This window comes from Gorilla gorilla, chromosome 3 (genome assembly GCF_029281585.2).
Source record: "Gorilla gorilla gorilla isolate KB3781 chromosome 3, NHGRI_mGorGor1-v2.1_pri, whole genome shotgun sequence".
In the NCBI taxonomy this organism is placed as follows: Eukaryota; Metazoa; Chordata; class Mammalia; order Primates; family Hominidae; genus Gorilla; species Gorilla gorilla.
Genome location: NC_073227.2, coordinates 175,775,650 through 175,919,828, shown reverse-complemented (window position 1 = coordinate 175,919,828; position 144,179 = coordinate 175,775,650). Strand labels below are relative to the sequence as shown.

The window sequence follows — 144,179 nt, the reverse complement described above, 5'->3', positions numbered from 1 at the left end:
GGCAGAGGTTGAAACAGTTTGGAGGGCTCAGAAGAAGAGAGGAAAATGTGGGAAAGTTTGGAACTTCCTAATGACTTGGAGGGCTCAGAAGACAGGAAGATGTGGGAAAGTTTGGAACTTCCTAGAGACTTATTGAATGGCTTTGACCCAAATGCTGATAATGAAATGGACAATAAAGTCTAGGCTGAGGTGGTCTCAGATGGAGATGAGGAACTTGTTGGGAACTGGAGCAAAGGTGACTCTTGCTACGTTTTAGCAAAGAGACTGGTGGCATTTTGCCCCTATCCTAGAGATTTGGGGAACTTTGAACTTAAGAGAGATGATTTAGGGTATCTAGTGGAAGAAATTTCTAAGCAGCAAAGTGTTCAAGAGGTGACTTGGGTACTGTTAAAAAGCACTGAGATTTATGTATTCACAAAGATGCAGCTTGGAATTAGAACTTATGTTTAAAAAGGAAGCAGAGCATAAAAGTTCAGAAAATGTACAGCCTGACTATGCAATAGGAAAGAAAAACCCACTTTCTGAGGAGAAATTCAAGCCAGCTGCAGAAATTTGCAAGAGTAGTGAGGAGCCAAATGTTAATTGCCAAGACAATGAGGAAAATGTCTCTAGGGCATGTCAGAGGACTTCACGGCAGCCCCTTCCATCCCAAGTCAGGAGGCCTAGGAGGAAAAACTGGTTTCCTGGGCCAGGCCCAGGGCCTTGCCGCTTTGTGCAGTCTCGGGACTTGGTGTTCTGTGTCCCAGCCGTGGCTAAAAGGGGCCAATGTATACCTCAGGTCACTGCTTTACAGGGTGCAAGCCCCAAGACTTGGAAACTTACACATGGTGTTGGGCCTGTGGGTGCACTGAAGTCAAAAATTGAGGTTTGGGAACCTCCACCTAGACTTCAGAGGATGTATGGCAATGCATGAATGTCCAGGCAGAGGTGGACTGCAGGGGCGGAACCCTCATGGAGAACCTCTGCTAGGGCAGTGCATAAGGGAAATGTGGGGTTGCAGCCTCCTCACAGAGTCCTCATGAGGGCACTGCCTAGTGGAGCTATGAGAAGAGGGCCACCATCCTCCAGACCCCAGAATGCAAGATCCACCAAAAGCTTGCACTGTGTAACCGGAAAAGCTGCAGACACTCAACACCAGCCCGTGAAAGCAGCCAGGAAGGGGGCTGTACTGCAAAGCCACAGGGGTGGATCTGTCCAAGACTGTGGGAATCTACCTCTTGCATCAGTGTGACCTAGATGTGAGACATGGAGTTAAAGGAGATAATTTTAGAGCTTTAAGATTTGACTGCCCCCCTGGATTTTGGACTTGCATAGGACCTGTAGCCCCTTCGTTTTGGCCATTTTCTCCCATTGCGAACAGCTCTATTTACCTAATGCCTGTACCCCCATTGTATCTAGGAAGCACCTAACTTGCTTTTGATTTTACAGGCTCATAGATGGAAAGGACTTCCTTGACTCAGATAAGACTTTGGACTATGGACTTTTGAGTTAAGGCTGAAATGAGTTAAGACTTTGGGGAACTGTTGGGATGTCATGATTGGTTTTGAAATGTGAGGACATGAGATTTGGGAGAGACCAGGTGTGGAATTATATGGTTTGACTGTGTCCCCACCCAAATCTTATCTTGAATTGTAGTTCCCATAATTTCCACATGTCATGGGAGGGACCTGGTGGGACATAATGAATCAATGAATCATGGTGGTGGGTCATTATCATGCTGTTCTCATGATAGTGAATAAGTCTCATGAGATCTGATGGTTTTATAAAGGGGAGTTTCCCTGCACACACTCTCTTGCCTGCTGTCATGTAAGATGCTTCTCATTTGACTTCCGCCATGATTGTGCAGCCTCCCTAGCCATGTGGAACTGTGAGTAAATTAAACCTTTTCCTTTATAAATTATCCAGTCTCAGGTATATCTTTATTAGCAGCGTATAACACATTGCAAGGCAAGAATCTCATGGTATTTTCTAAATTTTTAAGCATTTTTTCTGATCTAATTGACACTTCACCTATATTGACCTACATAGGTTTCAATATCTCAGCTTAATTCTCTGCAAAGGTGAAAATTTCAGATACTCAGTGACTGATGAACATAACCAGCAACTTAGTAGAGATGGTTTCCACATACCAAATATAGCAAGATACTGACTCCCAACCATGCAAGTCAAGCTTCAGCACAAGAAACAGAAAACATTCTAGATATTTCACACAGAAGGGGACTTAGCACAGGAAATTGGGTGCTTAAAAAATTGCTAGACAGAAACATAAGTAAGGAGCCCACCCCTAGACAATTTGGATTTCAAGATCACACCCCCTTGCCCCCAGCTGCAATTTAATCAGGTAGCTGCTGGTGTTGCTGCTACCACAACTACTGCCACCACGACTGCCTCACACCCACAAAGTTCATGAGTAGACACTAGGAATTGCCATCTGCTACTGAAAACATATATATTTAACTATTGTCACCAGCCAGCACAGCAATAGAAAGAGGGCCTCTGTCTCACCTTCAAATTCCAGGGGTCCTGTGAGTGCATCTTATTCACACTACCTGAATCAAACCCAGAACCACCACTGCAAAGGAATCTGGAAAATGTAGTTTTTAGCCTTTCTGCCCTTACAATACAGGAGGGAATAAAGAAGAGCATAAATAAAACTCATTGCCAATATAGCATACCCTGCATACCACCTAATTCTACTAGTAGGAAAACTAAAGCTTCTCCTGATTTCTTTTCTCATCCCCAATGTCTATAGCCAATCCCTTCCCAAACCTTTCAAACCCATCCTTTCCCCTCTACCTCAGTTGCTATGTCCTAGTTCAGGCTATCCATCTATCACCTGGATTACTAAAACAAGCTTCCTAACTGGAATCTCTTCCTCAAGACCTCACTCATTACCAACTTGCCTTCTGCAAGTCTTCCAGGACTTGTCTTGGCAACTAAAGTGACTTTCAGAAATTCAAATAATATTACTTATTTTCTCTATTTAAGGCTGTTATCTGTTTCCCATGAACTACAGAACGAAGAACAAGCTCACAAATGTCCTCCTGACCTGATCTCTGCCTTCCTCTCCAGGCTTATGTTTGATTATCTCATTCTCACCTCCTTCTAATTCTGCAATTTAGGCTTCCTTCATTCCAAACTTCTTCTAATTCTCTATAAGTGCTGTGCCATCTCACAATACCATGTTTGCATATACTATTTTTTCTAACTGAAATACCATGCCTCCTTCTCATCTTAGAAAACTACTTTTCCTACTTCACACAGCATATTATCAATAATTGTTTACTGGCACCCCAGATAGTTAATCACTTGTACTATTTCAGTGGCATGTTGAGGAATTTAAAAGGCCAGGAAACTGGTACACAAGTAGAATTGACATAAGATAAACTAAGCATCCAGTTCAAGGGTCAAAGATCCTTCAGTGGATGACAATTTGGTTTGCATTCCTCTCTTAAGCGTTCTCTGAATATCGTTTTTAAGCATTACCTATCGTTGGAAAAGATTCTACAGAGCCCTTTTGGAACAGGTACATAGTTACATAATCAGAGCAGAGGTAATTTACCTGAACATTTGTGCTCTATAGGATTTCATGCAATCCTGATGTTCACCTTGTTTATTGAGGACTGGATATTGATGCAGACACTTGTTCTCAGGAATATCCCTGTCACTGAGAAATACAGAAGCTTTGACTCAAGGGGACTTTTTATATATTGATTGGTCAGTGCTGCACCCCATGAGAAGAGGGACAGTGCACTCTCATCATTGTATATCCAACACTGATTACCACTTGCAGGTAGTAGGCATAAATTAAATATCTGCTGAGTATGTGAATGTAAGAGGTTTACAAATTGAACATATAAGATATTCAAGGATGAAACTTTTCAAATTAAGGGCAAGAGGTAACTTACAGCCAGCTGCTCCTATCTTTCTTGAGAATTGCTCCTATTGCTTATTTTAGAATGTTACCATCATAGTATAATAGGGGACAGTGAGGAATGTTTAAATGTGAAGGGAGGCTTAGCTTATATAAACAGTTTTTAAAATTTTTATGTTAGTATAAAATATATTTTCACCTACACTTATGGCATACTGAGCAACAGAAGAATCATGAAATTTTCTATGATTCAGGACACAGAATAATCTTCTACAAGACCCTGGAATTCTAGTTCCAGTAATTTCTATCCAGATGCTTTTGACAATTTTCTGGCCTCACTATGTGTATTAGTCTGTTTTCACACTGTTGATAAAGACATACCCAAGACTGGGCAATTTACAAAAGAAAGAGGTTTACTGGGCTTACAGTTCCACATGGCTGGGGAGGCATCACAATCATGATAGAAGGGAAAAGGTACGTCTCACATGGCAGCAGACAAGAGAAGACTACTTGTGCAGGGAAACTCCTCTTTTTAAAACCATCACATCTCACAAGTCTCATCAGTCTTATTCACTATCATGAGAACAGAATTTCCCGCATGATTCAATCACCTCCCACTGGATCCTTCCCACAACACGTGGGAATTTGAGATGAGATTTGGGTGGGGACACAGCCAAACCATATCATTCCACCCCCAGCCCCTCCCAAATCTCATGTGCTCACATTTCAAAACCAATCATGCCTTCCCAACAGTCCCCCAAAGTCTTAACTCATTTTAGCCTTAACTCAAAAGTCTACAATCCAAAGTCTTATCTGAGAAAAGACAAATCCCTTTGGTTTATGAGCCTGTAAAATCAAAAGCAATTTATTTACTTCCTGGATACAAGGGGGATACAGACATTGGGTAAATAGAGCCGTTCCATATGGGAGAAATTGGCCAAAACAAAGTTGCCCATGCAAATCCAAAATCCACAGGGGGCAGTCAAATCTTAAAGCTTCAAAATGATCTCCTTTGACTCCATGTCTCACATCCAGGCATGCTGATGCAAGAGGTGGGTTTCCATGTTCTTGCGCAGCTCCACCCCTGTGGCTTTGCAGGGTACAACCTCCCTCCTGGCTGCCTTCGTGGGCTGGGGTTGAGCGTCTGTGGCTTTTCCAGGTGCACAATGACAGAGCAGGGGCACCGTCATCTCAGACAAACACCGCCACTTTAAGTTCCAGCTCCCTTTCTAGCCTCATGCATTTCAAGAAAATCACTTCTGTTCTAACCACAAGCAGCCAGAAAGAGCAGACAGTAAAACACAAATAAGACAGCTTGAGCACAGAAGGAGGTGGGGGGAAATCTCTTGTGTAACTGCCAAACTTCACCCTCACACAATGGGTCCCAGTAAAACAGTGGGCCTTAATAAGCACATTCCTTTTCCTTCAGGTGCACTAAGATAAGGAAGCTAAAAGCAGACTCGGGGGTATGCCTGCAACTGCAGAAAGATGTATGGGAATAGACACACAACTCTCCCTCCCAGATAAGCACAACAAAGTGACACAGAAGCAGTCCAAGCCTCTGATAAACAATCCCACCCTGAATCCTTAAAAACTCTTAGTCTGTAAGAGAGTGCACCTCTGACCTAACTCGACCAGAAGCTCCTCTAAGGTTTGTTTTCTCTAAAATAAAAATGTCTTGACTGGTGAGCCACCTTTTGTGTTTCTTTCCACTTTCTTTAATTCTTACACATGGCGAAACTGTCAGTGGATCTACCATTCTGGGGTCTAGAGGATGGTGGTCCTCTTCTCACAGCTCCACTAGGTGGTGCTCCAGTAGGGACTCTGTGGGCTCCTACTCCACATTTCCCTTCTGCGCTGCCCTAGCAGAGGTTCTCCATGAGGGCCCCAAACCTGCAGCAAACTTCTGCCTGGGCAACCAGACGTTTCCATACATTTGAAATTTAGGCAGAGGTATGCACACCCCAATTATTGACTTCTGTGCACTCTCAGGCTCAATACTACATGGAAGCTGCCAAAGCTTGGGGCTTGCACTCTCTGAAGCCATGTCCTGAGCTCTACATTGGCCCCTTTTGGCCACAACTGGAGTGGTTAGAATGCAGGCACCAAGTCCCTAGGCTGCATACAGCAAGGGGACCCTGGGCTGGGGCCAAAAAACCACTTTTTCCTCCTAGGCCTTGGGCCTGTGATGGGAGGGACAGATGTGAAGACCTCTAACATGCCCTGAAACATTTCCTCATTGTCTTGGGGATTAACATTCGACTCCTCATTACTTATGCAAATTTCTGCAGCCAGCTTGAATTTCTCCTCAGAAAATGGGTTTTTCTTTTCTATCACATAGTCTGGCTAAAAATTTTCCACATTTTTATGCTTTGCTTCCCTTATAAAACTGAATGCCTTTAACAGCACCCAAGTAACCTCTTAAATGCTTTGCTGCTTAGAAATTTCTTCTGGCAGATACCCTAAATCATCTCTCTCAAGTTCAAAGTTCCACAAATGTCTAGGATAGGGGCAAAACGCCACCAATCTCTTTGCTAAAATGTAGCAAGAGTCACTTTTGCTCCAGTTCCCAACAAGTTCTTCATCTCCATCAGAGACCACCTCAGCCTGGATTTCATTGTCCATATCATTATCAGCATTTTGGTCAAAGCCATTCAACCAGTCTCTAGGAAGTTCCATACTTTCCCACATTTTCCTGTCTTCTTCTGAGTCCTCCAAACTGTTCCAGTCTCTGCCTGCTACCCAGTTCCAAAGTCACGTCCACATTTTTGGGTATCTTTTCAGCAGCACCCCACTCTATTAGTACCAATTTATTTCATTATTCAATTTTCACACTGCTGATAAAGACATAACCAAGAAAGAGTTTTATTGGACTTACACTTCCACGTGACTGGAGAAGCCTCACAATCATGGCAGAAGGTGAAAGGCATGTGTTACACGGTGACAGGCAAGAGAAGAGAGCTTGTGCAGGGAGACTCTCATTTTTAAAACCATCTGATCTCAACAGACTTTTTCATTATGAGAACAGCACGGGAAATACCCGTCCCCATGATTCAATTGCCTCCCACCAGGTTCCTCCCATAGCAAATGGGAATTCGAGATGAGATTTTGGTGGGGACACAGCCAAACCATATCACAATGTTACATTTTATTTGTTTATATGTTTATCTGCTTTCCGGTACTATGATTTCTTTGAGGTTGGGAACCATATTAATATGCATCTTTCCAGAAGTCAGCACATAGGATGTGTTCAATCAATGCTTGTTGAATTGAATGTAAACAATTTTCATCTTGGGTCATTAGCCCTCATGATAATCTTTCCAATCATCAAAAGCCCTCTGTGTTGTTGAAATAATGAAGCAACTGTGACTTTCATGTGTGTTTTATCTATTAGAACTATTTTTTGGTCTAATAGCAAGCTTTGCATCTTGGTCCTTGGTATAATTCTCTCTAACCTAATGTAACACCATGTCTTAGCTAAGCAGGAGCTGGGGCTAGATACTTGTGGAACATAAATTCAGGAGTGGATACGAATCACTAGTTCACAATGAAACTGAGAAATCACATATGAAGTTAACCTATGAACACTGTCATCATCAAGGTTCTGTTATACACAAAAAGTAGATGAGGCCAGACGCGGTAGAAAACATTTGTAATCCCAGCACTTTGGGAGGCTGAGGCAGGTGGATCACTTGAGTCCGGGAGTTCGAGACCATCATGGGAAACATCATGAGGACCACCCCCCAACAAAAAATACAAAAATTAGCCAGATGTGAGGCACATGCCTGTAATACCAACTACTCAGGTGGCTGAGGCACAAGAATTGCTTGAACCCAGGAGGTGGAGTTTGTAGTGAGCCGAGATTGCATCACTGCACTCCAGCTTCAGCGACAGAGCGAGACCCTGTCTCAGAAAAAAGCAAAAGATAAACAGAAAAAGGTAAGACAAACCAAGTTTGTCCAAACAGAGACTAGATTTCAGGAAAGAAAAGGGTGAAACCGGATAGATACTTCATCATAAAAAAAAAAAAAAAATCTGGAAATACAATCTTCTCTTTGTAATTAATAATAATTTGTGGTGAAATACTTTGACAATATGAAAATATCCTGTTACTCATCAAAAATTCACTCACTAGTTTTAGTAAATGCTGATGATTCTTGTCTTGATCAGTTTTGCTATTTAGCTTGCAAAATGGTGATTTTTCCAAATCCACCATTTCTTTCAAATTGTGTAGCATTTTATTGTAAGGAAGAGTTTTTCTTTCTCCCTAGCTTATTATTTTTTATTTACATCAATATGGATATACAGATCATTATTTTATGCAAGAAATTATACTTTATTATTATTATATTTTATGCTCAAAATGCCCCAGAATTGACCAAAGGGAGCCCTTTAAGCTAGCTCTAGTGTACTTTTAACATATCTCCATTTTTGAATGCTGTCTTACTTTCTAGCATAAAAGATACCCCAGGCTCATCTTGTATTTTTCTTCAGCCTAGACTGAGAATCATGCATGAGTCCTGGTCTATTTTATTGAGAAATGGCATTTAGAAGCCACTATATGGGTGCAAGGTAAGCTTATGTCTACTTGAGTGTCATTGTCTCAGAGTCTTTTCAGCAGACACAGCTGGGAAATCTCATGGTTTAAAAAAAAAAAAACATATCTACACAACCATAGCTAGATTTCTATTAAAAATACAAGTTCATACTGATACTTCTACGTGAAATCAAACTCTACAGGGTTCATGCTAGCCTTCTCCCATTCCATATTAGTAACACCTTTCTCCAGAAGTGAACAGCCTGCCTCCCCACATCCCAACTTCTTCAACATATTTATTTATTTGCTCATTCTTATAAAACACAGAAATAGATTCAAAATCACTAACCCATATCATTGTGTAAAATAAACCTAATAGCTTAATTTTATTTTTGTTAGCCATTGTCACTCAGGGTTTGAACAAATACGGACAAAATACTGGATTCAAAATTTACTTGGGATAACTCTTCCTCCCCACCCATTTAGAGTGGCTAAGTCCTTTTGAAATACAACCAGATCCCTTTTTCTATTTCTATTTTAGGAAGAAAATAGAATTTCTCAATTTAAAAATTGAAAATTTAAAAATTTTATTTCCTCAATTTAAATGGTTCCATAATTCAAAACCATACAAAAAGAATAGAGATTTGTCACCAGCCTTTCAGTAATTCCTTCCAACGCAATGCCACTCACCTCTTTTTAAAATAAAAATGAGTTACATATACATTTTCTATTTATTGCTTTATCTACAAAAAGAAGCATACATTATCTTCTCTTCCACTTTGCTTTTGCACTTAATGTATTCTGGAAACCACTCCATATTAGTTCACTGAGTTTTTTTCCTCATTCTTTACACTTGCCAAGCATTCCATGATGTGGATGTGCTAGTTTATTCAACCAATTTTCCATGTATGAACATTTGGGTTGTTTGCCGTGTTTTGCAATGACAAATTATGCTGCAGTGAATACAGTTGTACATATCTACTTTTATTTTTGGTATACTGGTATACATTTGTAATTCCTTTATATTTTGTCCTTATAAATCACTTTGGTTTAGATCTGTCTCTTATATAGAGCATGGAGTTGGACCTTGTTTTGTGAGTCAATTTTAGGTAAGCCCATTCACAACTGTCTCATTATTTTAGGATCTAATCACTACACGTATTGTTATATTTAATTTACGTGTTTTCCCCCTATGTGATGAGTTTTCTTTGTTCTTTTTGTTTTCTTTTAATATTTTAGGTTTGTGCTTTTAATCTAGTGGTTACTTTTTTACTTGTACCTTTCATAAGGCTTTTAGTTCCTGTTACGTGACATTTTGCAATCTGGCTTGTCAATTTTTAATGGCACCATCTGACTGCTAACTATTATCTAAAAGCAAAGAGCTAATTACACCTTCCTGTTTTCCTTATTCTTCTCCTATTTTTAGTTGCATCATTTTTACTTTGTGACAACATATAACATTTATGTATTATATTCCCACCAGCCCCACCGAGGCTAAGCCATGGATCTACAAGTAAATATATTAAATGCTCACCATCATTGCTTTTGCTAAAGTTTCCCTAGAGCTCATCCTCTAGCAGATTCCTTAGGAAGCCACAAAGGATAATAGTCTCTGAGTTTTTACAAGATGTTTTGTTTGTCTCTTTGCTTCCACATTGCCAAATACCTGTTTGAGGAGATATTTTAGTTTCTATTGTTGTAAAAGTGTTTTTTCCTTTTTAATGTTTCGCTTTTGGAGGAAATTTTCAAAAGCTGAAATGTTTTCATATTTCTGTTTTCTTGTAATAGTGGCTTTATAAAGAGGTTTGCTTTTGTATATTCTTTCCACAGATAGAATTGGCAGTTTTGTGTTATTCATAAGATTCCAAGTTCAAGAATGCCCTCTGTTCTCAATGTAGTAAAGGGCAGATTTAACAATGGATTTTTTTAATAGTGGAAAGAGGTTGTATGTCTCTTTTTTTACTGTGGTAAAAATATGTAACATTAAATTTATCATCTTAACCATTTTTAAATCTACAATTCAGTAGTGTCAAGTATATTAACATTGTTGTGTAACAGATTTCTAAAACTTTTTCCTCTTGTAACACTGAAACTCTTCACCTGCTAAACACTAGTTCCGCCTCCTCCCTGCCCTTGGCAATTATCTTTCTACTTTCCGTTTCTATGATTTTTACTGTTTTGGATACTTTATATGAGTAGAATCACACATTTTTTGTCCTGTGACTGGCTTATTTTTCTTAGCATAATGTCCTCAAGGACATCCATGTTGTAGTATGTGACAGAATTTCTTTCTTTTTGAAGGCTACATCATACTCCACTGTATGTATATGCCACATTTTCTTGATCCATTCATTTGTTCCTAGACATTTTTGCTTGCTTCCACTTCTTGGTAATTGTGAACAATCCTGCGATGAACATAAGTGTGCAAATATCTCTTCAACATGCTGGTTTCAGTTCTTTTGGATATATACTCAGCAATGGAATTGCTGGATCATATAGTAATTCTATTTTTATTCATTTCTTTTTTTTTTTTTTTTTTTTTTTTGAGGCGGCATCTCGCTGTGTTGCCCAGGCTGGAGTGCAGTGGTGCGATCTCGGCTCACTCCAAGCTCCACCTCCCAGGTTCACGCTATTCTCCTGCCTCAACTTCCCGAGCAGCTGGGACTACAGGCGCCCGCCACCATGCCCGGCTAATTTTTTGTATTTTTAGTAGAGACGGGTTTTCACCGTGTTAGCCGGGATGTTCTTGATCTCCTGACCTCGTGATCCACCCCCCTCGGCCTCCCAAAATGCTGGGATTATAGGCGTGAGCCACCGCGCCCGGCTCTATTTTTATTTCTTTGAGGAAACTTCATACTGTTTTTCATAATGGCTGCACCATTTTACATTCCCACCCATAGTGCACCATGGTTCCAACTTCTGCATCCTCATCAACACACTTGTAATTTTCGGTTATTTTGATAGTAGCCAGCCTGATGGCTGTGCAGTGATATCTCATTTTGGTTTTGATTTGCATTTCCCTAATTATTAGTGTTGAGCATCTTTTTATGTGCTCATTGACCATTTGCATATCATCTTTGGAGAAACGTATATTCAAGTCCTTTGCCCATTTTATAATTGTGTTTTGTGTCTTGTGTAGAGTTGTAGAAGTTGCTTATATATCCTGGATATTAACCATTTATCAGATATATGACTTGCAATGGCTAATGGGTACAAAAAACCAGAAAGAATAAATAAGACTTACTATTTGATAGCACAACAGTGTGACTATAGTGAATAATAACTGAATTGTACATTTTAAAATAAAAGTGTAAATGGACTGTTTGTAACACAATGGATAAATGCTTGAGGGGATGGATACCCCATTCTTCATGATGTGATTATTACACATTGCATGCTTGCATCAAAATATCTCATGCATCCCATAAATATATACACCTGCTATGTACCCACAAAATATTTAAAAAACATATCTGATTTGCAGTTATTCTCCCATTTCATGGGTTGCCTTTTCACTCTGTTGTTTCCTTTGACATACAAACATTTTACAATTTGATGTAGCCTCTTTTGTCTATTTTTATTTTGTTGCCTGTGTTCTTGGTATCATATCCAAGAAGTTATTGCCAAATCCAGCGTCCTGAAGCTTTTCTCCTACGTTTTCTTCTAGGAGTTTTATAGCTATAAGGTTTACATTTAGGTCTTTCATCCGTTTTAATTTTGTATATGGTGTAAAGATTCAACTTCATCACTCTTTCGCATGTGGATATCCAGTTTTCTCAACACCATTTGTTGAAACGGCTGTTCTTTCCCATTGTGTTCTTTCTTGTTGAAAAGGCTGTTCTTTCCCGTTTTCACATTTTTTGTGGAAAGTAGTTTGACCATACATGTAAGAGTTTATTTCTGGGTTCTATATTCTGTTCTATTGGACTAAACAGCTATCTTTATGCCACTACTACACCATCTTAATTGCTGTTGCTTTGTAATCTGTTTTGAAATCAGGCCACTTGAGGCCTCCAATTTGTTCTTTTTTAAGATTGTTTGGCTATTTGGAGTCTCTTTGGATTCTGTATTAATTTTGGGATTTTTTTTTCTATTCATGTAAAAAATATCATTGGGATTCTGATAGAGATTGCAATGAACCTGTAGATCACTTTGGGTGGTATGGCCATTTTAACAATATTAAGTCATATTAGTAACAATATTTAATAATATGGCCATGCACAGTGGCTTATGCCTATAATCCCAGCACTTTGGGAGGCTGAGGTGGGTGGATTACAAGGTCAGTAGTTCAAGACCAGCCTGACCAACATGGTGAAACCCCCCCATCACTACTATGAGGCATGGTGGTGGGTGCCTGTAATCCCAGCTACTCTGAAGGCTGAGACAGGAAAACCACTTGAACCCAGAAGGCGGAGGTTGCAGTGAGCCAAAATCAAGCCACTGCACTCCAGCCTGGGCAAAAGAGCTAGACTCTGTCTCAAAAACAACAGCAGCAGCAACAACAACAACAACAACAAACAATATTAAGCCTTTCAATCCACAAGCATGGGATGTTTTTCCATTTGTACTTTCTTTGATTTCTTTTAGTAATGTTTTGTAGTTTTCAGTGCACAAGTCTTTCACCTCCTTGATTGTTTATTCCTAAGCATTGTATTCTATTTGATGCTTTAGCAGATGAAATTATTTTCTTAATTTCTTTTTCATATTGGTCATTGTTACTTTATGAAAACCTACGGATTTTGTGTTGATTTTGTATTCCACAACTTTACTATAGTTGTTTATTGTCACAGATTTTTTTGTGTGTGTGGAATCTTTAGTGTTTTCAACATATAAAATCATGTCATCTGCCGAAAGAGTTAATTATACTTTGTCTTTCTAACTTGGATGCCTTTTAAATTTTTTCTTGCTTAATTGTTCTGACCAGAACTTCCAGTACCATGTTAAATAGTTGCTGTGAGAGTGGACATCCTTGCTTTGTTCCTGAACTTACAGAAAAAGCTTTCAGATTTTCATTGTTGAGTGTGATGTTAGTTGTGGACTTTTCATATATGGTTTTTATTATGTTGCGGTAGTTTCCTACTTTGTTGATTGTTTTCTTTTTTCATGAAAAGATGATGAATTTTGTCAAATAAGCCATCCTTGCATTCCAGATATAATTCCTTCTTGGTCATATGTGGGAGTTCAGTCAGGCTGGTGGGAAAAATTTTAAGATGAAGTTATAGGATATAGACATAAAGCTTCTTGGAAGGCTAGAAGGTTTTACAAAAGTCTCAGGATAGGGTTATGGCTGAAAGCAGCCTAATCCTTACCTTGAGTTAATAGCCTGGGGTGCAGATACAAACAAATGTAGAGTAGTTCATCTAAATAGCTTGTTTACTCATGTGGTCCTAAAATCAACCTTTGATCATTCACAGGCAGAATGGCCCTCTCCAGGGTGGGGGTGACCAGGTTAATTATCACAGGTGTGTTCACTCAAAGCCTTTGTCAATTAAATCTGTTCTAAATAAATGTAAGCTTTGCTGACTTGGAGGGGCTGCAAACTCTCTTTGGCCCCTAGTGCTGGCAGCCCCCTGGCCCACTCTTTCACTGAATATCAGTGTCTGAGTACGTGTCTCATCTGTTGTGCAGCTGGAGTGTGCAGGACAGACCCCCACAAGTGGGATCTCAGGGGGGATTGTTCAGGCTTGGGTTTCATCTGGGACAATAATTATCAGTTCAACAGAAGCAGTATACAAAAGTATTGAAACATCTGCTTAAAGCCAGTGGAGCCTCGATTTCGCAGGCTCAATTAAGGGACCTAATGCAAACTGTTGAATCCCATAACCCGTGGTTCCCCAAAGAAAGCACACTAGACGTAGAGCTCTGGGAACAAGTGGGGAGAAATCTTAAACAACATCATGTGCAAGGGCAACGGGTCCCAGTATCTTTAATGCTATGGGCTTTAGTTAGGGTGGCCCTGACTCCGTTATACACCGAAGAGCCTAAAATGGGGAAGGAGGAGGAACTGTCACCTGCCTTACCACCTCCTTTTCCCTCAGCCCCCCATCACTGGACCAAAGTAACAAAGAGGAAACAGAGGTCTTGCCTGAAGCCCCTCCTCCAATGAATTGGGAAAAAGGCAAGGGATATGCTACAGCTATAAGACACTGTCTTAAGCAAGCAGCATTGGAAGTGGAGCTCTTAGCCTGCCTGGTAATGCTAGATTGACAAGGCAATCAGGTATATAAACTCATTTATTTTAACACTTATAAAAAGATAAGAAAAGTCATTAGGGGCTGGAGCTGCATGGCCGAGCAAGCGGTAGGTATAAGGAAAGGCTCAGCGGTGGGTAAGCTCACAAACCCAAAGCTGGCAATTGCTCCCAAGAGCTCAGCCTGCACAGTGGCGGCGGCCACCGGAAGCCAGGCCCAGAGTGCAGGAGCTGGCCTGCTAGGGAGGGGTAGAAGGCATGCGTGGGAATGTCTGCCAGCCAGTAGCAGCCTACTGGTGGCAGGGGTAGGGAGCAACACAGAAAAAAAAACAGCACAAACAAAAAGCAGCGACTAGGTGGGCACAACACAGCCACCACCCTGGGACCCGCCTGCTTAGCTCTCCAGTTCCACAGGCAGCCCAGGGCAAAATTTCATGTGTTCCTTGTATACAAGTGACATCCCAGATTATAATTCTCTGCTAAGATCTAAGTAAAATTTAAGAATTTAAAAGATGTAATAATGGCCACTATTGTTATTTGTCTTCTACCCTTAACATAACTCTCTCCAAATCCAACTTAAATAAAATAATAACCTCTAAAGGGACAGAAATTACAAAGGGCCCATAAATTTGTTAAGGAGCAATTAAAAGCTACCCATATAGAATGATGCAATCAGTTGCTAGGTTATGATCCTGATATCATCAGGATTCCTTTAAGTAAAAAGCAATTCGAAGCATTATTGCCCTTATCGATGGATCTGCAAATAGCACTCTCTGATTACGCAGGACAAATAGAGCATGTACTTCCTGCTGATAAACTCCTTCATTTCTTATCTCATAGTCCTGTGATCTTGCTACAAAAATAGTTCACTCCCCCATACCTAATGCTTTAACAGTGTTTACTGATGGTTCTGGTAAACATGGAAAGGCAGCAGTCTGGTGGAGACCACATAATTCACTCACTTGATCTAGGTTTACTAGCACTCAAAAAGCTGAAATTTGGGCCTTAATATTGGCTTTGGAAACTGTTTCTGCTCAGCCCCTCAATATTGTTAGTGATTCTGCCTACTTTTTATTGCAGAACCTTGAGACAGCCCTAATTAAGTCCACTCTGGAGCCCACCTTGTGTGCTCTTTTTCTCTGACTTCAGCAATTGCTAGATCAATGTACTCATCCTATTTTTATTATACCCCTTCAAGCCCACAGCTCACTGCCTGGCCCATTGGCTTATGGCAATGATCAAGCAGACATCACTTCAGGTTATGACATCACTGCTTGACCAAGCCACCCAATCACATCAATTTTCCCACCAAAATTGAAGAAACTTATCTAAACAATTTCACCTTACCCAGAGACTGGCTAAACTAATTACCCTACAATGCCTGGATTGCCAGCTCACAGGCATGTTCCCTCCTTCAACAGGTGTTAACCCTAGAGGATTAGAACCTGATCAGTATGGCAAATAGATGTTACACACATCCTTGAATTTGTAAAACTAAGATATGTACGTGTACCCGTTGATACAAACACTCATCTAATTAGTACCCATGCCTTACCTGGAGAGTCCACTCAATATGTCATTAAACATCTTCTTTTAACTTTTGCACTTATGGGACAGCCCACAAAAATTAAAACTGATAATTGTCCAGCTTATGCCAGTTCACAATTCCAACAATTTTGTCACACTTCGAACATCCAACATTCCATCGGCATCCCGTATAACCCCCAAGGACAGGCCATAGGAGAACGTACCCATTCAACCGTTAAAAATATGCTCAAAAAATAAAAAAGGGGGAGTATGAGTAAAGACCCTGCAACACTATTGGCGCAAGTCTTATTTACCCTTAATTTTCTAAATTTAGGTGATACATTTCAATCAGCTGTAGAAAAGCACTTTGCTGAAACCTCTCAAGACATAAAACCTGCAGTTTTATTGAAAGATGTAAACAGCAATGTACGGTGTGGTCCAAATGAACTGTTAACTTGGGGAAGAGGGTATGCTTGTGTCTACACCCCCTCAGGTCCTCTTTGGATTCCAGCATGACGCATCAAACCACACCATGGCATGGCTAGGAACCAAGCCGGTACCAGGAATGAAGGAACTGACCCTACAGGACCTGCATCCCCGGAGGATGCGGCTTCCTCAAACAACACAGGCCCCAGACATTATACTGAAGAAGACAAGTCAGAAGACTGAGCAAATCCTGCTCCGGGAACAGGCACCATTCACTCCAGATAACGTATTCCTTTTTTATTCTCTTCCTGTGCCTGCTACCTATACCTGCTACACTCAATTAAGCTCTCTTCTAAACCTGCCTTTTTTCAGCCCTGTTATCTGGGCAGACGCTTCCTTCCCAGCTTCTAACAATGAGACTGCTTGGCTGGAAGGGGTTAACTTATCCCCAGTGAGGTTCCTTAGTAACAGCACACATCAAACTGAAGCGCCAAGCAATGCTGCAGGTCGTTCCTTGATTGGAAAAGAATGTTGCTAATTTTACTCATGACTGTCTTATGTTATTTGCTAATTCTAGGATGCAATGCCAGAATAAGAGCAATGACTGCCTCGCCCGACAGACCTGTTGTTGCACATATCTGCATGCTTCAATCAACAGAACCTGACGCAAAAAAACAGGGAAGAGGGAGATGTGGGAGTTCGGTCAAGCTGGTGGGAAAAATTTTAAGATGAAGTTATAGGATATAGACACAAACCTTCTTGGAAGGCTGGAAGGTTTTGCAGAAGTCTCAGGATAGGGTTATGGCTGAAAGCAGCCTAATCCTTACCTAGAGTTAATAGCTTGGGGTGCAGATACAAAGGAATGTAGAGTAGTTCATCTAAATAGCTTGTTTACTCATGTGGTCCTAAAATCAACCTTTGATCATTCACAGGCAGAATGGCCCTCTCCTGGGTGGGGGGGCGACCAGGTTAATTACCCACAGGTGTGTTCACTCAAAGCCTTTGTCAATTAAATCTGTAGTAAATAAATGGTTGCCAGCTTGGAGGGGCTGCAAACTCTCTTTGGCCGCCAGTGCTGGCAGCCCCCTGGCCCACTCTTTCACTGAACATTGGTGTCTGAGTACGTATCTCATCCATCATGCAGCTGGGGTCTGCAGGACAGATCCCTGCAGTTATGGTGTATGATCCTTTTAATGTGCTGTTGAATTTACTTTGCTAGTATTTTGTTTACAAATTTTGCATCAGTATCCATCAAGGATATTGTACTGTAGTTTTCTTGGTGTCTTTTGATGGTTTTGGTACAAGGGTAACTTTGGCCTCATAAAATTAGTTTGGATTCCCTCCTCTTTAATTCTTCCAGATAATCTGAGGATTGATGTTAATTTTTCTTTACAACTTCTTCTTCTTTTTTTTTTTTTTTTTTTTTGAGACGCAGTCTTGCTGTGTCACCCAGGCTGGAGTGCAGTGGCGCGATCTTGGCTCACTGCAAGTTCTGCCTCCCGGGTTCATGCCATTCTCCTGCCTCAGCCTCCCAAGTAGCTGGGACTACAGTTGCCCACCACCACGCCCAGCCAATTTTTTGTATTTTTAGAAGAGACAAGGTTTCACCATGTTAATCAGGATGGTCTTGATCTCCTGATCTCCTGATCCGCCCACCTTGGCCTCCGAAAGTGCTGGGATTATAGGCGTGAGCCACCATGCCCGGCCGGTTTACAACTTTTTTAAGGCAGAGTATCACTCTGTCACCCAGGTTGGAGTACAGTGGCATGATCACAACTCACTGTAGCCTCAACCTATCAAGCTCAAGCTATCCTCCCATCTCAGCCTCCCAAGTAGCTAGGATCACAGGGACAGGTGCCACCACACCTGGCTAATTTTTAAATTATTTTTTGTAGAGATGGAGGTCTCACCATATAGCTCAGGCTGCTCTCAAATTGCTTTGCTCAAGTGATTCTCCCACCTCAGACTCTCAAAGTTCTTGGATTATAGACATGAGCCACCATGCCCAGCCCTAATTTTTCTTTAAATGTTTAATAGAATCCTTCAGTAAAGCCATCTGGTCCTGGGCTTTTCTTTTTGAGAGGTTTTTGATTACTGTCTCATTCTCCTTACTAGTTATAGGTCTGTTCAGATTTTTAATTTATTCATGACTCACTCTTGGTAGGTTTTGTTTCTATAAATTATCCATTTCTTCTAGTTTGGCCAGTTTGTTAGTGTATAATTGTTTATAGTAGTTAGTCTTTCATAATTAGTTTTATTTATGTGACATCTGTTGTAGTTTTCCCTCTTTTATTTCTAATTTTAGATAATTGGGTCCCCTTTTTTTCTTAGTCTAGCTACCGGTTTGTCAATTTTCTTGATCTTTCCAAAAACTAAGTCTTGGTTTAACTGATTTGTTTTTTCTTTTCTATCCTCTATTTATTTCTACTTTAGTCTTTATTTTCTTCCTTTTGCTAGCCTTACGTTTTATTTATTTTTCTTGTTCTAGTTCCTGAGGTGTAAGGTTAAGTTGTTGATTTGAGATCCTTTTTTTACTATAAGCATTTACCACTATAAAGTTCCCTTTTAGTACTGATTTTGCTGCATCCCATAACTTTTGGTATGATTTGTTTCTGTTTGGCTCCAGATACTTTCTAAATCTTGTGATTTCTTCTATGGCCCATTGGTTGCCTAAGGGTATATTATTTAATATCCACATATTTGTGAATTTTCATGTTTTCCTTCTGCTATTGATTGCTAGTTTCCTTCTGTTGTGGTATGAGAGGATACTTTGTATGATTTCAATATTCTTAAATCTGTTGACTTGTTTTATGGCCAAACATGTAGTCTATGTTGGAGAATGCTCCATCTGCATTTAAGAATATGCATTCTACCGTTGTTGGGTAAAGTGTTCTGTATGTATCTTTTAGTTCCAATTGGTCTACAGTGTTCAAGTTTTCTGTTTCCTTGTTGCTTTTCTATCTGTTTTGTCTATAACTGAAAGTGGGGTATTGAAGTATCCTAAAACCATGTGTTGCTATCTATTTCTCTCTTCAGTTCTGTATTTTCCTCATATATTTGACAGCTTTGATGTCAGATCATATGTGTTATTTTTATGATGAATTGACCCTTTTAGTCATATATATATATGTTTTATATATATTATATATATAATTATATATTATATATAATCATATATATAATTATATATTATATATAATTATATATATGATTATATATATATATAAAATCCATCTTTGCCTCTGACAGTTTTTTCTTAAAGTCTACATTTTCTAAGTATGGCCATCCCTACTCTTTTTATATCCCTAATTACATGAAATATATGTTTCTACCATTTCACTTTTATCCTGTCATTTTCTTTTTGCTTCTTTGCTTTGGTAATCTCAAAAGTCCTGTCTTGAGAATTTGCTGATGTTTTCTTGTGATTGGTTAAGTCTGCTGTTGATTCCTTCTAGTGAATTTTTCAATTCAGCTATTGTATTTTTCAGTCCAAAAATTTGTTTGGTTCTTCTTCATAGTTTCTCTTTGTCGATATTTTCATTTTGTTTTTTATAGTTTTCCTGATTTCATTTAGTTGTCTATTTGTGCTTTTAATTCACTGAACATCCTTATAACGGTAATTTTTACTTCTTTGGTAATTAATATTTCTACATTTATTGAGGGTTGGTTTCTGGATATTTATTCATTTAAATGTGTCATGTTTCTTTGTATGTCTTATTTTTTACTGGGATTTTGCCACTTGAAGAATCAGCCACCTCTCCCAAATTTTATGATCTAGTTTCATACAACAAGAACTTTCTTCACTCAGTCCAGCTAGAAATTCTGAAGATATCTCAAGCCTTTTCTGAAGATGTGCCCTCTCTGGTCTCGTGTGTATAATCTCCTAATTGAAGAGATTTGCCAGTTTCTACCCTGATGTCTTTCTGCCATACTGTGGCAACCCTGGTGCTATAAAAAGCCTTAGTGCTGAAGCTCCACCTAGTTTCTGTGGTACCGCAGACTTTGGTGTACTTTGTTTCTGGAGAGCACCCCCCCCACCCCCCCACCCCGCAACCCCTGCCCACAGGGTAGGCCATATTCCTTTCAGTGTTTGGATTCAAGCATGATAAATACTGGCTCCTCTGGTAAATCCGAAAGTCAAAATGTTGGACCTACATTCTACCCTTTTCCCTCTCCAGGAAGAAAACAGGAGTTGTAAATTTCCTCCCAATTCAGCTTCACCATGCTGGGGGTAGGGGCTCTGGTGATAGTGCCACAAATCTTCTTATTGGGCTTCAATTTGGTCTACGTATTACTAAATCCACATTTCCGTAAGGGAAGAAAGGTCTAGGGATTCCTATTCTGCCATCTTGCTGATGTCACCCATGCTCTTTTGGTTCTCTTTGTCTTGCAGGATTCTGAATTTCCCCTTTGCTTTTTTCCCTTTCATCATCCACAAAAAAAGGGTACCTCCTAGTTCTTTTTAACTCTTTTCTCCCAGAAGTAATGCCTTTCCAAAACTGCCATCTCAAGTCTACGTGATTTTAAGTCATTCTCCATTAGTCAGTACTTTTATATACCAGGGTATTCTTACAGTATTTTCATACCTGGGATGGACATTGTTAGCTCACCTTTAGGCCCTCTGCACTCTTGTTCTCTCTTGTGTAGTTTTCCAGCCCCTCAAAACACCCCTTCTTCTCCAAAGGCTTGTGGCAAGAGCTAAAAACATAATTGCTGCAACTTGATGTCCATATATATTTATTTTTATTAACAGGTAATTTGAAAAGTTGTAGTGTTCTCTGGTTATGCTGAAGGTGTGGATCATGTGTGGTTTCATTTGCTTTTTATTATTTTTCTATGTAGTTTGTATAGGATGTGTAAAGGGATTTGTTTTTGGTGACTTCCATTATCCTTAGGATACTAGGTTCCAAAGTTTTCTCCCTCAGCCAACTGATCTTAGGTACGTTCCATGATATAACAGGCCAAGTGATGGTAGTATGGCAGGAAGAAGCCTCTAGACTGTCACCATATTCCACTTTGTAGCAATGCTGTTGGACATGCTCAACTTTATGAATTTCATGATCAAATAACACCCAATTCATGATGGGTATCCCATAGTACCTATTAGGGCTTAATAACTGGCTAAGAGTTATTTCTCAAAAGCAGACTAATTCTTTGCCTAAGAGAACACAGCTTTGCATCAAATCCTACAGGCCCTCACTGTGATTTTCCTACCAGACTGAACGTGCTTCATATCTACAGACATCATAATTAGTGAAGGACATTTCAAGTATATTGGGACCCACTGAGTCAAAAGCAGTGAAGTTCACAGCTGTTTGCAGTGCTGTTTATCATCTGCAGAGCTTTTGCCCTGGGTTTCTACTCAAAATCCACTAACTTCTGGTCACTTAGTAAAGAGATCCAGTGCAGCTTTTCCTAATGCATTTTTGTTCAGATTACTGTTCACTAGAGCTCTTCATTTTGTTTCTGAGAACAATTATGTGTCTTTTTACTTAAAATTATTTATCATTTATTAGTGTCTGCAAGTGAAAGAGATGTCACACTGTGATCCTCTCCACTCCTCTCATAATTCTTTTTTTTGCATATCCTTCTGGAGTTCTGTATGCACCTATAAGCACATACAAATGTTGTTTTCCTCTTTACCAAAACATAGAACACTGTATTATACACACATTCCTAAATAAGCCTTGCTCCTTTTCCACTTAACATCCTCTCTTCCTGTATCAAGAATAGTCATTCTCTTTTGTACAGCTTCTTAGTATGTACTGATAAATGTATTCTTACAGTCCTCTAATGATGGATACCTTTACACATATATCATTTCACATACACACATCCAAGTATATCCCAGAAGTAGAACTGCTGGATCAAAATGTTTGTATGTAATTTTGGACAATAGCTGCCAAGTTGCTTCTTATATAAATACCAATTTTTAATCCCAATGACAATGTATGAGAATACTTATTTACAGGCTTGCCAAACGTTTATCAAACTATGAATTTCTGCCAATCTGAACTTTTAATCTGCCTTTCCTATAATGACATGAGCCACCTTTTTAATAGGTTTGGGAGCCATTTGTCATCTGCCTATTCAGACATTTCATCCATTTTTTTCATGGGTGGTTACTTTTTCTGATATCTAGAAATATTAGAGATTAGCCCTTTGTAAAACAACATGCAAGTATCGCTTTTTTTTTTGAGATGGAATCATTTATCGTCTTTTGACATACCTGTGTTACTTCCTTGCCATGCAGACTTTTTTTAAATTGAATTTAGCAACCTTTTCTATTATGGTTTCTACATTTTAAGTCATAAAGAAGTCTTTCCCTCTCTAACATTATAAAACAAACTAGGGAAGAATGATAGGGTTAATTAAACTTTCTGTATACCTTCTGATCTTTCTGCTTACAACGGATTTTAACCAGGACAGGTCCTAGCTCCATCATAATAGGTCATAAACTTCCACATTTCAGCCATGGTTCTTTGCGTAATGTTGCACACAAAATTTGAAGTCTGTCTTTAGAACAGTTTCCCTGACCAATGAGATACATCATATGGCTAAGACTTATCAATAGTTTGTGATCATCTAAGGAACCCTCATTTGGAGCAAATGCCTTATACAGCTTATTCTGCAAGAATTACAGCAGCAAATAATTAGTAGCTATGTTCACAACTCAAATAAAATTTTATTCAGTATAAACAAGATTAATTGCTCATCCAGAACATCACAGAAACGGACAGTGTTTGACATGAATGTGCTAATTTCTGTATTTCCAGTTAAAGAGAGTAGGGATGAAGAACTACAAAGTACTATGCTCTTCATATAACTATACCCATATAATACCACCCATCATCTGAATGTCTTCCATTTGCCAGGCGTTTTACCTATGTGTACTATGACTACAGAAGTGAAAAGTATGGCTAGATTAATAACTGTGTCCAAGTTCAAACAGCTGTTACTTAATGGAGTGGGATTTGACTAACACAGCTTATATGCTTCTCATCCAATCACCATGGATCTCCAAATACAATGTGTGGTTGGTAAGCTCAATTGTCTTGATTTTTATTGAAAGTGAAAAAGCTATGCAATTATTATGATGGGCTATTTCAAACATTTCTATGAAAAACTAAGTGTCTCTTTTTCTTCTGGCTTGGAGTCTCAGTAACCTCTGTATTCCAAAGGTGATTACCACAATCACCAACAAAATACTCACTGTATGCTTGCTAATATGCACCTGTGAGCCCCACATATACCCGGCAATTAAAGAGCAAAATCTATGCAATTCAAAGTTGAGTAAGGAGAAAAATAGTATTTGTTAAGCAGTGTCTATGCTCATTTAAATTAGAAAACCTAAGGCAGTAACTGGAAGGTAAGTATTGCATATGATTTATATGGAATGAACATTTAAAGGTTGAAAAAACTGAGATTAATTTCCATATAACTTCTGCTTGAAACTCGAGAATATTTGCAACTATTTCAAATTCTGTTTACAAATGCTGTCCCATATAGCTGCACAATGAGTTGATTAAAAAAGGTAATGTTTGCTATCTGAAAGATTTCTCAGACATCAATTATAAAAACTATCATTAGCAATCATTATAAATGTATACTAAAATATTTAAGTCAAAACGACTTGAATTCTTTAATTATTCATAACTGAAAGGCAGAAACTTCAGTGGGTCTATTAACAAAGTACTTCTATTAGTCCCTGAAAATAACTTTTGTTACTATTTTACAAAACAATTTATATTTCTTCCAAAAAAAATGGGATACATTTGCAGAACATGCAGGTTACATAGATACACATATGTGATGGTTTGCTGCACCTACTGACCTGTCTGCTAAATTCCCTCCCCTCATCCCCAGCCCCGAAAAGGCCCTGGTGTGTGTTGTTTCCCTCTGTGACCATGTGTTCTCAATGTTCAGCTCCCACTTATGAACAAGAACATGTGGTGGTTTCCTGTTCCTGTGTTAGTCTGCTGAGGATGATGGCCTCCAGCATCATCCACGTCCCTGCAAAGGACATGATCTCATTCCTTTTTATGGCTGCACAGTATCCCATGGTGTGTATGTACATTTTCTTTGTCCAGTCTATCATTAATGGACATTTGGATAGGTTTCATGTATTTGCTATTGTAAATAGTACTGCAATAAACATACATGTGCATGTGTCTTTATAGAATGATTTATATTCTTTTGGGTATATAAAAACAATTTTTTTTCTTCAACATCCTTCACTTGAGTCTCATAAAAGCACTGAGCCTATGACTGTGTAAGTAGTAAGTGAAATTGTTCTCAAGAAAAGCTCAAAGTGATTGTGAGAACTAAAGGTTTTGTCACTCTAATAAAAACAAAACACACATAATAGAAGCATCACATATTTAATGTCAAAAAATTTGAATTCAAGTACAAAAATTAACACATGATTTCAACATTAAAAACCCATAACACTTGTTATTAACAATACAAAGAATATCAAAAACACAAATAAAGCATAACTATAAAATGCTTAATTAACAACAAAATTATAATTTGTGTCTAACAAATAACAAAAATATCTATAGTTATTTTCAAGGACCACAATGGTAGACTGCTTTTTCTTTAGTACTGCACAAAATTTGTATCTTAATCTTTTTGTCTCATCATTTCTTTTTACATAATGGTTAGATGCTTCTGGTCATATAATTGTTCTAATCTCCAGTACAGATAGTGATCCTTGGTAATCAAATCTACTATAACCATTGTCTTCAAGTGCTTTAATGTTTGTGAAATACTATTTAGTAAAATTATGCAAAAAAAACCATAAATGACTAGGTTCTATTGCCCACTCAGGAAGTAGAAGAAAATCCTAGAAGTTTAAAAAGAATAGTAGTTTGCTGTACCTTTATCAAGAGAAACCACTGAATAACTTTTTAAACTTTTCATTTTTATAAATTCTACAACTCCATGTTATTCTGAATTATAGTTGATGTTTAGTACTTTGGAATAAATATCTTTTTAAAACCAAATATGCAAACCCGATTCTAAAATAAAACAATATTTTAATTTGCAAGTTTTCATACTACAAATTTACACAAATTTTCATACTAATGTTAGTATTTTCTTCAGAAGAATGAGGCCTGATTGGAGATATATAGTCGCTGTCCAACATGGCTGCCATTAGCAAGTGATATTGTTGGTGACAAGGGATAGCCTGGATAAGAATAAGGCCTTGAAGTATAAGGAAGCACGCTGGGAGTCCCAGAAGAGAGGGTAGCACTAACAGGGGAAAGACTATTTATTGAGCTGCGATGGAAATTGCAGTCTGTAAATAAATACATGAACAATTATGCTGTACATCTTTATGGACACAAATTTAATTTAAAGAGACAAAACATTAAACAATAATCACATTTTAACATAATGTTCTAACATTGGAAATCTTGATGATACTATATTGCTGGTTAAAGATTATTTCAGCATTCACTGCACTGCAAATCCTGAGAGTTTTGTCAGTATTACCTTTCCTTTACTCACGCAATGTTTCAGAGATCTTACCAGAATGAATTCTTGGATATCTACTATTTCTTGGAGTTTTGATTACAGAAAAAGAGAACGTCTCATTTCTCTTGCTCTACAAAGAAGCTTCTTTTAAATTTGGTTCTAAGGGGTAGTTCCATGAAGAAAAGATAAAAAACAGTGAATTCATATTTGCTTTTTTTTTTTTCTTTGAAGCTGTATTAGGCATCAAACCAGCAGAAACATTCACCCCTGGACTGCAAAAACATTTGGTATAAACTAGCTGGCCAATATTTCATTATTTAAATACTAATATAAACACTTATCTAACTCAACATACTGATTTAACATTAAAAGTCCTACTGGTATGATGAAACAGTATAATGAATCACCTTTATTAAATAAACTTCAAAAAACCATTATCAACTTATAGTTACTTCAAAAAACCATTATCAACTTATAGTACAGAAAAATATCCAATTAAACCAAATTATTAAAAAATAACATTTGAAATACTTCTGTTTCACAATAAACATTCATCTTATGCATCAATAATTTCCTGTTTCATTAACTGCAACATTTATATGTGTGTGTGTATATTACAGACCAAATTTTTAAATCCTGTACCTTCCAAAAACTCAACTATGTTCTTTAGTGTAAAATAAGCCAAGGGTGTGACAATGACTATAAAATCATTATTCAGAAACATTATGGTGTTTCTAGGAATGGAAGAAAAGAAATTAGGTCATCTAATGTACAAGTAAGGTTTTTTTCTATAATACTGTCCTGGTACTATAAATGATGCCTACACCATAGGTACATTAACTTAATGTTGTCATGGGACTTAATGTTTAGCCAACAGGAATGAGATCAACTGCAGGAGAGTAAGCTCAAGCAACATCAGAAAGGACCTAGTTCAGGAAAAAAAAAAAAAAAAGGAAAATGAAAATCAGTTAAATATAGGTTTAATTTCCAGCATTATAAAACTCTAATTAAACTAATTTTATAACCTTTTTATGAATGGTACCATAAGATCAACAAAGCGATCTGTTCCAGGAAGACATAAATACATTTAAAGTAACCAGTTCCAAATATTTTCAGTATTTTGAAAATGAATGAGAAATTACTTTGATACGATTTACTTTTCTAACATCCAAAGTAGGATGACTCCACGTACCATACAATTTATTTATTTATTTATCTTTATTTATTTGAGACAGAGTTTCACTCTTGTTGCCCAGGCTGGGGTGCAATGGTGCGGTCTTAGCTCACTGCAACCTCCACCTCCTGGGTTCAAGCAATTCTCTTGCCTCCACCTCCCAAGTAGCTGGGATTACAGGCACCCACCACCATACCCAGTTAATTTTTGTATTTTTAGTAGAGACGGGGTTTCATCATGTTGGCCGGGCTGGTCTTGAACTACTGACCTCAAGTGATCCACCCACCTCAGCCTCCCAAAGTGCTGGGATTACAGGTGTGAGCCACGGTGCCTCATGCTTTTTTTTTTTTTTTTTTTTAAAGGATCCACTTCACCTGAAGGGTTTGGTATTGAGTATAAACGGGACCATTACTGGCTCCATGTATTCCCAAGTAACTGCTTTATTTAAAAAAGTCTGATTCTTTCCTTCTGAAAATTATTATGCAAATACAGTCAATTTCTTATTAGCCATTTATCTGTAATACACCTAGCTCTTCAAATTTTAACAATGTGGTCATCAACAATGCAATTTAGAAGAGCAGGCTACTGCAAACAGGGAAATGTAGTTTTCAAAGAGAAATCACTTTTGTTTTGAGTTTACATCCACTCAAGAGGTAATGCAGCCTATTTATGAAATGTGGATACTGAAGGTATCTTCAGGTAATGCAGCCTATTCATGAATTGTGAACACAGAAGGTATCTTCAGGGAAAGATTTCAGAAAGCGGACAGCCAAGCAGTTGGCTACTAGCATAATGCGTAGCTTATCTTCATTCCTGATGGTCCCCACTGTAAACCTTGAACTTAAGCCCTTAAATATATACAATGATCATTTGTTGTACTGCATATTTTCAAGGAGACTAAATTAAATACAAAATTAAAAGTTGATTATGACTTTATTCATGTAGCATAAATCCAAAGGAAAAAAATCCTTCACAAATAACAAAGATTAGGAAACAAAAGGTTTCAGAAGTTTGTAAGATTTTACAAGCATTTCAAAAATAAAATTTTTTACTAAAATCACTAAGAATCTAAATATATTCAGGAAGACATCTAGCTGGTTGGAAAATACAATACAAACCAAACTTCAATGAATGAAATGTAAGCTGAAAATGCTTAGTGGGATGAACCTAAAAGTACAATCATGTTTTCCTCAGATCTATTGTTAACATATAATTTTCGTATCATAGGAAATAAAAAGCAGAAATTCTAATTTTCAGAAAATACATTAATAAATTAGTTAACATTCCTAGCATATACTTATTTGCCCACCCCTAGTTTTTCTTCCCAATTAACATCCTTAGCTCTTCAATCCCACTGTTTCTTCCTCAGACTGGGATCTGTACTTCAGATCCCTTCTTAAGGAATGATACAGAGCCAATTTCAGAATATAAGTTTTACACTAAGTGTTATTCAACTGCCTTAACACTTTGAACATTGATATATAATTTATATAAAATAAAATGCATACATCCTATGTTTATTTCAATGAGTTTTGATAATTGTATAAATCTATGTAATTGGTACTCAAAACAAGATATAAAACATATCCCCAATCCAGAAATTTCCTGTACCCTTTTCCAGCCAACAGACCCTCACTTGGAGGCAGCCACCTTCTGATTTCTATTTCAATAGATCAGTTTTGCCTGTTCTTAGACTTCATATAATATGCATTAAGTATTTTTATGTCTATTTTCTTTCTCTCAACATAATTTTAAGCACATTTGAATTAATTTTTACCAATAAAAAATCAGTTACAAAAAGAGGAGGCCTCTATACAAAATAAGGATGCTTTTTTTTTCCATTCACAAAGAGAATCTACTGACATATCTTGCCTTGCCAAGTCGAAACTCAAATAGCTTGTTTTGGTATAATTATTCCAGAAAGATAATCCAGACAATCTCTCAATATAATTTCTAAGATTCGTTCATGTTGTATCTTTCAGTAGTTTCTTCATTTTTATGGTTATTACTTCATTGTGTGAATATACTTCAATTTCATTATCTATTTGCCTAATGATGGATATCTGGGTTGTTTCTAAGTTTTATTATGAATAAAGCTGCTATGAACATTTTTATACAAATCTTTTGGTGGATATATGTTTTCATTTCTTTTGGGTCAATATCTGGGAATGGGATTGCTAGGTCATAGGACAGATGACCCAAACTGCTTAAAGAGTTCTCTAGTATGACCATTTTATATTCACACCAGTAAGATATGAGACTTCGAGTTGCTCCACATTCTAACATTTGGTACTGCCAGCAATTTTAATCATACCTATTCCAACCTCTCATTTCAGCTCATGCAGCTCTGCATTCCCTTGTTTTATATGCTAAACTTTCACTTGAAGTAAAGGTTGTTTTGTGGAAAAAAAAAAAAGAGAACAACTGCTCTGACATAATGATTATAGAAAACCTGATCAAATGTTATCTTTAATTTCCTATTTATATATGGAATACACATATTTTCATAGAACAAATTTGATATATACAAAGAAAAGCAAATAAGCTTAACCTTAAGTGGCAATTCTAATTAAGCAGTAATGGCTAATAGGAATTCTAGATTCAGAAAGATTCTGGTGGTGTTTCTGGAATAAACAGGAAAGCGAGTGACGACTTATGCCACATCTGACACAGGAGCAAGAGTAGAGACTGGTAATACATACACCACATACTTGTCAGGCCTGTTTATGTGGCTACTATAATTTGGTCTACCACCTTTCTGTATTCAACACAAAGACAGTCTGTTAGTGAATAATACCAGTAGGTTTCTCAGTGAAAATGTAAACAGTGGATAGATATATTGCTTCAATGTATTTCTTGTTTTGTTTCTAATTCGCCTTACACATCTTGACCAAACACCACTAATTCTTAGCTGCTTTTCTGTCTTAAAGATGAAGAAAACCCTTAATAGAGACTTTAAAGTGAGATAAAAGTGTCTTCTCAAATTAATTTTGACTCCCTTTTTCTTTTGTTTCTGACTAGATACTCTTTAGACTAATTTTTCATTTAAAAAATATATTCCTCATAATTGGTTTCTTTCTTCTCTGTTAGCTACGTGAATTCTACCACCATATCCATCCACTTTCTATCTTTAAGTGTGCAACTTAGTGATTTTTATCACATGTACAACTAGCACCACTATAAAATTCTAGAACACTTTCATCATCCTAAAAAGAAACTCTGTTATCTATTAGCAGTTACTCCCATTCTCTCTTCTCTCAGCCCCAGCAACTACTAGCCTTTGTATTTCTACAGACTTGCCTATTCTGGACTTTTTGTATAAATTTATGTGGTATTTTGGAACTGACTTCATAACATAATGCTTTCAAGGCTCATACATGTTGTAGCATGTATCAGAACTTCATCCCTTTTAATGGCTGAATAATGTATCATCATATAGCTAGATTACACATTGTTTATCCATTCATCAGTTGATAGGTATTTGGGTTGTTTCAACCTTTTGGCTATTATTTATAATACTGCTAAGGAATAATATGTACAAGTGTTTGTGTGAACATATGTTTTCAATTCTCTTTAGTAAGTAACTAGGAATGAAACTGCTGAGTCATACAGTAATTCCCAGTACAACTTTTTGAGAAATTGCTCAACTGTTTTCCAAGGTAGCTAAGACTATACTATTTTACATTCCCACCAGTGTTAAGGATGAGACACCTGATTTTTTCATCTGTGAAGTATGTTTATCAGACCTTTAATACATATTTTAAGCATTTCTTTAGATACCTATGAGATCTGTATTGAAATTTTTTAAAAAAAACCTTATTGTACCATTTTATTATTATTTCAATTTCTAACATTCAATAACCATAACTGAAATAACTATCTCAATAACTTACTTTCACTCAAACACTAAATTTTATCTGCAGAAAAAACCTTTTTTTTTTTTAAGCTATACTACTATACATTCCCAGAACATAAAATATGGCTGGGTTCAAACACAGAGATTAAAATATCATATAAGCATAAATAATACCTATCATTTATTTTGTACTTTCTATTCTAGTATAGAAAATCAAGAGCTAAATACGCAGAGGAAATAAAGAAATGAAATTTCTTTAAAATGAAATTTTAAATTATCTAAAGATTACAATTTAAACCTTCAAAAGCAAGGGGTTGAAATTCTAGAAAATGCAAACTAATCTAGAGTGGCTGCCTGAGAAAGAGAATGGAAGGAAGAATGGATTACAATGGGGCATCTGGCAACTTTTGGGGGTGAAAGAAATGTTTGTTTTCTTAATTGTGGTGTCATTTCATAGATGTAGACATAAATCAAAATGAACCAAATTGTACACTTTAAGTATGGGCATTTTGTTGTATTTTATTTATACCTCAATCAAGTCAGAAACATATTAAATAAAAACAAATAAAACTCAAGTGTGTCTTTGGGTTAGCTTCAGTAATTCCCAAACTACATCCCATACAATTAAAGTGCAAGAATTTCTTAAAACAAGCATCCTATAGCCAAATAATCTAAAGAAAAATTTAGAACAGATAGGCTTATACATTAAACAGGTTGCTACCTCAATTACCTAGGATGCTAGTATGCACTATGATTTTCCCAAGGAAGTATTTAGTATACAGTTTTTCCCAAACCTGTTCGACCTTAGAAGCAGTTATTTCACTGAATTTTGAATATCAGGGAAGAAATCTCAATGGAGTTAATACATAATGGGAAAACATTAAAAACAAAACAGAACAAAATCTTCAAATATATTAAACACAGCAATTAAAAACTCAAATGCCTTCACAGGCAAGGCAACACACAAACAAAAAGAACACAAAGAGCGTCAAGAATAAAAAAACAGATACTTATTTGTACTGAAAATAAGTCTAGTTGCTTTCCATTAAAAAAAAATACATCTAGATCTTCTAGTTTGCTACCTTTGTATTAAGAGATAATTATATCCAACTCCTTTTAGTGCTACTTTCTAAGCCATTTGGAAAGTGAGTACTAGAACAGTAGCTTATGAGAGAAAAAATTACAATCAGAGCTGCAGCAATCTAGGTAGGCTTCAGTATAGGTTAAAAAAAAAGTTGTAGCTCACTAAATGAACCACGTGGGCAAAAAAGAAAAGCCTTAGAAAATACAGCAATTCTTTTCAAGTTTTATTTCTATAAGTAAAATCAGTCCTTGTAATTCAAATTTTGAACTATAAAAAGCTGTAAAGACCTCTAAGACTGGCATCACTTATTTGAATTTTTATGCTAAGATTAAGATCTGTAAAAATAAAATTTTAAGTCTCAAGTATAACAAGCATTTCTCTTTGAGTCTGAGAACAGATTTTATTAATTGTAATGGCAATATTATTAAGTGATAAAAATAACCACACAAGATTAGTACAACTGAATCCACATAACAGACTTATAAGTATTATTATTATTATCCCCTTTGTCAATGAGGAAGTGAAGCACAAAAAGGTCAAGTTAACTTACTCAAGAACACAGATGTAATACATGAATTACATCCTAGAAAACATGACATTCTTTTGCCTCTACATGTAAAAAAAGACTTTGTAAAGTAATAATCTTGACTCAAATAAGCTATCTTTTAACTTCCTACTAAAACTTATCTTCCTCAAGAAGTACCTTGTTGAATAAACTAAACACTAAGTCTTAGTAAATACAACTTTTATCACAAATTGTTTCAATAAGATTTGGGTTTAAGGCTGAAAAACAAGAGAGTCCTATTCTCAGATACTTTTGAGAAATACTTGGATAATCTATAAATAACACAGTAACTCCAAATATATCGAATTTATAATACTGTTTACCATCTTGGTGGTTCAAGGTATACTAGCATGTTAAATGTTTTGAGAAGACCTGAAAATACAGAAACCACTTTAACTTTTTTAAAACATTTGCTTAGTGAGTCTATAATTAACAAGGATATTATAAAAAATACTTCATAAAGTTTCATTCTTTTCATTATAAAGAACAATTTAAAACTGGTTTTCTGACAATTAAATATATTACTTAATATTCCTAAGAGACTTTTACCTAATAAACTCTTACCTGTTTATTTTCTCCAAATTCTTCTACACAGGTCCAGGCTGAAGAGATTGTGTTCCCTGTCTGTAAGCAGTGAAGACAGAAAATAATTGAGTCTTTAGATTGATGTTATCCCTATCTTGGAAGTGCATGGAATCCTTGGTAACTTTAGTTAAAAACCTTTTGATCAGTAAATAAAAAAACAAATTTAGAGAAAAAGAAGTAAGGGGCAAATAGTTATTTCTGGAGTTCTATAAAGATGAACAAAGAGAAGAGTATTTTGATATTTGAATGAAAATTATGAGTAATACATTATCAGAAAAAAATTTATCTTTCTAAACAAATTATCTTTTATCTTTCTAAATATTACTACCCTGCTAAGATAAAGAAGAGACTTTAAAAACAAATGAGATCACGCAATTTCTGATAAGCAGAAAGCCAAAGAATCTAAGTAAATTTGGGAAATAGAAATGTTGTATAAGGTGTAGTTATTTTACATATGGAACACCATTTCCTTGCTGTCTTAAAAAAGATAGATGGCCAAAATAATACTAAACTTAAATCTTTCTTCCCAACAGCTAAATTTTATCTACTTGAAATCTAATTTAGTCATATATAGTACAACTGTGGGCATCCATCTATTTTAGTGGTTATCTCTTCATATGCCTTAAAGCTTTCTGTTATGGATGTATATCCAAATCTATGCTAAGAAATTGTGTATAAAAGTATCAACAAATGAAAAATTTCTGATAGCCTATAGAAAACTAGATATAAAAATAACCATCTAAAGATTATAATTCGGTATAAAAATAGTCACAATATCTTCTGTTTTTACAATGATGAACTAGGTAACACTAATCAACCCTCTTGGTAAGAACTAGAAAATGTAAGAAATTATTAAAAACAAAAACATTTGTTTGAAATCACTGAGAACCAAGACAGTGACGAATTATGGGGCTGTGATCTCAGACAAGAAGAAAACCCAAAGGTATGTGGCACCTCTGTGGGAGGTGCATTTCCTCTGGAAGGCTTGGCCAATTCCCAAAAGCTCCCTCTTGGGAATTAACAGAAGGTGCCAAGAGACAAATGAAGCTAGGAAGACGAAAACTAGAACTAAAGAGCTACTAACAAGGAATAACTGGAATTGAGTAAAAATGGACCAGAAACAGACAAACTTTAACAGAGACTAAATTTAACTTCAATTCCTGCCTAGATTAAAGCAATCTGGGTTTGTCAGTCCTTTGGCCACCTTTCTGAAGCCAAAATAAATCTTCTATGAATAAATATAACATCGTGCTAGCCTTCAAATTGTCTCCACAATTTTTCATACACAGTATCTGGTATTGAATAAAAAATAACCAGTCATATAAGGAGGTAAAATTACTATCACCTAAAACCAACAGAAACAGCAGACAACAGTAACAGATCCACAGGGTATTTAGATCATTAAATTTCAGAACTGAGTATTGAAATAACAATGCCTAATACACTCAAGAAAATAAAAGACTAAAATTTTTGGAAGGAAGTAGAAATCATAAAAGAGACTCAAATTTAATTCTAGAACTGAGAAATGAATCTAAATGAATGGTTCTTAGGATAAACCTTTTAAATTTTTTACAGATAAAAAAATTACAAACCAGAAGACAGGTAAGAAAATATACAGACTGACATACAAAAGGATGGACAATACAGAAGAAATATAATCAATACACAGGTTACAGTAAAAAGGCTTAACATATGTGTAGCTGGATTACCATAAAGAAATGAGAGAAAATGAACAAATGCAGTATTTGAAAACACAATAAGGTAGAACTTACTAATACATTAATCTAGACTTCAGAAGTGGTGAAAGTACCAAGCAAGATGAAAACTAAGAAGACTATACAAAAGTCAAATCCATAATAGTAAAACTTCTGAAAATCATAGATAAAAAGAAAATAGTAAAAGTAGCTGGGTACAGGGAATGATGGCACAATGTATGTTCAAAGGAGTAACAAGCTGATCAACAACAGATTTCCCAAGAGAAACAATAGAAGCTAAAGGACAGTGGAATCATAACTACTGCAAAGGGCTGAAGTAAAATAACTGCTGGCCTAGCAAAAATACCCTTTCAAATGGCAGGTGAACTAAGAATACATTCAGACAAACAAAAATAGAGATAATTTGTCATGAGCATATCCACACAAAAGAAAATATGAATCAGTATTCTTTAGGTAGAATAAATAAACAATTCTAGTGGAAGCTTAGAGATGGAAGAAACAGATGGCAAAGGAAATGATAAATGTGTAAATCAATATCAATGTATATTAAGTCTAAAAACAATTATAACTAGATGTTTTTATTATATTGGGCATTGTGGAGTTTTAAATGTATAAGGTTTAAATATATATATAAGTACCAATGACACTACATAAATTGTAAAAGAAATGAAAGAAGTCAAAGTGTACTAAGTTCCTTGTATTGTCTAGGATGTGATAAAATACTAATTAATATTAGACTCCAGTAAGTTAGGAATGCATGTTGGCATTTATAGAGTAAGGACTAAGAGATTAAAAACGGTATAACTAATACAGCTAAAGAAAAGAAGGTCAAAATAAACACTGTATAAAAAAAAAGGTGAGAAATGAAAAAATAGAACAAGCAGAGAAAACAGAATGCAAATGGCAAAATGAGAGACTTAATCCCAAGCCTATCGGCAAGGACATTAAATGTATATTTAGAAATTAATACTGAAGATTCAAGAAGAAATCAAAACATAAAAAATTTTTTAAACAAATGATAATAAAAATAAAACATATCAAAATGTATGGAACGCAAGGCCAGGCATGATGGATCACACCTGTAATCCCAGCACTTTGGGAGGCCAAGGCGGGCACATCACCTGAGGTCAGGAGTTCGAGACCAGCCTGGCCAACATGGTGAAACCCCATCTCTACTAAAAATACAAAAATCAGCCGGGTGTGGTGTGCGCACCTGTAATCCCAGCTACTCGGGAGGCTGAGGCAAGAGAATTGCTTGAATCCAGGAGGCAGAGGTTGCAGTGAGCCGAGATCACGCCACTGCACTCCAGCCTGGGCGACAGAATGAGACTCAGCGTCAAAAAAAAAAAAAAAAAGAAAGAGAAAAACCAAATGTATGGAGTGCAGCTCTAACCATACTTAGGAGAGATATTTGTAACCTTAATAAAAGAGGGGCTAAAAACTCTAAGATGGCCTCTTAAATAATATTCCACATATTCAAAAACAATGTAACACCAATCTTATATAAATTCTTACAGAGAACAGTGAAATTTAAAACATTTCCCAACTATTTTTATGAGGAAAAGAATGAGTCAATCTCACTAATGAACACAGATGTAAAAATCCTAAAAAATAAAACAAATGAATTTTAGCAATATATAAAAAGTATAATGTATAATGTACCATGACCAAATTCAGTTTACTTCGGAAATAAGATTCATGTAACATTCAAATATCAATCAATGCAACTTATTGCATTAAAAGAACAAAAGACAAAAATGATGTAATTAACTAGATGCAAAAAAGTATTTGACAAAATTCATGACCCATTCATGATAAAAACTCATACAAAGCAGGAATAAAAGAGAGTATCTTAAGTGATAAAGGACTTCTATAATAAAAGCTATAACACACATCATATCTTAGTGGAGAAATACTGAAAGTTTATAAGAATGGTTTTTATCATAATTTGTATTCAATGTTGAAAAAGTAGTTCTAGCTGGTGCAGTAAGGCAAGAGAAAAAAAAATATGTGTATAAAGGATGGAAAGGAAGAAAAAGATCTTTACATTTAGTTGATAAAAGTGCATGCAGAAAAATTACTGTAGAATCAAACTATTTGACACAAATAAGTAGTTTTACCCAATATATTAAAAAATAAATCGTTTTCACATAAAGCAGGAACAATTAGAAACTGAAATTAAGATAAGTTATTTTTTATGATGACATTACGAAAAACACTAGGTATAAGTCTGGAGAAAGATGTAGAAGACATTTAAACAGTAAACTACTGAGAGAGAAAATTTTTTAAAAGCCTAGGTAAATGAAGAGAGGTATCATGTTCATGGATCAGAAGACCCAATACTATAAAAATGTTATTGTTCCCAAACTGATCTACAGATTCAATTCCATTCCAATCAAAATCCCATTAGGATTTTGGTCTTGGATATAAAGTTACAAACTGATTCTAAAATTCATATGGAAACTCAAGGGCTGAGAAAAGTCAAGTTAATTGTGAAGAAGAAAAAATAAGTGAGAAAATATTATTTACAAAATATAAAGTTACAGAATTAAGACAATATCGTATTGGTGCAAAAACAAACAGATCAATGGAATAGAATGTTAATATCCAGAATAAGTCACATATGTGTGTGTGTATTAGAAGGCAGTGTATATACACATACTTGATTTACATTAAGGTGGCACTGCAGAGTCATGGGAAAATGGCAAGTCTTCAAAAAATGGTGTTGGTTAAGTGAATATTCATATGAGCGGGGCGGACTCTGATACTTCGCATTGTCACTAAATTTAGATGATATGAAGTTTCTAAAAGATAATAAAGAAAATATTTCATGACCCTGTGGTGAGTAAAGGTTTTCTAAGCAGGATGCAAATGGCACTAGTAAGATTGATCAATTGAATCATATTAAAATTAAGAACTTCTATGTTTCAAAACATACCTGAATAAACAGGTAAGTCATAGAGTAGAACAAGATATTTTAAAAATATATTCAATACAGGACTTCTATATTAAGTAATAAAATAAAAAACAGACAAACCAATAAAATGAAGGAGCAAGACTTGAACAAGAAAGATACTTCACCAATACAATAGTGTAATGCCCTATAATCCTCCTAAGATGATCAATATCGTAAGTTATCATCATATAAAAATTACAATCTCAGTAAGAAATATACACTAATCAGAATATCCAAAATGTAAAAGACTGATATCTAAGTGCTGGCAAGAATGTGAAATAACTGGAACTCCCATTTACTGCTAGTAAAGTGTAAATCAGTATACTTACTTTGGAAAATCATTTGGCCCTATTTACTACAGTTTAAAAAACATGACCCACCACTTTCACTCCTATATATTCAACAGGAATGTGTGCAAATGAGCACCAAAAACACTATGTTCAAGAATCTTTAGAGTGTCATTATTCAAACAGCCCCAAACTGATAGTTCTTTATATTTTCATCAACAAAGACAGCAAGTTATATACAACACTCCGATGAAATAGAGGTATCAATGACAGCAAATGAACAGTACTGCTACCTGAAACAGTGTGAATCAATCCACAAACATAATGTTAAAAGAAGCCAGACAAGATGACATAAAATGTTATATAAGTTTCAAAAATACATAGAATAAGTCAGAGGAGTGGCCTCCTTTGAGCAGGAAGGAAAGTAATGTCTGGAGAAAATACAAGAGTCTTTTGGAGTGTTGATATTTTATGTCTTTACCTCGGTGGTGAGTTATACCGACATAGTCCCTCATGGTAATTTACTGAATTTACACTCATTATTTGTGCACTTTTCTGTTTGTATGTAATGTTATAGCTTAAGGAGTTTAAAAAAAAAGAGGGGGGGGAGGGGATAAAAACCTGCCAGTGATATATATAAAGGAGAAGTTGATAATGTATAATTATGATAAAATATAAAATCACTTTATAGTTACTACCAAAATAGAGCATATGTGATTCAGACTAATTTAAAAACTATAATGATTTTCAATACAGATGCTACATAGAAATATTATTAAATACAGAACAATTCTTTTCTTCATAATGGCCTTCACTATCTACCACCTGGAGTTTTAGAATTAGCTTTGTTAATCTTTGGTTTGAATGAAATCAAATTTAACAGGAAAAATGCTGGGATTTAAATTACCAATGTATAAGAATTAAATTTCTGTCGGCATATAGAAGAGATGGTGATCATTCTCACAACAAAAGCAAAAACTTATCAGCAGAGTCTCAATTTCCTGTCAAATGCAAGGTTGCTACTTACTGGTACTTTCACCCAATTTAATTTACCATCTTATTTGTGTCATTCCTTTTTAAAAAGCAACAACTGTTAATGAATATATTCTGAGAAATTATTTCAAAAGTGATTATTTAGTAGGCAAGACAATAAGAAAGAGACTAGGGGAAAGAAAAGGCATGTCAAAAAGTGGAGAATAAGAATAGGATAAATTAAACTTCAGAGACCAGAGTCAGGATCTTTACCACCTCTCTGCAAAATGGGAATCATTAAATGTTTTATATTTAGTTTTCTATAAGTTATGCAGGTATAAGGGCCAAAATAAGGGAAAACTAAGTAAAAATCTAAGTAGGCTCCTAATTTTCATTATTTTCAAGAAAACATAACATTGTAGATAGATGACTTGTTCTACAAAGATGTGATGAAGTTTAAAATGTCACTGAAAACTAATTACAAAAGCATATTCTATATCTTTGAAGAAGATTTTACTGGTCTTTAGTTTGACAGAAAATTCCGTATAAATTTTAAAGTAAAGGATATGAAAGATAAAAATTATTTTCAGACTCTCAGATATGTCATACTATTTCTTCTGAAGACAGAAAATAACTGAGTGCACAGGATTCCGGTGTATTCCAAATAAGCCTGCTATACTAGCACCTGGAATTTTCAAGCTTTTTTCCTATCTTTAGGAAACTAAACTGAAAGGAACACCACCATCTTCTCAGTCTACACCTGTGTAGAAGAATATAAAAGTATAATGCTAGTAATAAACTAAGATTAGAAATAACATACAATAAGCGACTGACATTTCCTATTTGTGAAGCCTTGATCAAACGTTATAGATTATGCTAGATATAACTGTGGATTATATAATGAATTTTAAAAGAAATTTAAAAATTGCACATAAATCATTATATTCTATACTATATTTGGTTGATATAAACACAAAGGTTTTCTCAGAGGGTTTAAAAATAACAATTACAACCTTAATCTCCTATTCCACTATACAAATTTATATACATATATATAATATACACATATCCAATATAAAATCATCCATATGCCCCTGTCTATATTTCAGGGGTTTCTACTATTTTGAAACCTCCAACATTAGCATGTTAAAAATTATATACTGATAATTTTTACTTTGGTGACATATACACAGATATTTCAGCCCATTAACCACCATTCATAATTTAACCATGCCTGTGTTTATACCTGTCAACTTCCTATCTCATATATTTCTTTCCCAATCCTTTCTTCTTTCTGCTCAAAGCACAGCCGAAATGTATCTTTCCTTGGAATCTTTATCTTTTAACTTTATAGCATGTAGATTGCTTTAAATTATTTAGAAAGCACCATATGCTGAGTACTAAAGGAGACAGTACTCACCCATATAATGCAGGGAATAACAACAAATCATACAGTCCACTGGCTTTATATACACTGATGGATGAAAAATTTTGAGTAAATAAAAAATATAAAAATTACTGAGTAATATCATAAAGAAAAAGTCATTTTGGGTTACTATGTCCAATAAAAGCTTAATATAAAAGTATATAAGGATAAGCAGAATATTCTAAGCACAGTGCACAGCAATGGGAAAGGCCTAGACCTACCAATGAGCATGGCAAATTCAGATGATCACAGCAGGAAATGTATGGCTATGGTTAGGTTAAGTGGGGCCAAACAGTACAGCATTCTGAACAGGAGAATGTGGAGTTCAGAGTATTTGATTATACTACAATAGTAAGCCATAATAGGTTCCTGACTAAGGAAGTAACAATGAAAAAGCATAAACCTATTTGGACTGATAAATTATATGGCTAAACTATGTATTGGGATGTTTTGAATATAATCAGAGTAAAATGAGTACCAAGTAACAGGGGACCAGGAAATAGATACAAACAAACTTTGCCTGTTTGATGTTCTGTCTAGAATCTGGATGGGGGAAAGACATATATCATCTGCCACCTTGACACATGCCATTCACTGGCTGGCAATGCTGATCCTAGGGTAAATTTAAAAATCATGAAGCTACCTTGTAAACAAGATATGTTTACAAGATTTTTCTAACTCAGAATAACTCAGAATTCAACCAGATGTCTCAGGTCAACATTACAATGGAGTGGGTTCTGGTACATGGGCCTGTAGGTTTCCTAAAGCCAAAATAGTCTCTGGAAAAAAGGTAAGGCAGGACTGAAAGCCCATCTCATTGTATTTGAACTTACAGAAACATAATTTGCCAATAATATTTCACAAGTCCACTGTCTTACCAAATGTTTAATATTAGACAAAAACCAGTTTTTCATTGGAATCATGTGAATTTACAAAGGATGGCAGTTAAGAGCACAGCCTCTTAATGCTAACTAGGATCTTGGGCAAATTATTTAACATACTGAAACCTATTTGTTAAAAAAAAAAAAAAAGTAAAGTGTCAACATTAAAATCCTATCTACAACAGGCCAGGTGTGCTCATTCATGCCTGTAATCCTAGCACTTTGGGAGGAAGAGGCAGGCGGATCACTTGAGGTCAGGAATTAGTGACCAGCCTGGCCAACAGAGGGAAACCCCGTCTCTACTAAAAATATGAAAATTAGCCAGGCATCGTAGTACATGCCTGTAATCCCAGCTACTCGGGAGGCTGAGGCAGGAGAATCACTTGAACCCGGGAGGCGGATGTTGCAATGAGCCAAGATCGCACCACTGCACTCCAGCCTGGGTGACACAGCGAAACTCCGTCTCACACACACACACACACACACACACACACACACACACAGACACACACAGACACACACACACATATCCTATCTACCACAAAGAACTGTGAGACTAATACATCATATAAAGGCATTTAGCATAAAATCTAACACATAGTAACTGTTCAAAGAACCTTAACTATTATTATTTCTAATATTTATATTACATATGATTGGAAACTGGTATCTTGGATTCGTTTTCTGAATAATTATTCTTCACTATTTACATGGTACTTAATATATATAAAAGGGAATGTTCTGGGCCCTTTATAATTTTAACTCATTTAATACATGTAATTACCCTATGAGATACTGTTATCATCATTCCTGTTTTACAAATGATGAAACTGAAGGACAGAGAAGTTAAGTAACTTTCCCAAGTAAGTAATGAAGCTAGAATGTGAACCCAGGAAATCTGGCTCGAAATGCCATACTCTTTTTTCCTATGTTGCCTATATGCTATGCCATAGTACTTAATTTCCTTTTCCTGAAATTCTTTCTAAAGTGCAATGTACCACTTCCTGACCCCAATACCAGTTTAGGTCAGGTCATCCAATTGTATGTTCTCATAACACCCCGTACTACTTCAGAGCATTCATCAGAACTCTAACTGAATATTGGTCTCAATAGAATGTAAGGTCTATGAAAGCAGCAACTGTGTCTAATTCACTACAGTGATCCTCATAACTTTACACAAAACAGCCTTAGGTAAGTATTTGTTGAAGGAACACATTTTAACAAGGTTTAACAATCAGCCATCTGCCAGTTAATAAACTAAACATGAGAAGCCTAAAGGAATGAATAGTAAGCAAAAGGGATATTCTTATGAGAATAAAAATTCCCAAATCAAACTTTCTTAATCAGTTTGCAAAAGGTAAATTAAAAAGTAAATTTCTCAGAGGGCTTGAAAATGGCAAGGCCATTATATTCCAAGTGGTATTAGGGAACATAATTCTGAGTTACAATAGTCTAGTAAAGACTCTTTCCTTCCCCCATATATTTCATGGATTTAAAATAAATGTTAAAAAATTATTTTTGTTTGTTGTTTTGTACTGAGAGAATTTTTAGCAGCTGAAAGGCCTAGATAGTTCTGACTTATATTAAGCCATAATCTACCTCCTTAAAACTTTGCTCTTTTAGACTTAATTCCACTTCCTAGAGCTCCAAAGATAAAGACTGAAGTCTTTTTTCCACGTGCGAGCACTTCAAACATTTGAAAACTGCAGTCACATTTCCTCTGTGAGTATTAGTATTTACACACTAAACAGCTCCAAATATTTCAGTTGTTCACTGTCCTATTACATATTATGGCGTTTCCAAGCTCACCCTAGTTGTCAAGGTTGAATTAAATTGTGGTGCCCATAAGCAACCAAAACATTCCAAATATAGTCTGAGTAGAATAAAATTATTTAGTCTTGATACTATGTAACTTTCCTATTTCACCTTGAGTTATATTAATTTGAGACTCTCTAGAGTAGAAAGACTCTTATTCCAATTTTGACAAAATAACACAAGTTGTCACCCTTGGCTGGCTTTCATTTTTTCCCAATAGTGAAATATAGAAACAGAGAAATATATACAATATAGATGTGTATGCCTTACATAATTAAAAAAATGAAAACATGTACTCACCACCCAGGTTTAGAAATAGGAAATTACCAGTACCTCAGAAGTCCCTTTGAATCCTTTCCAATTTCTCCCTCCAAGTAGTAACTTTTAAATGTTAGTAATTCCCTGGCATTTTTATGGTTTTACCTCATAATCGTCTATCCCTAAACAACCTATTGTTTGGTTTTGCTTGGCTTTATTTTCCTAATCATAATTTCCAATTGTCTCAATTTCTCCAATTTAAAATCTGAATCCTTTTGTATTTTACATATTTTTAAGGAGCCACCTTAAATCTTTTGTGGAATGAGGCAGGAATGAAAGTGAACAACCTACCCTTACCAGTAAAAACCATGAAGAAAAAACAGAGGGCAGACTAATGTAATACTTAGGTAAGTGCACTGCATCAGTATGAAACAATGTCATCTCTGCAGGATAAGAAATTGAGTGGAGGAGAAATTGAACATCTTTCCAACTTTTCCTAAGCTGTGTTTTGTATTGAATTTGCGTAAATTTCTAGAATCAATATACTATATATTTAAAGAGCATTCTAGGATAAACAAGTAAGCTAACTATATTCAGATTATTTCCTTTCCATTTTTCATGCCTCCTATCTAAGTATTTGGGAATTGATTATACAAGTTTTTGTCATAGAAAACTCATTATAAATAATTTCAGAATTAAAAAACTAAAATTAAAAATCATTACAGAAAAATTCTGATTAAATCTAAAGGCAATGAAATAATTCTCCAATATATCAATTCAAATGAGAGCATCTGATATCATCAACCTGCTTTCCAAGGCCTCAGAGGATTGATGAAAACCCTGTCCATCCTTCTCCTAAGCCACATTAGCTAATGTAGCAACACCCTGCCTGGAGCATAAATCACAATAAAAAATCCATAAATAAGAAAATAAAATGTAAAGATATAAAAAAATCAATAAAAGTGAGTTTTAGAACACTAGTATATTAGTGAGAAATAGAAGAGTCACACATACATATATGTATTTCAATACAATAACTTAAAAACCTTAAGTCTATCTACTAAGTAAAATAGGGAAAATATTAAGAAATAAAGAGAAAATCATTACTATCTCATTTGTAAATCCCTCTCCGAAACTAAGTGAGTGCCTTCACAGTGAAAGCAATCATATTTTTGCTTAGTACTGCCTCTTTCCCTTTAATTCTTAAGTGAAAAGAAATAATCTTTCAATGTTCTGGTATAATCATTATTTCTATACTTGATACACACACCTAAGTTCACACCAAGGAATCCCTTAAGGGATTCTTATTCTCTCAAGGAAACACATGTACACACATATATACAAGTGAAATGCCTTTAAATTAACAAGCATTTCACTGCTTGAATTATTTATAGTGCAGAACAGAATCTTAACCTGTTTTCCAAAGATTGATAATGGCTCACCTGGAACCTTATAAATTCTGTGCCCCAAATTATCCAACACTTTCATAAATTCGTAACTACAGATTTGGTCACCCTTGGACCAAAAATTAACCGGGCAGCAGCAGGAAAAAAAAAGCCGTCCACATACATGGCACATATGCTGCAAATTTTGTGGATATTCATTTACCCCATAATCTGGCCAGTAAACAAGCAGACTGGAACTATGTATTGCTGAAACAAAGGTAACAAGAAAAAAATTAAGTAAATGGGCTTCGGTCTTACAAAAATCCACATACAAAACAGGATTAAAGAAAAGTACAAAGAAAAAAAGTAACTCTAATAAAAACATCCTTAGACTACATAATGGAAGGACAATCAAATTGCACAAAAGAAAAAGTAAAGCATAGGTCAACAAAGATTTATCTACTCTATAAAAAGGTGGAGTTTTATATCATGGTTTACATTTTTATTTAAATAAGTGCCAATCCCTTGAATTTGTGTACAGAAATCAAGGTATACTGTTTAAACACACAAGAATAGTAACAAAGTACACAAACCAAATTATCAGGCAATACAACTGTTTAAGAGATTGATGTTTTCTGATAATTGTACTCTTATATACTTTTTAATCCAAAGTTATAAACATAATTATAGTAGAGCTGATAATACTATTAGTGTAGTACAAAGATTATATTTACTGAATCAAAGCAATGTATAGGTAAACTAAATTTATTTAGTTACCCAAATCATTTTCTTAAAATATGAACTATTGTGTACATAAAATTTCATATGCAGGCCATTCTTATAGCTCAAATGTTACTTGCTATATATGAGACAAATAAGGACCCGCATGTCATTAATACATCTCTAACCAAATACTATCACTTAAGGAGCATGAAAATCCAAGGAGTTATTAATATTCTGGTGATTTAAAGTTTCTAATTATTTGGGAATACTAAGGTTTTTAATTATTGTCCTTCTGTTTTGAAGCTTCACAGGAAAGTGAACCATTCTTGGAGGTAAGGTACTACCAGGTCTTGGAAAGAGGAAGAAATGCTCTGGGATTGATGATATATCAGATATTAACTAATAAGGGCAGATACTATGTTTGATTTTACCTAAAAGGCCTGGAAGAAACACTGAATTTTAAAGTAGTTAAAAGCATAAAATAAATTTGCCATAGTGAAACCATCATTCTACATCTTCTATCTCCTTATTCATGAATCCATTCACTTAATTACACTGCTACAGCATAAAAAATTATTGTCTACTAAATATTAAACAGGAAGCAGAGATAAGGGCATGATAGGCTGAAGAAGACTAAGTAGAGCATTTCACAGAGATTTTTCTGATTCTAAAAAAAAAGAAAGGTAAGACAAAGAGGAGCTACAAATCAACGTAACATTAAATTTCCTTTTAAAGCCACATTAAAAATAAGTATTTAGGGACATCATGTGGCAAAATTATGAACTGCTACTAACATTTAATTGTGTATATATTTAACATATACACACAATTGCTAATGGCATCTGATATAAAGGGAAATTTTTAAAACCATTTTTTAAAATATGAATTAAATAAGATTAGACATTAGATTAATACAGCAGTAGCTATTAAAACTAGTTTATTAGAAGGAGTATTTTAGGACTGTATTAACCAAAGACATTAAGAAGTTATAGGGTAAAGAATCAAGCATGATCAAATAGATTTATGAAGTAAATAAAATAATAAGGATCACCTTCATCAGTTAATAAACCTATGGGACAGATACTCCCCACATGGCATGTTTTGATACACATCATTATTTTCCTAGATCCTCTGTTACAAAAAGAAAATTTAGTTTCCAAACTTTTAAGTAGTTGACTTGTTTTATAAAAACCTTGGTTTTGGCTATAGTAATTGATTAGCAAATTCAGAGAAGAAAATAACTGAAAAACAATTAGTTGTCATCATGCAAATAAAACATTTGACTGACTGAATCTTTTATTTATTTTTTTGTCCAGCTGTTCTGCTGTGAAGTAGGGGGGCATAAGCTTTGAATTCTATAAAGGAAGGGATATTAAACTGATGGATTATTTCTTGCAAAAGCAGCTGTTGGTTTTAAACTACTTGTACTCAAATACGTATCTCTGCAGACATAAAATATTTTAAAGTATTAGGTTCTACATAGGATTTTGACCATATTTTAAATGAAACCATAATCTTTTTAGAAAAAAGATTCCTTAAAACTTACTAAATAAAATCCTGGTATTTTAGATCTGAGGACATTGAAGTCCAATGACTAAACAATTCATTTGCCATTCTAAGGTCACACAGTTAGTCGATGGCTGAGAAAGGATTCTCAATTCTTATACTTTTATTCTAGTAATCATTCTATTAAGCTGCTTCTCTCACTGTACTAACTCCATAATATATATGGTGCATTAATACAAGTGTTAGTAAGATGAGAATTATAAGTAATGCTAAATGTTCATTTAAATGGTCTTTCAGAAAAAAAAAGTAAATTTCAAGAGTAATACAAATACATTTTCATGAGGACTAAGCCCTCTCAGAGGGTCAAAGACACATAGTTGAGTTAATGGAATTTTGGTCACCACTTGGTCATATGAAAACAAATGTGTAAAATGTCGATCCTGATGCCTATTTCTCATTTAAGTAGGTAAATTTTAAAAGAAATTTTGCAAATTACCTTTGTTCTTTAAAATATGAGTTTGAATAGTATCATCCAAGTTAGAGCTGTAGTTAAAACTCGAAAAAAAATTCTGAAAAGTATTATTTTTCTTCTATTTATAATTTATAACTCCATTATAATATCATAGAATCATTATTTCATATTTGGCTTAAGTGCCTCCTAGAATTATTTCTTAAGTTAAAAAAACCTGGAGAAAGTTTCTCTTTATTTCAAAGCAATGGTTTGGAATATTTTTATCTGAAATTATTTTTTATTTTTGCATTTCTGCCCATCAATCTGGAAATAATAATAGCTCATAAGAAAAAAAGCACCAAATATTTTTCAGATTAAAACTTCTCACAATAGTATACTTTCACAAAAGTGTAACTTTCAACAAATTTACAAGTGATAACAGAAATAAAAGCTTCATTTGAATAAAAGGATAAGCTAACAGCGACTATCATGCTTAGAATATATATCTACTAAATACTATTCAATTACTAGAAAAAAAATGCAAGATTCTACTGATGTATGCCATTTCAAAGTCAAATATAAGAAGCAATATACAAGTCCATTACAAAATGAATACTGAAATAAGTAAGTACAAAAGATATTGTAAGAATGAATATTCACACACAAAATGGTCCACACAAATCAAGATGGATTCATCTGGGAAAAAAATACTTGCTCAGAGGAAAAGCAGATATATCCAACATAGTTGCACTAAGAAAAAAATGCAAAGTTTTAAGAAACAGGACTAATGAAATTTTAATTAACTAATGTTTACATCTTTTCAACTCCTTTAATTCTTCCTAAGTCTCACTGAAATCATGAAAGCAAACAATATACAGAACTACCTGCCATTAAACCACCACCATGCTATTTTTCTAAGAGGAGTTTGCTCATGTTGTGCCCCTCTCTGACACAAACTCTGCAAAGGGTTTACAACTGAGGTCAGGGAAGCATACCTTTTTCCTCTTCTACTCCCAAAATAACCTATGCAAAGAATTTGTGTATCTGCCTTCATCACTAGACTGTGACTCCTTAAACAAAAAAACAATGTTTTATTTATCTTTAGCTCCAGAATGCTTAGGAAAGCACACTTAGCATGTAAGAGGCTTTCAAAAAAGACCTGTTTAAAAAAAAAAAACACACAACCTTAATCATTTTTGTCCAGAACAACAGTACACAAATCTGATGAAATTAAATCAGTGGCACAAGTTAGTTTGTGACAGGTTCTTCATCCCTGTTTTAAAAAGTTTCCAATAGCCATACAAGTAAGAAAAAAATACCACTTGTATCAGTATTACACAAACACAGAAGAGATGCCCTGCTTAAAATTATTTGCTAATAAATTATATAACAAGGTGAATTATCAATACAGATAAGACTACCTTCCTCTTTCCACTAAGTATTCTCCAGGACTTTCTTCTTCAAAACTCTAACTCTCCAGGACGTTCCTTGATCTCCTTGATTTTGTTTATTCCACTTCTACAATGCAAAGAATCCTCCAAAGAAAAGCAGTGGCAATAATGAAAGACCCAGATTCAAAACAGAGTTGACTTTTAGAAAGAGAAGTACTATTCGCCTTGATAGTTTGCTTTATTACTAAACAGATAACGAGACTGTGAAGATAGAAAAGACTTACTTAAAAATAAGTGATACTGAATGACCCAAGATATCTTCATATAGCAAATATTTAATATAGAACCTATCCATCCTAACCTTCCAGTCTATATTTGGCTTAGATCATTCTTGCACTGCTATAAAGGAATACCTGAGACTGGGTAATTTATACAGAAAAGAGGTTTCATTGGCTCACAGTTCTGTAAGCTTTACAAGCATGGTGCCAGAATCTGCTAGGCTACTGGGAAGGCCTCAAGGAACTTTTATTCATGGCTGAGGGCGAAGCAGAGGCAGGCACATCCCATGGCAAGAGCAGGAGCAAGAGAGCGAAAGCAAGAAGGTGCTACACACTTTTAAACAACCAGATGTGGTGAGGAATCATTCACCATTGTGAAGACAGCACCAAGGGAATGGTGCTAAACCATTCATGAGAAATCCACCGCCATGATCCAATCACCTCCCACCAGACCCCAACTCCAACACTGGGGATTACATTTCAACATGAGATTTGGCAGGGACAAATGTCCAAACTATATCAGGATTCTACCCATTAAACTCACCGACTACCCTACAGATTACAGATCCCTAAAAATAACCCAGTAAATACATAATTTCCTTTTTTTTTTTTTTTTTTTTTTTTTTGTTTGAGACGTAGTCTGGCTCTGTTGCCCAGGCTTGAGTGCAGTGGCTTGATGTCGGCTCACTGCAAGCTCCGCCCCCCAGGTTCACGCCATTCTCCTGCCTCAGCCTCCGGAGTAGCTGGGACTACAGGCGCCCGCCACCACGCCTGGCTAATTTTTCTGTATTTTTAGTAGAGACGGGGGTTTCACCATGTTCGCCAGGATGGTCTCGATCTCCTGACCTCAAGTGATCCGCCCGCCTTAGCCTCCCAAAGTGCTGGGATTACAGGCGTGAGCCACCGCGCCCAGCCCATAATTTCTTATCCTGCTGGTTAGGTAATGAGTTTCCAGTGAGATAAGAGAGGTCATTCCTTGCCATTATGAAGATAAAGATAGTCTCTAATTTTGAAGTAAGTGAAAAAGGATAAGGAAGGTTCTATTTTGGCATTAACCCCAACTTCCAGCTTTTCTTTTATTAAGGGTATTTCGCTAAAAATAGAGCTTGCTTTAGATAGGACCAAAAAAAGCACCTAAATATTTTAAAAATTGATTTTAAGGACCTGTAAACCAAGAACTTTTGAGATGCTAGTAAGATCACTAAATGCTCACCAGAAGTAAACTCCATGACTTCTAGTACTCATGTAGGTGCCTGTTATCCCTGAAAAGACATACTTTTTTTTTCATAACAGCAATGATTGCCATTTAAGCAAAGCCTAATTTTTTTTCTTTTATTTTTCAAACTTGGGAAATAGAAGTGGTAACACCAAAACTGTGTGGATATTAAAAGTACACTCTTAAAGAGATCTAAAATATTAATTTAAAAAATGACTTTATATCACATATGATAGTAAAAGATCATCAAGGTTAAGATTGGATAGTAATTCCCAAAATAGCATCAAACTGAAAGGGTTAAAATAAGGATACTGAGGCAAATTCTTTAAAAAAATTACTATCCCCAAAGAAAATATCTTAAAAACAGTAGTTAAATGGATTCTCTAGAAAATTTGACTTCTCAAATTCTTTAATAGAGCCAAAAGATGACTTAATAGGTGAGGAACTTCGTTTGAGAAACTCTAGGAACTAGTAACAACCTCTCAAGACTTCAAAACAATTCAATCCTTGGACTACATAAGTATTTACTAGGATGTCAAGAACACACCACTACCACCCATTGATCTCAACTCTGAGCTATTTGATGAAACCCTATTACCTTTAACTAAAAGAAGGTGTAACTAGAAAGGCATCAACCTTTTAAAACCCAGAGGCTCCAACATTAACAGAAGGGAAAAAGTGATCCAGAACACTGCTATGGCAACACTCAGATCTACTCTTAACCTGCCATATGGCAACACAGAACTTCCTCACTGTCTACAGCTCCTGGCCCTACTTTAATGACCTCTGAAGGGCTGACATTTGTTTTCTGATCAAAGTTTCCTAGACCCCTGATCTCTGGCTTTTCTGTTTCCCTGAATTCTCTTTCTCCTTCTCAGCTGCCTAAATATATTTTCCTGCCTCTAACTCAACAATCTTCACTTACATAGGTAGTCAAGCACCATAAGGATTTCTGTGTTACTGTCCATAGACAAGACCTCAGGCTTTGCGTACTCCACCGAAATAGGACCTAGGGTTTTGTTTAATCTTTTTGTTTATATGTGAATTTTGCTTACATTATATTAACTGTTCTGAGACTGAATACAGATTGAGGAAATACATAAAATACAAATTGTTCAACTTTTTATTAAAATCAGCATTGATACAAGGTTGATAATATCTGGAATAGATGACTAAAGCAATCTGCATGTGCCCACTAACGATTTCATTTATTGATGTTACCTTGATCACTAATTAACCATAATTAAGTTGAAAATATTGTACCTGATTAAGTGTTTTCTTAGGGAACTATCGGTTTAACTATGTTATATAGTTAACTATGGTAATAAGGGAGTTAAAAGCTCTGCTTCCATATAGAATCTGAATCTTCTTTATGAAATGGGCAAACAATGTCTACATATAATTTTGCCATAAATTAAACTAATATGGCTATGTTGTAAGAATTTTAGAAGTTTATGTGTAAGGGAATGAGGGGGGATAGAAATTTTAAAAATCTTTCAGTATTAGCATGGTAGATCAGACATAAGTATCCTTGGGAGAAACTTGCTCAGCAACTAATTACGTCCCACTCCAAAATAATATTTAGAGCCATTTTTCTCTAAGAAACTTAATTTGAATTATTTGCTGTCTACCTAACAATTTTATCTTTAACTTGGATGGTCTTTATTGAAAGTAAAATTGAAGGCTTCTATTTTGTGCATCAATAGAAATAAGAACTAAGAATTTATTAGCTTCAATGATGCTAAATCCCCAAATATCTCCAAACTAATAACTGAAGACACTGCTTAAATGTGTCTTCAAGCAGAACCTTACCTTTAGTCCCACAAGTTTTGCTGATATCTCCAAATCAGAATCTCTTAAAAATATTTGTAATATACTTTGGGAGGCCGAGGAGGGCGGGTCGCCTGAGGTCAGTAGTTCAAGACCAGCCCGGCCAACATGGTGAAACCCCGTCTCTACTTAAAATACAAAAATTAGCCGGGCGCGGTGGTGGGTGCCTGTAATCCCAGCTACTCAGGAGGTTGAGGCAGGAGAATTGCTTGAATCCAGGAGACAGGTTGCAGTGAGCCAAGATCATGCTACTGCACCCATGTCTGGGTGACAAAGACAGACTCCATCTCAAGAAAAAAAAAAAAAAATTTCTAATACTATGGCAGTGGCTATGGTACATAAGCAAGCCTAAACAATATATAAAAATTATTCTCCCTTTTGAGAATGTTTTTCTTGACTATTTTCTCTTAAACTTGAGAATATGAATTTTAAATACATGAAAGCTTCTGTACTATGGTTCTGCAACCATATAAAAAATAATTTTCAGTGAAAAGTTTCACAATTATAATCAAGAAACAATGATAACCCTCAAAAGATCTTTCTCTTTTATCTGATTCTCAGGAAACCACTACTCTTCCAATAAATATTATTTGGGACACAAAGTAATCATCAACTAAAATCTATAGCCGCATTAAAAAATAAACAGGTTTTGGGGGGTGGAGGAGGGGGGAGGCTAACCTAACAGTAAAAAACAGAAAGTAGGAAAACACCATAGTGTCTCTTCCTTCACAACGTCAAATATTTAGTTAGCATATCTTTCTATGCTTTTGCAAAGCCTTTCATAATTATCCTTCAAACATTTTAAAGAAAATTTACTTTTTGAAAAACATGAAATTAAAAAAGAGAATGGTCACAAACATCTCTTAATAATGCTTTTTGTCTTTCATGAATGATGACAAATTTCCAGATTGGTGAGCATAAAGCTGTGTCTACACACGACCCATCTGAAATCCCACTGATTTTACTAACTCCCTATCCCCTGCCCCTCAAAAGATCATTATGTAGACTTCACCAAAGATGCAGGGACACTCTATAATAAATTGGTTTAATGAACATATCCTGTAACTTATACAAAAAATTTTTATTTCAACTGAGAATTAGTCATTAAAAAAACAATAAATTAATAAAACAGGGTTATGAACACTACAGTAAAACCAAATTTTCCCGCAGGTTAATGCTTAAAAAGCTAAATGTAGGCCAGGTGCGGTGGCTCACGCCTGTTAATCCCAGCACTTTGGGAGGCCGAGGCGGGCAGATCACGAGGTCAGGAGATCGAGACCATCCTAGCTAACACAGTGAAACCCTGTCTCTACTAAAAATACAAAGAATTAGCCAAAAAATTAGCCTGGCATGGTGGCACGCGCCTGTAGTCCCAGCTACGCGGGAGGCTGAGGCAGGAGAATCGCCTGAACCTAGGAGGCACAGGTTGCAGTGAGCCAAGATCATGCCACTACACATAAGCCTAGGTGACAGAGCAAGACTCCATCTCTCAAAAAAAAAAAAAAAGAAAAAGAAAAGCTAAATGTAGGAAGATTTTACAGGGCACAAGTTTCAAGAAAGTTATCATGACTTTATAAAATTGAGATAAAATTTATGTTACATACTTACCACTAATGTTGAGTTCAAAATAAATGAATTTAAAAATAATCTACAGTATTTCCTAATTTCATATTATACATCATTTAAAGTATTTTTAAACTTACCCAAATGAAGTAATGTAAACTGGGCTGCCAGTTCCTTTGCATCTTCTAATGTAGTACAGAGTTTGTCTGGCATGAAGTAACTCTGGGATCCATTTGCAATAGCAGGAATAACTATCTTATACACCAAGAGTACTTTCCCATCTTGACTTGTTGTTGAATATAAATAATATTCTGGTGGTGCCCAGTTATTTTTGTTGCAGTAATAATCCAAATGCATTACTGCAGAATTAAAATGATTGGATTTTAAAGAATACATACTAATTGGAGTAAGCTTTGTTCCAGGATAAAAAGGGTAAGTGCATCTTTCAACTTCAGGCGGACTTGGGCTATGCTGACCATTGAGACGAGCAGGAAGAGTTGGCAGCTTGCCTAGAGTTTTTGGGTGGCTCTCTTCTTTGTTAGCAAACACAATCAGATTTTCAGAATTTGGACTAATCTGACCGTTAAGATGCTGTCTCCAAGTGTTTTCTTTATTTACTGGTTTAGCTAGTGTTACCTCAATACTTGCTCCATCAATGCATTTTCCATTCATAACAGACATGGCAGCCACTGCATCTTCTCGGTTGAAAAAGTGAACAAAAGCATAATCTCTAAGTTTCTTTACCCGTTCAACTGCACCAGGCTTAAATTTATTGAATTCTGCTTTAATTGTTTCCTCTGTAGTTGAGATCATTAAATTTCTTACATAAAGAACTTTAACTCTCTGCATGGTTTCCTCATCCACCTCTTTCTCTGGGTCAGCCCAATCTACCTGAATGGTGTGGCCCCATAGTTGGAATGTTCCTGTAAAAAAAAATAATAATTTGAAGAGAATTAAAATAAAGAATAAAAGTTAAAGATGTTCAGTAAAACTGTTTCCCCAGAGAAGCAGAAACTCAACTACACATCAATAAATTTGGTTAAGCATTTGTTTCCTATTCACACAAAAATTTTTACTAAAGTAAATAACTAAAACTTACTATGTAATTTCAGAGTCAACAGAACAAATACACTTCAAAGATAGATCTTTATCAGAAGAATTAAGTGTTGCCCTTTGGATTTTTATTAAACAACAATTAACAGCTCAAAGTGTATATATCCAGTACAAATATCATAAATAGGACTCATTTTACTGGAACAATTTCTTGTCTTTTAGAATCATGTGATTTATTTTACTTCATTACTCAAACAATTCTTTACTCCTCTTTAAGTGACATTATGTATTTTGATAATATTGATCCCTGATGTACTATCATCTCTCCATATTTGTAATAATGTTAATATTGAAAAACAACCTTTCAGTTTACCTGGAATTAGCTTCCTCCTTGCCATAGCAGCAGCTCTGTGAGATTCATATTCCACAAATGCAAAACCACGATTTTTGGTCTTATCAGTTGCACTTGGATAAACAATGACATCTACAACTCCTTCTGTAACTTTCTTCATTTCATCTAAAATTTCTTCTTTCTTCTTTTCCTTGGGAATAGCTCCAATAAATAATCTACAATTATCCAGGCTTACACACACACCAATAAACTTCCCTGGTCGAATTTCATAATTATTAAGAATTCTGATGGCTAATTGGGCTTCTTCTTTTGTAGTGTACATCACAAAAGCATAACCTCGATTTTCACCACTAAATTCCATCATAAGTCGAAATTCATATATCTTCCCAGCTCTTTCAAATACAGGAACTAACTCATCTTCATACATATCACGAGGTATTTTTCCTACAAAAACTTCACAGCCTCTAGGTGGAGGTGGACCTTCCCAACCTGAACGACAAAAATGAAAAGACACATAAATTCTAATTGGATATTTGTACTCACTATTCAATCATATATTCATTCAACAAATTTGCTGTGCTATGTGCCACTCACAATTCTAGGTATTGGTGATACAACAGTGGACAAAATAAAGCCCCTTCCCTTATGAAGCTAATATTCAATAGAGAAGGGAGATAACAAGTGAGTGGTTAAGTGCTATGAAGAAAATTAAGGGAGTGGTCAGGCAAATCTCTGGGTACGTGAGATTTAAGCAGAGACCTGAATAGAATGAGGGAGCGAGCCATGAGGATTATCTGGGAAAAGGGCATTTGGAAAGAAGAAAAAGCAAGCGCTTTTATGTCAGAGCAACATAGATTATGGAAGCCTGTACAGCTAACATGTACTTGAGAAAGGAAGAAAGTGGTAAGTGCTGCAGCCATTGAGGTAACCAGAAGCCAGATTTTTATTTTAAGTGTGATAAACTGAAGAGTTTCGGGCAAAGGAATTGTACTGACTATTGGTAGAAAAGTCGAACATTCTATTTACATGTTTCCATTTTGTTTTCTAGTTTAAACACCACTCACCTACTCACTGCTGTTTCAAATTCCTCCCCAGATGATCTCCTCTTTAACACCTAGAGTAGCACCCTTTTCCCTACTTTCCTAATCCTGACTTCTTTCTCAACCTAGCCCAGCTTCTTTCTCAACTGCTTCTTAGATGAAGAGCAGGGCTGAAAAAATGTAATGGTAAGACATGAATAACATTTATAATTTAACTCTCCTCACCAGTAAAAAAAAAAAAAAAAAAATGTCTTAAAGCAGTTACAAGGATAGAGCTATTGTTTGGAATACTTGTGGGGATACACATCTAATCTACGTGACGAGGTTAAAGATTAAATTTAAAAGACTGTAAACAAATCCACACCTGGAGGAGGACCGCCAAATTTCCTTTGTCCATTTTCCTGAACCATGTTGTAACCAGTCTTTTCCATCAAAGCAAGTAATGCTGCTTCATTCTGAGTACCAGTTCGAACTTTACTGCATCCATTTGTTCCATCTATATTTTCTTCATTCATGGTTGCAGTTCCTAAAATAAAGTTTAATAACAGTGGTTAAGTTTACAACAGAATACCAAGAATCTATAAGGCATTTCTTTGGGTTGCAGAAAAACAAAGACAGTTGTGGCTGGCATGTTTGATTAGCCTTCACTGTCCTCTGAAGTTCTGCCCCAAAGCTCTTCCCTACAGTGGAAACTTGGAAACTTCTTTCAATGTCACTGACCAATTATGCAGTACCTTTAGAAGGCCTAAGCTATAAGAAAGGGACACAAACAATGAAAAAGAGAAAGCAACAAAGAATGGAAAAACAAAATTAAGTGAAAGAGAAGAAAAAGGAAAGCAAACAGAATAACAACAAAATGTAAGCCATCAATGAATATACCTGCCAATCTACATAGCCCAAAATTTAAATCATTTTATCATCTAAGCCAACTGGATTTTCCTGTGGCTTACATTCAACCAATAAATGACACCCCAACAAACATATTTCCTCTCTTCCAAACTCTCACAACCAGAAATCTGGGTGTTATCCCAGAGCCCTTGATGCACAGCTCATCAGTCACTAAGACTTGAAGATTTTATCAGATATTTATTTCATTTTTTGAGACAGAGTCTCACTTTGTCACCCAGGCTAGAGTGCAGTGGTGTGAAGGTGGCTCCTGCAGCGTTGGCTTCCTGATCTCAAGTGATTCTCCCACCTCAGTCCCCCAAGTAGCTGGGACTACAGGCACACACCACCATGCCTGGCTAATTTTTGTTTTTATTTTGTGTGTGTGTAGAGACTGGGTTTCACCACGTTGCCCAGGCTGGTCTCAAACTCCTGAGCTCAAGCAATCCACCCACCTAGGCCTCCCAAAGTGCTGGGGTTATAGATGTGAGCCACTGCACCCGGCCCTAAATATTTCTTGAAATCAGTCTATTCCCGTCCATCCCTACAGCCTATTCTCAGACGATTATTTTTTACTTCAGTTAGTGCTAAGTTCCTAAATGCTGTTCCAACTTTTAATTTTGTTGCCCTCAAAATCTCCATAATGCTGTCAAGGTGACATAAAATATATATCTGCTTAATTTAAACTTCTATTTCAAATCAAAAATAAGGAAAAAATGACTAAATTATTAATCTTAAAATCAGGGAGCTCCTTCTAAAAAATAAGTTTAAAAGCTTCAAAGGTACCTGGGAGTTTGAGGCTGCAGTGAGCCGTGACTGCAAACCACTGCACTCTGGCCTGGGCAACAGGGCAAGATCCTGTCTGAAACAAACAAATCCCTCAAAAAAATACATTAATAGACCTTTTTACTACGTAAAAATACTTTAGAAGGCAAAAAAAAAAATCCACAAAAACTAAGTCAAAAAAATTACACAGAAAAATGATCTGCAATACATCATAAAGAGCTAATTTCCTTAAAATAAAAAGGACAGCATGGTGTTATAAAGTGCAGACTCAGGTTCAAGACTGGCTAAAAAATCTGAATCCTGGTTCTTCCTTTACTAAGCTCTGACTTTGGACAAATTATTTAGCCTCTCAATGCCTATGTTTACCTGTCTATAATAAGTAGATAATAATAGTTTCTACCTCAGGGTAGAAGGATTCAGGGGATTCAAGATAAAGGGTTTAAAATAGGTCTTTGCATACAAGCACTATACATGTATTTCCTATTATTATTACCTAATAAAACAGTAAGAAAAACAAACTGCACAGCAGAGCCTGCAAATTCAAAATGCATTCATTTGTTCAACAAATATTTATTAAGGACCAACTATATTCTATGCACTATTCCTTACATCTGGGATATTATTAGTAAATAAAAGGCCAGAATTTCTCCCTTGCATAGCTTACACTCTAATGGGGAAAAAATAACAGATGATTTTAAAAAAAAGCAAATAATAAGAGGTAAGAATACTTAGGGAAAAAAGGAACAGGAATAGGGCACATGGGTCAGTGGAAGGTTGACAAGGGAAGAGAACCTGCAAATTTAAACAGGAAAGCTAGTGCAGACTTCACCAAAAAGGTATCCTTCCAGCAAAGAATTAAGGAGCCTACCCATGCAACTATCTGGGAAGAACATACCATACAAATGGAGAAACCAAGACAAAGGCCTTATATAAAGGTGTACTTGGCATGTACAAGGTATACCTTGTAAGTTAGGTAACTTCTTATAAACTTTAGCTTTTATTCTGAGTTAAATGAGGAGCTACTATAGATTCTGAGCATACGAGTAACAGGTTCTTTCATTTTAAAAGGATCATCTGGCTGTTACATGGGGAAGTCAGTAGAAGGGCAAAGGTGGAAGCAGTGAGACCACTTATGCCTGTAATCCCAGCACTTTGGGAGGCCGAGGCAGGCAGATCACGAGGTCAGGAGGTCGAGACCATCCTGGCTAACACGGTGAAACCCCGTCTCTAGTAAAAATAGAAAAAATTAGCCAGGCGTGGTGGCGGGTGCCTGTAGTCCCAGCTACTCAGGAGGCTGAGGCAGGAGAATGGCATGAACCCGGGAGGCGGAGCTTGCAGTGAGCAGAGATAGTGCCACTGCAGTCCAGCCTGGGCGAAAGAGCGAGAATCCATCTCAAAAAAAAAAAAAATGATTACTACTAAAATCCACGCAAGAGATGATGGTGGCATGGGCCAGAGAGGTTGAGGTGGAAGGGATAAGTGGTCTGACTTGAGATATATTTTGAAGTACATCCAATAGAATTTTCTGACATACTGTGAGATAAACAGGCAAGTGAAGGATGACACCAGAGTTCTGGCCTAAGCAACAAGGAGAGAAATGAATACTGAGTAGAACTGGTTTTAGGGGTAAGATCAGAGTTCAGTTTTAGGTATTTTAAATTTGAATATCAAACGATCACTCAAATGCTTTTACAAGGCTCTGGCAATAAATGTTTAGAGGTCAAGAAATGAGACCATAAGAAATGGAATCGACCGTGCTCCTATAAAGTCCAATGCACCATCTGAAAAAGGCAGTGGCTACTAAACTCCAGCAAACTAATACAAGAGAATCCAGCTTGCCTAGTTATACCAAATTTTCCAATTTTTCAAAATCTCTCAATATTTAAAAACTGAAAATTAATTTAATTGTCAAACAGCTATGAAAGTCTACAGACCAAACAAAACACCTGCAGGCTTCCTACGGTTCAAACTCTGGGCTGCATGAGGGCAGAGACCACTTCGGCCTTCAACACTTTCTCAAGTACCCACCACAGTCTTTGGCACACAGAAGGTACTCAATAATTATCTGCTGGGAAGCACACCAGAAAACTCAGGGAAAACTTAAGACTTCATACACTGCTAGCATGTATGCATTACTGAAATTATCCTTTTAGAGGGAAATTTGATAATAGCTATCAAAATCTAAAATACACATATACTTCATAATTACTAAAAATTTAACCTACAGATATAACTGCAAGAGTATACAAAGATATAAGCATAAGAATGTTCAATGAAACACTGTATATAGAAATAACAGTCTAGAAGATACCTAGCTCCTCTTCAGTAGAGGACTGCATCAAAAATCAGGATACAACTACACAGGGAATGTTATGAAGCTATTAAAGAATATCATAGATTTGCATGTACTGATATGGAAAAATATTCAAGAAATATGTGAGAAAGAGCAAGTAGAAAATATATTTACTTTCATATCAACTGTATGTTGTTTTAAAGATATACATGTACACATTCATAGATGGCTGTGTAGGAATATAAAAATGTTGAAACAATTTACAAGGAACTTTACTGGTAGTTATCATTGGTGAGTAGGAATAAGGAGTCAAGTAACCCTTACTTCTCACTTTTCTGTGATTATCAAGAGCATGTGCTACTCAATTAAATAAAAAGCCCTTTGGTTTCCCAGTTCCTTAAGAATAAAATCTGAACTCTTCAGAAAGCCATAAGGATCTCTTCCTCCAGCTTCATTTCTTATGATATGCCAACAATAATGCTGACCTATTTGCAAATTCTCAAATATGCCAGGTGCTCATATATGTTCCTTTACATAGATTGTTCCTATAGTCCTTCTCTACTTTCTTGGCCTTTCCTACTCCTAATATTCTCCAGGAAAACCCTCCCTGACCCTCCCTCTCAACTCTAAATCAAGTATTCCCTTATATGTATTTATATCACAGAATCCATTTCAGCGTGCTGTGACTGTCAATTCCCTCCATCTCTCTCCCGCTACTAGACATTGAAAAGGGTCTAGCCTTTCATTTCTGAATCCAAAGCACCATGCAGACTCCCTGGCATATGATAACTGTTCTTTCAATGAATGAGACACGGAAGGAGAGACATCATGATTTAACTAAAAATAATGCAACTGTGTGGGAGAAGACCTGAATTCCAGTTGTTGGTCAGATTTTGGCAAGCACTTTACAACTCTGACCTTTACTTTCCTAATCTATGAAATTCCATTTTACTTCTACATTTAATGATTTGGCATATTAAATACCACATATAATGACACGCACTTTATATACATTATCTCATTTATTATTTATAGTAATCTGTAAATATTTTTCTTTTCCAGTTTAAAAATACATAAAACGAGACTAAGAGAGAAAGTAATAGTGCTATTAAATTGATAAGGTAAATACGGTATTCAAATCAGAAATCTGTTTGCCCAAGTGCTGGGCTACTAACCCCTACTTGTACTACTCTAATTTTAGATATTTAAAATTCACATCTCTGAAAAGCTATGTGATTTACTTGAGGTCACATAACTTACAAATAGCAACACAAATACCTGAATCCAGATTTTTTTCACAATTTTTTTTAGATTATAACATCAAATCAATTATTCATACCTTCTCCGAAAAACTATTGCATGCTTTTAAAACAACCCAAACATTGTATTAACTTAGATGGAAAAGTCCGGCAACAAAACTTTTTGGAAAACCCTTAATAAAAGTAATTTCAGATTTATAAGAAACCTTAAAAATCATCTAATTCAACCACCCACTTGATATGTGTATACTCTTTATAATATTGCCACAAAGAAGATATCCATCTTATTTTTTATTCTTACAAAGAACTCATTATCCTCTAGAGCAACTAAACTTTGAATAATTATTTAAGAAAGTTATTTCTTATAATGTATCATAATCTCTTTCCTGGTTAACTTTCACATATCGATCCTGATTTTAACTTTCTGGCAAAAGTGAACCTGCCTCTTTCATATAACTGCATTTGAAAGATGATTCACTTCCAAGTACCTGGGACTACAGTCATGCACCACCACATCCAGCTAATTTTTTATACAGATGGGGTTTCAACATGTTACCCAGGCTGGTCTCGAACTCTTGGGCTCAAGTGATCCACCACTTGGCCTCTCAAAGTGCTGGAATTACAGGCGTGAGTCACGGCACCTGACCTCATTACCAGTTATTTTAACCAGACACGTCCTAAACTGGCATCCCTTAAAACATCGTTCCAGAGGTGATTAAAAGGTCTCCAAAATGTGTTCGATGTCTAAACACATCTGAGAAATCACCAGGCATCCCTCTTAAAAGGATCACAATGATCATCTGCATATTTAAGGCCAAGAAAAGTTTCAGTTAAAAAGAACTTTCCAGCTTTAACTCAAGTGTTTCAGCATGATACCCTAATTGTCCTTGGCCTATCTATTAAGTTTCTACAGAACCATGGGAAAATGCTACTTAACTGTTTCTTATATGACATAGTTTATGCTCTCTCATTATCCTGTCTCTTCTTCCTTCAAAAGTGTGGTTGGCCAAAATTGAAAACTCCAGCAATACAGATAAACAGCACAATGGTGTTCTACAAAGCTGCATGCTATTGTCGGTTGAAATTCAGCATGCTATCAACAAAAACCTCAAATCTGCCCCACCCTATATCAAGTATCCAGAATTTAGAATCAACTTAATCTCATCTTATTAGATTCAACCTGCCAGTTCTTCCTACCTCCCGTCTGATCTTTTATTCACTTGTCCCATCCATGAAATGGCTAATTTTTCCCGCTTTTCCAAGATAAAACTTTTCATATTAGCAAACTTAAGAGCTATCTGTCCAAATATAAATAGAAAACATCTTAAAACTTCCCTAGTCTGACCATTAGTAATAGAATTCTGCATTGTCTTAAATAGTCAACATTGTTTCATAATTATAATATCATAGAATATCTACCCATCAATACAATCTGGGCCCTGATAATTCATTTTAAGATGTATTTACATTTGAAAAACAGGTATATGTGATATTCTGAAGAAACTCATTTTGCTTTTTTTAAAAATTTACTCCCCCGAGGGGAATGCACCATACCTGGAGGTACTGCAATATCAAGTCAGTGAGTGGAGCAGATGGAGCAAGCTCCTATTCCCTCTCCTGGCTCCAAAAATCCATTTAAGATCTGTCCTCAGCACAACATATCAGAATCCCTGGGACACATTTAAAGCAGTGTGTAGAGGGAATTTTATAGCACTAAATGCCCACAAGAGAAAGCAGGAAACATCTAAAACTGACACCCTAACATCACAATTAAAAGAACTACAGAAGCAAGAGCAAACACATTCAAAAGCTAGCAGAAGGCAAGAAATAACTAAGATCAGAGCAGAACTGAAGGAGATAGAGACACAAAAAAACCTTCAAAAAATCAGAGAATCCAGGAGCTGGTTTTTTGAAAAGATCAAGAAAACTGATAGACCACTAGCAAGACTAATAAAGAAGAAAAGAGAGAAGAATCAAACGCAATAAAAAATGATAAAGGGATATCACCATCGATCTCACAGAAATACAAACTACCATCAGAGAATACTATAAACACCTCTACACAGATAAACTAGAAAATCTAGAAGAAATGGATAAATTCCTGGACACATACACCCTCCCAAGACTAAACCAGGAAGAAGTTGAATCCCTCAATAGACCAATAACAGGCTCTGAAATTGAGGCAATAATTAATAGCCTACCAACCAAAAAAAGTCCAGGACCAGATGGATTCAAAGCCGAATTCTACCAGAGGTACAAAGAGGTGCAGGTACCACCCCTTCTGAAACTATTCCAATCAATAGAAAAAGAGGGAATCCTCCCTAACTCATTTTATGAGGCCAGCATCATCCTGATACCAAAGCCTGGCAGAGACACAACAAAAAAAGAGAATTTTAGACCAATATCCCTGATGATCACTGATGCAAAAATCCTCACTAAAATACTGGCAAACCGAATCCAGCAACACATCAAAAAGCTTATCCACCATGATCAAGTGGGCTTCATCCCCAGGATGCAAGGCTGGTTCAACATACACAAATCAATAAACGTAACCCATCATATAAACAGAACCAAAGACAAAAACCACATGATTATCTCAATAGATGCAGAAAAGGCCTTTGACAAAATTCAACAGCCCTTCATGCTAAAAACTCCCAATAAATTAGGTATTGATGGGACGTATCTCAAAATAATGAGCTATTTATGACAAACCCACAGCCAGTACCATACTGAATGGGCGAAAACTGGAAGCATTCCCTTTGAAAACTGGCACAACACAGGGATGCCCTCTCTTACCATTCCTACTCAACATAGTGTTGGAAGTTCTGGCCAGGGCAATCAGGCAGGAGAAAGAAATAAAGGGTATTCAATTAGGAAAAGAGGAAGTCAAATTGTCCCGGTTTGCAGATGACATGATTGTATATTTGTAAAACCCCATCATCTCAGCCCAAAATCTCCTTAAGCTGATAAGCAACTTCAGCAAAGTCTCAGGATACAAAAGCGATGTGCAAAAATCACAAGCATTCTTATACACCAATAACAGAGAGCCAAATCACGTGAAGCAATTCACAATTGCTTCAAAGAGAATAAAATACCTAGGAAGCCAACTTACAAGGGATGTGAAGGACCTCTTCAAGGAGAACTATAAACCACTGCTCAATGAAATAAAAGAGGACACAAACAAATGGAAGAACATTCCATGCTCATGGATAGGAAGAATCAATACATGAAAATGACCATACTGCCAAAGGTAATTTATACATTCAATGCCATCCGCATCAAGCTAGCAATGACTTTCTTCACAGAATTGGAAAAAACTACTTTAAAGTTCATATGGAACCAAAAAAGAGCCTACATTGCCAAGACAATCCTAAGCAAAAAGAACAAAGCTGGACGCACCACGCTACCTGACTTCAAACTATATAAGGCCACGGTAACCAAAACAGCATGGTACTGGTACCAAAACAGAGATATAGACCAATGGAGCAGAACAGAGCCCTCAGAAATAATATCACACATCTACAACCATCTGATCTTTGACAAATCTGAGAAAAACAATAAATGGGGAAAGGATTCCCTATTTAGTAAATGGTGCTGGGAAAACTGGCTAGCCATATGTAGAAAGCTGAAACTGGATCCTTTCCTTACACCTTATATAAAAATTAATTCGAGATGGATTAAAGACTTAAATGTTAGACCTAAAACCATAAAAACCCTAGAAGAAAACCTAGGCAATACCATTGAGGACACAGGCATGGGCAAGGACTACATGACTAAAACACCAAAAGCAATGGCAACAAAAGCCAAAATTGACAAATGAGATCTAATTAAACTAAAGAGCTTCTGCACAGCAAAAGAAACTACCATCAGAGTGAACAGGCAACCTACAGAATGGGAGAAAATTTTTACAATCTAACCATCTGACAAAGGGCTAATATCCAGAATCTACAAAGAACTTAAACAGATTTACAAGAAAAAAAATCAAACAACCCCATCCAAAAGTAGGCGAAGGACATGAACAGACACTTCTCAAAAGAAGACATTTATGCAGCCAACAGACACATGAAAAAATGCTCATCATCACTGGCCATCAGAGAAATGCAAATCAAAACCACAATGAGATACCATCTCATACCAGTTAGAATGGTGACTATCAATAAGTCAGGAAACAACAGGTGCTGGAGAGGATGTGGAGAAACAGGAACACTTTTACACTGTTGGTGGGACTGTAAACTAGTTCAACCATTGTGGAAGACAGTGTGGCGATTCCTCAAGGATCTAGAACTAGAAATACCATTTGACCCATCCATCCCATTACTGGGTCTATACCCAAAGGATTATAAATCATGCTGCTATAAAGACACATGCACATGTATGTTTACTGTGGCACTATTCACAATAGCAAAGACTTCACACCAACCCAAATGTCCATCAATGATAGACTGGATTAAGAAAATGTGGCACATATACACCATGGAATACTATGCAGCCATAAAAAAGGGTGAGTTCATGTCCTTTGTAGGGATATGGATGAAGCTGGAAACCATCATTCTCAGCAAACTATCGCCAAGGACAGAAAACCAAACACTGCATGTTCTCACTCATAGGTGGGAACTGAACAATGAGAATACTTGGACACAGGGTGGGGAACATCACACATCGGGGCCTGTCATGGGGTGAATACTTGGACACAGGGTGGGGAACATCACACATCGAGGCCTGTCATGGGGTGGGGGGAGGGGGGAGGGATAGCATTAGGAGATATACCTAATGTAAATGACGAGTTAATGGGTGCAGCATGGCATATGTATACATATGTAACAAACCTGCACATTGTACCCTAGAACTTAAAGTATTAAAAAAAAAATTTGTCCTCAGATAGAAGACATATCAGATATTAAACTGGTAAGAACACAAACTATACTTGATCTTGGCCAAATGGCCGAGAAGAGTAGAAACTCACTTATTAAAAAATAATAAAGTTATATTATAAAGATCTATCTCCAGAGAAGGAAAAAAAGCTATTCAGCTTTCCCTCAATTCCTCCTTTCTTATTCATTTCAATATGATAAGTACTATCTCATTTATATTGTTTTTAGGTTCTTATAATTTACTAACCTCACACAGTTATTGTTTTTGTTTTCCAAGGAGTCTCGCTCTGTCACCCAGGCTGGAGTGCAATGGCGCAATCTTGGCTCACTGCAACCTCCACCCCCCAGGTTCAAGTGATTCTCCTTCCTCAGCCTCCCAAGTAGCTGGGACTACAGGCATGTGCCATCATGCCTGGCTAATTTTTCTATTTTTAGTAGAGGTGGGGTTTCACTACGTTGGCCAGGCTTGTCTTGAACTCCTGACCTCGTGATCCATCCGCCTCAGCCTCCCAAAGTGCTGGGATTAAAGGCGTGAGCCGTCGCACCCGGCCTACTGTTTTGTTTTTTTTAACCGAAGATTTAAGATGAATATCCTCACACATTTATTAAACAGCAGAAAGAGAAAGTAGACAATAATTTTTATCAAGGGAAAAGTCTTATGTCTGTATTATCAGCTTTGTATCTTACACTATACTTCATGGACAGATTTATGTGACACCAAATGCAATAAATAAAACAATGTAATATTAATAGATTCAGATAAAAGAAATGTTATTTTTTGCAATCAGAACCATTAATAAGATAAAGACTGGCCAGGTACGGTGGCTCACTCCTGTAATCCCAGCACTTTGGGAGAATGAGGCAGGTGGATTGCCTGAGGTCAGGAGTTCAAGACCAGTCTGGCCAACATGGTGAAACACCATCTCTACTAAAAATACAAAAAAAATTAGCCAGGCATGGTGGCATGCGCCTGTAATCCCAGCTACTCAGGAAGCTGAAGCTGGGGAATTGCTTGAACCTAGGAGGTGGAGGTTGCAGTGAGCTGAGATCGTGCCACTGCATTCCAGCCTGGGGGAGAGAACGAGGCTCCATCTCAAAAAAAAAGAAGATAAGGATTGACTGAGCAACCAACTTTCAGTCTTTTGTCTTTTAAAAAATTCAATATTTTTCTATCACCATTCCCTTAAAATTAAGAGCATTTTAAGTGATATAACCACCTTTCTCAACTTAACACTGTTTGACTCTAGGTTTTGCCATTAAACCATCACTGAATATTTTGTAGTAATATTACAACTGCAAGTGGACCTTAGATGACCTCCAATACTGTAGACAAGAAAACCAAAAGCAAATATGGTGAAGAGTCCTGCTTAAAGTCACAAAATTAGTAATCGAAAAGACCAAGGGCCCAAACCATGGAGCCTCAGAAATTCATAACTCTGAACTCTCTTCCATAATTTAGTCCAGAGAGTCTTCAATGGCCTCGACATCCCACAGGACATCATACTGGCCCACTACACTAAAGATCATGTTGATAAAATGTGAATAGGGAATTGTGACATTTATATTTTTTAAACATGCTACAGGAAAAACAGTGAGAGAAAAAACAAGAATCTAGTTAAGGCTGTTGCAAAAGTTTTTGCCATTAAAAGTAATGGCAAAAACTGTGATTACTTTCGCACCAATCTTAATATGGTACCTTACATATGCTACTTACTGGTTATAGAAGTAATAAATATGCTCCCGTTTTATCCAAAATGTAGAATTTAACTTAATAAACAAGACTTTTTTTTTTTTTTTAACTACAATTCACAGCTAGCTCCAAATGGCTGATTTCTGCAATCCAACCCATCTCTACAATTACGTTACAGACCTATTTTTTGGGTTAATTCATGTCTCTAAAGTTCTATTTTTAAAGAGATTATTTAGGTTCTTACAATGAAATAACAGGCCAGTCCATACACATTAAAGGCTCCTTTTACTAGATAATGATTAGAAACATACGCTAGACTTTGTACATCTCAAGAAATCTCAATCAAAATATTATGAAAGCTTGAAATTACATAAGTAAAAGACACACTGAAGAGTCACCAATCCTATATTCTCTTTAGAAAAAAAAGCATTATCTCAAAGCCTCCAAAACAAAATATATGCACACGTATAATTCACAAGAAAGTTCAAAATTACCTAACTTTAACATATTAATTTAACAAAAGTATATTTCTAAAAGAGGCAAAATTCAAGAATAGCCAGAGAAATATAATCAAATCTAAAACAAGCATACAATACATTCATTCTAAAATACTCCAGAATCAACCTGTTACCTAAATATCCAAGAAAGCACATCTGTCCTATACATTAGAGCAAAACTGACATACCAATTGAGGCTTCCAGACTTAATTTGTCCTCTGCCACTTTCAGGTGTGGAGTCACACCACAAAGCGTTCTAAAAACTTGTTTCCTTACCCTGCTGACCCAAGTAATCCAAGTAAGAGAAGGAGGGATCCTGAGTAGGAGAATGTCAAAAATGGTTTTGCAGACAAAATGGGAATGAGAAATTAAAAGTTGTGCCATATTTAACTCTAGCTTTCAGATATGTATTTTTTTCCCTAAACTGTAGACTTTCAAAGATTCCTCTCTAGCTCACTTTCAAAAGAAAAAATAGAAGAAAGGAAAAAGCCTCTCTAAGGTATGAAGCAAAAGGCCAAGACAGGATAGTAAATCACAAGCTATTCAACTAACAATCTGAATCAAGCCTTTATCTTTAAGTGCTAACTATATCTCCTTTAATTTTAACCTTCTTAATAATTATCAAAAATATGTATTTTCAATTTGTACTGCCATTCAAAAATAGAAAGTATATTAATGAAAAAAGACAAGCACAATTTAAGCAAAACATTAATGAAAATTATTTAAAGGAACTGTGTCAGCTGTATTAAAACTACTTCAATTGAAACTTCATCTTCCAAGTTACTGTGAAAATTTAGAAAGCTGTGAAAGAGAACATTATATAATCTTACTGTGGGTTTTAAAAACTCAATGTAATAATGAAAAAAATTAAGAATATCAAAACGTGCCTTTATAGGGGCACATTAAATCTTTATGACATTTCTTGAATTACATGGTACTAAACTCCTGATTTGTTAGTACTGTTGTCATTGAGCATGGTACATGGAAACCATGGTTGCCAGGTCAATGGTTGCCAGGCCAATGGAGGTTTTCGGTTTGTTTTTAAGCAGCAATTCATTTTAGTGACAGACTGCACTACAGCCACTACACTTCTCGTTCTTGGAAAACGAGAAGAGTTAATCAAAAGTGTGTGGACATGGAAGTCTAAAATTATTTCGAAATAAGTGTACAGATGGATCAGTTCAATTCCATTTTAAGTTGTTTTTATTAAAGAATGAGAGCACATTTTATTGCTAGAAGTTAAATATATAATGGATAAAAAGTTTTAATATTAAGTTTAAATTTTGAATGACTTAAAAATTGAACTATTTAAAAAAACTGTAACTAATACTTTTAAAAAATACTGCTTTGAACACAAAGGTGTATATGCTGTTTGAATTCAGGATAAAGATATCTACATATTCTTGTCCAAATTAAGTATACCATTCCTTACACAAGGTCCTTCATAATCTGTTATTTTAAATCTGTTACCAATTTGAACACAGAGATCACATTTTCTTGCCTCATCAATCATCGGGTAGTAAAATGAGAAATAATATTCGGCATTAATATGCAAATCTGGACAATTTTTACAGCAATTACTTGATTTGTAGTCACAAACTCTACTTAAACTGACATGTCTTCCTTCTCCTAACAATAAAATAACACCATTAAACCTGAGACTTAATTTCAGTCCATAAACTGGGTTTGTTCTCGTTATTAATAATTCTTGTTTCATAATATATCCAGTAATGCATATATTTTAAGTGTTGATATATATTATATTTGGCAATAATATTCAAGTACATTACTCCAACCTCTTAAGTGAAAATCAGCAATCAAAGCAGTGCCTTAAGCAGAAAGCATTAATATTTAGTGACTGCAGGCAGCACTGTCATCCTTATGTCTATAAAGATGCAAACAAATTTTATTAACAATGCAAACAGATGCAGACAGATGCAAAGTTTAAAGTAGAATGTTTTAAATGTGTGCCCTGAAAACAAGTCTATTATTAGACCCCCATAAGGGGATTCAATTCTGAAAAGATCCAAATGGAAGTCTGTCAAACTGTATATATACATCGTGGTGACTCTTGAAACGAAAATATCTTCCCATTATTTAAATAAGCAAAATTATACCGACCCTTGAACATGTCCTTTATATGTTATTCTCCTTATACACGCAACATATCCTGCTTCCTGGTTATAACGCCATTCTCAAACACAAAATCAGGCCAATTTTTAAGAGAAGCCAAGACTTAAAAAGCTCGGCGGCGATGGCTCACGCCTGTAATCCCTGCACTTGGGGAGGCCGAGGCGAGTAGATCATGAGGTCCAGAGATCGAGACCATCCTGGCCAACACGGTGAAACCCTGTCTCTACTAAGAACACAAAAATCAGCTGTGCGTGGTGGCGCGCGCCTGTAGTCCCAGCTACTCCCGAGAGTTTGAGGCAGGAGAATCGCTTGAACCCGGCAGGCGGAGGTTGCAGTCAGCCGAGATCCTGCCACTGCTCTCCCGCCTGGGCGACAGAGCGAGACTCCATCTCAAAACAAAACAAAACAAAACAAAAAAACTCCTTATATTTCCTCTTTGATATTTGCCTATATTAGGATTACCACATAACATAAAGGTTACGGGGAATTTATCAGGAATGTAAAGACAGTTAAAGCTTAAAGAACTTAAATATTACCTAAGCTAAATTTACATAGGAGAAAACTGGTGCCCAAATAAAGCAAGCAGCTTCGCAATATCTCAGAATATCAACGCCAGGATTAAATCCCGCTGGTTCTGTGGTTTTTCCAGTAGCTCCAAAGAAACATTTTTAAATTAGGGGTTTAAAAACTACCAGATGTTAGGAAACAAAGGCGGTGCCACGACGTGTGCTGCCGTCCGTGTGTCGGGGGAGAGGCAAGCTATCTTCCCTGTGCACCCGCGGCCTCCCACTGCCCACAGCCCAGCACACACGAGGTACTCGGGGAAGAAACAGGGAGACAAAGGCAAAGTAAAGTTCGAGGCTCAGTCCCGGCTAGAACTCCACGCAAACGACGAGGAGCCCGCTAAAGCTCACCCAGCCTGAATTCAATTCTGAAACCAGACTGCTGAATCTCACCCAGCCGTCGGGACGCCCCAGACGGCGTCCAAAGCCTCCAGGGGACGCGCGGACCCTACAACGGCCAGGCGGCGGCCCAGGCCTGCAGCGGTCGTTGGTCGTCGGCGTAAGCGTGTCAGGAAAATAACACGAAATGCAGCACAGGTGGGAAGCGGCCGGAAGGCAGCGGGGGAGAGCGGAAATAAGGCGGAGAGCACAGGGCGCCGCGGGGCGGAAGAAGCCGCCAGACGCCCCAAGGAGACTGGCCGCTGGGCCCTCACCATGCAGCGCCTGGGTGACGGCGAGGGCGCCTTCTGGCCGGATGCTGCCGGGGCGGGAAGCAGCGTCTCGGACACTTGCCCTCCCACTGCTCGACGGGGCTGGGGAAGGACGAGGGTGAACCCCGCAGCCACCGCCGCCAGCCCCCCCTGTGTATTCGGCGTGAGAGTGAGCCGGGCACTATCCAGCCGTTAGCAGTGGTCTGGTAGTGACCCCGTTTCCCCTTTCCCCTCCTCACCCCTTCGGGTCTTCAAATGTTGGTCCTAAATCCCGGGGCCCAACGACCAAAAACCGCCGCCACCGTTTAGGGGACCAGTCGGTCAGAGCGAGGGGGGGTCGCCGCAGGGGGAGGGTAGCCCACCGGGACCGCTCGCGCTGGTCCTCGTGTCTCCACTCGTTTCCCAGCGCGCAGCGCGCGCGGTGGCCTAAGCAGCCCCACGAGGAGTGGTGCCTCATCCAATCAGGGATTAGCTTCGGGGCGGGGCGAGGAGGAGAGAGTGGGGCTAAAGTTCAAATGAGGCTCTTGGGCTAGTCAAAGTGCTTGGAGTGACAGGCATTTCGAGCAATTGGGGTGAAGAGAGCGATTTTTAGGGTGTGGGTGGGCACGGAATAATAAATGAAGGTCCTGGGTGCATTGTTTAGGTGTTTGAAGACAAGGGCTGCAGTGTGAAATTCCGCACTTAAGGGAAAACATAGATGCATCGTAATGGTTCTTTTTCTTGTTTGATGTAGTTTTCTTGTAAACTGCTAGTTTGACGCAAAACAACCACTGATAGTTTGGCGCAAAACAACCACATATATCCGGTGGACCTTTGAAATTAAGTGCTAGGGGCAGGTGGGTTATAAAACTAAAAGATGGATTTGCAAATAGGACTAGACGTATAAAGTATAAGTGGTTTAAATGACTAAGAAAATGGGTTAAATGAGGAGAACTAGCGATAGGCCTGACGCTACCACTAATCAGCTTGCAGAGACATTTGGCAGAGGCGAACTACCAAACTGGGTTCTATGCTCTTGTAAAACCAACTTTCACAGATAGGGTTGTTTGGCATTCGGTATGCATAACTTCAGTTTTGCTTCCTTTGAAGACAGCTCGAGATTAAATGCAGACAAGGAAAGAAAAAACCACCTTTAGGAACCAACTATTTATCTATAGATAATATTAGATTCATGGAATATTAGACAATAAAGAACCTAGCTCATGTTGATTCTCTAATTAACAAGGAACTTCATGCCCAGAATATTCACCGAGTAACACAGATCTCCCTATTCCCAACCTCAAGGTGATTTCTTCCACATTAACTCCTAATGTATTTTCTCCATATATTCAAGGAACTAATGAATGTCTACCAATTTAAATTTTGTTAAAGTATATTTTTAATTTTTAAATATACTACAACAGTGAGGAATTAGCAGGGACTTTGGAGCCAGACAGACCCTGTTTAAAGTGGGGATTGTGAGAATAAAATAATATATGATATTAACAAATATTGAGCCAGATGCCAGAAACAATCCTAAGGACTTTTCATATTTTCATTTAATTCTCACAGTAACTTTGGTAAAGTTACTAGCCCTACTTTGCAGACGGGGAAACAGATGCAGAAACCTTAAGTAGTTTTGGCAAATTCATATAGCAAGTAAGTGGCTCCAGTTTGAAACCTACAGACATAATTGCTATACTATAGTGTCTCAAAATACGTCCAGAAGCAAGTAGAAAACTTGGCATAGTACTTGATGCACACTGGAAGCTCAACAAATATTTTTTGTAAGCCGTATGCCCTTTAGTCAATGAATACAAGTGTCATTTTATATAAGATGTATGCATTCAAAATAAAGCAACTAGAAAACCTAGACTGATAGACCTAGTTGGCTTTGTTTGACATGTCACCAATTCTGTACCTCGGGAACTGTGATTGTTATATTGATTACTATTTTTTGCTGCTGTTTTATTTCTCCAGAAAAAGATTCTCCGCATTCTTCATTTTCATGTCGGTACCTTCTCAATTCCTAGTAATTAATTCTAAATACGTGTGTTTAAGGTTAAACTATCTGAAATGAGGTTAGGCATATTAGTGGCAATTTAAAACAAGTAATTTCTAGGAATTGCTGTAAGATCCTCAAGGAGTCACTAGGTGGAGATGTTGTGAGGTACAAAGATTGTTCTTGGAAATAGCCTGGAAGGTTGTTGAACATTGCTGGTTTTCTTGTTTCCCTTTTTGTCTTTTTTCTCCCCAAGTATAAAGAAAACCAAATAGACAAGGGCTTCTCAACAGGCATTACAGTCAGACCATAGAACCTTGCCATAGATGAGACAGTGTTGTTTAAAGACCCTTCCCATACTTAACATTGTATGTCATTTTGGTTAGATTTTGTCTAAGTTTTTATTATCCAAAAGTTTATTAATAGGTATACTTTTCAAATGCTATAAAAACTATTTTCTGCATGTACAATTAAAGAAATGACCTTTAACTTTATTTCTCAAGGCTCCCAGAGAAAGAGATCCAAAACACTTTTATCAGCTAGAATTCTTCAGTAACAGATTCCAAATTGGATTTGTTTTAAGATTATTTGAGCTTATGGGAAAAGGTGACCCAAATGAGTAAGAAGGAAGACGATAAGCAATGTAAAGGCGTTTGCGACTAAAAAGAAGTGTTGAAAGATACTTGGCATACAAGGGAGAAAATAGAAGGGGATCTCTGCAAACACCAGAAAGAGAAATAATAGTGACTGTGTGACATGGGAAGTAAAAGTTATCAATAAAAAATTGGAAGGAGCCGGGTGTGGTGGCACACACCTGTAGTCCTAACTACTCTGAGTTAGGCTGAGACAAGAGGATCACTTAAGCCCAGGAGTTTGAGGCTGCAGTGAGCTATGACCGTGCCACAGCACTCCAGCCTGGATGACAGAGTGAAACCCTGCCTCAAAAAAAAAAAAAAAAAAAGGAAGAGATGCAAAATTCAAGTGGTTAAAAATAGTCTGAATACATGTATTTTCCCCATAGAAAATGCAAGCTTTTATATCACTTAGAAGTTATTTTCATATACATTCTGCAAAATACACCCCCTGACAAAGGAAAGAGAAGCAATGGGAAATCTTCAAAATGTTTAACATCCAACTTAGTCCTCTGTTCCTTATAAATGAGCCTGTGCAGTGGTCTGGTTTATTTTCCATGTGTTGGAGCTTCTTCAGCTTCCTTTATCACTGTGGCAGTGATATGACACAGATCCACCAAAAACATGGCAGCTACTTGCATGTTTATAGAATTAATGATCTACAGCACATCGCTCAGGAACAAGGAACTCTTTAATGTGGTGAATCTTCAATTGAAATGTCATCTCAAACCTGTTTTGGAAGTGTGGATTAGGGGTTTTGTTTTATTTTATGTGTGTAGTAAGTATGTTTATTCTAATTCACTGACCCTTACTTTCTTATCCTGGTTTAATGCATTCTGCCTGACAGATGAATTTGAACTTTTCATTATACTGGAAGGTGAGCATCAGCACCAAGATGACTATATGTGGCGGGAGAGGCGCGTTAACATTGCTTTTTTCCAGTTATGGTGATGAGCCATATTTACATCCTGTCAGTGTACCTCCTATGATTAACAACCTCACTTCCCAAGGCAGCAAATCAGAACCTGAGATCTTCTTCACATGTAGCTAATGGCCTATATATGGACCAAACCCATGACCAAGGCCTCAGTTGACATAGGGGCAAACTAAAGGAAGTACTCATAAAGCTAACCCTTTTCAGATTGGTATAAGTTGTTAGTTAACATCAGGATCCACTTATCTAATTATTAAAAATAAATACATAAATAAACCACAATAATAGAAATAGGTGATGCGAAAGGAAATACACATTTTTCTCTGAGAGATCTAGGATTAACTCACAACATAAGAAACTAATATATGTAATAAAAAAATAAGTTTCTGATAGTGAAGACTGATTAACTTTGGTTGAGAGAGAGAATGTGATTAAATCTTTCCTGTCTTATCTCACTGGATAAGTTTGGTAGTGTGCTTCCCTGCGTAACAAGTTACAGTGAAAACTAGAGCTGTAAGACACCTTAGCAACCATTTGGCTGGGAAAGCTGAAATCAACTTGCCCCAAGTCAAAGAGCCAGTTAGCAGCAATACTGGATCTCCAACTCCTCTCTTCTAACTTTCATTCTGATACTCTGGTTCTCCCAGAAACTTTTAAATTGCATTTTAAGTTTTTTTAAGCCATCATAAATATATTCCATGAAGAAAATTATTTTGGTTGAGGACAACAGGGCCAGCATTGGTTCAGGCACTTCAGTATACCTGGCCATGAAGGATGTGTGAGGCAAAGCACTTTCTTAGGCATGACATTTCTCTCTTAGCACTCCATGGATGGCATCTTCCCTAGATGATTCCAGCTGTGACAGTCCAACTCTGTCATTTGTCACTGCAGAGGAAGCAGAGAGAGACTCCCGTTTGGTGCCCAAGAGGGCACTTTGCTTGCATTTCTCAAATGCAGGAAATAAGGAGAGTCCATGGAACTCGAAGGGGAAAGAGGAATGCCATTATGACCCATAATGCAGTCTGGGTTCTAAACTAAGCATCAGATCTTTCTAATGAGTCACTGTATCTCTCTTAATTTGCATTGATCAGCTTCTATGCACAGTCGCTAGGGCATCCCTGAAATCACGGGCTTTTTATGTTTTGCCACCTTTTACGTATTCCACTCCAATTCTGATTCTTAATAAATTAGATACATTTCTCTCAACCTGTGTCTTAACAACACTGAATTAGTAAACCCTTCTGACAAGAAAAAAGAAAAAAGGCCAAAAAGCAGTCTTGTTCTGCTGTCAAAATAATTAATTCAAATGTAAACTTTTGAAACATCTACAATCTGTAATTCTGGTTTTCATTAAGACTGAGTCCTGTGGCCCTGTGTATGTTTGGCAGGCTAACCAGACTGAGTTAGAACTTCCTCTCTGATGCAGTCCAGTAGCTCTGTGTAACCCAAATAGAGGTCTTTAGTTCTATTAATAAATGTTATTCTATGAGATAGAATAACTCTGTAGTATGTATTTAGTGGGGTAAAGATTGGGTGAGTAGTTTATAGGTCAATTAGTTGGAGGTTCAAGGGGTAAGCAGGGAGTGATCAGTGGAATGACTAAGATGTAAATTCAGAATGGTTGTTCAGAAGATTGATTCAGAAGATCAAATGAAGATCAAATGAATGAAATGAAGCAAGAAGAGAAGTTTAGAGAAAAAAGCATGAAAAGAAACGAACAGAGCCTCCAAGAAATATGGACTGTGTGAAAAGACCAAATCTACGTCTGATTGGAGTACCTGAAAGTGACAGGGAGAATGGAACCAAGTTGGAAAACACTCTGCAGGATATTATCCAGGAGAACTTCCCCAATCTAGCAAGGCAGGCCAACATTCACATTCAGGAAATATAGAGAACGCCACAAAGATACTTCTTGAGAAGGGCAACTCCAAGACACATAATTGTCAGATTCACCAAAGTTGAAATGAAGGAAAAAATGTTAAGGGCAGCCAGAGAGAAAGGTTGGGTTACCCACAAAGGGAAGCCCATCAGGCTAACAGCAGATCTCTTGGCAGAAACTCTACAAGCCAGAAGAGAGTGGGGGCCAATATTCAACATTCTTAAAGAAAAGAATTTTCAACCCAGAATTTCATATCCAGCCAAACTAAGCTTCATAAGTGAAGGAGAAATAAAATCCTTTACAGACAAGCAAATGCTGAGAGATTTTGTCACCACCAGGCCTGCCCTACAAGAGCTCCTGAAGGAAGCACTAAACATGGAAAGGAACAACCGGTACCAGCCACTGCAAAAACATGCCAAATTGTAAAGACCATCGATGCTAAGAAGAAACTGCATCAACTAACAAGAAAAATAACCAGTTAACATCATAATGACAGGATCAAATTCACACATAACAATATTAACCTTAAATGTAAATGGGCTAAATGCTCCAATTAAAAGACATAGACTGGCAAATTGGATAAAGAGTCAAGACCCATCAGTGTGCTGTATTCAGGAAACCCATCTCACATGCAGAGACACACATAAGCCCACAATAAAGGGATGGAGGAAGATCTACCAAGCAAATGGAAAACAAAAAAAGGCAGGGGTTGCAATCCTAGTCTCTGATAAAACAGACTTTAAACCAACAAAGATCAAAAGAGACAAGACCATTACATAATGGTAAAGGGATCCATTCAACAAGAAGAGCTAACTATCCTAAATAGATATGCACCCAATACAGGAGCACCCAGATTCATAAAGCAAGTCCTTAGAGACCTACAAAGAGACTTAGACTCCCACACGATAATAATGTGAGACTTTAACACCCCACTGTCAACGTTAGACAGATCTACAAGACAGAAAGTGAAAAAGGATATCCAGGAATTGAACTCAGCTCTGCATCAAGCAGACCTAATAGACATCTACAGAACTCTCCACCCCAAATCAACAGAATATACCTTCTTCTCAGCACCACATTGCACTTATTCCAAAATTGACCACATCGTTGGAAGTAAAGCACTCCTCAGCAAATGTAAAAGAACACAAATTGTAACAAACCGTCTCTCAGACCACAGTGCAATCAAACCAGAACTCAGGATTAAGAAACTCACTCAAACCGCTCAACTACATGGAAACTGAACAACCTGCTCCTGAATGACTACTGGGTACATAATGAAATAAAGGCAGAAATAAAGATGTTCTTTGAAAACAGTGTGAAAGAAGACACAACATACCAGAATCTCTGGGACACATTTAAAGCAGTGTGTAGAGGGAAATTTATAGCACTAAATACCCACAAGAGAAAGCAGGAAACATCTAAAATTGACACCTTAACATCACAATTAAAAGAACTAGATAGGCAAGAGCAAACACATTCAAAAGCTAGCAGAAGGCAAGAAATAACTAAGATCAGAGCAGAACTGAAGGAGATAGAGACACAAAAAAACCTTCAAAAAATCAGTGAATCCAGGAGCTGGTTTTTTGAAAAGATCAAGAAAATTGATAGACCACTAGCAAGACTAATAAAGAAGAAAAGAGAGAAGAATTAAATAGACGCAATAATAAATGATAAAGGAGATATTACCACCGATCCCACAGAAATACAAACTACCATCAGAGAATACTGTAAACACCCTACACAGATAAACTAGAAAATCTGGAAGAAATGGATAAATTCCTGGACACATACACCCTCCCAAGACTAAACCAGGAAGAAGTTGAATCCCTCAATAGACCAATAACAGGCTCTGAAATTGAGGCAATAATAGCCTACCAACCAAAAAAAGTCCAGGACCAGACGGATTCACAGCCGAATTCTACCAGAGGTAAAAGGAGGAGCTGATACCATTCCTTCTGAAACTATTCCAATCAATAGAAAAAGAGGGAATCCTCCCTAACTCATTTTATGAGGCCAGCATCATCCTGATACCAAAGCCTGGCAGAGACACAACAAAAAAAGAGAATTTTAGACCAATATCCCTGATGAACATCAATGCAAAAATCCTCAATGAAATACTGCAAACCAAATCCAGCAGCACATCAAAAAGCTTATCCACTATAATCAAGTGGGTTTCATCCCTGGGATGCAAGGCTGGTTCAACATATGCAAATCAATAAATGTAATCCATCATATAAACAGAACCAAAGACAAAAACCACATGATTATCTCAATAGATGCAGAAAAGGCCTTTGACAAAATTCAACAACCCTTCATGCTAAAAACTCAATAAATTAGGTATTGATGGGACGTATCTCAAAATAATAAGAGCTATTTATGACAAACCCACAGCCAATATCCTACAGAATGGGTAAAAACTGGAAGCATTCCCTTTGAAAACTGGCATAAGACAGGGATGCCCTCTCTCACCACTCCAGTCAACATAGTGCTGGAAGTTCTGGCCAGGGCAATCAGGCAGGAGAAAGAAATAAAGGGTATTCAATTAGGAAAAGAAGAAGTTAAGTTGTCCCTGTTTACAGATGACATGATTGTATATTTAGAAAACCGCATCGTCTCAGCCCAAAATTTCCTTAAGCTGAGAGGCAACTTCAGCAAAGTCTCAGGATATAAAATGAATGTGCAAAAATCACAAGCATTCTTATACACCAATAACAGCAAACAGCCAAATCATGAGTGAACTCCCATTCACTATTGCTACAAAGAGAATAAAATTCCTAGGAATCCAGCTTACAAGGGATGTGAAGGACCTCTTCAAGGAGAACTACAAACCACTGCTCAATGAAATAAAAGAGGACACAAACAAATGGAAGAACATTCCATGCTCATGGATAGGAAGAATCAATATCATGAAAATAGCCATACTGCCAAAGGTAGTTTATAGATTCAATGCCATCCCCATCAAGCTACCAATGACTTTCTTCACAGAATTAGAAAAATCTACTTTAAAGTTCATATGGAACCAAAAAAGAGCCTACATTGCCAAGACAATCCTAAGCAAAAAGAACAAAGCTGGAGGCATCACACTACCTGACTTCAAACTACACTACAAGGCTACAGTAACCAAAACAGCATGGTACTGATACCAAAACAGAGATATAGACCAATGGAACAGAACAGAGCCCTCAGAAATAATACCACACATCTACAACCATCTGATCTTTGACAAACCTGACAAAAACAAGAAATGGGGAAAGGATTCCCTATTTAATAAATGGTGCTGGGAAAACTGGCTAGCCATATGTAGAAAGTAGAAACTGGATCCCTTCCTTACAGCTTATATGAAAATTAATTCAAGATGGATTAAAGACTTAAATGTTAGACATAGGCAGTACCATTGAGGACGTAGGCATGGGCAAGGACTTCATGTCTAAAACACCAAAAGCAACGGCAACAAAAGCCAAAATTGACAAATGAGATCTAATTAAACTAAAGAGCTTCTGCACAGCAAAAGAAACTGCCATCAGAGTGAACAGGCAACCTACAGAATGGGAGAAAATTTTTGCAATCTACTCATCTGACAAAGGGCTAATATCCAGAATCTACAAAGAATTCAAACAAACTTACGAGAAAACAAACAACCCCATCAAAAAGTGGGCGAAGGAGGTGAACAGAAACTTCTCAAAAGAAGACATTTATGCAGCCAACAGACACATGAAAAAATGCTCATCATCACTGGCCGTCAGAGAAATGCAAATCAAAACCACAGTGAGATACTATCTCACACCAGTTAGAATGGCGATCATTAAAAAGTCAGGAAACAACAGGTGCTGGAGAGGATGTGGAGAAATAGGAACACTTTTACACTGTTGGTGATACTGTAAACTAGTTCAACCATTGTGGAAGACAGTGTGGTGATTCCTCAGGGATCTAGAACTAGAAATACCATTTGACCCAGCCATCCCATTACTGGGTATATACCCAAATGATTATAAATCATGCTGCTATAAAGACACATGCATACGTATGTTTATTGTGGCACTATTCACAACAGCAAAGATGGAGCCAACCCACATGTCCATCAGTGATAGACTGGATTAAGAAAATGTGGCACATATACACCATGGAATACTATGCAGCCATAAAAAGATGAGTTAATGTCCTTTGTAGGGACATGGATGAAGCTGGAAACCATCATTCTTCAGCAAACTATCACAAGGACGAAAAACCAAACACCGCCTGTTCTCACTCATAGGTGGGAATTGAACAAAGAACACTTGGACACAGGCTGGGGAACATCACACATCGGGGCCTGTCATGGGGTAGGGAGAGGGTGGAGGGTTAGCATTAGGAGATATACCTAATGTAAATGACGAGTTAATGGGTGCAGCACACCAACATGGCACATGTATACATATGTAACAAACCTGCACGTTGTGCTCATGTACTCTAGAACTTAAAGCATAAAAATAAATAAATAAATAAATAAATAAATAAAAATAAAAGTGTTCCTTTAAAAAAAATAGTAGTGGAATGACATTTGTAATGTCTAGAGTTTAGAGAAGGCTAAAGTATGTTGAAATTGATGGGCATGTGACTCTAAAATTAGGTTTTAGACAATCTGTGCGGCTCTTATTCATTTATCCCTTGATGGAAATTATGGCGAAGCTTAAATTCCTGCAGATCCTAAAGGAAATTTTTCAGCCAGCCTTCTCTTTAGCCTCTGGAAGTATTCTTAGCTGGCACAGAGGACTTCATCCTCTTCATCACTGGAAAAGTGGTTCAAGGGCATGTTCAACATTGCTCAACAAATATTTGTCTAGAACTTTCTGATTTCTAATAATGATAGCAAGTCTAATGAGTTGTACTTCAAAACATTTTTTGAGTCAAAATGATAAGGTGGAAATACAGTGGGCTTTGGAATGAGACAGGTCAAATGCTGGCAGTGTAACTTCGGACATGAATTATTTAGTTTCCCAAGTCTCCACTTTTACATAAGTTACCTTTTTTTTTTTTTTTTTAGCAATATTGTCTCCCTTGTCTGATTGTTGTCTGGAATAAGGAAGATGCTGTGTCTGTCATGATGGGCTGGGTTATGCTGCAATAATAAACAGTCCCACAAATTCCAGCTTAAAACAACAAAGTGTATTTCTCTCTGGAGCTGTGGTGTCTGTAGCTCTGATCCTAAGCAGTCATCCTTCAGCTCTTTACTCAGGAGTCAAGACTGATGGAGCATCACTGGTTGTTACATTGCAGGTTGCCATGGCAGAGAGAAAGGAGACTCTGCAGGGTCCTGCATGGGCAAGTCAGTGCTAGGTTCTAAAATGGCAAGTCTTTTTCAGGTACAGGCTGTGATACAGGTGGTGGTCAATTTCAGATTCACTGTATCTTCTAAGAAACTCATGCAGAGTCCTCCTCTTCCTCATGCAGGTTACCTTCTGGGACATTCCAGCATCTGCAGGGCCATTAGGACTACATGTACCCATGTGCCTGCCCCTTTCTGGCATGGAACCTGGGAATGGACCGTCATAGTCTGGTGGGATCAGCCCATCTTTGATCAACTTCCAGATCTGCTGGCTAGAGTTGGCATTGACTGTTTGGTTGGTTTCACTGGGATCCTATGAGGCCTTTTTGTCATGGCAGAGGATGCTGGAGGCATGCCTCTTCGGTTGCCTGAGCAAGATGTATGGCTGTGGCCATGGTACTCAAAGAAAAATAACATATCTGACTTTTTTTCTCTTAAAAATTACATTATCTTTTAGGTGAATGAGAATCAGGCAGATTCTCCTGAAACACATCCACAAGCTGAAGGCAGAGAAGGCCTGCAAGAAGCCCCTGGCTAACCAGATAGGCCCCCAAGTAAGACCAAGGAAGTACAGGAGTGCCCCGAGGAGCCACTTCAGGCCAAGAAGGAGGTAACCAAGACTCTGTCCAAGCAGGAAGAGATGAAGACATGAAGGCCCCCCTCTCTTAGTAAGCATAGTGGTTGATGTGGTTTGGCTCTGTGTCCCCACCCAAATCTTATTTCAAGTTGTAATCCCTGTTAGTCCAGGGAGGGTCCTGGTGGCAGGTGACTGGGTCATGGGGGCAGTTTCCCCCATGCTGTTCTCATGATAGGGAGTTCTCACAAGATCTGATGGTTTAAAAGTGGCAGTTTCCCCTGGACTCTGTCTTTCTCCTGCTGCCTTGTGAAGAAGGTGCTTTCTTCCCCTTCATCTTCTGCCATAATTGTAAGTTTCCTGAGGCATCCCCAGCTATAGGGAACTGCAAGTCAATTAAACATCTTTTTTTTTTTATAAATTACCCAGTCTCAGGTAGTATCTTTATAGCAAGGTGAAAATGGGCTAATTATATCTATCAGTCACTCAGTAAAACAAGCCTTCATCTGCCATAAGAAAAAAGATAACATTGTAATTAGCCGAATAAATATATGTGTTGGATTTTGTTTTAATAAGGCATGTGTGAGTTGATTATGTACCGTTTGTTGTCATGTCTGAACACAACCTCCTATGATATGTATGCACAAGGTTAAAAAACACACGAAACCTAGATACTGTTTAGGCTGAGAACTAGAATGACCACAGGGGCGGTCAGCTTCTCACCTATGGGGTGGACACTGTCAGGTAAAGTTAATAAGAAGTCACTCAGTAAAGATTTAACACTAGATTTCTCTTTACAGTAGAAACTTACCTCACTAATTCAGATTAAAAGGAGGAAAAGGGATTTTGTCTTGAGAAAAAATTAAAATATTTTATATGTCCAGACTAACAATAAGCATTTACCATTTTATACAGAAATTTGAAAAATAAATTCTGACCAAATGACTTCTTTTGAGAACAGATTTATTGAATACATAAGAGTGATTTATAGTGTACTTGCAAGTAAATGGGTATAAATAAATGACTTCTTAAGAAGTGTTTGGGATCCTTAAATGATTGTCTAAAGTAATTTAAGTATTCTGTCTTGTACCCTTGGCCATGCTACTAATTTTTTTAAACTCTTGCAGAATTAAACCTTAGCCCATCCCTGTCAGGAATGTCACAAAATACAAATTGTTGAGATCTGAATTAATGAGACTTTAGGTATATCAGTACATAATTTAAAGCCACTATGTTACTGGTCTTAGTAGTGACAAGGGAATAAGCAAATTGAATGTGTTACCAATTGTTAATTCACACTGAGGTTGCCAATTTACGCATTAAGAACTTAATAAAGGAAGTAGGGATTTAATACAATGGGAGAAGATACTGAATGAGTTCTTTTTTTTCCCTTTCCCACCTCCTATGATAGATTTATTATTTTTCTGCTGATATGAAAATTATATATTCTATTTGACTAACCCGCTACAACCTATACCTATCAACATTTGTGTTTTCTTTCTGATTAAGACAGGGACTTCAGAACTCTCTCAGCTCCCTCTTTTCTTCCCTACTTCCCCAGCCAAACTACACATACCTGCTTTGTTGCTGTTACATGGAATTTTAGTTTTGGATCATCACACACACACACACACACACACACACACACTCACACACACATTTTTTTCTTAAACATTATTTAAATTAGTTATTTACTCAATCCTTATTCCTGTATGACTGCCTAGATTTATTTCTCTTAGGATATTTTTTCCAATAGTCTTTTCAAAACTGGGCTTTGAATACAAACTTTCTGAGCCTTGAATGTCTGACATCATCATATTTCTTGCTCCATCATTTTTAGATATTAGTTTTTCTGGGTATAAATTCTTTTTACATCAGTACCTTGAAATAGTACTTCATTATCTTTTTGCCTCCAGTGTTATTATGGATGAGTCTGATGTCAACCTAATCTTGTTCTTTTGAAGATTTTATGTTCTTCCTTTATGTAATCACTTATTATTTCTCTCTCTTTGATCTTAAATTTTATCACAATGTATCAAGGTATAGGGTTTTTTTCATCTATTTTGTTGAGTTATCTATGATAATCCATCTGAAGATTGAAATCTGAAGGATCAGAGATTTTTATCTTTCTTTGATTCTAGACTATTGTCAGTCTGTTAATATTTCCTTCTTTCTGCCTAATTGTTTTCCTCATCAAGGTTTGTTGTGAGTTACGTGACATGTTTGTGTCTCTCCTACATCTCCCACAAATAGCTCTTTTGTATTTCCTACTCCTTAAAATAGTAATAGCTTATATTTATGCAGGATTAGTTATTTGCCAGAGACTCTTATGTGTACTGTGCATATATTAACTCATTTAATCCTCATTACAATCATATAGTGTAGGTACTATTATTATCTACCCATTTTATAGATGAAAAAAGTCATTACATATTAGTCAAGTGAATTGCTCAGAGCATTTCAGCTAATATTTGGCAGAGTTGAGATTTGAACCCAGGCTTCGGGATCCAGGGTTGCACACTTTTAACCACTACGCCATGTGGCCTTTTATTTGTCCCTGATGCTATTGGTAAAGTTCTTTGACTTTGTAGCTTTCAGCTCCTAATTAACTTATTGGTTGTATCTGTTCTGCTATTTATCTTTCCTGTTGAGATTTTACTTTAAATCATATTTTTAATACATAACTGTTTCCACCTTTTTTTTTAATAACTACTAGTTCTTGCTTCGTGTTACTGTTAGCCTCCTTTATTTCTTAGAGAATATATGTTAGTTTAGTTTCATTTGGAAGATATTAACTTAATCTACTATAGCTTGTTTATTGTGTCGGTGTTGCCCTATTTGGTTATCTAATATTCTTTGTGAGTTTATAGTCAAATCTGCAGTCTTCATTAGTAATGTGAATTGGCGGCAAAGGACAGTGTACCCTTCTTGGTTATTTAAGGAGTCAGCAGCTGGCCATCAGCCAGTAGAGTCTTCCTATGTTTTAGTCATAGTACCCAGTGCTCGTGGAATGAACAGAGAAGAAGGGACAACTCCAGGACCTGCCTCTATTTTTATCTACTCTTCACCACAGCCAACACAACCCTGATGTAACTCTCCCACTAGGTGCCCTAGCTAGTGCTGACATTTTCCTGCTTCTCTGTCAAAGTTGTATTCCACCCAGTAGAATTTGAGAGAATGAAATTATATCACACAAGCTTTTCCCAAAATTTCTCCCACAATGATGTCCACCCTGCTACATCTTGACTGCTGTTTTTTGCCAAAACATTTTTAGTCTTCTCAGGGTTTCTCACATTTTTAACAATAGGTTTTTATATCCTTTGAGGTCTGTCTTGAAATTGTGAAATCTCCAGGGTTTGGTCCTGGGGAACTGCTTGCTGCCAATGCAAAGTAGCCATCTAATGAGGAACCAGAAACCCTGAACTCAGTCGTTAAATAAATATAGAAGTGGGAAGATAATGTTTTTGACATAATACAAATAAACAATTCATAATGTTAATGAATATTATCCCTCAGTGGTACTGAATTGATAAGCTTATTTTGTCATTTCTTGCTAATGATACATGCAAACCTGTTAGGATGGACTCCAAGGCTTCCCTCTTTTTTCATCACCCCATCTCCTTAGAGGAAGTTTAATGGAGGAAGTATAAATAGACTATAAATGGAACTTGGCTTCTGTAACCATCTTCTGCTATTCTTTCTTTCTCTTTTCCCATCATGCAGTTAGGGTGAGCTGAAAGTGGGCATGGTGGTGTCCAGGGGATGAAAAGCTGGTTATGGATTTGGGCTTGTAACCCTGGCCCTAACAAACTGACCTGTGAACATTGGACAAATGTGGCAGCACTGGGTTTTCATTCTGTTATTAATTTTGATGATGTTTGAAGAAGTAATTGAAAAATGGTTAATTTTCAGAAAAGTGATCCTATTTTCCCATTTATTAAAATCCTAAAAGAATAGGTTTAAAATAATGTATTTTATAAAGTTTAACAGATGTTTTATCTTCTGGACAGAAACACACAAGGAAGATGAAACATTTAATAAAAGAAGAAAATACAGGCCAGGTGCAGTGGCTCACACCTGTAATCCTAGCACTTTGGGAGGCCAAGGTAGGTGGATCACCTCAGGTCAGGAGTTCAAGACTGACCCTGTCTCTACTAAAAAAAAAAAAAATACCATATTAGCCAAGCGTGGCAGTGCATGCCTGTAATCCCAGCTACTTGGGAGGCTGAGGCAGGAGAATCACCTGAACCTGGGAGGTGGAGGTGGCAGTGGCAGTGGCAGTGAGCCAAGATCACACCATTGTACTCCAGCCTGGGCAACAAGAGTGAAACTCCATCATAAAAAAGCAAAAAGGAGAAAATACAAATCATAACTATCATTTATTGAGCACTTACTTTGTTAGACACTGTACCAGAACTTTAAATACCTTATCTCATTTATTCTTCACTGCAATTCTATGAAAATTGCTATTATTATCTCTATTTTACCTAGAAGGAAGCTAAAGCTTAGAGAGTTTAGGTTTCTTTGTTTTGTTTTGTTTCAGCTATCAGTTTATTGACTTACAGAGTCTGTCAACTTGGGTAAGCTGACAGACTCTATAAGGAACCTGGAAACTCAGGCAAATAGCCAAATTGACTAACCCTATTTTAGAAATGTTGGATAATGAATGTGCTGAAGGATGCAGGTGACTATTTCCAGAATTTGTAGTGAGAATCCCATAGATCACCAACAGGCATCATCCTTTACTTCTGAGCACCACAAACAACTTCTCATTCAAGTAACTGGTATTTCATTAGCCTAATTATCACAGTAATGAATTGCCATAATGTTGGAAAACATATCTGAGAAGTTGGAAGTTTATTTATAAAGTGATGTCTTGTGTGTGCAGGTATACACATACGTACATATATATTTGTCCATAGGTATATACGTGTGTGTGTGTATATATATAGATAGATATATAATATATATCTATATATATCTAGCCTAAATATATATATATCTATATATATATTTATATATATATCTATATATATTTATATATATCTATATATATTTATATATATCTCTCTATATATTTATATATTTATCTATATATATCTATATATATTTATATATTTATCTATATATCTATATATATTTATATATATATCTATATATATATCTATATATATTTATATATATATCTATATATATATTTATATATATATTTATATATATCTATATATATTTATATATATCTATATATATTTATATATATATTTATATATATATATATATTTATATATATATATTTATATATATATATATATATATATATTTATATATATCTATATATGTTTATATATATCTATATATATTTATATATATCTCTATATATATTTATATATCTATATATATTTATATATATCTCTCTATATATATTTATATATATATCTCTATATATATTTATGTATATATCTATATATATTTATATATATCTCTATATATATTTATATATATCTATATATTAATATATAGATATATATATAGATATATCTATATATAGATATATATTTATATATATATATCTATATATAGATATATCTATATATATATCTATATATATTTATATATATATATTTATATATATCTATATATATTTATATCTATATATATTTATATATCTATATATATTTATATATATCTATATATATTTATATATCTATATATATATTTATATATATCTATATATATTTATATATATCTATATATATTTATATATATCTATATATATTTATATATATCTATATATATTTATATATATCTATATATATTTATATATCTATATATATATCTATATATATTTATATATCTATATATATATCTATATATATTTATATATCTATATATATATCTATATATATTTATATATATCTATATATTTATATATATCTATATATATTTATATATCTATATATATTTTTATATCTATATATATATTTATATATCTATATATATATTTATATATCTATATATTTATATATCTATATATATATTTATATATATCTATATATATATATCTATATATATTTATATATATCTATATATATATCTATATATATTTATATATATCTATATATATTTATATATATATTTATATATATCTATATATATTTATATATATCTATCTATATATTTATATATCTATCTATATATTTATATATCTATCTATCTATATATTTATATATCTATCTATATATATTTATATATCTTTCTATATATATATTTATATATCTATCTATATATATATCTATCTATGTATATTTATATATCTATCTATGTATATTTATATATCTATCTATGTATATTTATATATCTATCTATGTATATTTATATATCTATATATATTTATATACATATCTATATATATATCTATATATATTTATATATATATCTATATATATTTATATATATATCTATATATATTTATATATATATCTATATATATTTATATATATATATAAAATAAGATACCGTAAAAACAACACAGTGAGCACTTAATTGCTTGGTGTGTGGGACTGGTTTTTGTTTTCCTCCCCATGAGACTAGTAGTATTGAAGGACTTGGTACGCCTACTGGACTCACGCTATCCTGGTAGCAAGCTCTGGGAGAGACACCAGAGGCAAAATAGCCACCATATTTAAGAAACCGTATTGTCACTGCAAAGCTGCTGCTCATTGTTTTGTGATTCATTCATATACCTAGACCTTTCAGAGAAATAGAAAAATGATCCGCCAGGTGTTCCTCAAGGCTGTCCACAATTAAGAAACATTTTCTCTGGTAGCTTGCAGAAGAAAATTAGGGGTGGAAAAGAAGACTTCTCTTAACAATTTATTTATTCTGCAGACCTTGATGGACCATCCCTCACTATTTGTTATGGTACTAAATCCTGCAGAATACAAGTAAAGGTATAATGTATACCATCCCTGTCTCTGGTCTATCTCTAAGAAATAATTATAAAATTATTTATAGATCTTGTATCTCATGGCAGGTTTTTCAAAATTTGATTGTGTCTAAGAATTGTCCTAGGTGTTTATCAAAAATGCAGATTTCACAACCCTCATATATTTTAAATCAGGAGAATTAGCAAGTGGCATTAGGTCAGCTGCATATAAGACAGCAATCTAAAATAACTTCAAGTGCTTGAATAAGTTAGCAGCTTGTTTCCTCTGGAGGAAGACAGTCCAAGCCCGACCTGCTGGCACCATAGGGACCCAAGGTTCTTTCTGTTTTACCACCCTATGTGCCTGGCTTTCATCCACAGAGTCACCTCATGATCTGGAATGGCTTCTTGTTTCTAGCCATGCTGTCCACTTCCAGGCTAGCAGCAAGAGAAACGGGAGAAGAAAACTTTGTATTCTTTCCCATTGAAGGAGGCTTCCTGGAATTCCTGCACAGCATATCTCCTTTTATTTGATTGGTCAAAACTTTGTCACATGGAAAAGAAGGCCAAGTGTATGGCTAATTCCACTTAAGTCAAGATCATCTTACTAAAGAGGAAAGGGACTATGATGTTGGGGTAGCCAACTAGTAAGCTCCAGTAGATGTAGAATGTTGCCCCAGGAACCTGAAATTTTAACAAGTTTCCTGAGAAATTCTGATGCAAGTGGCTCATGGAATGCACATTAAGTAACAGTATCATAGGAAATCAGAATAAGGGGGAAATTGGCTGATGTTATGGCGGTTTTTTAAAGTCTATATGATGGAGGCAGTAAGCCCAAGGAAAATGTACTCTCCTTTATAACGAATGTTGGAAAATTGGGTATCAGTGTTAATTAAAAATTTTAATTAACTAAGTATTGCCTTATTATATGTGTGTTATTTTTCCAAATATTTAGAAGAAACACTGAGCACACACATGTACACACACACAGATTGATCTATGTGAATCTTTCAGGTGGAAAGACAGGTGAATCTTTCAGGTGGAATCTTGAATGATGTAAAACCTCAGAATTATCAGTATGATTGCTAATTATAACTGAAGAGTTATTTTACTTTTCTAAGTTCTGATTTCAGAGAAAGAGGTGTTCGTTTATAAAACATGCTTTGGTTTGTATTCCTGGCTTCTATTATTTAGGCTACACTTCCCTTCCTCCTCCTTTCCCTGACAAACAAACTTTCTTGTTGGGCAGCTTTGACCAAAAAAAAAAAAAAAAAGCGCTTTACAGCCCATATCCTTTCTCTTCATAAACTGATTGCTTTAAAAGAGCCATCACATCCAGTTGCTGTAAGCCAAGCCAGTCTGGCCATTACTGGAATTTCCAAAAGTTCCAAAAGTTCGGCAGCTGGGTCAGATCAGTCCAATGGAGTGGCTAGAGGGACTAACAGCCACCCCAGGGCTCATGGTGCCACCCAGAAACCACAGGGCCTGGACGTGCTCCCCAAAGTTTGGCAGCAGGAGGGCCAAGCAGCTGCTTTGATTCTGAGAGCTCAATTGTGGTGCAGAAGCTAGAAGACACAAGGATCTCTTTAATAAACGTTAACAGAAAGAATTGATATGTAGGTACTAGGAGGAACTGTAAGCCTAGAAATACTGTTCAGAATATGAAGGGGGTGATACTACCTACAGCCTCTTGGTTAGCATTTATTAAGGACATCTATGTGCCAAGCCCACTGAAGGGCTCAACATACTTTAACCTTCACAGTAATCCTGAGAGGTAAGTAGTAATATCCCCATTTATACTAGAGAAAATTAAAACAGATAATTTTCAGTGGATGTAATAACTTTCAATGGGGATCATTTTAATGGAGCAAGACAAAAATGTCAGGCCTTTTTGTTTTATCATAGAGATTTCCCCATGAAGACTGAATAGACTCATCAGAGAAAAATGAAATTGTGGTGAGGAACTGCAAATAAATGTGATCATATTTGTGAAACAACACAGAAAAATTAGAGAACTGAATAACAAAACTTCCAGTTTGACTAGTTATATTCCCATTAAATCTAGAAATAAGAAAATTATTCTGACAGTCTCCCATTAAATTAGATGGTACACAAACAGAAGAACATCCAAGAGAGGAGTAGTGTTTTTTAATTTATTTTATTTTATCTATATATATTTTTAATGATGAGAGTAATGATGGAAATGGGTAATGTAGCCAACCTAAAAGCTCACATGCTGAATTGATGGGGTTCCCACAGGCAGAGAGTGGGGCAAACACCCCGGAAAACTGGTGCTCTCAGAGCCAGTCAAATCCACTTCATATTGGTGCACGTCAAAATGGTTTTTTATATGATAGTCATCTGGGCAACAGAAGAAATTTAAGAAGACAGAAAGGAAAAATCATTTGTACCTTAAACCCAGAGCCAGTCTTAAGAATAGAGATTTCAAACATTGGGATAAGATAAGCAAAGGATTAAATAGGAAATTTACAATGCATGGAGATAAGTGTGAGGTTTATGCATGCATGTAAGCCGCAGCCTGAATAATATCACCACTAATACTGTCAGGCGTAAGATTGAGAGACCACACAGACCTACCCTCTGCATTCTGATTGTGAGGAAGACTTGGTGTTTCTTCTTCCAAACCAGAGCAGAAACAGGCATAGCACCTGCTTTGTGCTCAGGTACTCAGTATAAACTTGTTGCAGGGAGGAAGGCAGAAAAAAGAACAAGAATGGTTGGTTAGATGTTTGAATGTAAATCTCCTGAGCAGCTAGAAATGAAAGATCTTCCTTACCTTGATTGCCTGTCTGTAGAACTTTATAAAAAATAAAATAACTCTGGGAGACCATGAAATTCTATTCACGCTTTATAATTTATGAGTGCTATGTACACTGTGACTACTAGACACTAAGAAACTCCTTTGAAAAGTGTATAATTTTGTTAAGGAGTAAGACAAACTATAAACAAGGCAAACTCATCAATTTCAAAGTTTCAGTATAGAGGTGTTTTGGAATGGCTTAGCCTCTTGAGCTGTGCCTCCCTCCACTGCCCATTTTATCTATCATCTATAAGACGGGGTTTCATTGTGTCATCCAGGCTGGAGTGCAGTGGCATAATCATAGCTTACTGCAGCCTTGACTTCCCAGGCTGAAGTGATCCTCCCACCTCAGCCTCATGAGTAACTGGGATTACAGGGGTGCACCACCACACCTGGCTAACTTTTTAATTTTTTTAGAGACCATGTCTTGCTATGTTGCCCAGGCTGGTCTCAAACTCCTGGCCTCAAGTCATCCTCCTGCCTCAGCCTCCCAAGTAGCTGAGATTACAAGAATCAGCCTTTGTGCTCAGCCTCCCATCCTCCATTTTAGAATCCCTGGTAAAAGAAGGGTGCTGGACCTGCATCCACCAATTGAGCCCCCATCTGCAAAGGACACTTGGTGTGTGGTCTTTGTTTTCCCACACTGCTGCAAATGTTCAGGCTGGCACTTAGTAAGTGCCTAGAGGGGCCATGTGAAGCTGGAAGGACTGTCTTTATAAGAATAGACTGGACCACATGGCCTTCCAACAGGCACTGTCATGAACCACTTGCCCTGCCTGTCTTCCACTTTGCCTTCCAACACATTTCCCGTCTCCTAGGCTGATTTCTTCTTCAGGACCTCACCATTCTGACCTGACAGTGGCCTCGCTCTTGGCTTCTCAACAACATCAGCAAAGATTCTAGGGCTTGGTTTATAAGTGCTAAAGACTCTGAGGGAGAACTATAGGAGGATTAAGGCCTGTCCACTCTTAGAAAATGGCCAAGACAGATTTCTGCTGAATCAACATTATGTACATCACACATGTAAATGATATCCTTTGATCTGTAACCAGGTCTGTCATTGCAATAGGCCTGGAGGCCTTGAGAAGGATTGCACCATTGCCCACTCGTGGAGAGCCAGGGTGGTCCATTTGCCATCACTGCATCCCAGCTTCTCAGCATTGGACCAGGTGAGTTTCAGCACTATAATTTGGAATGCACATTTTGTTGCCCAGAAATAACTTTTCCTTATACACCTAGAGAGTAAATCCCAATTACCAAGATGCCCAGTTTGGGAACCTATATGTGCATCTGTATGTATAACAACAAACAAGATACAGGGACACATCTCTTACTATTACAGGCTTTTGTTTTATCTTAATACCTGTTGTGACGTTGCTTCACAAAAGGAAGTTGCCTTTGCCAACAGTTCACTGTGGAATATAGATTGTTCATAATGCTGTCAGCTCATAAACCCCATACTGTCCTCATTGGGGACTGCTGAACATGAAAAGTATGTGGTGTAACTGAGTGCAACTTGCATGGCTTCTGTCTTAGCTCAAGCTGCTATAAGAAAATACCATAGACTGGGTGACTTAACAAACATTTATTTCTCATTGTTCTGGAGTCTGAGAAGTCCACGACCAAGGTGTTGGCAGATTCCATTCCTGGTGAAGGTCATTTTCTTGGCTTGCAGATGGCCACCTTCTCACTGTGTCCTCACATGGCAGGGAGAGAGAGAGAGAGAGATCTCTGGTCTCTCTTCTTCTAAGAACACTAATACCATCATGGGACACCACCCTATGATGTCATCCAACTCTAATCACCTCCCAAAGATCCCACCTCCAAATACCATCACACTAGGGGTTAGGATTTCAGTATATGAATTTAACGGATACACAGATAGTCAGCCCATAACAGATACATTAACAAAACTAGAACCAGGCATTAATTGTGTCAGCTTAAATTTCAGGCTCCAGGGGCAGGCACTGCCATATCTTTCCATACTACTTCCCTAGGTGAGGATTTTAAGAAGTTAAGAAGTGTTATATCATGTTGAACTTTATAGTCAAAAAGCACATTTATTTATTAGAAATAAATGTGTTGCCTTCTCATCATGTCAAGTGGCCACTGGCTAACTGTAGCACTGTGATCTTGGAAAGAAAGTAACGACTATATTTACTTAGTTTCCCTACAAATGGGGCATGTGATATATTACAGAATTTTGAGTGAAAATACTGAGGTATGAGTCTTAATACAACATCACTGATTATAGGATCTTGAATAAAACATTTAGTGTGTTTAGCCTCAGTGTTCTTGTTTGTAAAATGAGAATCACAGTTACCTTGTTGGTTAAAATGGCTATATGATAAGCTAAGTCATTTGATATTTATAGGCTCAGTTTCTTCTTTGCCTTATGGGGGTGACAGTTATTAAATGAGCAAAGTTATGTGAAAGTATGTTATGAAATAATAAATCCTAAAATGCTATATATTTTCTGAACCTGTTTTCAACTCAGATAATTGTAACTCTGTGGTCACAACATACCTTTTCCATGAGAATGGAAACTTTTGTCCTTTACCTCTGTAGCCCCACTACCAAGTTCAATGCCTAGCATATTGTGGACAGTGAATACATGTGAACTGAATGAAAGGAGTGAAGGAACTGAATTCTATGTCATGGGAATAAGCTGGCTGCCTTGCCCTGCCAGGAAAAAGTTAATGCTTAAGGCTACAAATGTGGAACCCTACAGATCCTCTGGGTTCTTGGAAGAACTCCTTGATTCTACCAGGTATCTTCCATACCAGGCAAAATTTGTACAAGTTATTTGAGCCTGGCAAGGAAAAGAATCAAGCAATCCAAAAAAGGGGGCAGAAGGGATAAAAATTGATCTTTTCTACTTTTCTAAGAGTCTGCCCTGCTGTCTAGGTGGGACAATAACTTTGGGATCAAAGTTTTTCTCTCCAGATAAGCTTCCAATGATACCAGTGTGGAATAAGAATCATATCTGCTGGAGAGCTTGCAAACATTACATCAATATAGAATCCCCAGAGCAGAACAGGGAATAAGTGTCAGGAAAGTCAGATTTTTGCTCTGGTTCTGTTACAAAATTTCCTGGAGTATCCTATGTTATTATAGGTCTCTAACTTGCATATAAACAGAAAGGATTAGATTGGCTCTGGCCTAAGCCTCTCTATCATCCGGGAGCTCTGAATGTGTTGTCATCTCTGACTCAGTAGATGATCACACCAACAGTTGCCATGGCTGTCCACTTCTGACTGATAATTACTGGAGTTCAGGAGTGCTCATTATCTAAAGATTCTCCCCTACACTTGGGCATCCATGGCTCCTCAAGAGACTTGTGATCCCATTCTGTGCTATTATGAATGATATTCAGCGTTGGTCACATAACTACAAGATAGGATTGCCATTTCACTGCACTTTGATCATAAATCAGCTTGGCAAGTTTGTGGTGACATTCCATAGTTTCAGTATGTTAATAAAGCTTTCATGCTCTGGTCTCTTGCAGAGTGCTCACTCTGCACGTTGCATCTGTTCACCTTGCATGGAAAAGTCCAGAAGAGCAGGTGAAGTCCTTGAGAGCTAAGGCACCTGAGCCTAGACATAATAGGAACATGAGCACAAAGTTTTCTTTTACATTGGAAAAAAATAAAGACCAAGTTCTGAGAATGAAAGTTGATTCATTTTTCTCTAAGTAAGAAAATAAAAATAAAATAATAATAAAACATAAAAGGGAAACTGGCAAGTTGACAAATTTTATGTAATTAATTACACTGTAAGAGGGTAAACGTCCGAACTCTCAGGTAAAGCCATGATGACAATTATTTCAGTGATGCCCATTGAAACCACACAGTACCCAAAAGTAGCGACTGAAACTTGTATTTCTGCTCTATTAGAAGAAGAGAAAGACTGCCACTAATCTACACCATTCATTCCCACTTTCTAGTACACACTGAAGAATGGACTTCCTTTTGCGGGGATAAGTTTGAGTTTGAAAACCAAGCGAAGAGCCATATTTTGAGACTAGAAATCCTACAGCTGAGGTGTGTTGAGAATAAATGCAAAAAGAACGTTGCCTCAAAAATATCTGATGAGGGAGAATCCCCATTGCACTGGCTCGCAGGGCGGTCAGGAGGAGCACTAGCAAAGTGGAGAAATCTGGCTGAGCTGTGGCGATGCAGCAGCTGCTGCTGCAGCAGTGAGATGAACCCTGCTGGTTGCCTGCTGCTTCATTTCACAGAGGAGGTGCCCCTCAAACATACTGAGGTGGTGCAAATCCACTTCCTTCAATCTCATTTTCAGATTTTCTCCCATCTTGAATTATTCCCTAAATGCCTTTATATTTTTAAATATAAAGTTTATTGTCACCTCAACTTCCCATCCAGAAAAATTGCATGTAGTGTGAAATAATTTACCATGGTTAAATTCCCTGGCAGTCATTTGTCTGTGACTTGTCAGAGGTAAAGTAGAGAAAGATGTGTGTGGAGATGTGATGTGTAAAGAAGAGAATTGGGGGCATGGGGGGATTGAAGAAGAAATAAATCTTGATGTTCATCAAGCATGTAGCAATTGCTACCTTTTAGGTTTTTACCCAGCAGTGAGACACCTGGTCAGATCAGGTGTCTAGACCAACATAAAGCTTATGCCTGAACAGATTCTTGGGGGCAGCTGCTGCTGAGCCAGGCTTAGCAGACAAGTGTTGTTTATCTGATAAATTTTTGAATTTGGAATCATTGTTTGGCTCATCATAAACAAGAAGGTTTTTTTGGGAATACTAACATATTCTTCTTCAATGGATGGTGATTCAGTCAAGTGCCAGATAAAGTGGTCTCAAGATGCTATGTGAATTGGGTTAGTATAGGACAAAGGGATAAGAAACCGTTACTTTGTCTGATTGTCATTGGTTCTGTTAACCACCTGGATTTATTTAACCTTCAATTCTATTTTTCAATGAATAATTTAATTATAAAGAATCTGAAGTGTTTATGAGGTCATGCTGGTCAAAAAGTTTCCGAAAGTTTGAGTCTTGCACTGTTTCTTGATCTCTCTGTTCTATCATTCCGTGAAAGGGAAGGAATGGTAATGGACTTTCCTCAACAGGTTGTTTGAATGAGAGCCCAAGAATCGAGAGTCCCATGCAGTGCAGTTTTAATTTCTACCCTTTCCCAATCATGTGAGCCTGTTAGACTCTGAATCTGAATATGTGTTCTTTTCAAAGAAGCCAGTAGAAATGAGAATGCTCATTGATTAGACTGAACCTCTGATAGTAATCAGTCTTGGAAAAAAAGTACAATTGTGATAATGTCACAAAAAAGAGTGTTTGTCCCTCAGAAAATAATTACAAAAATTAACTTGCGACAGGTCACGGTACATTTTGTTCTAAAGCATGCGGAAGTAGTAAGAGATATCACGTTATACTGCTTTCTGAGTCTTTGGGCTTTATCTGTTTCTTTCTTCTCCCACCAAACTGCTACAAAGAGAAGCTCGTAGTCATCTTCCATTTAAATCTCAACCCACAGTCTGCCTTCTCCCCGCAACCGCAACATCCCTAACACCCCCATACTTGAAGTTAGTGGAATGCCTATTAATCAAGGTCACTCACAGTCTCCTTTTTGCCAGATCCAATGTAGGCACTAATCAGTTCTTATCTCATTTCTGTATCTTGATGCTGTTCACACCCATACCTTCAAAAGCTCACTCCTCCTTGGCTTCCTCATACAATCTCTCCTGTATGAGGTCTGCTCTAACTTTTTGTACCATTATTTTGCAGTCTCCTCCTGGAACTATTCTGGATCATTCTTCCTTCCCCTTGTTTGTGACCCTAGTCTTCCATCCTTATCTTAAAAAAAAAAAAAAAGTTCTTCATAAACTTCCCCAGGATGGTCTAGCTTACTCACATCCTTGGCCTGAACCACCACTGTTATAATAACTCCCAAATACATTCCTATCCCTGAACTCTGTCTTATGAGACTCCAATTTCCTATTGCCTACCTGTGAGAACTGTGAGACCCTGGGATACTCAGACTTCATAGATCCAAATCCAGATTCATACTTCTCCCAAGCCTCATTTTTAAAAAATTCCCCTAAATTAGCCATGATGCCACAGTACAATCAGTCATACCAATCTGGTGCCTGCCTCGGCCTATTGTCCCTCAGATACATTGTTGCCTTGCTCAGCAGGCTGTTTTCCAGGCTCTCCTGTCAGCTGGTTTCTGCATTAGCTGCCCAATGTGAAGTCCTCACAGGAGATTGGAGGGTGAGAGGAAAGGAAAGGAGAAGCCACGGTGTCTCTTATGCACACACACCACTAGACAGTACCTAGAATGGTTTTTGTTTCCTTGGTTGGACCCTATATGAAACACTCTCCATCTTTCACACCCCTCAAATCAATCCATTCTCTCCGCTCCATCTCCACTGACACTGACTTCATCTAGTCTTCATCATTTCTCTTCTGCTTCTTGGTAATAGACTTCATATTCTTTAATTTACATCTCCTCGTCCAATCCATTCTCTATATTGCTACAGAATAAGCTCTCTAAAGTGATCATTAGATATAGGTCTCCCATTTAAACTAAAGCAGAAAGCCACCCTCCAAGCGATATCAGTTATGAGTAGCTCCTTAAGAATAAGAGTAGATCTCCATGCCTGGGAACACATGGTCGTGCAATTTGGCAACAAGTGATTAGCCTAAGGATGTCACCTGATCTGAAGGTACCAGACCTAAAGGCCATCAGGGGAATCAATGGTCCATTCAGTAGCCTGGCTAGAGAACTGTTTACTGTGACCACAAATATTGCATAGTGACTGATCAGCTTGGTTAGATCCCTTTGCAATTTTAAATGAAAGACAGCGACCAGGTATAGTGGAGCAGAAGCTAAAAGTAACAGGGTAGAAGTGTAATGAAAACCACAAGGCAGCAGAAACAATGATGCAGTGTGAGTTAGTGGCAGTAGGTGGGCTGCCACGCGAGTAGCCATCATAAGCTAAGTGGGAGCAAATAGCAGCACCAGAATCCAGACTCGAGAAGAAGATATCACTAGAGTTGTTTGAGGATGCAGGAACAGTTGTGAGCTGAACAGGGAGCAGTGACTATTCATCTGCTGAGCACTGAAGTGATTTCTGTACTTTCCACTTCTCCTTGTAACCTTAAATGAAACCCCATCCAAAAAAAAAAGTGTTTCTTTTCCTCACAAACTAACTGCACACCTCTTCTTCATGTGTTTCAGAAAATCACATGCTCCTAATACTCACGGGACCCAGTTGCAAAGTTTGGGAAATGCTTTCTTTCCTCTCCAAACTTTCACAATGCAAAGTCCTCCGTGAACTTGCCTCCTGTCTGCAGCAGCATCTGAGTCAGACTTGTTTTCTCCAAAGGAATGGTGAGTTCTTTGTGGCAGGACTGGCACCTTTCTCTCACAGCAACAATATAATCTCAAGTGATTGTTCTTAACGCCCTGTTGTAACCCAACTGTGATATGGGTTCTCCTGACTCCACCCCTTTGTGTAATAGTTGCTCCTCCCTGTGCCTGAAAGGCCTGGAAAAAGGAGGTCTTTTTCACCTTAAGTGTTCATATTCTTTACAGGTCAGTTAAGGTATTAATGAAGACTTCTGTGACGTGACACCCCTCTCCTTTATTGGTCCCCATCAGACAGGTAAAGGTTTCATATCTGCTCTTCTGACACTTGTACAAGCCTACCATTATTTTAAAATCTTGCCATTCTTTTACATTAGTCTGAGCAATTCCAGGACTAAGATTCTAACCAGTTTATTCTTGTGTGATCCTGCTTAAAGTACATAGAAGGTGTGCAAGAAATAAATACATTCATTGGAGAAAAGTTTTTCTAATCCCTGGGAGACCTCAGGGAGCCATTATACCTCAGGGAGGTATAATGGAATGAAATCTGGAGCAAAGTTCTGGGTCTTTCTCTGAAGCACCTCAACCCCTAGGAGCCTGATTTTCCACATCTTTAAATGTCATTGGATGGCTAAGCATTAAGCTCAGTAACCTCTATGGTCCTTGGCACTGCTATGAATGCATTTCAAGACTGGCCCTGGAATTTGCTTCTACTCACATCCCATCACCTCCTCACCCATAAATCTGGTTACAGTGTTTCCTCGATATCTTCAGAGGATTGGCCCAGGACCCACATGTACACCCAAATCCACGCATAGTCAAGTCTGGCAGTCAGCCCTGCAGGAACTGGAACCCACATATACAGAAGTTGGCCCTGCCTATATAAGCAGGTTTCAGATCCTAGGAATACTTGGTTTTCTGTCCACATTTGGTTGAAAAATTTTGCACGTAAATGGACCCACCCAGTTAAAACCCATGTTGTCGCTGGGCCTGGTGGCTCACACCCATAATCCTAGTGCTTTTGGAGGCTTAGGTGGGAGGGTCAATTAAAGCCAAGAGTTCAAGACCAGCCCAGGCAACATAGCAAGACTCCATCTCTGCGAAAAAATTTAAAATTAGCTGGGCATTGTGGCATGCACGTGTAGTCCCAGCTACTTAGGAGGCTGAGGCAGGAGGAACGCTTGAGACCAGGAGTTTGAGATTACAGTGAGCTAGGATTGTGTCCCTACACTGCAGCCTGTAAGACAAAGAGAGACCCTGTCTCAAAAACAAAAACAAACAAAACTTGTTTTGCCCAAGGGTCAACTGTATAGAGTTCATATTATGACTAATTATTTGTTGTCATTGTTACTTAATTTTGTGCAATGGAGAAGGGATATGTTATTTAATATTACACAGAACCTATTCCTACACAATCAAGGTAGGCTTCAAGATATGGATAACATAGATATTATCAGTCTGAAGACAGATCCACATAAAGTTTTAACTTCAAATGCATAAAACTATGTTTGGTAATCTGTAAAGGAAGATTGGAAAGGCAAAATTCTTCAGGCTACCATGCTGAAAAAAAAAGTTTGTGATCTACATTTATGTATTTAAAATTTAAAGACAAGAGAGAATAGTATGTAAAATTAACTTTATTTGACATGCATGTATACCAAATATAAAATTAGCTTAGCTGTCAGATCTAGGTTGGTTAAAACTCTAAATAGATCATACAAAACAAAGATTGGCAACCATTTCTTATATGCTTCTCATCTACAACAAGGACTTTTGCCATTGCCATAACTTGATATTGCTGGAAAACATTTTTGATATTTGACATTAACAGTATGAAGTAGAAAAATAGAAAAACAAGAAACATATATATACTGAAAAAAAATTTAAACAACAAATCTATACATAGTTGCTTGTCCTTAGAAAGAAACATATCTAACAGAGCTAAAATTAGGAGTATCCAATATACACATAGTCATCAAGTTAATCTATTTTGCAAGAACCAACTTTCTGGCAGGAAAGAAAAGTGAATGAGTCTTCCTTGACACTCCATCAGGAGTTATGCATGAATCAAATAAAACGATTTTGCTAAAGTCTGTTGACTCTTCCTAAACAACCTTTCTCTCTACTCTCACGAATACAGATCCTTTTTTTTTTAGAGATTGAGCATCTTAGCTAGTCCTTTAAAATGAGTCCCTTTGTCCTCCATACTTTTGGGATTTATCTTTCTGAACCCCAAATCTCGATTGCCTGTTCAAAAGTCTAAACTTCTTGTTCTACACAAGACTTGTACCAGACCATTGCTTTCCTTTTCTGACATCTTTACTCAGCACTCTTGCTCTGCGCTGGCCCCTGAACCACTTGCACTTGCCTGAATGCCCTGTGCAGTTCCATGTTTTCAAGTCAACAACTCATAGGGTACCTCACAGCTATGTGCCAGGCATGTTGTAGGCAATTTTCATGCATTTGTTCATGCTATTTCCAGTGCATGGAATGTCCTGCCCAAAATCTGTTTCCTGGAAAATATCCACCCATCTTTCAAGTGTTGGTATATGGTTTGTATAAATTTGGTCATATCTGTTAAAATTAACCATCTCACTTTCTGTTCCTTCAGTCAGTCAGCTTTATGCAAATGTCAACTGCAGAAAGTCCTAATACAGTTATGTCTACTGGGCCATAAACTCTGAGGAACAGGTCCATGCCTCATTCATCATTTCATCCCTAACACCTGCCTAGTATCTGACACTTACATTAATTCATCTTAGCCCCAATTAGTCCTATTCTTCCTTCACCTATGACAAAGAATAAAATAAGCATGAAAAAACTTCATCAGACACTACTAGGTTATCATTTCAGAAATCAGAATAGAAATACATAAATATAAGAGACTTGCAGGAGCATAAGGATGAATCTTAATGGATAAAGCCCAGAGAAATTCGTGAGCTTCCTCAAGTTACGAGACACATTAATGGCTCAGGGTTTCTTCTTCTTTTTTTTTTTTTTTTGAGATGGAGTCTCACTCTGTTGCCCAGGCTGGAGTGCAGTGGCGCAATTTCCACTCACTGCAAGCTCCGCCTCCTCGGTTCACGCCATTCTCCTGCCTCAACCTCATGAGTAGCTGGGACTACAGGCGCCGGCCACCACGCCCAGCTAATTTTGTATTTTTAGTAGAGATGGGGTTTCACTGTGTTAGCTAGGATGGTCTCGATCTCCTGACCTCGTGATCCTCCCTCCTCGGCCTCCCAAAGTGCTGGGATTACAGGCTTGAGCCACCGCGCCCGGCCTCAGGGTTTCTTTTATAACTGTGATCAGGAAGATGTGCTTTTCTTTCTAGTTTGTTAAGCAACTAATCAAACTCAGCACAACAAAACAAAGATTCTCCTTTTCTCCCAAGAAGTTCAACAGTTCTAGCGTTGTAGAACATTTCACAAATAAAACCATCCTAGTTTCCTTTTCCCATAAACAGGTGAACACATCAGTGTGATAAGATCACCTCACACTATTTCTTGGCTTAATGCTAGCATTGCCTCCTGCATACAGATTTCTCTTACCCTTCTAGCAGATTTAATTGCTTCTTCCCCTGTATTCCCACAGCACTGTATATACTCTATTATAGCTAGTTTACGAATAATAATATTAATTCTGGACCATAAAATTGCAACTGGTCAATGCCTGGCATATAATGAACACTCAAATGAACAAGGAATTGAATCTTGCTTTACTGAAGTAAGTCAAGACTCATTATGTCAGTTCCAATCTTAAGAACGTCCTTGGCTTTTAATGAGGGGTCTTTATCTTTGAACACAGATTTAGTTTCAGACAGTGGTTTTTGCTGCCTGTAATAACTAAAGTTTGCAAAAAAATTAATTATTTGAGGACACTGTATTTTTAAGAAATGAATTTCCTTAAACTATTCCTACAAGGGTAATATACAGTAAGTGAAAAACCACTAACACGGTAGTTCTCATAGTGGTTGCTTTTATGTATGCATACTTAAGATAATTTTAAGTGGTTGGAATAGGTCCAGAGAACACCTATATTCTGTGGTGTTGCCATTTAATGTTTTAATTATTTAAAATACTTAAATAATTTAATATTTAATTTGAAAAATTAAATACTAAGTTTGTTGTGGGCAAATTAGTGGTGATAAAACATTATTAATCTAAAATCTGCTCTTAAAATTTGTTCAGATTATCATTGACTGATTGGCCCCACCCTCCCCATATTCACTCATAATATGATTTGTTATTTTGTGATTCTTGACAGTTAAGAAAGCAATTTTAATACCTGAAATGCAAGTCTAGCTGTGGCTTCATTTTAAGAATTTGGTAATTTTGTAAAAGTGCTTGAATGCTTGTTTTACCATTGTTATATCTCAATTCTTATAAGACCCTCAGCAGAATCAATTTATGTGACTGGCAGTACTAAGCCACTTTAAAATTATTTTAAATAATTTTATTTGCTTGGGTTCTACTTGTTTGGGTTTTACATACTACTGTGGCATCCTTCTTTTAAGGATATAAACTATAATTAGAAATGATATGGAAAAAAGTGACTAGAAAACAAATCTGAAGGCTTTTAAAAATTTCAGAGTACATTAGTAAATGCTTTAAAAGACAACCCATCCAATAACATATATGCAAGTTAACACTACAAATTCAATGACATAAGAAAATAGATTGGACTTACTTTTACATTCACCTCTACAGATACTCTATAATGAACACACTAGTATGATGATAATAAAGCAATCAAGAACAATTTATCTCTCAGTCTGTGTATATGTGACTATCTACATATTTATTTCACACACACATGCCAAATACCCACATAACTTCAATCTTATATCCATTTACCTCTCAGAGTGGTTTAAAGTAGCCACAGTGGCACATAAAAGGAAAAAAATAATGAATTCCAGGCTTCCTAGTAAGTAAAGCCAAATCGAATTGTTCAAGTGATACTATAGTGCTATTTTCACAGGAAAACACAGATTTCTATAATTTCTGGTCATTTACTTTATCATTAAAGTACTATTTGCCAATATTGGTTTCACATAATGACAATAAAATATTCTTGACTTATATACTACATGAAAAAAATAGATTATGAGCTTATTTTTTGACCAGTCATCAAACATGTTTTCATTTGAATAAAGAAAATTCTTCCAGTTAAATATGTTTATCAATTTGTTTTTTCAATGAAACAAAGTAAATTTACAGCAAAGTTACTGGTCTCAATATAAGTCTTCCAATCTTCAAATTCAGCCGAACAGTACAAGGATTACAGGAGAAAAAAAAACACAATTAATATCTTGTGGCTATCATTTTAGGGGCTGGTTTTCTCATATTGCTGAATTCTACCACAACCTGTCATATTTCCAAGGTTTGGATGGTGCTTTAAATCTGAACTGCCTGAGAAGATTCAGAAAGCCTTTGTTCTTGGGCTTACACAGTAAGCACTTTGCGTGATTCCTAATCACATTTTCATCCAGAACACAGTGTTACAGGTCACATTTTTCTCAATAATGCTTATATTGATTGATGCTCTATAAATATAAACATATTTACATACAGAATACACACACTGTCATGGGGGTATGAAGTTAGCCAGCCATCCATAGGAAGAATGGAATAAAAATTGCAGGAAGGGTAGTGTATGATACCAAGCCAGTACAGACTATAGACGCCAATCCCAAGACTGCTGAAGCAAGAACACTTCTCTGATCACGAATAATTATCTTCACAGTCTCACAAAACTGGAAAATAAAATATTGGAAAATTAGGAAAGGTGGCTAAACCCAAGAAGAATCACATATATCAAACAGTAAATCAGTTTTCCCAGCTATTTTCTGTCTACCAGAAGAACTAGACTTTCTCTTATGACTTACAAAAAAATTTACAATGTTAAGAATCCAGTTCTGATTCTATACCGTATAGTAGCAGAAATGATCCCTTAGGCAACTAAGTTAATAATGGCAGTTGCCTATGTAAATACAGCATTTATAGAAAACTATAGAAAGTATAACCACATAGTTATTCAGGACTAAAGGCTTAAAACATCAAACTGCTTATCAATAACAATAGCATATTTTAAAATTAGATGAGCAAAGAGGTGTCTCTAATCTTGAGTAAAAATAATAGAATTTGGCGAATTAAAAGTAGATTCAATTCCTCCAATCTGCCATTCTAAAATCTAATGATACCAATGATAACTTTTTTATAAGTCTCAAAATCTACCGGCATAGAAAGTCTAATTTTATTGTCAAATCCCATTTCCTGACTAAATATGCTAAATTCAGGATCAATTATGTGACACATAACTGGCTGCTGGAAAAGACGACAAATATTGTCCCTACCCCTGAGGAATGCATCCTTCTAATATGTGTAATGTTTTCCTTAGAAAAATAATTTTACTTAGAAATGATGGCCTATGTCTGAGTCCTGGCTCCAGCTCTTATTGGCTATGTCACCTCAAGTAGTCAAATGGGAACACTCAAATTGTTCTGAGGATTAACTGAGATGTTTGATGCACAAGTCCTCTGTATTCTTCTACGTGCTGTATAAACATAAGGTATTACAGTGATTATTATTAGTACTCTATTTGTTGACAATTATCTCTACCATATTGCCGTCGATGCCAGAATGCAGTGATTGTCATTTCTATATGGGTTTTGCTATTCATACTAATTTTAAGCTCTGTTTCTAGACATGGCATTTTATGTTCTTTTAGGGTTTTCTACAGTGGCTTACATGGTACTGGGCAGCTAGGTTTCCAAATTATTAAGGTATAGAATGAACAAGTTCAATATGTTTTAATACACCATTTTGACAGTATGGTTATCTCTATCTATACTTTTACACAATTACCTAAACAAGTGTGAAACTCTTATCTAGATGTTGGCCTATTTTTCTATCAGACATACTATTTGTCCTTTTTTAATAAACTAGCAAGGCATTGAGAAGTATACTATTTTAAGTTGGTAAAGATCAAATTGAAGTTTTCAGGACAGGGAGAAAAGGAGGTTGATGGAAGACATATTTTTGTAAATGACTAAGTTGTAAATACAGTTACCCTTATTTTTTTCCTTGATAATTTATAATTAAGTCAATCAGAATCATTTTCGACTGTATTTCCCACAAAAGCAGATTTTTCTCAAAAAGCAACTCATGTCTAATACCCTGTTCCTGTTCACTTGGTCAGCAGACCAGCAGGCATCTTTAGTGGTGCTCAACAGTAGGAAATTTCTAGAAGGGGTCAATAAGTCCGTAGGAACACTCTTGTGAGCACTCAATCCACACAAATTAAAAGGGGCATTTGCAATCATTTTTGGCAATGAAAGAGCAGTATTAACAAAGTAAAAAAAATCATGGTAGAAAAAGCATAAGGAATAGTAATAGTTATTAACCAAAGGAATTTTTAGTTTACAAAATACTGATTGTCAACAGTATTATAAAAATCCCATTATTTTATGACTCCTAAACTTGTAAAATAGAGTGTTACCACAAAGGAGTAAATGTTCTTTTCCAGTTCATTCATTTGCAAACTAATTGCAGTGTTTTCCTTAGGGGTAGTGGGTTCTTGAGAGTTTTTATTAACTCAAATTTAAGTAAGAGGCAACTTTGTAACTCTCATGTTAATATTAGTTGCATATATGGAGAACTCAGCAATCAGACCCAGAATCAAATAATTTCTTATGTTTCTAAAAAGTAGAAACCAGTCCTTCCTTCAGTATTAATGACCTACTTCTCTCAGTGCATGTTCAAAAACAGTTTGTAGAATTAGGAAATTTGGGATGAAAACTTTTTTTTTTCCCCCGGGAAATCTACTCTGTGGCCAAATTGTTTGTTAGACCATTCAAAGTGAAGACAAAACTCAGTTTCACAAGAGGTGCTATGCAGCAACAGCAATTAAAACACTTCTCTACTTCTGTAGACCCTAACAAAGTTTCCAAAGATGAAAAACTACTCCAACTAGTTATTTATGCAGATTAAATATTTTACTACCTTACAAAAGCACTAGTTACTGTTTTTCTGTAGAAATATATAACGCAGCGCTATATGTGTTCCATGAAAGGGTAACTCCTAATTACCTGAGAGAAATACTGTTTTTCCTTAGAGAAATGATTTGCTTGGTTCCTAAGTAAATCTGACATGTTTCCTTTTGTACACTTTGGGAGCCCGTGTTTGTAAATGTGGTGGAGTTCATTTCTAAACAGGCCTGGACTAGAGCTGTGATTCTTGAATCGCTGCACAGTGCTCTAACTGTATTTTTATTTTACTTGGAAAAGAATTCCTAGATTGAGTCTTTTGTGGCTCTATAAAATCTATAAGGAGTTTCATACACCGATCTATAAAAGCAAAATACTTCCATGCTCTCCCACAGAGGATAGAGAAAGATGTTCCCAAATGGGTCAAAAAAATTAACCAAGATGTGGAGCAATTAAAAACTGGTTACATGAAAAAAACTGACTTAGCTTTTTCTGGTCCCAAAAATATCTAAACATGAAGAGTAACACTAAAGCTCATATGTTATTGCCCAGGTTTCCATTATAAAGACTGAACATTAACAATGACTTCTTTAACAAGTGCAATGAAGGCTGAGAAAGTTTCCAATTGTAAGTGAAGTTTCAGGCTTAAAATCTTAACTATTTTTAAAAGTTAAGAGGTTTTAAAAGGAAATAAAAATCCATTTTTCCCTTTGGATTTGTGGCTAATTTAATAATCATGAGTATTTTTTCAAAATACTCATAAAAATTACCTTCCAATGTTTAACATCTCTTCTTGAAAACTAATTGTATTGATCTCTGGGGAACCCATAAACAATGTAATCTACCTTTAGGGCTAATGGGTAAAGGATGCTTAACAATGAAGTCTAGATGGGGATTAAAGCCAACCCAGAAAGAATTCAGAATACCAAGGAAAATACAACTCTGAAGCACCAACACAAAGAATAAGGGACCTACCAGGGGGCCCTCTTACTGGGAATTTTGATAGCTTATAGCAAGCAATGAAAAATCCCTCTATGCAGCTTTCAAAGGGAGAAAACTGCATGGTTCCTTATTTTAAAGGCACGCACTTTGTTTATAGTGTTATGGATTAAATATAAACTCTGGACCTCTTCCTTTCAAGTGAAATTCTTGGTTAAAGTTGCAAGCAGCGGTGACTGATTCCTTGTATCCCCCACCCCCAGTCACTTGCCCTTTGTCGTTTGAACTACATTGTGGGTGGACACCTGATGACTTCTGCAGCAATACTGGGCAGCTCTGGAATCTCTGGAAGCGGTCCTGCATTGCCACATCCTTTCTCTATGCATTTCGAGATATCCTGCAAGGCACGTTGCCATTTGCTTATTTACTTAGCCTACCTTAGGAACACCAGAACTTTCCTTACTTAATCTAGAACTTTAAGAATGTTACGGAAGGCCGGGCACGGTGGCTCACGCCTGTAATCCCAGCACTTTGGGATGCTGAGGCGGGAGGATCAGGAGGTCAGGAGATCGGGACCATCCTTGCTAATACGGTGAAACCCCATCTCTACTAAAAATACAAAAATAAATTAGCTGGGCGTGGTGGCGGGTGCCTGTAGTCCCAGCTACTCAGGAGGCTGAGGCAGGAGAATGGCGTGAACTCTGGAGGCGGAGTTTGCAGTGGGTGGAGATCGCGCCACTGCACTCCAGCCTGGGCGACAGAGCGAGACTCCGTCTCAAAAAAAAAAAAAAAAAAAAAAAAGAAAAAGAAAAAGAAGAAGGATGGTATGGAAGTGGTGGGGGAGGTGTCCAGTAATTAGATCCCTACTGGCGGGGAAGAGAAAAGGTCAGGGATGGGAGGGGGCATCTCCGCGGAGCCCACGTCCCCTGGGAGTCACACATCATACCTTGTCGGACTGGGGACTGATCGGGGTGCCATATCTGCAGTAGGTCACGAAGTGCTCGCAGTTGTTCCACAGCAGGCTGTAGGGGGTAAAGCCCAGCAGCTTCTCAGCCCTCCGCGCCACCTCCTCGTTGAGCAGTGCCTTCTTCTGGAGGGACTCGTCCAGGTGATTGACCAGGATGTTAGCTCCGTAGGCGAAGTCCTCCACTGTGTCCACGCGGATGCTGGCCACTTTGACAATAACGCCCAGGATGAGACGCTTGTTGGAGACCACCTTCTGCGTGCGCCCCATGTCGTCTGTCAGGGCCAACAGGATGTCGGGCATCATGTGGGCAACACGGTTGTCTCCTAGGTAGATGCCATAGTGGGTCAGGTGGGTCCGGGGCACCTCCAGCACGTCGCCTCGGTGGAAAGAGCTGGTTTCATAAAAACTGTTCCTCCCTTTGTCTTCGCCCGCGGCGCCCGAACTAAAGAGCGTGAAGTTGGAGATGAGGAGCAGCTTCTCCAGTAGTAAAGACACCACCTCCAGCATGGGGTTCTTCATCCTGCAGGGAAGAGGGCGTCTTGGAGAGGTGCCGGTGCCACTCCGGCAGGGGCCGGGCTGGGCAAGTTAAGCTCGCCGGACAGGGGTGCTGCGCTGCTGCTCACCTGCAGGCCAGGTGAGGTACGGCGCAAAGTACGGCCGCTGAGGAGAGAGGAAGGCAAAGGAGGAGGACAGCGAGGCCTGGCGACCGGCTCAGCCAAGCCACAATGGGGAATGAGACGGATAAGGAACCGGTGGCTGACGGCGGGGACAGTGAGACCAGTGCTACAAACAGCCGGAGAAGGAGCGCACCTGGGGGCCGTGCCGGGGGCAGGGCCGCGCGCGGTACTCAGAGGTGCAGGCTTCGCTGCGACTTTTTATGGCCGTCGAGGGGGCGGAGCCGAAGGCCGTCACAGACCCGGAAAGCTCACTGATTGGGCGCCGCCGGCGCGCTGCGCTAGCGGCGGGGAGGACGCGGGATCCCGGTTTCTTTGGGAGGGGGACGGGCCGACTGCCAGCTCCAGGGTTCTGCACAGCGATTCTTTACCGCCGCGGGATCCCGGTTGCACTACTGGCTTTTAAGTGGCCTATTTAGGGAGGTAGAGTCCCAAGGTGTGGCGGAACGAAAGGTCCTGCACCTGTCGGGACTGGGGCGAGTTCCTGGCACTTCGCGGTAGTCTTCGGTGGAAAGTCCTCTTGGGCGAGATTTCTGAGTTGGACCACCTTCCTCTAAAAGGATAGATATAAGGGACTTAGGCTTAATAAAGAGATTGCATTTACTTTGCAAAGTGCGAGCGCCTCGAATGCCTGCAGATTCTTTCCTGACCGAATCTTTCGTTTTGTTTTGTTTTGAGACGGTGCCTTGCACTATCACCCAGAGCAGGAGGGCGGTGGCGCGATCTGGGCTCACTGCAACCTCCGCCTCCCAGGTTCAAGCGATTCTCGTGCCTCAGCCTCCCAAGTAGCTGATATTACAGGCACCACGCCTGGCTAATTTTTGTATTTTTAGTAGACACGGGGTTTCACCATGTTGGCCAGGCTGGTGTTGGCCAGGCTGGTCTCGAACTCCTGACCTCAAGTGATCCGCCCTTCTGGACCTCCCAAAGCGCTGGGATTACAGGCGTGAGCCACCGCGCCCAGCCCCTCTTTTTTCAAATGCCCTGAATCCCCCATGCTTTCAGCCGGCGCGAGGGTGTGTGTGGGGGGATCGCTACCCGCGAGTCCAGGCCCTGCGCGCCGGTGATTTGAACCCGAGGCCTCTCTGCGCTCCTAGGCACCTGTGGCCGTTGAGTACGAAGCTTCCAACGGTTGGCATGAAAAACGGCGAGGTCCCAACGCCCGCCAGGAAAGCAAGATTCATGTTAAGTTTATTTCTCCGGCTTCAGGGTCACATGGACCCAGCTTCAGTTCACCCACCGAAACTTTGTCCGCCTCCATTTATTTTTATTTTTATTTTTATGTTTTTAAGCATAACCTCCCGGAGACGGCCAAGGAAGGCGAAGTACTTGGATGAGATGCTAAGTTCTTTGCCCGTGCGCCTGCAGCCCGACTCCAATGCCTCCTCGAGGGTGGTCCTAGGGAGCTGCCGGGTGAGGGAGCCGCTGAAGCGTTGGCCACGCCAGGCTTGGCACGCGATGTCCCCACCCGGTGCTGAGTTCCGTGCTAATGCATTATGTAAATGCTTAAATTCTGCAGACAAAGGCCACAATGGAGAGCCTCGGGTGGCTCCACAAAGCTGCCCAGTCGGCGCTAATAGGTTTCATCAGCAGATTCTACGCACGCCTGAGGGTACTCTGCGGATGATGGATGAAGGAACATTCATTTTACCTGGAAGACGAAGGGGGCCATAGAGACCAGGCGTGAGGGAAAACGGCTCCCCATTATCCTTGGAGGCCGGGACTTTGCTGCCACCCTCAATCTGCCGTCAGCGATCTGTCCCCGTCTCCCTGCTTGCCGGTGACTTTTGTTCATTCACAAACGATTGCGCATCACATTATAGTCCCAGCAAACAGGAGAAAACTCCCACAAACGAGTCGAAAGAGGAAGTCGGAGAAGGGGAGAGAGCCAGTGGACGTGGAGATTTTTTTATTTTCCCAGTTTACTCCCAAAATTTAAAGAAAAGCGCCCAGGTGGCGAGTTGCTGAAACTAATCAGCTGCGCACAGGGAGCTTGCTAGCCTCTAGCAGCACAGCAGTCAGCACCCTTCGCTAAAATCGGGGGAGTCTGATAGACCTCGGTGTGTACGTTCAATGCAGACCCGACGTCAGACTCTGAACTGGCTCCTCTGGGCCAGTTCTGGGAAAGCGCCAGTACCGAAGCCTCTTGTGTCACGGGCCAAAGGGCCCCTGGAGATGAAAGGAAACGTGATAATGAACGGTTTCCGTCCCTGGTGGTCACTAAGGCGGCTTATAATGCTTATGACTGCCTCCACCTGGGGAACTTGAGGGAGACAAAAGCATGGAGAATTGCTTCAGGGCTCCACATAGCTATATACATATATATGAATTCTTTTATGTATATAAAAATATATACATATGTATACATATTATATACATGAAAGAATTAGCTATAGACTCAATAGCCTTGTCCCACCGCGTTTTGGAAGACGCAAGCAGTGCCAAGCTGATTTGCGTTTCATTTTTCTTTTTCCCCTGGTGGGGTCCACTTTCTGGCCGCCTTCTTGGGAAAGGGCTTTACTTCAAAAAGAAAGGAGGTGAGAGCGATACGAGGCATGAATCTGTATAGGTGGCTCAAGATGCAGATACTCTGCTGCCATGGAAATGAATAGGGCGCGGAGTGTCCATAGTTTCTTGAAGGATATTTTTGCCTCTGATAAATTCCAATTTTTTAAGCCAGAACGTTATGCCATTAAATGATTTATTTTGCTCAGTGGAATTGCCTGAAAGTAACCCTCTCCTGCTGCTCTGCGTGCTAGGACTTTGGCTTCCGGAAGCGACAGCCCGAAGGAGGCAGTGAAAAGTCTTCATTTGCCTTGTTTCTGAAGTCTTCCCAGAACTCTTATGCGGGAAGCGGTTAGCGATGATTAGGCAGCTTTTCAACTGCAAAAATATAGCGTGGAATGAGCTCCTCTCTCGGCTGGACTTCTCCCCGCCCCCGACCCCCCTTCGTCAAGGACCATTGCAAATTTACTTTGCAAAAGGCAGCTTCTCAATGTTCTCAAAATCTCATCTATTTCTGTGGTTGAGAGGTCAGTTTTTAATGGCTCCCTGGAGGCACACTTCATAAAAATACGTTTACACACTAATAGGCTTATGCCCCCAATAATATTTTCCTACCTGCCTCAATTTTAGCTAAACAAAGGGAAGACTATAGCTGTAGGTGGAAAGGCCCAAGAGAAATCTAACATTAGTTCTTCTAAATCAGAAGATGTCACATGGAGATAGGAGAAATTCCTCTACCCTGAGTAGCTGTAGAGACCTCTGGTTTCCCGGATCGTAAGAAAGGTGGCTACATTCTGTGATAACGTTCTGCGTGCAAACGCCTTAAATACATGCGAATGGGTCACCAGGTCTGGCGGCGAGATTTAGAAAGAGCCTGGACTTTCCTGATCAACACTCAGACTGTGCTGAGCGGTCGACTCCCACTTTGGCCACGGCTTCCCCTACCCGCCTGCAGAAGAAGGAATGACAGCTACAGTGTCCCCGCAGGGTGGTCGGCCCCGGGGCAGCGCCCTCGCACCTGCCGCGCTCAGGCCCACGTCCATTTCCCCCAGTAACGCATACAGGCCAAGCAAGACCCGCTTGGGTCTCAGCGCAGAAGAGGCCGAAATTGAGGCTCACAGGTCCCAGCTTACTTCTGCACCTCATCATCCCACGGCTACCTCACCAGAGGTCCCTGGAGAGTTTCTGTTCTTAAGAACTAGGACAGGGAAGAGGTGCAGAGTTCTGCAGAAACCTAACGCCCTAGAAGGCTAACAGATTTCCCACCTGCAGGCTTTTTATCTCTGGATGCCCCCTGCTCCTCAGAGAAGTCTTTGGATGGAAGATATGATCACAGTATTAGTAATAATAATAACTAATATTTACAGTGTGCTTCCTGTGTATTAGGCACTGAACTAAGCATTTTCTTATTTAATCCTCATAACCCTATGAGGTATTATCTCCATTTTACACAGGAAGAAATTGAAGCTTATAACTTCGTCTAGTCAGTGTGCTAATGTGTGGGGATCAGGACTCAACCACAGGTCTCTTTTGCCCCAGGTCCTTTACCATCACTGGGAAGGCCTGCCTTTCCATCAGTCTAACCACCCGTTACACATCATTTATTGAATACCTGCTATATGGCAGGTGCTATGACCAACCCTAGAGGTTCAATAAAACACCTCACCCTAAACTTAGATCCCACGCTTTCTTTGTAATCTGTAATTAATTTCCCCTCTTCTCTCATGTCACGAGGTCTAATTTTTAACATCATTTTACTGGGATAGTGAGAATAGAGCTGGTTAAGGTTCTGATTAATATTATGCCATCACTAGGAAGGCTACAAAATCCTACACCCTCCTTAGGGTGTAGGATGAATCTGGGGTGGGGAAGTTCAATGTCTTACCCAAGGGCACAGAGTCAGGAGCAGAATGCAGGCCCTGTGTTCCAGACTTCATTATCTCAGATTTTCTTTTACTTGAGCTCTAGGCCTGAGAAATTTGGTTTTCTAAACTGCATGTTTTAAAATTCTTGTCCTTCTTAGGGATTATTTTGTTGTTCTTAGATTTTTTTAGATTACTAAATCATTGGGCTATAAATAATGATAATCTTAACATTTGTTTTTTTCTTAGCTATCCATCTATATTCAGTTCTTTTACAAATGTCCAGGTCTGGTCCCCTGGACATAAATAGGGGCCCTAACTAGCTAACTCCAAGGGTGTGGGGAAAACAAAGTTGTTTGTGAACTTTGTTCTGACAGCAGAGGAAAAGAAGCAGACACTTCTCCATGGAGCCTCCTAACTCAGTGTTAGGCCAATAGGGATCAATTACCCCCTGGGAGGAGATTTTCCCTGGCTTCCTTCCTGGTGACTAGCATCTTACTATGAGGACCTCACTTTAGCCTATTGTCTTTAGAAAGATTAAAAGCTGCAGCTTCAGTTGGTTGTTTCTGTTGTGGTTGTCAATGCTGTTTTGTTGTTTTTGTTTGCCAACCATAAAATAAGAACATTGAACAAAACAAAGAATTTACATTTAGCATTATGAAGACTCCTAGCCCCAATTAATACAGCTTAATATAAAATTAACAACAGGTTGAGGCAGCTGTGATGCAGAGGTAGGAGGCAGAAAGGCAGAAATCCTGAGTTAAGGGCCTGGAAGTGCCATTTACAACAAAATAATCTCAGACAAGTCACTTGCCACCTCTGAGCCTCAATTCCGTCTCTCTAAAATGGAAATAATATCCAGAGAGCTATTTTGAGAATTAAACAGAATCAAATACATTGCAGCATTCTATGAAAATTCATAATGTGATGCATCATCTGCAATATTTGTATTATTCAGAGAAACCAAGTAAGGCAGAGGGGCTTTTCCATTTCTCGTTTGACAGCACAGTCATCCAAGAATGCAGTGTAGACAAAGGACATACCTTTACTCACAAACACGTTCTGAGGACTGGCACAGAGCCACAGGGGTAAGCAGGAAGCAGGCAAGTGTTTTGGAGTTGAGTAAAATGGACACAGTCAGTATGCAGCCAGCACACAGAGACTCACACTCAGGAGATTTGGGAGCTTTCTCAGAGCTCAGCTCCTCTGGCTGTTCACCAATGAAGTGGTTTATAATCATAAAAACAAAGACTAAAACCTGGCATTTGTTCAAAAATGCCTCTCACAAAGCAGAAAACACCCCAAATGTCTATTTCAGAAATGATAAAATGATATCAAGAAATGAGTAAAACATTTGATATGCCCACAAAACATAAAGCATATTCCACTTTCAAACAGAAACAATAAACAGCAAGGCATGTTACTTCTGAGTCACTTGGAAGAAATATAGCAGCTACTTTATAAGTTAATCTTGTTTGCTTTAGATCCTAATTTATTATTATGAGACAATAATAGATATGAATATTGGATGACCCAGGATTGTTAACAAAAGGAAATATGACTATAGCCTTTGGCTACGTATTCAGAAATTCAGAAGAAAGCTGCAGTGCCACTGTATTCATATAGGAAATGTACTGAGAAATTGGGTATTGCTATCATCAAACAGACCAGCGTTGAGAAGCATCAGTACTACCAACTACCACAGCAGCAATGAATGTTGCTATTATATTTCAAAAATCCTAAATAGGTAGACATTTTAGAGACATGAAGACAAATAACTTTTAATGTCATGCTTTGCTTTAAATACTCATATCTGATGCTCTGTGAGACTGCTGACCCTCTTGAGGCCTCAGAGCCCTCATGTGTATAGTGTCCTGCCTGTGCTAGACTGGAATGAAATGCTCTCTAAACCCCTCCAAGGGTTCATGGAGCACCGGGCCTACAAAAATGAAATTACTCAGGCCCTTCAGAGTGTCTTAACTGCTAGTCAATTTTCAGGGGAGTAATTATAAGAAAAAGAAGATCAATCACTGTCTAGTACTTAGAAAACCTAATAGGATCCATAATAACTGTTTTAAAGGAAAAAAGAAGTCATTCATACTGCAGTAAAGGAGTAATTCCATAGCAAAACAAGAAGAGATTGAGCAGGAGTTTGGCAGCAATTGGTGTTGAAAATCAATGGCTCCTTTAATAATGTATCTTCAATTGCAGAGAAATTTTAAGTGACATAGGCACACTATCTCATCAATGATTTGTAGCAATACTTATTGTTGATATGTTTTTTGAAAATACAATGTCTAATATCTAAAGTTAATTTGAAAGGTCAGTGTACCATTCTGGTCTTTTGTAGTTACATTTACTTTTTCAAATGTTTAAAAATTTTTTAGTTCAAAGTAACAATTGTACAGTATCATGGGGTACATAGTGATGTTTTGATGCATATCATGCATAGTGATCAGATCAGGGTAATTAGCATATCCATCATCTCAAACATTTATCATTTATTTGTGTTGAGAACACTCAACATCCTCCTTCTAGCTATTTGAAACTACATAATATTATTAACTATAGTCATCCTACAGTGTTATAAATATACTCTTATCTCACACCATGCTAAAAATTCAATGTAGTTCAACTGAAGCTGATTCATACCTAAAAGTCTCATGCAACTATAGAAAAAAAATGGATTTTTGTCTCCAACTTCTTAATTGGGAGAACTCCAAGTGGGCAGCTCTCTCTTAAGAACCAAGCTGCCTGTGTTTGCCTCTGTAGGTACAAACTACACACTTGACTTAAGTACACTTATTTTTATCCTGGTTTCCCTCTACAGTGACTTGCCTTTAAGTCAGATTACATAGAATTACTTTCATTTTATTAACATCCAGACTTTACTCATAAAGAATGTGAGTGGAACTGAAATTGGATCACATAGGATTAATTTTTTAAAATTCAGTAACCTTTTCTTTCTTTCTTTTTTTTTTTGATGGAGTCTCACTCTGCCACCAGGCTGGAGGGCAGTGGCATGATCTCGGCTCACTGCAACATCTGCCTTCTGGGTTTAAGCAATTCTCCTGCCTCAGCTTCCCGAGTAGCTGGGACTACAGGCGTATGCCACCATGCCCAGCTAATTTTCGTATTTTCAGTAAAGACAGGGTTTCACCATGTTGGCCAGGATGGCCTCAATCTCTTGACCTTGTGATCCGCCTGCCTCGGCCTCCAAAAGTGCTGGGATTACAGGCGTGAGCCACCGTGGCCAACCCAACCTTTTTCTTTAAAGATAAATTAAAAACCTATAAAGTTTTTAATCTACATAGCAGTTTAAACCAGAAATCACAGGCGTTTTTAAAGTTCACCTAGTTTAACTTTCAAAAAGAATAATCTAGAATATTTGCCCTTTGGTCATAATTATTTCATGTTGTAACATACATTACACTTGTTCTTTTGCATCTGTCATTCTTTTATCTCATTTAATTCTAGGGTGTTGGGATCCGGAAGGGAGGGCTCTAGTTTTTTCTGTGATATCCTCTAAGGACATTGTATTAGTCCGTTTTCGCATGTTTGATAAAGACATACCCGAGACTAGGCAATTTACAAAAGAAAGAGATTTAATTGGACTTACAGTTCCACATATCTGGGGAAGCCTCACAATCATGGTGGAAGACAAGGAGGAGCAAGTCATGTCTTACATGAATGACAGCAGGCAGAGACAGAGAACTTGTGCAGCAGAACTCCTGTTTTTAAAACCATCAGATCTCTTGAGACTTATTCACTATCACTAGAACAACATGGGAACGACTTGCCCCCATGATTCGATTACCTCCCACTGTGTCCCTCCCACAACACATGGGAATTCAAGATTAGATTTGGGTGGGGACACAGCCAAACCATATCAGATATTATTACGATGGGTTCTAATTGTCAGAGGCCAAATGGCATCTCAAAAATCATCCCTAAATACCTTAGAACCTAGGAAATCAGGGTCACAATCAGCAGGGAGAGTGACCTGGGGTCTCTTAGATCATGAGTTTTATCCAACTGTGACCTGCCTCCCACAGAAGAGCAAGTAACCAAACCAATAATGCTGTGAACCTCAGGGTGCCAGGCCACACTCAGCAGGTCCTTACCTATAGAGGGGTCTGTAGAGGGTGGCCCTGGAACCAGGTCCAAAGGTTTAGCCAGACTTAGAAATCCTCTAGATTGTTATTAGATTTTCTCCTTTTAGTCCTGTGTCACCCAGAATATTGGCACAACCTACTTCATGATTCTAAGCAAATCAGTTGAACTCTTTGTGCCCTGGTCCACTCATCACAGAAAAAGCAATAGATACTATCCATTACTCCCCTGCTGGTGACTCTCATCGTCAATTCAGCTTCTGAACCTTCCTGGAATTCAATCTAGTGATAGCTGTAGATGGTCATTCTCACATCTCACTGCCAAGTCCAGTATAAGATGACAAAGTCCAAACTCTCTTTCTGTTTCCTTAAATTATGTCTCCTCTTACATTTGTTTTTATTTCTTTTGAAAGGGACTGGATTTTCTTGTATGTCTTTTAGGGCTGCACCATTTGGTTTCCAAATAACAATTCTTCTATTTTTCATCTTTTTTAAAAAAAGTACGTGGTGCTTATTTATAATTTAACAAAGTATTTTGCTTTATAGGTGAAATTATAGAAATCTTGAAGATTTCTCTCTACTCGTTTATGAATCCTCCAATGTAAAATGTCTAGCAGAGGTTTATTCTTTTTTCAGAAAACCAAATTCAAGAAGAATAAAGAGTAATTACTGATATTACAAAAGAAAGATTAATTGTCAAGAAGCTATTTTAATTATGTGCTTTACCAAAAATGTGACTTTATATAACTCATTTTAGCAATATTATCTAGAAATGGATCTTCCTTGAGTAAGGCAACATATTCATAAGAATGTGTTCTGAGTTCACAGTGGGCATTCAATAAAGATTTTGCTTACAATTTTATCTAACAGTTATATTGTAAGTTACACTTATTTGGATTAGTTAAGAATTTTAACTCTCTTGGCTTATATTCCATAATTATTCCTATTTAAAATTTACATTTATTACCTTGGGTAAGTAGTCATCTCTCCAAGTGATCTTCAAAGTCCCTTTTGACTCAAAACTTCTACACTTCTTTGAGAAAATCAAAGAATATTTTATAAATATTTTATTTAACTATTTTAAAATTACAAATTATGTATAAAATTATATCAATAAAACATTCCCATATTTACATAGCCAAATAGATTTAAACGTACTGACATAATATTTATCTGTTCCTGAAAACCCATGTGTTGTTGCTACCAAATAAGGAAGACAAAAGGGTAGGCTGGGACAGCACACTACAAATGGAAAAAGTGTGGGATGATGGTTAAGAATGTCTACTCTGTAGCTAACTTGCCTGGATTCAAATCCTGGCTCTTCTACTTCCTAGCTTTGTGACCTTTGGCAAGTTACTTAACTACTCTCTCTCAGTTACCTCCTCTCTAAGGTGAGGATGATGATAAAGATGAAGCCTACCTCACAAGGTTGTTGTAAGGATTAAATGAATTAATATGCATGTATTACAAAAGCAGCACCTAGTAAGAACTCAAGAAATGATGGCTATGTATATTTTTCTTCTAGAATACATAAAGCAATCTCTTCATTGCCTATAACTCTCATGTAAATTTGGAAAAGGTGACAAAGAGCCGTAGGGCAGTAGGAAATTCTGTAAATGGGGATGGGAGAATTCTAGGCTTGAATCCACTTCAACAGGTATTTATTGAACATTTAGTCTCAAGTTCCATGTGGACATTCCAAAACACAGCAATGAATGAGATGCAGTCCCCTCCCTAATAGAACACAGAGCCTGGTAAGGAGGAAACAGACCTCAATAAACTTTCATAATTCTGTGTGATGTGTTGGAAAAGGATCATGCACTAAAGGTGAGAAATTCATCTACTTGGGGTAGGGAATGTGAGAGAATAAGTAGCTCCTAAGCAGTATCATGAGGAGTCAGAGTTTGTTAGATCTACAGGGGTAGGCAGGTGGGTACCAAGAGGGCAGGCAAAGGAAGCAGCATGAACAAAGATGAGATTTAAATAGTCCAGCTCAACTAGAATATAAGACTTATACCTCTCTATGGGTAGAGGTCAAATCCACACTGGGAGCTTGTGGGGCCCGGGTTGTGAAGGGCCTCCTGTGCCATGTGGGGAGCTCAGACTTTATTCTGTAGGTAGTCAATAGCCATGAGGGACATTCAAGAAGGGGAATGATGTGATCCAAAGCAACTGTGGAGCAGAGACCAATTAAAAGGTCACTTAGTAGTCCAGGGAAAAGATGAAAAGGGACCAGATTAAGGTAATGGAAAACAAGATGGAGGAGCATGGAAAAAAGTTAAAGATATTTTTGGTGACCAACTGGATGTAGTGGTGGTGGCAGAAGTGGGAAGAAGAATAAAATGGAACCAGGGATGACTCTGGGCAAAGAGTGAAACCCTTCATAGGGATGGGGAAGGTAGGAGAAAAAGCAGGTTTTACAGGAGGAACAAATGAGTTCACTCTCGGACATGTTGAGTTTCAGGAGTCTATGGCTTTTCAAGTTGGGATGTTAAGTAGGTGGATACATAGATTAAACAAGATCTCTGGAGAGAAGTATGGCCATAAGATACAGATTTGGGAGTCAGAAGTGTGTGGGTGCTACTACTTTGGAGTAGACAAAACTGCCCAGGGATAACACATAGAACGTGGTGAGAAGGCAGCCAGGATAGAGCCCTGCATAAAGGGAAGGCAGCACTAAGGAGTCAGCCAAGATGCTGGGGAAGGAATGAGAGGTAGGAGATGGCCAGGCCGAACAAAGTCTTATTAGGAGAGGCATGTTCAGTTGTGTCAAACAAAGAGGAGTTAGCAAGAGCGTCAAGAGACCATTTGATTAGGCAATAAGGAAGGCACTAGTGTGAAAATAGTTTCATGAGTACCTGACTGCTGAGGGTTGAGGGAGTGAGAGTTAGGCAAAGGGAAGGGCTAGGCAAAGAACAGACAAGCTTTTCTAAAGGTTTTGCAGTAAAGAAAATGAGAAATAGAGGATAAAATGGAAAATTTTTTTTATTGTTATTTGCTTTTTCAATTTTCACTTTTTACATTTTTTATGGTTTTTTTTATTGCTATTTTTTTGAGATGGGGTCTCTCTGTGTTACCCAGGCTGGAGTGCAGTGGCACAATCTCGGCTCACTGCAGCCTCGACTTCCCAGGCTCAGGGGATCCTCCCACTTCAGTCTTCCAAGTAGCTGGGACTATAAGCATGCATAACCAGGTATTTTTTTTTTCTTTTGTAGAGACAGGATCTTACTATGTTTCCCCAGCTGGTCACAAATGCCTAAGCTCAAGCAATTTTCCTGCCTTTGGCCTCCCAAAGTGCTGGGAGGTGTTACAGGTGTGAGCCACTGCACCTGGCCTACTTTTAATTTTTAAATTTGTTTTAAATGGAGAACACAGGAGGATATTTGTACATAAAAGGAGACTCGATGGAGAAGAAAAACACAGCTAAATAAATAAATAAATAACTGATGGAAATCAGTCCAGAGGAGGTGGGAAGCCATGGGATCAAAACTGCAGATGGAAGTTAGAACTGATGAGGAGGAAGGACTCCTGTTCCTCTGAGACAGGAAAGGAGGAAGGAGATTAAGAAGTGTAGCTCCAGAAACATTTGGAAGTGGAGTCAAAAAGGGTTTGTTCCTACCCACTTTAGTTTGTAAAGTAGATTCTGAAGAAGTAAAATCCTAAACCCAACCAGTTGGTGAGGTCATCTACCAGCCCACGTAGATGCCTCAAAGCTTGATGTAACCAGGAAATTTATGGAAGTTATTGGTGTGTAATAAATTGACAGAGTGACAGTAGTAGGTCATTTGCTTATATTACAAATCTTCAAGAAAAACAAGTTTTAATTCTATTCCTATTTAGAGCATTAATAATTGTAGAAAATTTTACATACATGTTCCCAAAAGCTTGATCTTTCTTTCTCCTAGTTTGTTATAACCGTAAGTTCTCCCTTAGTGCTGTCAATCTTCAGTATCAAACTAGGCATGTGGCAGGATGCTGGTGAGAGAATCATATTAATGATAGACACTAGGAAAATTTAGGCTCAGAGTAATTTTTTAAAATTTGTAATCACATTTTTATTGCATAAAATCACTGTAATATCATTATCATAGTATGTACTATAGAACAGAAAATATGTGTAGTTAATTGAAAGTGGTTAAATGTCCTCTGGGCTAAAATGCAAAAAGTTTTATAGCAAACCTTGAATTTAATTTGAGCTCAAAGTATTAGGTCACCGTACCATTCATTTTTTAAACTCTGACTGAGATAGATAAAATATTCAGATTTCTCCATTTCTCCAAATTTAGTACAAGAATCTTATGAAAGCATTAAAATTGTGTAAGTAATTGTTAGATTGCTTCTTATACAAAAAATATTTATACATTATATGTATAATGTATACAATGTAATGTAAGCTTATAATAATGTATTTGTAATGTAATCTTATACATGCAAATTGCTTGTAGTAAATAATAAGATGTCTGCACATTTAAAAAGAAGAGTAAGATACTCTTAAATGAGGACAAGAATAGTACAGCTTGGATTTGGGCATCAGAGAAAGATACTCTAAACGTGAATATATTAAACAAATCACGGTTTATCAAAGTTTTTAAGTATATGCTTTACAGAAAAAAGAACATCTTCATCGAATGCCTATAGGAGATATATATATGTGTGTGTGTGTATATATATGTATATATGTGTGTATATATATGTATATATGTATATATATGTGTGTATATATGTATATATGTATATATATGTGTATATACATATATGGGACAAGAAGACATATATATCATATATATATGAGACAAGAAGATATATATACATATACATATATATGTATATATATACCAGTCTTCTTGTCTCATATGTTATATATTTGGTGAGATAGTTGGTCTACATTTGTTAAAAATTACCTACTCCCTTCCACATTCCAATGACCACATTGTTAATGCTGGTATTCAGTCTATCACGCTGGTGTTTATTTATACTGCCTATCTTGTGTATTCTTTTATCTGGGATTCAATTTTGCATTTGTCCTAAGAATAAGTTTTCTAAAGCTGAAGCTCTTTTGTCCATCCACTAATGACTTTAAATTAGAAATATCTTTGATCTGGAAGTCCAGTACCATTTGCCCAATATTTTGCTTTGATACACAAAATAGAACATTACTGGGTGTTTTGAGCATTCTATTATTAGAATTATTATCTTTCAGGTCACACATTCTTAACAGTGACTCCTATTTAAATGCTCTGGGTAAATGAGATTGTATTTGATATAATGATAATAAGTACATTTCAAAAATGCATACTAAGGAACAGAAAAATACATTATTTGGTAGACAAATTCTATGTGGAAAAAAATTTTACAAGTTAATGTATGCAAAAAGAAGCAGTTCCTGAATTAGAAACTCTTCATTTACAGGAATGAACTAGTTACAAGAAAATGCAAAAACTAGGGATTACCACAAACAGGGAAAAATAAACAAATATCTAAGTAAATTGAACATATAAAGGAACTGAAATATATATATTTTTGCTTGTGATTGACCTTATAATCTTCTGAAGTAATATCTTCTCCTGCTCATGATTCACCCTAATTTTAATTTCATCAATGATGCCTGCAGGTTATCTGCTGAAACGAGAAGCATAGCTGAAGAATGTGAGCTGTTTTAATAAACTTTATAATTATTTGCTTATCAAATGACTATAGCTTAAAATGACTTCATTATCTTTAGATGATTCAAATAATAGATTGAGAGCAGAACTACAGAAGAGCTGAACTGAGGATATCTTAGGTAGTTCTAGACTTTAAGATCTTGAATGAATAAAATTATTTCAGTGCTTTCTTATGTGTTTAATTTGAGATATTGATAAAGTACGTGATGTGGAAAGAAACATGAGAGAGATGGAGGAGTATAAAGTACATTCATTTTTAAAAAAATTAATTTAAGGCAAGTTCTGAGAATGTTTTTCATACATTAGGCACCTAAGAATCACTTTAGGGAGCTTATTTAAAAAGCAGATTCCTGGGTCTCACAATCAGTTTCCAATGGAGTAGGTATGGGGTGGAGTCAGGAATCTTCATTCTAATCAGCACCCCAGTTGACTCCAAGGCAGGCAATACTCACACTTTGAGAAACACTGTTACTGAGGCTGGTTCTTACAATTTTGTCAAACCTCAGGTCATAGCCACAAGGTAATGGGGCCCAGTGAGATCGATGGTATAGTCCTGAAGGTAAGGCAGTCCCTGTCACATATTCATGAGAACCTAAGAGATACTCCTACTAAATAAGATATTGTTACTATGCATTTATTAAAAATTATATAGCCACCACCAATTGTCAATTATGATTAAGAAGAGCTAAACATAGCAAGGTTTCAAAATCATTTGCAAATGTTCAGGCTAAGTGATACAATGGACTGAGCTAAAGCACTGATTTTATTTCCTTCTTAGGATGACCCAGGCACATGTCAACCCACTTCCATAGTATCAGACTTCAGCTGACTCTGGATCATATATTAATAAGATAATAACTTTCTTTGCCTCAAATAATGCTTCATCTTAATCTATAGAATACTAAATAATCCTTAGCTTTAAAATTAAGTCATTTATGAGCACACACACACACACGAAGTTAAATGTAAAGGCACTATGTTTTCTCTTGTGCTCTATGATATTCAAATCCTCTAAAACAACACTCATTAAAATAAAGACAATTATGTTTCACTAAGAAGCTATCAAAAATGAATTCACTCCTATTTTATCCCTAATTCTATACTCTGTGTTATAATGAGTTGTGTGTTATAATGCATATACCTAGGGTCCTGTTTCATAGAATGTGTTGATAACAGCCTGATATCAACAACACACGAAAGAAAAAAGCACAGAATAGAAAATGTTCAATGCTTAGACGCTCACCTGTGGATCACTTCTCAGTGATCGGCATCAAGGGGATTTTTCAAAACGAAGTTTAGTGCATATGTTGCCAGCAATTCTTATCTACAGAAGAAAAGATGAATTAGAACACATTTTACCAAATACAAGGACTGCTAAAGGAAGTATATACTTCTGAGTAAACCCCACAAGTCGTCAGCCTTATCATGGCCATTAAAAATTAAGCTAGGAGGTTTAGATGTAAATATGTGTATAAATAGACATTTTACCTAAGAATGCAATGAGTCAAACAACAAGATTGAATTCACCAGAAGAGGAAGACATTTTTTCCTTTTTCCTGTAAATTTTGACATCATTACAGATGATCCATAGCATTTGCAACAACTGTGTGAGGAATTCTCATATATTCTTTACCCAGATTTTCCAAATCTTGTTTTATTCTTCCCTTTGTGTGTATGTGCATACATGTATATACATATACAAATATATGGTTTTTTCTGAACTATTTGAGAAAGGGTCAGATATAATGCCCCTTTACCCTTAAATTCTTCAATATATGTTTCCTAAAAGTAAAAATATTCTCTTACATATCATAGTATAATTATCAAAATCAGAACATTTAACACGTACAAAATTACCTAATCTACAGGCTTATTCAGAATTTGCCAACTATCCCAGTAATGTCCTTTAAAGCAAAAGTAAATTCTAAATTATGCATCGCAATCAGTTGTTATGTCTTGCTAGTCTCCTTTGATGTAGAATGATTAATTACTCAATCTGTCTTTCTTTTATGACATTCACATTTGGAGGAATACAGGCATGCTATTTTGTAAAATATCCAGCAATTTGTATTAGTCTCATTTTTCCTCATGATTAGATCCAGGTTATTAATTTTGGGCAGGAATGTCACAGGAGTGATGGTGTTTCATTTTCAAAGCATGATATCAGTAGGCAAGTGATGTTGATTTGTTCCTGACATCTGGGATCTGAGAATACCACAGTAACCTTGGTGTTGCTAGGAGATACACTGGCACTCACAGCTGAGACTTGAAGTTCTTTTGTTGAACATAAACTATTAACCAGAACACCAGTCAAGGTCCGTTTTATTGAACCAGAGCAATCAGTCAAGGCCACTCTGTGACCTTGTGACAAGACCATTCATTATCAAGTCTGAGCACAGACAAAACCATAAACATTGTCATCATCATACAAATGACTAATCATTCCTTGATCCTGGCTAGTATGCCTGTGGCTTCTTTACCAATTACAGCTGGAGCTTCAGTCTGGTCTTCTTTCCTTCTATATTAGATTTAATAAGTTATCCAACCATAGAATTACCCCTGCTTCCTGAGAACATCCAATCCAGAAATTCTTTAAATCCTCCACAAAATTATCTAACACAAGCCCAAATCCTATAATTCCTGTGTAACACCTTCTTACTGAGATATCCCCATGATTTCTCATGAGGTGCATCCTCTGTCACTACAATAATTAATAACTCATCTTGTTCAACTGCAGGTGTGTTCCTGTTGGTCTTAGGCCACAAGGCATTGACACTAGTGATGATAATATTGATCAACTGGTTAAAGTATGTCTGCCAGGTTTATGCAATGCAAAGTTACTATTTTCCTTTTGTAATTAATATGTTTCTTCTGGGGCAATACTTTGAGACTATGTACATATCCTGGTACCCCTCAAAGTTTCTACCGTTAGTTTTAGCATCCATTGATAATTCTTGTCTGGATTAGTTATTATGATGATGATTGCCAAATGGTAATTATTCTAGTCATTCTTTCTACAGTAAGGAGTTATATTTCCATCATAAGAAAAAGGTTTCTATTCTCTCCTGCCTATTAATATTGCTGTGGACTTCATTGTATTATTTTATTCAATGGATTAGATCCATTAATATTCTTATTTCTTTTGATGATCAGGTTGTTCCAGTTTGTCCTGTGAAAGTTCCTTCAGGCTGACCTGTGTGTTCTTCTGACTTGTCCCTACCATTCTTTGTTTGTTTGTTTGTTTGTTTGTTTTAGAGACAGGGTCTCTGTCACTCAGACTGGAAGGCTGAAGTGCAGTGGACTGATCACAGCTCACCACAGCCTTGAACTCCTGGGGCCAAGCAATCTTCCTGACTCTGCCTCCCAAGTAGCTACAGCTGGCTAATTTTTTTATTTTTCTAGAGATGGGGGTCTTGCTTTGTTGCCCAGGCTGGTCTCAAACTCCTGGCTTCAAGAAATCCTCTCACTGGCCTCCCAAAGTGCTGGAATTACAGGCACGAGCTATTGCACCCAGCCCCTATCATTCTTTGAGCACTTCTTTACTTGCTGCCACCACAAAATGTTCCAGGCTCATCTTGTTCTTTCCCAACCCCAATTCTACAATCAATAATTTTTTTTACGTAGCCCCTGTTCCTTTTAGTGTATAGAATGGTATTTAGAAATAAAAATCTGGACACTTTGCGTGTAATTGCTAGTGGGGTTCCATTGCTTCTAGATTATCTCAGCAGACAGATGTAGAAAATACCTTTATGACATACAAACACACATATGCATATATGCACACACGCGTGCATACATTTATATCTATTTCCATGTCTCTCTCATGGAAAATCATGGTTTATTACATAAACCATGAATTTATCCTAATACCTGTAATCTGACCCCACAGGGGTCCTTCTAGAGTTGAAAGGCATTTTAAGTATACATACACATCATGAATGGGAGGCAAAAAACCATGTTCCCAACAATGGCAGCTTTAACTGAAGAGCATTTCACAAGACTGAAGAGCATTTTACAAGACTGAAGAGCATTTTCCAGGTATTAGTATGGTTCTTATGGCCATGTGTGTCCAGTACTGTCTATTGGTAATTCCTCTTATAAAGCCCTGCTTACTGTCTACCAATAGTTTCTTCCAGCCGCCTTCCTCAAAGTTAGACATCAGTCCTTCCAAATGTCAGCAATGGTACTAGTGCCCTTCATATCAGCAATGGGCTTCCACCAATCTTAAATTGATTTTTGCTCACTGTTTCACTGACAATCAGTTTGAAGAAGTTTTAAGTCATGGTAAAACTTGCATACAGAAACATCTTTTGTTTTTTCTTTGCTACGGTTGCAGCACTATCACTAGCATTCTGCTGTCAGCCTTAGAATTCAAAGTTGTTTGCCAGGGCACAAAGTTGGTGATAGAAAACAAGAAGTCTGCACATAGCATATTAATCATGAGAGTGGTATCAGGGTGGATATTATTTCCTCCAAAATTTTTTACCTGCAATCTTTGTTATCCTTTGATCATAGACTAGCCTGGATATCACAAAGTATGCACAGAAGTCACAATATCTCAGTAGAGGCTCATGGAAGTATTCACAGGAAGATTTACTAATGACCACAGGATAAAGCTATTTTATAACTTCTGTTCAGTGCTCACTGCACTTACACCATGAGAAAAAATATGCATACATACACGCATACACACACACACACACACACACACACACATTAATAGTATGTCCTAATGGATTGTTTTATTTTTATTTATTGTATTTTTTGAGACAGGGTCTCACTCTCTTCGAGGCTGGAGTGCATTGGTATGATCATGGCTCACAGCAGCCTTGACCTCCCGGACTCAAGAGACCCTGCCAACTCAGCCTCCTGAGTAGCTGGGAACGCAGGTGTGTGCCACTGTGCCTGGCTGATTTTTGTAGGGACAGGGTCTCCCTATGTTGCCAGTCTGGTCTCAAACTCTTGGGCTCAAGCAATCCTCCCGCTTGGCTTCCCAAAGTGCTGGGCCACCACACCCAGCTTTATTATTATTCTTGACCAAACAACTTTAATTTCTGTCTTCAATATGAAGTCTACAATCTCTTGAAATGCTCACCTGGCTCTTGTAAACAGCTGAGTCTACACTTTCAGTCTTCATCATTAGGAAGGATGCCTAATTCTTCATCTGTCCACTGGGAAGGCTCTGGATATAGAAAGTGACCCAGCACAGCATCTGAGTCTCATGACAAAAGCACCAGAGAACCCAGAACCATATAGTTGCACTGAGGACCTCAGCCTAGATCACCTGGGATCTGGTCAGTTGGGGAAACTGGATATGCACACCACCGCCCATCCGACACACTGTGCCACCTCCAGCCACCTGTGCTGCAACCTCGGAAAAGGCGGCCTCCAACACCAAGAAAAGGCCAGCTGGGTCAGAGCCTATGTGCAGCCGCGTCCCCACAATGTCACCAGGCTGCCGTGCTATCCGTCATGTGATGGATTGTTTAATATGCGTGTGTATTTATGTTTATGCGTTTATGTGCTTGTGCAGGAAAAATAGTTCAGAGAATATCGGTGCTGACCAAGGAAGTGTGAAACAGGGCATTGTGATTAAAATGTGTAACTGTGAAAGGAGGAGAGGTAGAAATGGGAACTTAAATGAAAGGGGAAAGGGGGCTGAATTACCTGAATGTTGTTTAGATGTCATCCAGCAACAAAATATTAGGTTGGTTCAAAAGTAATTGCGGTTTTGCCATTGAATTTAATGGCAAAAAAATGCAATTGCTTTTGCACCAACCTAATAGTTTCCTTTACTTGTGATATTTTAAACATTGTTCTTGTTATTTCTTGAATATGTAAATGGGTATAACTGAAAATATACAAGAATGTATAGAAACAAAAATGGATTTAGAATAAATATCTTAATTAATTGCACAGGCACCAACAAGAATTTACACATTCAACATTTATTCTAGCATTAAGATTGGCAGAAGACAGCTTCATCATCTTTCTTTTTTTTGAGACGGAGTCTCCCTCTGTTGCCAGACTGGAGTGCAGTGGCATGATCTCGGCTTACTGCAACCTCTGCTTCCTAGGTTCAGGCGATTCTCCTGCCTCAGCTTCCTGAGTAGCTGGGATTACAGGTACATGCCACCAAGCCCAGCGAATTTTTGTATTTTTGGTAGAGACAGGGTTTCACCATGTTGGCCAGGCTGGTTTCAAACTCCTGAGCTCCTGATTCGCCCGCCTCAGCCTTCCAAAGTGCTGGGATTACATGTGTGAGCCACCACACCCGGCCCATCATCTGTCTTTAAAACTATTTTTTTTAAATACTGTTTTCACATTTTTTTAATTTTTACATTTTTCACCTTTTCTTCAGATTTTCACAGAGCATATATTGTATCATAAGACTGGTATCAGAAAGGATTTTTTTTTCCTCTCAACCTTTTTACTTTCAAGGAACTGAAATAACTAGACTTTATATATTTTCCTTTTTACTGTGCAATTTTTGCTACATAGTACTAAATGCATTCATTATTGTTCAAATGAATATAAGCTATATTTAAGAGCAATTTCTAAATATGTTATTTCAAGCAGAGATTAATTTTAAATAAGAAAACCTGACCTAGGTTTTCTATTTTCTTTGTAAGTTTCTAGGTTTACTATTTTCTTTGTAAGTTGATGGCTGTTAATATAAATCTGACCTATTTTTTCCTTGCACATATAACCAAGAGGAATGTGGGCTTAATGAGGAGACTGAAAATTGTATAAGAACTGTTATTAATCATACTTTCATAATTACTGCAATTATATTTAAAAAGAAAAGTCTGCTTATGAATTTCAGGTGACACAGAATTCTACCAGATTTTTTCATTAATTTCCTTATTTACAGGACAAATATTTCAGTCCTGCTGTGCTGGGTGTATACCAGCCTTCCCTAACAATCCAGGTCAGTGTGTGACAGGAATAATATAAAGTCCTTTAGGAGCTCAAAGTAGGATAAAATGTGGCCAAGACTGATTCATATTGTATAAAGTTGAATTGCTTTAACCATATTAGTGCTAGATCACAGCAAAGCCCCAAACACACATGTACCTTATATCCCATTTATCCCTTGGAGGCCTCAATGTCCAACTCTGCACAAAGAAATAATGCAAGAGATAGTATTCTAGCTATAGAGAGGGAACTGTGGGTAGGATCAATTCCCTTACAAAAATAGAACCAAATTTCAAGTAATGAAGACTGAAAATCCAATCTAATATTTAGAAACTATAAACATATTTTAACAGAGACTTTGTACATAAGTTCCAGTATTCTATTCAAACTAGCATCAAACTAAGCTCAATAGAACCACAATATTCAAATCTGAATCACTTTCAACTTAGTGCTAGGTGAGGGCAAAGCCCAAAACCCACATGTACCACACACCTCACTTATACCTGGGAAGCATCAATGTCCAACTCTGCACAAACAAGTAATGCAAGGTAGGATGTCACCTGGTTGCAGGGAGACAGACTGTAACAGGCATTCCTTCCCAGAGGCATGGTGATGCAGTACAGTGCTCAAGAGCATAGACTTAGGAGCTGCATTGCCTGGGTTTGAATCCCAGCCAACCACTGTGACCTTAGGCAGATTATCTCATCACTGTGTGCTGTACTTCCTACCCATCCTAAGTATGTTGCCAGGAGGAATAAGTGAATTAGTAAGTGCTGAAAAGCTATGACTGGGTTCAGATAGACTTTCAATAAATAATACCTGTTGAATGAAATGATTAGCTCAATATATGCTAACAAAGTCTTTCTACATGTAGAATACTGTGCTTGGATTTAGATGCTACTTCCTATGAAGATCTTTAATATGGTTGAGGTAAAATTACTTGATAAGCTTTAAAAAATATGATATAGTGACCATTTTATTTCCCAATAAACCTATGTCCTGTGTCCTCACTTTCACATATTTAATCAATAGTAAGTGGGGAATATATACTTATGCTATATTAAGTGCTGGTAATATGAAGTGTGAGACATCGTCTCTGCCCTGAAGGGCCTTAAATTGTAGTGGAGGAGGTAGGACATAATAAATAAGGACAAAAAAGGGGCTATGTATCCAGCAATAACTGCATGGCATAGATAGAAAGTATATTTATATGGGTACTGATATACAAATGAAAAATTTTTATCTGTGTCCTGATTTTTTTTAGTTAAACATGACTGACTCAATTATTTTCCCTTGAATTGCTGTTCCAGTTTTATATTATTACTCAATGCTTGGTATTTAATTGGTCCACTCTAGTTCCCAAAATTCTATTTCTCTGTGATTTGTTTTGTTATTGTCTTGTTTTATTTTCCTCCTGAGTTTCAAAGCAACTGGAGTTCTGGATCTGTGTCTCAGTTCTTTTTTTTTTTTTTTTTTAATCTCCAGTTCACTTTGGGCAGTACATTATATGTATTTAGCACTTACATTATATGTAAGTGCTAAATAAAGACATTTTGTTTAATAAATATAATGTATAGGAACCAAAAGTTAATCTGCAAAACCAAGTCTGAATCAAACCTCTTTCCAATTTAAAATATATAGAGATTCAGTTCAGTTTGCCTATCTACACTGGAGGAAGATGTAGACAACTGGTAGAAGGCATGAAAGAGAGATGTAAGAGTGCTGCAAGGTTTACAAAATAGATTTTATAAAAAGCTAAAGAAACTGGTGTTGTTTAGCCACAAAACAGAATCTAATGAGTGAATGTCACTCAACAGGAGTTGTCTGGCAGATCAGTGCCACTGGAAGGAGAGTACAGATGATTGGCTTTAAACTGTATCCAGAATTATTTAAACCAAAAATTAGAAAAATATATAAACTGTAAAGTACTGCTACTCCAACAGTGGTCTGTAGGCAGACAGCGTCTGTGTAGCCTGGGAGCTACTTAGAGTTGCAAATTTGTGATCCCCACCCCAGGCCTACAGAGCTGTTTTAACAAGCTCTCCAGGTGACTGTAATGTAAGTGCAAGATTCTTAAGCAGTGCTCTAAAGAATCTTTGCTGGGGAGGGTGCACTTGAAATACTCATCAGGGAAGGTTGGGCCTTTCTTTTCAGCAGATAGCTAATCTGAATAGCAATCTGACTGACTGAGTGATTATCTCTGAACACAATCTAACATGGTGAGTGCTCTATTCTTTAGAAGTTTTACTTGCCTGACCCCCGCTGGACTTCCCAGGCACCCAGCCTTCCTCTCAGCCTCACCTACTCCTATGATATGGGAACAAGTGAGCGGCTCAGTCTCAGGAGTCTTGAGCACCTTTTGCACCTTGAGAGCTCACTGCTCAGCAATGGCTGTCAGCTAAAAATTTCAGGAGAAGCAGAAGTACTGAAAAAATGTGATAGAGGGAGATAAAACAAAATGTCAGGAAGATAAAGTGTGACACAAGTAGGGAAAATGGGTCAGAAAAACATTAAAATAAGAAGTATGAACACGAGAATAGAAGAACAAAGACAGGTGAGCTTATTTAATGTTAGAATTGGGTTAAATGAGAAGCAAGGGAAAGAAAGGGAATTTAAAGGTAATATGTGAAGAGTAATGGAAAACCTATCTGATAGAGATGCTGTAAGAGTTAAGTGAGTCAGTATGTGTAAAGTGCAACCGTGCTTGGCAAACAGTGAGCACTGTGTATGGGCTAGTTATGACTGTGACTTCAATGAAAAAAAAGAGGTGGAAGAGTAAGAGGTAAGAAACCACATTAGTTAGCCATGCCCCACGGTTAATACAGGCACAGCCCTTTCTGAAGTAAGGTGATGAAACAGATGACTGACCTCTTAGAAACTTTCACAGTTAACAGTTATTACATGGCTAGTATGCTACACAGCACGTATACACACACACATACACACATACACACACACATACCACTTGTGTATATATATATAATTACGTAGAAAATACCTGTGGTATTTAATACTTTTTTTTGCAAATTGAATAGGTATTTTTATTGGCATGTCTACGCCATTATTTTAAAAAAAATCATCTTTAAGTTACATGAAGAATAATTTTAAAAATAAATATTTATAGAGTAGCATAGCTACAAACAAATTTCATTAAATTTTTGTTTTAAAATGTAGACATACTTTAAATTTGACAAAAACTCATAAAAATTAAAAAATCCTGTTTTGGCTGACCTAGCATACCTAAACCCAATAGGGTGCCTTCTTAATTACTTCCTTTAATGTGTTGAACTTGGTTTCAGTATTCATTAGAGATCAGACTTTCAGGAGAATTTCTTATTAGCTTTGGCTAAATTATTATTGATGAAATGCACAGAAAAATAGAAAATATCAACTGATAATAGATAATCTTTTGAAAGTATTAAATGAGAATACAAGAAAGAAAATAGATCTCGTAGAATCTAGGAATGGAAACGATAGAGGATCAGACTAAGTCTTGAAACACATGAGTGAAATTCACCTCTCTCATTGGCCAATGTTGGTATTGATTGGCACCATATGGCTTGCTCAAAGCAACTAGAAACATATTTACTCCTTCCTTCTTAGTGAAGTTACCAGATGCCCCACCTCCGAAAAGAATATGATTTTTCTCCAATTTTACTTATCCAGAAAATAAAAATCTTAAATTTAAATGTATTGCAGCTTTCCTGATTGCATCATGATTGAGCACACCCAGGAAATGAGTCATTCAAAGATACTCAGAAAGATGCTTTGTGTGTTGCTCCCTGGTACTTAGAGAAAACATCAAGAGCGAATTACTCTTTCTACGGTGAGTTTATTAAGAAGAATAACAAACCATGCTCTTTGTTCTCTGGAAAATTTCAGCAATGTGTGTGTGAGGGTTGAGGTGGGTGGATGGTGGTGATATTGCTGACCAGAAGGTAAGCCATGTGGTGGCCGCATGCTTCTCTGGTTGACAAAATCAGAAAGTGTATTTCTAGGTCTAGAAATTTCCCAGGATTTGGCTTTTCAAGTATAGATTCCAAGATTATCCAGACACTGAAAACGGCCATTCTACTTTTAAATTATTGTATTCTGGAGTAATGATTCAGTTCAACATCCCACACTGTTGGTGCCAGTTATCCAGCTGATTAGAGCAAGTTGTTAATGAGTACAAGGTTGGAATCACACAGGGTAATTAGTTTTTCAGTCCCTTGTACAAATGGCTCTAATCTCAGGACATTCAAAAAATGCATTTTACAAATGACAAAGGGGACAGGGTGAGAAAGTAGAACTAACTGGTAGAAATTTATCAATATCCTTAGAGATAAATAAATATATCACATCTGCTTAAATACTCAAGTTAGAAAGTGGGCAGGTTTAGATGACACAAGCTTTAAGCCACTATATATGTTTTACGAACTGTACAACCATCTCCTTCAGAAACCTAAAAGTGGGCACAAATATCTAACTCTGAGTCCTACTTACACAAGAAGAAGCATCATTCAATGCCAAATACTTAAGGAACTATTATATTCTTATGGAAAATATACTTTGTTCAAATACTGAATACTCACTGAAATGGAAACTAAAGAGCAATAAAATATATAAGGTTTGCTTTTGTTGGGGAGGGAAAAAATAGCTTCCCTCTACCTTCCTAGGTTCTTTTGCTGGGGTACCAATGAAATTGACAGAAGATAGATTAACAGGAGAAAAACCATATTTAATTTCTTATGTGCACACAGGAGTCCCACAAAATATGAGACTTGAAGAAGTACCAGATGATTGAAGCTTCTATTGTATCTTGAGCTACAGTAAAGGAATAGGGGCATGGGGCTTCTAGTGGATGGTAGAGAGAGGTTGCAGGAGGGTGAGGGGAGGAAATGTATGATGAATAAAGATTGTCTTATTATGCAGATAAAAAGTCTCTTAGGTAATAAAAGTTGTCTCACAGCAGCTCTCTTTCTGGTACAGATACTTTTACTAATGTAGACTTCCTTCATACATGTAAGTTTCTTTTATAAAAGGGGAGCTTTTCAGAGCTACTCCTGTATCTGCAATTTCCCAGAATTTCCCACTCAATTTCCCACTCAATTTATGCAATTTCCCACTCAAAATATGCCAGAGAAGCATATTCTGGTCACCTACAGTCATATTTTGGGGTGGAGCATCCTAAGCCCCAATGCTTTCTTTTGACAAAATACCTCTATTATGATACAAATGAATTTCCTTGGGCACAGAAGTGTTTGTAAAAGGCAGAAAACTAAAAATAACTAGACATTTGGAAAGTTTATTAGTTAAGTCATTGAGAGCCATTAAAAATTTCCTTTTTGGGGGTGTGGATGAACAAGAAAATAATAATCTATCAATCAGAGCTGGATTTCAGGAAGTCTAGTTTAAGCATTATTTTAAGTTATAGATTAGGAAAAAATAGTCGCTCAAGTCAGAGAGAGCAATTAAGATGCTATTTTAGTAGTCTAGTTCTAGATTTTCTAGACTTGTGTTCTGTGGAACACTCAGGAGATGTTAGTTGATGTAGCATCAGAAAAATGCTTCCATTGTAAAATAAATTTGTAAACCCCTATATATTATATTGCCTTAGAAGATATTTATATTTTTTAAATGAAAGGTTCAGAGAGGATACTCAGCAATAAAACCTAGTTACTTTCATCTGACCCAGTGTCTACCTCCAAAACATATTTGCTCCTGAAGAACTCTTTTCATTTTCTTTGTATGCTTCTATGAACCTTTGATAGACTGCAAGAGAGCAGATTGGAAATACTGGTCTAAATGAAAGCACACACTAGCATGGTGACAGTGGAAATGAAATAAAAGAGAAATATTTACAATTTTTGAGGAAGACTTACCAGACTTTACTCTGGATTTAGGGACCAGGGGAGAATCAAAGAAGATTGAGGTTTGTGACATTGGTTACTAGGAAAATGATGGTATCATTGACATTGATAGGAAAGAAAACAGAGGTGGCTTTAGAAGAAGAGATGACAGATTTGCTCAAAAAATATTTGTTTAGTACAGTTGTGCTAAGCACTGTGCTATAGCTGTGCTAGGCACTGGGCCACGGATATGACACAATCCATTTTCTAAAGGAACTTCAAGTCTTCACTCTTCTTTATCATCCAATTAACATTTTTTAAAGCACTATGCTAGACGCTAGGGGCTAAAAGAAATAAAATAAAAAACCATCCTTGTCTTTAAGGAGTCTCAGGCTGGTAGCTGAAACAGTCATGTATAAAAATGATCGCTAAACACAAAATACTATACAAGAAATATGCCAAAATATTTTGGATGTCATTTTGTTGAATTTCAGGAGTAGCAGTGGGCATCCAAGTGGAGTTATCTGTCAGGAAGCTGGCAGTTTGGCCTGGAGTACAACAGAGGGGTTATGGCTAGCCATGTTTGTATTTTTCAGAACATTCACTTAGATGAGAAGAAGGCTAAGGGCAGTCAGCAGAGGGGACCCAAGCCGAGTATCCAGTGTATGGGAAGAGGATGAGGAATAGGAGCCCCAAAGATGGAACAGCGAGAATCCTGGATTTATATAGTGAAATATTAAAGTGGAATTCAAGAAAATGAAGGGGCTCATTTGGTATGGTCTCAGTCTCCCTAGGAGCATCAAGAGGTAAACTAAAGCAAAGGGAGAATAAATGATCTTTAACAAGGGATTTATCAAGGATCCAATTTTGCAGAGAAATCCAAGGAATTTGAAGAGTGAGAGAGAGTGGTTCTGGCAACTGGGCATTACTCAGGAGAGCAGAATTAGAGGGTAGAAATCAGATTACAAGAGATTTAAAATCCAATGGATGGTGAGGAACTAGAGGCAGTGATTGCATAAAACAGTTTATAGACTCTGAGCCTTCTGCTGAAGAAATGATAAGGGACATTAAGGAGTTAAGTGGCAGGTTTAAGAGTTTTGGTTTTTGCTTTTATTTGATATTTGGGATAAGGACACTTAAGCACTTGTCTAAGGAGAAGAAGGGACTGGCAGGGTATTAAAGACGCATGAGACAGAGTCAGGGATGAGATGCAGTGGGATGTTACCAAAGCTTTGAATGGAGCTGTTGTTATCTTTGGAAAGAAGATGAAAGATTTCCTTCTGTTAAGAGTGGAGGAAAGAGAACAGGGTGAACACAGATGAAGAATAGTAAAGGGAAGAGGGAGGGAATTCAAGTTTTTGTTGACTGATATGAAGAGTCTGAGAAAACAAAAATATGAAATTGTAACAGCAGATAATCCCCAGTGTATTTAGGAAGAGCAGAAAAAGTTTCATTCAAATGCCAGTGCCAATGCCCTGGGAGTCAACTAGAAATCACTACAGGTATTGCCAATCATGGTAGTGCTAGGGGAATTCTTGGTTGTGCAGGATTTTTGTCTTGCTTATTTATAGAAAGCTTAGCATCACTGGCTCTTCTCCACTTGTGTTAGTCCATTTTGTATCACTATAAAGTAATATCTGAGAATGGGTAATTTATAAAGAAAAGAGGTTTAATTGAATCACGGTTCTGCAGACTGCACAGGAAGCATGGTGCTGCCATCTGCTTAGCTTCCGGGGAAGGACTCAGGGAGCTTACAATCATGGCAGAAGGTGAAGAGGTGGCAGGTGCATCAGGTAGCAAGGGCAAGAGCAAAGTGGGAGAGGCGCTACATTTTTTAACAACCAGGATCTCATATAAACTCAGAACAAGAATTCAGTCATTATCAGGAAGACAGTACCAACATATTCATGGAGGATCCACCCTCATGACCAAAATATCTCCTACCAGGTCCTACCTCCAACATTGGGGATTACATTTCAACATGAGTTTTAGAGGTGATAAAGATCCAAACCATATCACCACTAAATGCTTGTATTACTCCCTTGTCATTGTGATAACCAAAAAACACTGATGCTAATTTCCAAGAGTCCAGGTTGAGAATCACCTTGCAGATGTTAGACAGCCTGACAATACAGCAGATTCAAATGACCTTCCCCAGAGACACTTCGGAACCCAAGATCAGAGTTTAGTCATTTTAAAAGCTTTGATAAGGAAAGAGTAAAAGAAATATTTCTAGATACGCTTTTCCATTCATTGAGAATATTTATGTCATTCCCAATCTATCTCCACAGGCCTATTTCCAGTAAGAGCAATCCCTAAGCACACATAGTATTTTAGAGCTAAATACAGTTGCACAGAGTAATTATTGCCAATTCAGAGACATTTTTATAGGCAATGTACATCTGAAACCTGATGCTAAGCCTGGCCCTGAGCCCAGGATGTTGGAGGGTGGGGGCAGGACCAGAGTAAAAGTACCATGAAGGAGGCTAAAAGGGAATTGGAGAACTTAGCCTCTGGGAAATTCCCCGCTAAGGTCTCAGCTCAGAGCACTAGCACCCAACACAAACATGGGGCAAGTTTTGGGAGTTTGAAAATGCAGCTGCTGTCCTGCCTCAGCAAACACAGTCCTAGAAATACTGACATAGTAACAGAGCTGTCGATGGAATAGTTTTACCAGCCCATGCAGAGAAAAGGTCTAAGTTAAAGATAGCCTCTTATCAAAATAACTCATGGAGACTGATAGTATTATCTCAGAGGTAGACCTCAGCTTCTGCTTATCTGGTTTTCTTATGTTCATTAAGAAAGTCTCGGTATGCCTTGCTAACTTGTCTGATGATGACATTGGCCTTCCCTGACCTCGTCCTATATAGCTAAGCCAATGGGCTTCATCCTCCATAGCTTTGCCCTATTTTGACCTTAGTGTACTGAATTATGGCCCTCAATTAAACTTGCCAGTGGTTCTTCAGTTGCGATCTCAGTCCATTTCAAACACTTTTCCCACTCAAAATACTGATGGTGATCTGTCTGGTTTTGGTCTCTGCCTATGTTCCCACAACTCATGCATAAATCTTCTTAATGCAATGCCCTGCCTTCTAATTCTTGTTTATTAAAGTGAAGTAGCACATTCCAGCCCCCATAGCTATTGATCTGACATTTCCAAATGTCTAAAGTAACCAAGGCATTCCATAAGACCCACATTTATATGAAGATGGGGCTTTCAATGGCTTTATTTTAGGTGAAGAAATGCCAAGAATAAAGTATAGCTTCACTGTTGCTTTTAGTTAAGTACAAAATGCTAATGAGCTAAAAAAAGAAAACTTGCAGTGTGCTTAAGTAGGATCATATTCCAAAATCAAAGACTTTAGAAAAGATTATTTATAAAGAAATACTAGCATCTATCATACTCCTTTAGGTTTGAATGTTCTAATTGTTGATTTTGAAGTGTAAATAAATTCATTTAATTATTTTGATCCTCTGTTCTCAAACTGTTAAGGTATATGAATTTCTAAAATCAGCTATCAGAAAATGAAGTTAAATAATTATAAAATAATAAACTGATTAAAAGAAAAATTACATAGTTTATTTGTTACTGAAAATGTTAATTTTTAACAAAAACATAACATAATGTCAAACAACAGATATATAATTTAGAATTTTACATGCACATAATATCTCATATTTTGAATATATTTCTTTTTTTTTTTTTTGAGACAGAGTCTCGCTCTGTTGCCCAGGCTGGAGTGCAGTGGTGGGATCTCAGCTCACTACAACCTCTGCCCCTCCACCTCCTGGGTTCAAGCAATTATCCTGTCTCAGCCTCCTGAGTAGCTGGGCTTACAGGCACCCACCACAATGCCTGGCTAATTTTTATATTTTTAGTAGAGACGGGGTTTCACCATGTTGCCCAGGCTGGTCTTGAACTCCTGACCTCAGGTGATCTGACGGCCTCAGCCTCCCAAAGTGCTGGGATGAACCACCGCGCCTGGCCTTGAATATATTTCTTTAAAAAACTCTTTAATTTGAAGAAAATCAGACTGTTTACATTTCACTTAGAGTGAGCAACTGAAATAGACTCCAATTTCATTAATATAATTTTTCCAGCATATGATACAATAATAAGATTTCTGACACTGAGGCAATGTCTAAAGACATCACATGCAACATTGCTACACTAAGTCCTAAAATATAAACTTAGTTTTTCTATACTTGTATTTCTTTAAAATATGTCACACTTTGTATTTTAATTACATGGTAGATCATGTTTCTTCCTGTCAAGTCCTACCACTTCTACCAAGTTTTTCCCAGCCCATGTCTCTCCCACCTACTAGGTTTAATATTTGAAACACCCAGTTGAGCATTTATCCCCCAAAGGGTCTCCTATTGACTTCTAGATGCTGCAAACCCTGTCAATTTCACAAGTGTACAAAGAGTGTCAATTAAGCAAGGCCACCAGTTCATTTTGGAGGATAACGATAATGTTTTCTGTTTTCCTGTATCCTCCAAAATGTGGACAAAAGGTAAAAGTCCTAGAATTGTAATAAAAACATTTGATCTCCTAATTCAAAATCGATACTCAGGACTATTTATAAACCCAAAATATAAATGTGATAATTTAGCCACTTAAATTGAGCCATGCCGTATTACTGATTTTCCTTCAGGTTGCTCTTTATGCAGAATATTTTGGAAGTAATCTCCTATGACCTGATCAGTTAGACATATTTTTAAGTATGGATAGTAGACAGGATGCTGTGTATGATATCTATTATATACAAAACATCACATTAATAAGCACATATGCTGAAGATGAATGAGATGACTAGCTAGTTTGAAGTACAGTATCAATCTGATTCTGAGGTAATACTCTTTATCGGGTGGCCAGGGTTGGGGATGAGAATGGCAGGGGTTGTGGGATGTAGACTGGACAGGCTGTTGCCATCACAGTGAATCTGTTGATAGTGAATGTCACTCTTCCTGCTTTCATGACATCCAGAGATTCTCTAATTTAGACTTTCCAGATTTAGGTATATCCAATTTAAGATATACCTAAATATTGTATAAGACATACTTATGTATAAAAAGTTATTTATTGTTTATCTGAAATTCAAATTTAACAGGGAGTTCTATATTTTTTCTGGCAACTCTAAGTATCTCAAGGGGTGTTATGAAACTCTAATAAGATTCATTTCTTTTAATTTTTGAAACTAAGCATATGCTATATAGGTGCAACTTGCAAAGAGAGGATTAAAGATTAACAGAAAATCAAATGAATAGTGTTAGGATATTAATTTCAATAGACTGTAAGTTTTATGAGGTCAAGAAACTTGACTATCATGCTCACTGATATAACTCCACTCAAAGCAATGTTCTAGGGAATGGTAAAGGCTAAATAATTTTTGAGTGAAAAATAACAGAAATACATATCTTAATTTTTTAGAAAATGCAAATTCTTCTCTTTTATCATCAGTAATAAATGGTTGGCTAGCTCATTCTTTTAGTTACCTCAGCTCAAATAACTTGGCAGCAGCTACTGGTGAAGCTGAAGTCCACAAACTGGCTTTGGCCATACTCCAGATACCTTCCCAGGTGTAGACAAAGTGTACATGGAGCCACTGTTTATAAAAATACAAATATGGGCACCTTTAATAATAATTTGTACACTTTCATTCTTTTCAGCTTATAAACTCACTAGACAATAGAAATTTAGGTCCACTCTGATTTTTGCATATTAATTTTACAAAAGGAAAATAGCTTTTACAGTCCACCTAAAGGCATTTATTAGAAGATAGCCTCATTATTCTTGGGATTTCAGTAACAAGTGAGGTTAAAAAGGAAGAAGAAGTTATAAGGGAAGGATCTGGCAATTTCTAGAAAGAAAAAAGAAAGAAGAAATTTTAAGAGGGAAAGATAGTTTTTAAGTATATATAAATAAGGAAATATATGTGAATAAAAAATAGAAACATGGTGATAATGAAGAAATACTGTACTATTTAGAGAATACTTAGAGAAAAGAAAAAGGGAGCTCTTAACAAAAGACCAATTAATAGAATGAATAAATTAATACTATGAAATAGGAGTAGATTTTCTGACCTCACATATGTTTAATATATTTCTTTTTTGCCAAAATGAATTATTCAGAGCCCCAGCTTATCTGAAGCATACATTTCTTCTCTGTTATGTTGGTAAGAAAATGGCTTTGAAGCAATTGACTAATTAATATTATTGAATACAGTAAACAGATTTTATTTAATTGTTTGATACAAATGAAAACATTAAATGACTGCAATCAAGTTTAGAG

At 37.2% G+C, this 144,179-nt stretch overlaps 2 protein-coding genes, 1 long non-coding RNA gene, 1 other non-coding gene and 1 pseudogene across 14 annotated transcripts; 1 reads left to right on the top strand and 4 right to left on the bottom strand.

Annotated features, from left to right (window-relative positions):
* Positions 1–24,918: 24,918 nt before the first annotated feature.
* Positions 24,919–72,507, bottom strand: RBM46 (RNA binding motif protein 46). 11 transcript variants are annotated; one of them, XM_055384442.2, is made up of 6 exons: positions 71,770–71,920; positions 58,071–58,146; positions 56,764–56,925; positions 55,381–55,848; positions 54,095–54,877; positions 24,919–25,858 (listed from the first exon to the last, which is right to left on the bottom strand). In XM_055384442.2, exons 3-6 carry the CDS (start codon positions 56,912–56,914, stop codon positions 25,659–25,661), a joined length of 1,602 nt encoding a protein of 533 aa, XP_055240417.1. In that variant the 5' UTR covers positions 56,915–56,925; positions 58,071–58,146; positions 71,770–71,920; the 3' UTR covers positions 24,919–25,658. The 11 variants fall into 11 exon arrangements, with proteins under 11 accessions (XP_055240417.1, XP_063561683.1, XP_063561686.1 ...); XM_063705615.1 differs by lacking the exons at positions 24,919–25,858; positions 58,071–58,146; positions 71,770–71,920 and adding exons at positions 26,889–26,963; positions 33,281–33,340; positions 72,266–72,489; XM_063705613.1 differs by lacking the exons at positions 58,071–58,146; positions 71,770–71,920 and adding an exon at positions 72,389–72,507.
* LOC115934517 (U2 spliceosomal RNA) lies at positions 63,161–63,354 on the bottom strand. The gene has a single exon (XR_004070298.1). It is a non-coding gene; the product is annotated as a U2 spliceosomal RNA (small nuclear RNA).
* Positions 66,409–66,576, bottom strand: LOC115934512 (uncharacterized; annotated as a pseudogene).
* LOC134758368 (uncharacterized) lies at positions 71,817–100,409 on the top strand. The gene is made up of 4 exons (XR_010133527.1): positions 71,817–71,913; positions 83,212–83,422; positions 94,127–94,243; positions 100,301–100,409. It is a non-coding gene; the product is annotated as an uncharacterized lncRNA (long non-coding RNA).
* Positions 100,410–102,048: 1,639 nt separating this feature from the next.
* Positions 102,049–111,231, bottom strand: LRAT (lecithin retinol acyltransferase). Its single transcript, XM_063705610.1, has 2 exons — positions 110,299–111,231; positions 102,049–106,181 (listed from the first exon to the last, which is right to left on the bottom strand). The coding sequence occupies exons 1-2, from the start codon at positions 110,836–110,838 to the stop codon at positions 106,029–106,031; spliced, it is 693 nt and encodes a 230-aa protein (XP_063561680.1). The 5' UTR covers positions 110,839–111,231; the 3' UTR covers positions 102,049–106,028.
* Positions 111,232–144,179: the final 32,948 nt, after the last annotated feature.

What these genes read in the sequence shown, in the direction of transcription:
- RBM46 (XM_063705613.1), bottom strand. Translation starts at nt 56,914, where the DNA reads ATGAATGAAGAAAATATAGATGGAACAAATGGATGCAGTAAAGTTCGA. An exon ending in AAGGAGGAAGCTAATTCCAG is followed by an intron (nt 54,878 to 55,380) that starts GTAAACTGAAAG and finishes TTTTTTTTACAG; the next exon opens with GAACATTCCAACTATGGGGC. An exon ending in GTTTACATTACTTCATTTGG is followed by an intron (nt 25,859 to 54,094) that starts GTAAGTTTAAAA and finishes ATTTATTTACAG; the next exon opens with ACTGCAATTTCCATCGCAGC.
- LRAT (XM_063705610.1), bottom strand. Translation starts at nt 110,838, where the DNA reads ATGAAGAACCCCATGCTGGAGGTGGTGTCTTTACTACTGGAGAAGCTG. An exon ending in TCAGTCCCCAGTCCGACAAG is followed by an intron (nt 106,182 to 110,298) that starts GTATGATGTGTG and finishes TTTATTTTCCAG; the next exon opens with TTTTGTGAGACTGTGAAGAT.